The 140,745-nt window shown below is 38.5% G+C and overlaps 15 protein-coding genes across 26 annotated transcripts in view; 7 read left to right on the forward strand and 8 right to left on the reverse strand.

Moving 5' to 3' along the window:
- Window positions 1-4,465, reverse strand: part of LOC113635653 (phospholipase A and acyltransferase 3-like) — a 4,677-nt gene extending 212 nt beyond the window's left edge. The window contains exons 1-5 of the mRNA XM_047802598.1: window positions 4,182-4,465; window positions 3,834-3,919; window positions 3,547-3,655; window positions 596-864; window positions 1-474 (exon numbers count right to left, since the gene is read on the reverse strand). The exon at window positions 1-474 is cut by the window's left edge and continues 212 nt beyond it. Of these exons, the coding sequence (XP_047658554.1) occupies window positions 370-474; window positions 596-864; window positions 3,547-3,655; window positions 3,834-3,854 (504 nt within the window). The 5' untranslated portion in view covers window positions 3,855-3,919; window positions 4,182-4,465 and the 3' untranslated portion in view covers window positions 1-369. The remainder of the gene's footprint in view (window positions 475-595; window positions 865-3,546; window positions 3,656-3,833; window positions 3,920-4,181) is intronic.
- A 6,775-nt stretch (window positions 4,466-11,240) lies between these two features.
- On the reverse strand, window positions 11,241-15,530 carry LOC125139262 (phospholipase A and acyltransferase 3-like). The gene is made up of 5 exons (XM_047802595.1): window positions 15,348-15,530; window positions 14,991-15,076; window positions 14,703-14,811; window positions 12,068-12,336; window positions 11,241-11,946 (listed from the first exon to the last, which is right to left on the reverse strand). The coding sequence occupies exons 2-5, from the start codon at window positions 15,009-15,011 to the stop codon at window positions 11,830-11,832; spliced, it is 516 nt and encodes a 171-aa protein (XP_047658551.1). The 5' UTR covers window positions 15,012-15,076; window positions 15,348-15,530; the 3' UTR covers window positions 11,241-11,829.
- A 1,449-nt stretch (window positions 15,531-16,979) lies between these two features.
- Window positions 16,980-22,565, forward strand: ints5 (integrator complex subunit 5). 2 transcript variants are annotated; one of them, XM_027135194.2, is made up of 3 exons: window positions 16,980-17,045; window positions 17,201-17,275; window positions 19,012-22,565. In XM_027135194.2, exons 2-3 carry the CDS (start codon window positions 17,202-17,204, stop codon window positions 22,028-22,030), a joined length of 3,093 nt encoding a protein of 1,030 aa, XP_026990995.1. In that variant the 5' UTR covers window positions 16,980-17,045; window position 17,201; the 3' UTR covers window positions 22,031-22,565. The 2 variants fall into 2 exon arrangements, with proteins under 2 accessions (XP_026990995.1, XP_026990994.1); XM_027135193.2 differs by having other exon boundaries at window positions 16,986-17,045; window positions 17,192-17,275.
- Window positions 22,566-22,706: 141 nt separating this feature from the next.
- Window positions 22,707-33,946, forward strand: ganabb (glucosidase II alpha subunit b). Of its 2 annotated transcripts, none has more exons than XM_027135195.2 (24): window positions 22,707-22,850; window positions 23,932-24,033; window positions 24,231-24,339; window positions 24,484-24,611; window positions 24,711-24,890; window positions 25,652-25,724; window positions 25,994-26,081; window positions 26,357-26,453; window positions 26,611-26,791; window positions 28,424-28,577; window positions 28,832-29,067; window positions 29,367-29,493; window positions 29,580-29,659; window positions 30,065-30,205; window positions 30,342-30,438; window positions 30,543-30,644; window positions 31,116-31,359; window positions 31,497-31,561; window positions 31,718-31,794; window positions 31,948-32,022; window positions 32,113-32,226; window positions 32,346-32,458; window positions 32,575-32,675; window positions 32,802-33,946. In XM_027135195.2, the coding sequence occupies exons 1-24, from the start codon at window positions 22,828-22,830 to the stop codon at window positions 32,906-32,908; spliced, it is 2,814 nt and encodes a 937-aa protein (XP_026990996.2). In that variant the 5' UTR covers window positions 22,707-22,827; the 3' UTR covers window positions 32,909-33,946. The 2 variants fall into 2 exon arrangements, with proteins under 2 accessions (XP_026990996.2, XP_026990997.2); XM_027135196.2 differs by lacking the exon at window positions 22,707-22,850 and adding an exon at window positions 22,857-22,988.
- Window positions 33,947-34,087: 141 nt separating this feature from the next.
- On the forward strand, window positions 34,088-43,171 carry si:ch211-114c17.1 (pre-mRNA-processing factor 39). Of its 3 annotated transcripts, none has more exons than XM_027135197.2 (14): window positions 34,088-34,234; window positions 34,891-35,129; window positions 35,283-35,408; window positions 36,101-36,219; window positions 36,766-36,933; window positions 37,293-37,488; window positions 38,698-38,802; window positions 38,924-39,163; window positions 39,261-39,387; window positions 40,052-40,323; window positions 40,760-40,944; window positions 41,706-41,780; window positions 41,874-42,033; window positions 42,249-43,171. In XM_027135197.2, the coding sequence occupies exons 1-14, from the start codon at window positions 34,180-34,182 to the stop codon at window positions 42,321-42,323; spliced, it is 2,142 nt and encodes a 713-aa protein (XP_026990998.1). In that variant the 5' UTR covers window positions 34,088-34,179; the 3' UTR covers window positions 42,324-43,171. The 3 variants fall into 3 exon arrangements, with proteins under 3 accessions (XP_026990998.1, XP_047658217.1, XP_026990999.1); XM_047802261.1 differs by having other exon boundaries at window positions 41,877-42,033; XM_027135198.2 differs by having other exon boundaries at window positions 34,109-34,239.
- A 422-nt stretch (window positions 43,172-43,593) lies between these two features.
- On the reverse strand, window positions 43,594-66,459 carry ubxn1 (UBX domain protein 1). 4 transcript variants are annotated; one of them, XM_027135200.2, is made up of 10 exons: window positions 66,360-66,459; window positions 47,607-47,666; window positions 47,473-47,526; window positions 47,278-47,396; window positions 46,006-46,081; window positions 45,733-45,924; window positions 45,595-45,646; window positions 45,081-45,203; window positions 44,813-44,990; window positions 43,594-43,938 (listed from the first exon to the last, which is right to left on the reverse strand). In XM_027135200.2, exons 2-10 carry the CDS (start codon window positions 47,663-47,665, stop codon window positions 43,898-43,900), a joined length of 894 nt encoding a protein of 297 aa, XP_026991001.2. In that variant the 5' UTR covers window position 47,666; window positions 66,360-66,459; the 3' UTR covers window positions 43,594-43,897. The 4 variants fall into 4 exon arrangements, with proteins under 4 accessions (XP_026991001.2, XP_026991003.2, XP_026991005.2 ...); XM_027135202.2 differs by lacking the exon at window positions 66,360-66,459 and adding an exon at window positions 48,336-48,415; XM_027135204.2 differs by lacking the exon at window positions 66,360-66,459 and adding an exon at window positions 48,135-48,316.
- Window positions 52,551-63,547, forward strand: ehd1a (EH-domain containing 1a). The gene is made up of 5 exons (XM_027135199.2): window positions 52,551-53,306; window positions 57,353-57,450; window positions 61,040-61,452; window positions 61,704-61,868; window positions 62,108-63,547. Exons 1-5 carry the CDS (start codon window positions 52,909-52,911, stop codon window positions 62,636-62,638), a joined length of 1,605 nt encoding a protein of 534 aa, XP_026991000.1. The 5' UTR covers window positions 52,551-52,908; the 3' UTR covers window positions 62,639-63,547.
- A 1,766-nt stretch (window positions 66,460-68,225) lies between the features above and the next one.
- On the reverse strand, window positions 68,226-71,124 carry map1lc3cl (microtubule-associated protein 1 light chain 3 gamma, like). The gene is made up of 4 exons (XM_027135924.2): window positions 70,551-71,124; window positions 69,645-69,700; window positions 69,460-69,566; window positions 68,226-69,003 (listed from the first exon to the last, which is right to left on the reverse strand). Exons 1-4 carry the CDS (start codon window positions 70,606-70,608, stop codon window positions 68,844-68,846), a joined length of 381 nt encoding a protein of 126 aa, XP_026991725.1. The 5' UTR covers window positions 70,609-71,124; the 3' UTR covers window positions 68,226-68,843.
- A 1,690-nt stretch (window positions 71,125-72,814) lies between these two features.
- On the forward strand, window positions 72,815-81,342 carry si:ch211-168f7.5 (dapper homolog 2). Its single transcript, XM_027136076.2, has 4 exons — window positions 72,815-73,631; window positions 77,213-77,378; window positions 78,034-78,243; window positions 78,336-81,342. Exons 1-4 carry the CDS (start codon window positions 73,386-73,388, stop codon window positions 80,708-80,710), a joined length of 2,997 nt encoding a protein of 998 aa, XP_026991877.2. The 5' UTR covers window positions 72,815-73,385; the 3' UTR covers window positions 80,711-81,342.
- Window positions 81,343-81,645: 303 nt separating this feature from the next.
- ttc9c (tetratricopeptide repeat domain 9C) lies at window positions 81,646-84,747 on the reverse strand. 2 transcript variants are annotated; one of them, XM_027136078.2, is made up of 4 exons: window positions 84,591-84,747; window positions 83,480-83,813; window positions 82,929-83,111; window positions 81,646-82,005 (listed from the first exon to the last, which is right to left on the reverse strand). In XM_027136078.2, the coding sequence occupies exons 1-4, from the start codon at window positions 84,600-84,602 to the stop codon at window positions 81,857-81,859; spliced, it is 678 nt and encodes a 225-aa protein (XP_026991879.1). In that variant the 5' UTR covers window positions 84,603-84,747; the 3' UTR covers window positions 81,646-81,856. The 2 variants fall into 2 exon arrangements, with proteins under 2 accessions (XP_026991879.1, XP_026991880.1); XM_027136079.2 differs by lacking the exon at window positions 84,591-84,747 and adding an exon at window positions 84,125-84,261.
- Window positions 84,748-85,729: 982 nt separating this feature from the next.
- zgc:153018 (Transmembrane protein 179-like) lies at window positions 85,730-88,940 on the forward strand. Its single transcript, XM_027135772.2, has 4 exons — window positions 85,730-86,282; window positions 86,896-87,033; window positions 87,358-87,436; window positions 87,611-88,940. The coding sequence occupies exons 1-4, from the start codon at window positions 85,957-85,959 to the stop codon at window positions 87,803-87,805; spliced, it is 738 nt and encodes a 245-aa protein (XP_026991573.1). The 5' UTR covers window positions 85,730-85,956; the 3' UTR covers window positions 87,806-88,940.
- Window positions 88,941-88,998: 58 nt separating this feature from the next.
- On the reverse strand, window positions 88,999-102,065 carry sfxn5b (sideroflexin 5b). The gene is made up of 14 exons (XM_027135771.2): window positions 101,869-102,065; window positions 97,682-97,750; window positions 97,455-97,532; window positions 96,886-96,912; window positions 96,368-96,422; window positions 95,042-95,067; window positions 94,845-94,898; window positions 92,728-92,784; window positions 92,334-92,399; window positions 92,063-92,153; window positions 91,620-91,735; window positions 91,303-91,388; window positions 90,387-90,504; window positions 88,999-90,218 (listed from the first exon to the last, which is right to left on the reverse strand). Exons 1-14 carry the CDS (start codon window positions 101,923-101,925, stop codon window positions 90,141-90,143), a joined length of 978 nt encoding a protein of 325 aa, XP_026991572.1. The 5' UTR covers window positions 101,926-102,065; the 3' UTR covers window positions 88,999-90,140.
- A 1,454-nt stretch (window positions 102,066-103,519) lies between these two features.
- Window positions 103,520-116,484, reverse strand: LOC113635954 (rab11 family-interacting protein 5). Of its 2 annotated transcripts, XM_027135750.2 has the most exons (6): window positions 115,823-116,484; window positions 112,370-112,875; window positions 111,502-112,066; window positions 108,182-110,452; window positions 106,702-106,834; window positions 103,520-105,685 (listed from the first exon to the last, which is right to left on the reverse strand). In XM_027135750.2, the coding sequence occupies exons 1-6, from the start codon at window positions 116,194-116,196 to the stop codon at window positions 105,425-105,427; spliced, it is 4,110 nt and encodes a 1,369-aa protein (XP_026991551.2). In that variant the 5' UTR covers window positions 116,197-116,484; the 3' UTR covers window positions 103,520-105,424. The 2 variants fall into 2 exon arrangements, with proteins under 2 accessions (XP_026991551.2, XP_026991552.2); XM_027135751.2 differs by lacking the exon at window positions 108,182-110,452 and having other exon boundaries at window positions 115,823-116,479.
- Window positions 116,485-119,744: 3,260 nt separating this feature from the next.
- LOC113635627 (BEN domain-containing protein 4) lies at window positions 119,745-137,666 on the reverse strand. Of its 2 annotated transcripts, XM_027135166.2 has the most exons (6): window positions 136,824-137,666; window positions 126,112-126,669; window positions 124,451-124,545; window positions 123,815-123,889; window positions 123,275-123,515; window positions 119,745-121,515 (listed from the first exon to the last, which is right to left on the reverse strand). In XM_027135166.2, exons 1-6 carry the CDS (start codon window positions 137,254-137,256, stop codon window positions 121,262-121,264), a joined length of 1,656 nt encoding a protein of 551 aa, XP_026990967.1. In that variant the 5' UTR covers window positions 137,257-137,666; the 3' UTR covers window positions 119,745-121,261. The 2 variants fall into 2 exon arrangements, with proteins under 2 accessions (XP_026990967.1, XP_047658543.1); XM_047802587.1 differs by lacking the exon at window positions 123,815-123,889.
- Window positions 137,667-138,739: 1,073 nt separating this feature from the next.
- The window catches only part of shisa3 (shisa family member 3), a 5,100-nt gene continuing 3,094 nt past the window's right edge, over window positions 138,740-140,745 (forward strand). Inside the window, exons 1-2 of one of the 2 annotated variants that reach the window (XM_027135237.2) lie at window positions 138,740-138,825; window positions 139,616-140,100. In XM_027135237.2, coding sequence (XP_026991038.1) covers window positions 139,830-140,100 — 271 coding nt within the window. In that variant the 5' untranslated portion in view covers window positions 138,740-138,825; window positions 139,616-139,829. Of the gene's footprint in view, window positions 138,826-139,362; window positions 140,101-140,745 lie in introns of those variants that run through there. The other variant, XM_047802588.1, reaches the window with a different exon arrangement.

Genomic DNA, 140,745 nt, shown 5'->3' on the forward strand with positions numbered 1-140,745 from the left:
ATAATACTTGGACTTCATCCCTATAAATATATATAAATATAGCCGATATATCTTATATAAAAAAATCTTGAACTGCAGTATCAAACCCCATTTAACCACTTGTATGCACCATGATATGCCCTATACAATATCAAAATTTATTTGTTTAAGGAGGTTGGTTTTGGCCTATATCTTTGTAGATTATTGGTAAGACCAACACTTATTTGGCAGTAGAGTAAGAAGTGATAAATAATTTTGTACTTAATTAAACTCCTGTTGTATCGCAGAATTAGATCTCTTTAGTGGTTGGCTGATTATTGCATAAAAGGCATAATTCTAGTCAGAAGGCTTGCTGGTGTTTTTCTTTACAGCTTCTCCCCATCTGAGGTTTCACTGAGTATTCTTCTTCTCCTTATTTCCTGAACCAAAAAGGTCTGCTACAAAAGCAACCACTTCGAAACCCGCACCTGCTACCATTTCCACAGCTTTACGCACCTGCAAATAGCACAAATGTAGAAAAGTGAGAGTAATTAAAATAATTACAGCAGCTTCATTTGATATTTTTATACAAGGTCACTTTGTTGTCTCATAACAATCTCATAAATGGATTTTATACCTGCCGAGATTCAGCCTTGCCATATCTCAGGTCAGTTACAAAATGCTCACAATTGCTACTGATCACACTATAGGGCAGCTCCCGCCCCAAAAGGCTGTATGCTTCATGGACGATGGCATGGGCAGGACGTGGCTCATATTTATAATCCAGTAGATTGTTAACTTTGTACTCATCATCGCCGACCACAAAGGAGAGCTCCTCCTTCTTTACGAAAGCCTTATCAGACAGCACAAACATCATGCTGCTGGCACCAGGATGGGCGTCTTCAGCTACGGTGTACATAGGGACAGTATAAAATCTCTCATATTACAAAAATTACACTTACATATAAAGTGAAGAAGGTGGAACGATTGTTGTGGAACTTTTATTATAAATAAGCACACTAGTATGTGTTATGTACATGGGCAAGAGTAAAATGGTGTTAAATCAGTAATTGTGTGCACATCCCCCCTTCTGGCAGGTGCAGGACAAAATAAACTGTTAAAGTAAAACATTTGTAATGTCCGCAACACTTTTTAAACTCCCATCTTTATTAATTAATTAAAAAGCAACCAGCTCCACACCAGCATACATGCTCAAAAACAACATGAAAACCACCCCACATTTACACAAAAGACCACAGCAAAATAGTCAATAAAGAAATGTATACACATACATATACATGTGTACAATAGTGGGCACATACACCCACCTACACATATACGCATACATACATACATACACACACATATACACATATACATATATATATATATATATATATATATATATATATATATATATATATATATATATATATATATATATATATACACACATATACACATACATACATACATATATACACAAACATTTACATATATACACACACATACATACATACACACATACACACATATACATACACCAATACATACAAATACACAGTATATACATCCATATCCCCACTCCTTATAAGAATGGCTTTATATCAAACTCTTCATTAAGACCATGGGGAGACATTGTATTTAAATAGTAAATCCAAAATGTTTCACGTTGGAGAAGCCTTTTGTCCTGATCTCCTCCTCCTCTGGACGTTTTATTGACCCGCTCTACCCCAAGATATCTAAGGGCGCTGACATTATGCCCTGCTCGTTTAAAATGAGCGGCAACAGGACTACGTTCATCCCCTGTCCTAATAGTATTTCTGTGCTCACTAATTCTAGTCCGAAGCACTCTCGTTGTTTTGCCAACATATGCTAAACCACACGGGCAGCGAATTAAATAAATAACGTGTGGTGCTGCATGTGATAACCCCACGAATAGATAAGGTCTTGCCGGTGTGTGGATGATTAAAGTTTTTGCACTTATACGAGCACTGGGCACAACTGCCACATCTATAATCACCATCTGGCATACTAAGAAATGACGTTGCGGGTTGCGGACGTTTATCATTTTTAACCAGGAGGTCTTTTAAATTCGGGGCACGTTTAAAAATAAGCTTTTTTTTTTTTTCGGAAATATCCGGAAAATCGGATTTTCCGGAAATATCCTGATCAGTTTAGGGTCCGAATCAATAATGTGCCAATGTTTGTAAATAGATTTTCTAAATTCTGGTACAAGTGAAGAATATTTAATACAACATAAAGGGGACTTGTTTGGATTTTTATTGCGCTTATTTGATCGAAGACACTCATCTTGTGTTAATTTATCAAAACGTTTTTGGCCAAATCAACCCATTGTTGTTTATACCCTCTATTGAGGAATCTTTTTGTCAAGTCTGCAGCCTGTTTTGAGTAAGATGAATTATCGCTGCATATTCTACGTACACGATTAAACTGACTGATCGGAAGACTTCTAACCTATGGTCTGGGATGAAAACTATCCCCATGCAAAATAGTGTTTCGATCCGTGGGCTTGCGAAAAAGATCAGTTTTTATGGTCATGCCATCTTTATATACCTGAATATCCAGGAAACTGGTGCGATGTTTATCATATTCCAGAGTAAATTTCAAATGTTCATTACAAGAGTTCAAATACTCATTGGAAGCCCATTAATTCATCTAATGTGCAATCAATAATCAGAAAAATATCATCAATAAATCGCTTGTAGAATAAGATCTTACAATAGAATGGGTTTCTCTGATGCAGCACAAATTGATTTTCAAAAAGACCCATATATAAGCAGGCATAGTTAGGGGCCATTTTACTTCCCATAGCAGTGCCTCGCTTTTGTATATAAAACTCATCCTGAAAACGAAAAAAGTTATTGGTAAGGACTATGTTTGCCAAGTCTAAAATGCACTCAATGCTAGGCTTAGACTCAACCTTATTTAAAGAAAGAAATTGCTGAAAGAAACTCAAAGGCATTTTTATCAAACTCGCAAATGTGCTTCATTTGCCTGAAGAAGACCCAACAGGGTCGAAACGTTGCTTTTTAATTAATCAATAAAGATGGGAGTTTAAAAATTCATTTTCTTTAAAAAACAAAAATCAAACAAACAAAAACGCTTAGTAAATAATATTCCGATTTGTAAATGATTACAGCGGTGCACTTATAACTTCAGGCACCATATTGAGAAGGCATTTGCTTCTTTCCCTAAAAAGAGATCTTCCATTTACTGAGCATTTACCCATGCTTCCATTTACAGAGCCTGGGTGCCACAAAGTGTTTTCCTCGGTAGAAACAAAAACAAACAAACAAATAAATAAATAGATAGATAGATAGATAGATAGATAGATAGATAGATAGATAGATAGATAGATAGATAGATAGATAGATAGATAGATAGATAAATAAATTAGGTCCAATTCTACTTTTATCATATGTTACAAAAATTACATATATACTCTTTTATAAATATATATAGTATACATATACTATATACATATATAGTACCTATATGTGCCATATACATGAACCTAAAGGTGTTGTGAAATATTTTAATTTGTACTATTTTAAGCAGACTCACATGGTGGTGCCAGGTGAATGATGTATCCATCACCAACATAAATGCCCCAGTGTTGGTAGATAAGACGGTAGATTTCTATCAAGTCACCTGGCTGTGGTTTCTCTTCACACTGAGTCACAAACAACTTCAGGTCAACATTTAAAGCCTGTCTTAATTCACCGGTAGTGTTTATTTTTCAACTCAAACATTATTACCTTTACAAAAGTAGTAGTTAAACCGTTATAGTGGTACAGAAAGGGAGGGTTTGGTGCAGCTTTAATGTAGATCTAGTGTATAAGTTTACGCACCTGTCCTGGCGCCATCTTCATGCACAGAAAAGTGTATAGAGACAAAAACAAGTTCTGACCAAAGCTTTTGGTTTCGCTTCCGGAGTCTGTTATGAGATTACAAACAAATGAATAATTAAAACTAATTAAAATAATAATAATTTAAATAAAAACGTACTACTACCAACACTACTGAGAAAATAAATTAGATTACTTTTAATTGGCTAAATATATGTGTATGTGTACAGTGAGACACATCCTGCGTTTATGCCACTTCACTGCCGCTAAATGATGTGACACGTCGATGCAATTTTGCAGTAAAGTGCCTAGATGTGCCAAAGGTATAAAAATCAACAATAAAGCACTTACCACCACCAGGACAGGACTGATTCTCTGTAATGGAGTCTGTTTCAGTTTTCCGTAAACCAAGCAGCGCTTTTAAATGTCATCAATCAGCTGACGTGCCGCAAAAAAACGGGTGTCGTTTTAAAGAGTTCGCTACCACATTCACACACTAACTCCTTCCTGTGCTGCTGCAGTTTATAGATGATGGCAAAATGGAGCAAGTGACGTGGATGTGTTATAGGAATGATGTGTTATAGAATGGATGTGTTATAGGATGGAGGTGTTATAGATGTGTTATAGGACGAATGTGTTATAGGACGGATGTGTTATAGGAATGCTGTGTTATAGAATGGATGTGTTATAGGACGGATGTGTTATAGGAATGCTGTGTTATAGACTGGATGTGTTATAGGACGGATGTGTATAGATTTGTTATAGGACGGATGTGTTACAGGACGGATGTGTTACAGATGTGTTATAGGAATGCTGTGTTATTGGACGGATGTGTTATAGGAACGACGTGTTATAGAATGGATGTGTGAATGGATGCATGGGCGTAAATCCCGGGGGGGACGGGGTGGGACAGACTCACATGGTGGTGCCAGGTGAATATATGTATGTATACCTAAATAATTGAGTAATAATCAATCAATTGAGTATAATCAAATTCTATTCTTTTCTTACGTGTCTTAATATTTTTAAATTCCTTGTTTTTATTGTTGTGATTATTTTTTATGATAGTTTTATTTTCCTTATGTAAAGCACCTTGAATTACCATTGTGTATGAAATGTGCTACAGTATAAATAAACTTGCCTTGCCTTGCTGTGTCATAGACTAGATAAAATGACGGAGAAAAGGAAAATTTGAACCTGAGAAAAACTTTGAAAATAACCATAATGACACAGTCTCCATGCTACAATAATAATGATAAAAGCAAAGTTTTTCACTGTGGGGACATATCTTTACAAGTACAATTTGACTGTATTATTTGTGTCCCCCTTCAAAAATTGCTCATGAGAAATTTTATATTTACTGTCCCCCACTGTTAAATGAAATTTACGCCCATGAACGGATGTGTTATAGGTAGGGTTGCAAAATTCTGGGAATTTTCAAGGCTGGAAACTTTCCATGGGAATATATGGAAATAAACTGGGAATTAAAAAAAATGCTGAACTGCCTATAACAAGGAACTCAAATGTAGTTAAAAAAATCTCAACAGCATAATTTTGTTTAAAACAACAAGATTTAATACAATTTAAGTACCCTGCATTCCTCGGTCACAGCACACTGCTTACTGGAGGACCATTGAGGCCAAACCCCCTGCATGTACTTGCATTCTTCCATAACATGCACAGTAACACTTTATTTTAGGGTCATTTAACTAGTTGCTTATTAGCATGAATGTTAATACAATATTGGCTATTTATTAGTACTTATTAAGCACATATTAATGCCTTATTCTGCATTATCTTATTCTACATTCTTAATTGTACCCAAGACTTAAACTTAATAACTACCTTATACTAACTCTTTATAAGCAGTGAATTAGGAGTGTTAACACATGCACAGATAATTTGATGACCCTCCCCAACACACTCACTCCCCCTGAAATAAAAAAAATCCTCCATAAAATAATGTTTATTACAATTATTAAGTTTATGTTTATTACAAGCATAAGAATGTTTATTATGCTTTTGTGTTACTCAGTGAAAGAATCAGTTAAAGTTATACTTACAATAAAATCAGTCAAGACATCATTTTTGATGTTCAATTTTAATTTGCATGACCTTGCATGCATGTCTGCTTATTCAATTCAATTCAATTCAATTCAAGTTTATTTGTATAGCGCTTTTTACAATAGACATTGTCTCAAAGCAGCTTTACAGAACATAAACATAGAGCAGAAGGTAGACATAATTAATGATAAAGGAAATAATGAATAATAAAAGAAATAAGAATTTACAGAATAAAAATTCTAGATTATTATTAGATATATATATAGTTCACAATGTGTATGTATTTATTCCCCTTTGAGCAAGTCTGAGGTGACTCAGGCAGCAGTGGCAAAGAAAAACTCCCTTAGATGGTAAAGGAAGAAACCTTGAGAGGAACCGGACTCAAGGGGGAACCCATCCTCATATGGGTGACACTGGGGGTGTGATTGTTATATACAGTCATTTAAATGTTGTATTGGTGTAAGGATCATGGACTTCGGATCTCCTTAGTATCACAGAGTCTAACTGGAGATGTCTCAGGATTCTTAGAGTCGGCCTCGGCTCAGTGGACGTCCAAAGGCTTCGTCCCACAGAGGACGTTGGGAGCTGGTACAATGTCTGGATGCCTCGGGATGGGTACAACGAGAGAAGCAGTGGAAAGGGATTAACATATCTGCTGTTCATAAAAATGTGCCGGTCTGATGTACTAGTGCATGATACTATAGGATGTATTATGTGTACGCCTGACTAAAGAGATGAGTTTTTAATCTGCATTTAAACTGGGAAAGTGTGTCTGAGCCCCGAACACTATCAGGAAGACAATTCCAAAGTTTGGGAGCTAAATACGAAAACGTTCTACCACCTTTAGTAGACTTAGATATTCTGGGAACTACCAAAAGTCCTGAGTTTTGTGATCTCAGAGGGAGATTGTAACGTGTTAGAAGACTAGTTAGATACATGGGAGCTAAACCATTAAGAGCCTTGTACGCAAGTAGCAGCAGTTTGTAGTCAATTCTAAACTTAACAGGTAGCCAGTGTAGAGATGACAAAATTGGGGTTATATGGTCATACTTTCTTGTCCTAGTGAGAACTCTGGCAGCTGCATTTTATGACCAAACTAAATGTTTATGTTTGTATATGATATAGTTTATATACATTTCCCTATATTTCCAATTAATTCCCGTTTACTGGAAATTTACTGGAAACTTTCCACCCCTTTCCAATTTTTAATATTTCCAAAATTCCCTTTTACACACGCGCGCACGCACAGTCCTGCTGGTGACAATTCTTCACAATAAATAAATAATGCGTGCAACAACGTATGAATGCGTGGGAAGGAGATCATTTACATTTCTGACATTTAGCAGACATCCTTAATCCAGAGTGACATGCACTTTATTTCAGTTTATACAACTTAGCAATTGAGGGTTAAGGGCCTTGGTCAGGGGCCCAGCTGTGGCAGCTTGGTGGAGCTGGGATTCAAACCCATGGCCTTCTGGTCAGTAGTCCAACACCTTAACCACGCTACCACATCCCATATCATAATGTGTGGCTACAGAGTATGGCACAGGAAGGAGATAATTAAAGTCACCAAAACGTCAAAGCAGCCATGAGCACACAAGTGGCATCAAGTGCTATACACAATATCTATCTCTCTTTGGTTTTGGTTTATTTTTTATCCTAAATTGCATTCCTTTTTTTATGCTTATATACCGGACAGTTCAAAAAGCATTTCACTGCATGTCGTACCCAGGATAAAGAATGACCTGAATGTATGAAAAATAGTGTAATGTGTTGTAGTTATCTCACACTTCCTATTCACTACATACTACGAAACTGTTCAACCGCTCAGTATATGAATATTGATGTATGTGAATTTTATCAAGACATTCCAATGTCACTTTCAATGGTGTAGGTGATTTTAGAGCTTATGAATTCTTACATGTTTCATTATGCTTTTTTACAGAAATTAAAAAAAAAATATTTTAGTTTAAAGGAAATTACTTTGTCCTATTCCAATATATATTATATATTCCAATCGATGCAGAAACATACATTACTACAGGCTGGGATCAAAACAATTAGAAATAATTAATTGATAAATGTTCTGATCTAAAAAGAAAAAGAAGATAGGTTGTGTTTTCATGTTTTTCTGACCCTTATTTGTCTTATGTAGGAGTCAGAACAACGTAATCACTACTGAAACTTTACTGTCATTATTTACACTTGGATTTTTTTCTCAGGAACAGGAAAATACATTGTAGGCAAGGCAAGGCAAGGCAAGTTTATTTGTATAGCACATTTCATACACAGAGGTCATTCAAAGTGCTTTACATAGAAATTAGAAAACAATTTATAAGAGATAAAAAAATATATATATGAAAAAATAAGAAACACACGATAAAATCATTATAAAAACAACGAACAATTAAAGAAAATAAATGTGATTTTAATAAAAACAGTTTAAAATATGTTAAAAAGAATAAAACAGGAGTAAAAGTGATTTGGATAAAAAGTGCAGTCAGTGTGAAGCAGCACAGCGCTCATTCAGTAAATGCAGAGTTAAACAGATGTGTTTTTAATCTTAATTTAAAAGTGTCTACTGTTGAAGCACATCTGAGCTCTTCTGGAAGCTGATTCCAGCTATAGGTGGCATAATAACTAAATGCTGACGCACCTTGTTTTGAGTGAACCCTTGGTATCTCTAACTGCCCATTCTCACCACCTGACCATCTGCCTGGATTCTGGACTTTCTGACAGGCAGAAGTCAGGTGGTGAGAATGGGCCGCAATACTTCATCCCCGCTGATCCTCAACACCGGTGCTCCTCAGGGCTGTGTCCTCAGCCCATTCCTGTATTCCGTGTATACACACGACTGTACAGCCACACACAGCTCCAACGTCATCGTCAAATTCGCTGATGATACAACGGTGATAGACCTGATCATCAACAACAATGAGACGGCCTACAGAGAAGAGGTGAGCACCCTGACTAAATGGTGTCAGAAGAACCACCTCTCACTAAACATTGACAAGACCAAGGAGCTGGTGGTAGATTTCAGGAGACAGAGCAGAGAACACAGACCCATCACCATCGACAAGACACCTGTGGAGTGGGTGAGCAGCTTTAAGTTTCTGGGTGTTAACATCAGTGAGGTCCACACACACTGACGCAGTGCTGAAAAAGGCACATCAACGCCTATTGTTCCTGAGACGGCTGAGGAAGTTTGGAATGAGCCCCAGCATCTTCAGAACATTCTACACCTGCACTATAGAGAGCATCCTGATATGCTGCATCACTGCCTGGTTTGGAAACAGCACTGCTGGCAACCGTAAAACCCTGAAAAGGGTCGTGCGAACTGCCAGCCACATTGTTGGAGGTGAGCTTCCCTCCCTCCAGGACATCTACAATAGGCGGTGTTTAAGAAAAGCTCGGAGGATCACTAATGACTCCAGCCACCCGTCCCACAGACTGCTCTCTCTGCTCCTCTCAGGAAGACGTCTCTGCAGCATCCGATCCCGCACTAGTCGACTGAGGGATAGCTTTTTTCCTCAGGCCATCAGACTAATTAATAGCCATAACTAACACAGCATATAGGATACTTCCACAATATGGTATGCTACACACTGCACTCAAACTTCAACAGTTCAACACTGGACTATACACACACACACACACGCGCACACTGCGTTCGTACTGCATCTACACACACTGGACTATACACACACTGCATTAAATTTAATATAACAATCTATCTGACAATAAGCTATCGGTACCACAGGACATTTCTGTATCTGTACAGTCTGTTGCACCTTACATGTTACATATATATTACATGTATATAATACCTATACTTATATATATTATTTATGTTTATGCTTGTGCATACGTATATGTATATATATGTATGTATGTATGTATGTATATTTCTGGAGCTCGCTCCCAAGAATTTCACTCACCATGGCACATGTGCTGTGGTGATGTGACAATAAAGGTGACTTGACTTGACTTGACCTGATCCTAATGATCCGAGTAGTCTGCTTAGTTTATATTCAATTAGCATATCTGTAATGTATTTCGGTCCTAAGCCATGAAGTGATTTATAAACGAGTAACAATACTTTAAAGATCTAACCGTATAGAACTTTGAGGTAATAATCTACCATCAGTTTTTAAAGTGTTGTTTGTATCCTATTTTAGGTTTTAGTAAGGCTGAATTAGCCAAGAAGAAACGGGAGGAAAGAAGGAAAGATTATCTCCTGATATTAGAATAGAGAAATTACTCTTTTTTACAGTATCGATACATCACTTGTGCATGGACACTTGTTGGTAAATGGCACTGGGAGTTAAACACTTTTTTTTTCAAATTAAAAAATATATGTTCTTCAACCTTGGTAATGTAGTATGTGTGCATGTTGAATATACACTTCATACTGTATTCTCCTGTCCCTGAATGAACAGTTATGATCTTTGGCCCAGACTGGAAGGCTGCTTGTATGTGTGTAGCAATCACAATCCTGTGACAATCCCAGGTTGACTTATAATTCCATAATTCCAGTGCATGTATGAATAATAATATATGTTACAAAACAAAATATCTGATATCTGCTGTGATGGGGCCCATGAACATGTGTGAAGAGATTATTCTTTGTTTTTATTGAGCCTTTTTCATTTCCTTTGAGGCTGAGCTGAGATGCTTGAACAATGTTTTTTGGGTTGTTTTGTATTTTGTGTTGATTATTTCAGTCTGAATGTTAGTTTTATGATAGGTGCAATATCTTACGAAAGACAAATCCTGTATTACATACACACATTACACCCTTAAGTAATTATATTAATAAAATCCTAAGGGAGCTTGTCTCTTCAGATGAACTTCTGCCATTTTGCTGAAATGAATTGTTTTCTCCTCCCAGGCCATTCACTAGGCAGTAACAAATTCCTCGTCCAGGTGGACTTGAACGACAGAATTTTTTTTAAACACTCTAAATATAGAAGGGGTGTGTTTGTTTGTTTATATAATCTTTGAATCGAACAGCTAGGATGAGGATAGCAAGGTCAGTCCTAAAGAAAATGTTTACATATGGGTAAAAATAATCAGCAATGGGTTTTAATTTGATACCACAGCATTTTGCCAGCGATTACAATTTTTTTTTTAAAAGAATGTTTGTTTATATTTAGCCTTTTTTAGTAAAAAAAAACAAAAAAAGCTTTACCTCTTAGTGTTAACACTGGAAAAAAGCCTTACCAAATAAACATTATTTTAAGATAACATATTTTAATCTTTTTAATTGGAAGACCATGTGTAAATTGTGTACCGAAGAAGTCAGTCTCAATGTGGTGTTATAGAAACATAAAATTGAAACTAAAGTCAATTTAAACTTAGCTTTATTCAGACATGCAAAAGCACAGCAATATATATACACAGGACCGTTAATCATTTCCCCTTTATTATTACTGTCTTAATAAACATTGCTTTCATCCCATGACTTAAATTAGTAGCTCATCAGAAACAGACAAACGTTGGACCAGTGGTTTAAGGGTCATCTTGGTTTTTGTTAGCGTTTCTCATCCTGACGGTAATGAGCTTTGTAATTATCAGAGATTTATAATACTTGGACTTCATCCCTATAAATATATATAAATATAGCCATACATTCTTGAACTGCAGTATAAAACCCCATTTAACCACTTGTATGCACCATGATATGCCCTATACAATATCAAAATTTATTTGTTTAAGGAGGTTGGTTTTGGCCTATATCTTTGTAGATTATTGGTAAGACCAACACTTATTTGGCAGTAGAGTAAGAAGTGATAAATAATTGTGCTTAATTAAACTCCAGTTGTATCACAGAATTAGATCTCTTTAGTGGTTGGCTGATTATTGCATAAAAGGCATAATTCTAGTCAGAAGGCTTGCTGGTGTTTTTCTTCACAGCTTCTCCCCATCTGAGGTTTCACTGAGTATTCTTCTTCTTCTCCTTATTTCCTGAACCAAAAAAGGCTACTGCAAGAGCAGCCACTACAGCTGTAGCAATACCCACACCTGCTACCACTTCCACAGCTTTACGCACCTGCAAATAGCACAAATGTAGTAAAGTGAGAGTAATTAAAATAATTACAGCAGCTTCATTTGATATTTTTATACAAGGTCACTTTGTTGTCTCATAACAATCTCATAAATGGATTTTATACCTGCCGAGATTCTGCCTTGCCGTATCTCAGTTCAGTTGCAAAATGCTCACAATTGCTACTGAACACACAATAGGGAAGCTCCCGCCCCAAAAGGCTGTGTGCTTCACGGATGATGGCACGGACAGGACGTGGCTCATATTTATCATCCAGTAGATTGTTAACTTTGTACTCATCATCGCCGACCACAACCCAGAACTTTTCCTTCTTTACCAAAGCCTTGTCATACAGCACAGACATCATGCTGCTGGCACCAGCATGGGCGTGTTCAGCTACGGTGTACACAGGGACAGTATAAAATCTCATATTACAAAAATTACACTTACATATAAAGTGAAGAAAGTGGAAGGATTGTTGTTGAAATTTTACTATAAATAAGCACACTAGTATGTGGTATGTACATGGGCAAGAGTAAAATGGTGTCTCAATTTATTGTATGTTGTTGCACAACAGGTCCCAACACTCCTCGTGTAGCATGAGAGAAACAGCCCTGATAATGTTACACTCAGCTTTTATAAACATGATTCAGACACAGAATGAAAGGAAAACCTCCTCTACCATTGGCTAGATGAACAACTCCTGACCATTGTTGTAAAAAAAAATCTGAGTAGAAATAATTAAAGTATTATTATTACAATTGCTGTCATAAGACATATGTAGGCGATGTTGTAGGCCAAAGATGTTTATTGTAATCATAAACTTAGTAAAAGTAACCAGATTCGGGGCGGTCAGGCCTAGTCAGTCCGAGCACATTTGTAATAACAAATACAAACTTATGTAGAATGGAAAAGACCATGGTTCCCAGACCTTAGCTCATAGCGATAACTTATGTAGACTGAAAAAGACATTGGTTCACAGACCTTGGCCCTGAGAACTAAGGGGAGGAAAATCCATAAATGGGCATATGGGTGAAAGGTGACGGGAGATAAGGTGAAATTAGGTCAGTGTATTTAGAAAACATAGGAGGTGATGGCGGTAAATAAGGTGATATGGCACCTGGGACCCCAGAAATACTGGGAACCAAAGAGGAGGCTCCTAGGAGCGCCAGGGTATATATGCGTGGGTGAATGTGGGCACGTGTCCGAAGGTGTGTGTGTCAAATTCTTCTGGCCAGATGAAGGAGGCAGCCCTGCACGCGTGCGTATGTGTGGTGTGTGTGTGTGTGTGCGCGCGCGTGTGTGGGGGGTGTGTGTGCGCATGTGTGGTGTGTGTGTGTGATGTGTGCGTGTGTGGAGGTGTGTGTTTTTATTTTTGCAAGAACGTCGTGAGAGTTCTTGTTTTTCTTGATTGACTTTTGCATGACATGCTTTTTTGGGGGGGTTTTCATTTGTTACTTTCAACTTGCCAATTTCTCTTAAAAGATTGTTGGCTGATTGACCACAATAAAGAAGTTTGCTCATTCTCATCCATGTCTGAGGAGTTTTCTCAGTGTTTTTGTAGTAATTATAGAGTTAACAGTTAAGTCTAACAAACAGTTTTTAGTAACCAAAAGGCCTAAAAGAAGAGGACACCCTGTGATGTGTCGGCTTGGAGATCGGCTCTGAGTTACGACACCATCACCTGATCAGGATAATCTTACCCGTACCAAGGTCTGCCTAGAGTTGTTTATGAGTCAACTTGTATCCAGCTCATTTTGATCAGCTCATCTGTAATATTTTATATAATCTCTAGTAAAAAACAACCACCATTTCTACCAACTTCAAAGAAAATACTTTGTCGTCACCCCCCCCCCCCAACAACTTGTACACATTATTGTTTTTCATTTTAAACCACCTACTTGGCTATATTTACAATTATACAACAGTTAGTTCCAGTCCACTAATTTGATTGGTCAATCAGTGTTCCAAGATTGCCTGTATTTCCTATAATCACACTGGGACTGTTTAATAAAACTTCCTAGTTTGAGAGAACCTTGGCTGACTTGGTAAGCCATACATTTCAGGAATACTAGTTTTGAATTTGAAAGCTTGTCAAACGTATATAAAATGGTAGAATAGACTACAATTTTCCCAGAAACACTATTTTGCTAGAGCAGAGCAAATATAAACAGCACATTTGCCTATACTGTGTAAACATTGTCACTTAATCAATATTAACTTCTTGCTCATTAACCATTACAAATATGAAGTCTATATAAATATTTATTTAATTAAATTAATTTCCCCTGCTTTCTTTTGATGCCATAACCAATTCATAATCATTTTCTTCTAAAAAAAAAACAAAAAAAACAAACATAAACACTTAGTAAATAATATTTTGATTTGTAAATGATTACAGCGGTGCACTTATAACTTCAGGCACCCTATTGAGAAGGCATTTGCTTCTTTCCCTGAAAAGAGTTGCAACACTTTTCACATTTTGCTTCCATTTACAGAGCCTGGGTGCCACAAAGTGTTTTCCTCTGTACACAAATTTTATAGGACACACACAAAAAAATAATTAATTGATATATATATATATATATATAAAAAATGACATACATACATTCTTTTATATAGATATATATAAAAGTACCTAGATGTGCCATATATATATAAACTTAAATTTACGTTTGACAAGCTTTCAAATTATATGTATATATAAACTTAAAAAAGGTGTTGTGAAATATTTTAATTTGTATTATTTTAAGCAGACTCACATGGTGGTGCCAGGTGAATGATGTATCCATCACCAACATAAATGCCCCAGTGCTGGTAGTTACCACGGAAGATTTCTATCAAGTCACCTGGCTGTGGTTTCTCTTCACACTGAGTCACAAACAACTTCAGGTCAACATTTAAAGCCTGTCTTAATTCACCGGTAGTGTTTTTGTTCAACTCAAACATTGTTACCTTTGTTACCTTTACCTAATTAAACCGTTATAGTGGTACAGAAAAGGAGGGTTTGGTGCAGCTTTAATGTAGATCTAGTGTATAAGTTTACGCACCTGTCCTGGCGCCATCTTCATGCACAGAAAAGTGTATAGAGACAAAAACAAGTTCTGACCAAAGCTTTTGGTTTCGCTTCCGGAGTCTGTTATGAGATTACACACAAATGAATAATTAAAACTAATTAAAATAAATAAATAAAAATAATTCAAACAAAAACTTACTACTACTAACACTACTGAGAAAAATTAATTAGATTGCTTTTAATTGGCTAAATATATGTGTATGTGTACAGTGAGACACATCCTGTGTTTATGCCACTTCACTGCCGCTAAATGATGTGACACGTCGATGCAATTTTGCAGTAAAGTGCCTAGATGTGCCAAAGGTATAAAAATCAACAATAAAGCACTTACCACCACCAGGACAGGACTGATTCTCTGTAATGGAGTCTGTTTCTCTTTGCCGTAAACCGAGCAGCGCTTTTAAATGTCATCAATCAGGTGACGTGCCGCAAAACACCGGGTGTCGTTTTAAAGAGTTCGCTACCACATTCACACACTAACTCCTTCCTGTGCTGCTGCAGTTTATAGATGATGGCAAAATGGAGCAAGTGACGTGGATGTGTTATAGGATGGATGTGTTATAGGACGGATGTGTTATAGGAATGATGTGTTATAGAATGGATGTGTTATAGAATGGATGTGTGAAAGGACGGATGTGTTATAGACCACAGACGATGCACGCGCTGTATATTACGCAACACACCTGAGCATCCTACAGGCCACGAGTGCTGAGGTTAGAGCACATGTACACACGCGCACACACGCAGTCCTGCTGGTTACTTGAACACACGCGCACACACGCAGTCCTGCTGGTTACTTGAACACAAGCGCACACACGCAGTCCTGCTGGTGACTTTTACACACGCGCGCACGCGCAGTCCTGCTGGTGACAGGTCTTCACAATAAATAAATAAATAAATAAATAAATAAATAAATAAATAAATGCAACAACGTATTAATGCGTGGGAACGAGATAATTTACATTTCTGGCATTTAGCAGACATCCATCAGCAGCAGCTTGGTGGAGTTGGGATTCAAACCCATGACCTTCTGGTCAGTAGTCCATGAACCCACAAGTGGCATCAAGTGTATACACGATAATACTTATTACTGAGGCTTCGGATCCACTGCAAACTTTACCAGGATAAAGAATGACATAAATGTATGAAAAATAGTGTAAGGTATTATAGTTATCTCACACTACATTATATTTTTGTTGGGTGTTATAGTTATCTCACACTCCCTATTCAATACATACTGTATACTCCTTGGAAGCTAAATCTGTTAATCATCCAACAGACCCCAGAGTTTTGCTCATGTGATCAGTGCACTAGTGATATGTCCCAATCCACATGTGTTTTTGCTGCCGTGCTTAGTGTTGTGCTGCTGGTTTGTAAACAATACACAAAAACACGTCACACATATATCTGATAGGGATATATATATATATATATATATATATATATATATATATATATATATATATATATATATATATATATATATATATATATATATTAATATAAACCTATGCACACGACTATTATAAAGTCATTCATGGGTGCATGGCCCCCTACGTATAATCAGAAAATTACTAAACCCTGCTAAACCTGCATTTTACCATATTCAGAGCAGATATAAACTAATCAATTTTACAGACAAATCTGCATTGTAGATAAATAGATTCTTGTGTGTTTATGAGGTGTAATATCTTTTGATCCACTGTGGTAACCGAAAACAGGAAACAGCCGCAGTACATTATTATTATTATTATTATTATTATTATTATTATTATTATTATTATTATTATTATTATTATTATTGAGATCTTGACATAAAGATTGTTATCAATGTTAAATGTAAATCACAAAAAGTTTGAAATCAGTCAGTGGGGCTAAATCTAAAAGTGGGGCTATCTGAAACAAAATCAAACAAACAAACAAATAATATTAACCTTGGGTTGGTGTATAATCGCAGCAAAGATCCGGGCCGGTAGAGGGCAGCATGGTTCCGAAAGCGACACGTTGGCTACCACCAGTGAGAAAGCGGGTAATGAACTTTCGCTGCTTGATGTTTGCTCTCTATCATTTATTACAGCGGTTATTAAGAGTAAACTGTTATTATATTTACATGATAATTTATTTGATCCAGTCAGATAATAAACTGGTAATTGTACATGTTGTGTTTGGGTTGAGCGCGTGAAGGATGTCTGCCATGTTTGATGGGAATACCTTGTCAGCGATGCAGACTTCTCAGTGCCACTCTCAGAATAACTACAGGTGGGAATCACTACATTACATTACACTATACTACACTGCACTGCTCTACATTACACTGTAGTACACTACACTGCACTATACTACACTACATTACACTACATTACATTACACTATATTACACTGTAGTACACTACACTGCACTATACTACACTACATTACACTGCACTATACTACACTACATTACATTGCACTATACTACATTACACTGCACTACACTATGATACACTAAACTGCACTACACTATACTATGATACACTATACTACACTACACTATGATATACTACAGTACACTATACCACATTGCACTATACGACACTGATACAGTACACTACACTGCACTATACTACACTACATTACACTGCACTATACTACATTACATTACACTGCATTACACTATGATACACTAAACTGCACTACACTATACTATGAGTCACAATACTACGAAACACTACTACACTACACTATGATACACTACAGTACACTATACTACACTGCACTATACGACACTATGATACAGTACACTACACTGCACTATACTACACTACATTACACTGCACTACACTTTGATACACTAAACTGCACTATGAATCACTACACTATACTATGAAACACTATACTATACTACACTACACTATGATACACTACAGTATAGTTTACTACACTGCACTATAGGACACTATGATACAGTACATTACACTATACTATGAAACACTACTATACTGCACTACACTACACTATGATACACTATACTATGAAACACTACTATGCTGCACTACACTACACTATGATACACTACACTATACAAGGAATCACTTCACTATGAAACACTATTACACTATGAAACACTACAGTATCATAGTGTACTATTAGTGTACTATTAATCACTACACTACACTACGAATTACTACACTGCACTATGGATCACCACACCACACTACACTATGAATCACTACACTACACCAGACTACACTACACTGAATCACTACACTAGACTACACTACACTATGAATCACTACACTAGACTACACTACACTATGAATCACTACACTACACTATGAATCACTACACTAGACTACACTACACTATGAATCACAACACTACACCAGACAACACTACACTATGAATCACTACATTACACCAGACAACACTACACTATGAATCACTATACTAGACTACACTACACTATGAATCACTACACTACACCATGAATCACTACACTACACCAGACAACACTACACTATGAATCACTACACCAGACAACACTACACTATGAATCACTACACCAGACTACACTACACAATGAATCACTACACTACACCAGACTACACTACACTATGAATCACTACACTACACTACACTGCACTATGAATCACCAGAATACACAACACTGCACTATGAATCACTGCACTACCCTAAGAATCACTAAACTATGAATCACTACACTACACATTTAATACATTAGTATGTTCTCTAGGCGAAAAATGAGAATAGCAGACAAAACAAACACTTTTCAGAATACATACGATACACAATACATAAATGTATTTGAATAATATAGATGTTACTAACAGTTTGGCTTCATATACTGTAGTGTTATTCTTGCATTTTACTACAGTTTACTTTTTGGTTCATGTTTGTAATGTATAACAGACTCTGCAAACAGTTTACTCTAGTATGCAGTGTGAATAATGTTTGAATAGGTTTTTGATATATTTTATATCTTTAACTCTCTACAGTCCCCAGGAACTTGCATTGGAAATTAAGGCATTCATCAGTGGTGTTGACCAGACTCAAGGGCGAAAACTCAGTGTTCGTGATCATGCGCGCTGTGCTGTGCGTCTCCTCCGCACTGTACCAGCTTGCCGAGGAGCAGTCCTGGAGCACCTGCGTGGTGTTTATGATGAATATGTGGCATCTTTTTTTCAAGACCTGGAGGCTGAGAGTGACAATGGCACTAATAGTGCAACTACAGGAACCAACACTAGCATGTCCAACCTGGAGGATGTGGTTAAAGAGATTCATGCAGTCTTGCTGGAGTTTATCCAGCTGAACCCGAAAGCCTGGGCTCCACTGGTGTCTTCTTGGGCAGTGGATTTGCTTGGCCAGCTCAGCAGCAAGCATGCCGGGAGAAGAGCAGCTCCTCATTCATCTAGTCTGAATGAACTTCTGCAGCTGTGGATGTCGTGTGGAGCCACTCGCTCCCTCATGGATTGTTACTCCCAGTGTCTGGCAGCAATGTTGGCCTGGTGTCCTGATGCCTGCGTGGATGCTTTATTGGACACATCTGTACAGCACTCTCCTCATTTTGACTGGGTGGTTGCTCACATTGGCTCTGCTTTCCCTGGCACCATCATCAGCAGGGTGCTTGCCTGTGGACTCAAGGACTTTTATGCACATGGATACACTTCAGGTGAGAAGTCCAGCCAGATGCAAGTAATGGACAAAAGCAGCAGGGTGCCAAAAATAGGCTCTGTGGTTGGCATCCTTGGGCATTTAACTTCCAGGCATTCTGACAGCATTAAGAGAGAGCTCCTTAGGATGTTCCAAGATAGCTTGACCCCCTCACCACAAAATGCACCTCCATCATCAGGGGCTGCATGGTGGGAGAGCTCACCTCATCTCCGCAGGGCCACGGTGCCTTTCCTGCTTCAGCTAGCTGCTCTCTCACCAGCTCTACTTGGTGCTGTGTCAGTTGAACTGGTGGAGTTCCTTCGTCCACCTGTGCTACTTCAGCTGCATGCTCAGTTCCAGGGCTTGCCCAGAGAAGAGTTAGAGAATATGTTGGGCTTAGCAGTGCACCTGATCAGTCAGAGCCCTGCAGGTGGGCCGCGAGTCCTGCGCTTTCTTGCAGACACCGCCACACCAGCCTCTGTTATTATTTCAGGACCCACACCCTCACCTCATGAAGGTGTACGTGAAGCTTGTGACCGTCTACTTCAGATGCTCCTTCTGCATCTCCACAAACTTGTATACAACAGACCTGATGGTGAAGAGCCATATCCACACTCAACCTCTACCTGTGCAGTGCCACGTGTGATCCCATTTCTTGAGGAACTACAGGCCCATGTTGGTGAACTCTGCGCTGAGACGCTCAGACTTGAAAGAAAAAGGCATCTCTGGCTGCATCAATTGCTGTGTCTGCTGTCTGTTTATGGTGGTCCTAGCGTCGCTACTGAAGCATTGTGCCAGCTACTCACGCAAGCCAGGAACCCTGAGGAGCTGGCATTAGCTTCACAGCTCCACTGTCCTCTTTCCTCCTCTATCCCAGGACTGCTCCCAGCAGCTGTGGCACGTTGCGTTGCTCAGATCCACACCCAAAACTTGAACAGTAGAGAGTTAGCACAGCTCTTGAACAACCTGGCTACAGCAGTACAGAGCCAGGAAGAAGACTGCAAAACAGGCAGTGCTGCATCTGGAAGTTCAATACACTCATCAATGGCAGCTCAGGTTGGAACTGCTGTTTCCAGCCATCTCCATGATTTTTGTCCCCTCCTCCTTCATGGTGACACCATGGTATCTAGAGCAGCTGCTCGCCTTCTGTCCTGCAGCCAGCTACCCAAAGCTTGCACACCAGCACAATTGCTACTTATATCACGTGCGGCAGTGGCACACTTCTTTATAGCTCTGCGACAAAGAGGAGAGGGACTGAAGGTTGGAGGTCAAGGTGGTGGAGAGGTAGTTGGTTATTCTATGCGCTTGCTCTCACACTTAGCAGGATACTCTTCCCTGACACTCAAAATTGTTCTGCAGCAGCTTGTGGAAGGAGCATTACATAAAGGCAACCAAGATCTGTTTGGAGGCCAGAAGGAAACTGCAGGTGAGGATGGTACTCTCGCCACCTTTCAAGTTCCAGACTTGGGTGCTTCGCTGTTGGACATCAACTCTAAATTTGGCACTACTGTCAACTTTTCTGGTAGCGTGTGGTCTGTGTTCCATGCTGGTGTGATTGGAAAGGGTCTGAAACCTCCTCACATTCCTCTGCATTCAGACCCTGATAAGGTTAACCAGAACATGCAGACTTTGCTTGCTGTCACAGTGCAATGCTGCAGCTCTGGTGGTGGAGGAAGCAACAGTAATGGTTCATGCCCTGGAAATACCCGCTTCCAACCAAGTGGTGAATCAGTTTTGGATGAGCCCTCTCCGATCAATGCAGAAGCTGCCAAGGTTATTGCAGTAACTCTGGTGGAGAATGTTTGCCCAGATGTAGCAAATGGAGAATTGTCCTGGCCACCGGAGGAACATGCCAAGACTACTGTTGAACGAGACATTCACATCCGCAGATGTTTTGAAGCCAATCCTGTCTTGTTCCACCTTCTTCGAGTGGTGGCAGCGGGACGTCCAGCTCTTTGCTATTGCTCTGCTGTTTTGAGAGGACTACTGGCCACACTACTGGCCCACTGGGAGGCTTCAAGGGAGCCTTCAGTGACAGATTCCCCCTGGCATCTCCAAGCATCTTGCCTGCTAGTGTCCTGTATGGGAGAAGGTCAGCTTTTGCCACCAGTGCTAAGTAACATCCATGAAGTCTTTCCTCATCTATCCCCATTTGAGGTTAGACTTTTGCTGCTGGGTGTGTGGGAGTACATGCGTGGGAACAGCCCTATGCCACAGAAATTTACTTTTATTGCTGAGAAAGGAATGTTTGTTAGAGATTTCTCTCGGGACGGAGATGTGGCACGTTACATTGCACCAATCCACAGTGTACTTCATAAGAACATTGACCGACTCGGACACTTGTGTTGGAGGTTTCAGATATAGCAAACCTGTTTTTTTTTTTTTATGCGCTAATGTTCCTGAGCACTGGGTTTATATTTGTTATAACAATTTCCTTGTAGTATTAACCAGTGTTTAACCCTGAATTCCTAAGTCCCTGTGTTTTTAAAGTTTATAGTCAACAGCAAACTAAGTGGAATTTTCAATTGATTATGATTGGTGGATTTTTATTATATTCTTTTTTTTTCCAAATAAAAAATTGTGAGTTAACTGAAATGGGAGCAGAAATGCATAACACATTATTAATAATTAAAAAAATGGACCATTGAAAGTATAACAGTCTTTTTATATCCTGTGGTTATATATATTTTTTGTTGTAGTAATAATTTTTTCTTGTTTTGTTTTTTACATTAGTCATTGTTTATATGGCTTTGGTAGTAATAGTTTAAGGTTACAGCTCCTGTTTGGAAACTAAATAATATGTATATAACATTTGTAAGAGTTTGCTTTTGGAATCTTGTTCTTTTCAACATTCCCTGTTCTTTGAGAGGGAAAATAAAAAGGTTTTTTTTTTTTTAAATCTGTTTTAAAGCTGCGCTGTTCTTTATATCTTCACTCAAACTGGGAACAATTGTAGATGTAAGGAAATAAATTAATACAATGCGGCCTTGTTTAAACCGAGTCTAAAGCATTAAAACGGTTTCATATTAAACTCCACCAATTATGCGCGTCCACGTAGCGATAACGCACGTTCATGCTGGTTTCCATGGTGCAACAGTCATTCGCGCTTTGGATCAAACCAGTCGAGCGCGAGTGGGCGGGATTAATCCGGTTAGTCCAAGATGGCGGCTGCCTTCAATGAAAGGTAAAGACTTTATCCTGTATTGTTTGCTATATGTTGTACTGTCCTCCTTGTGTTTTCTCCACGCGCATCGATGCAAAAGGCGTTTTCTTATTCGTTCTCGATGTAAGCTAGTGTGAAGACGTTGAAAAATTCAAACAGGTATTAAATGAGGAAGCCGGATGAATGCGTGGCTTTGGATTTGCTAGCATTTTGAATTAGCTAGTTAGCTTGTGACATGCTAATAAAAACTCGTGTGTGTAACTGCTGAAGAAACTGATTTATGCGGATTTATGCATGTTTAATGTGCATTTGGGTTTTGTTTACACATTTGGGGTTCACTAGTGTCCTGTTTGGATTGAATTATCCATAGTGATATAGTTAACTAGCTAGCACAGGAAGATGGCTGACTGAATTGATCTCAAATGAATGTGAGGATCTGGATATCAGCAGGATTTTGTTCAGTTCAGCTTCCTTGTCCTTAAAAAGACACCTGTCTCCAACAGACGAAGTTCACTTTGGACGTCAATTTGTCTGGATTTTTACTTTAAATCTTGGGGCTTATAAAGTCATCACTGATGAATCTTTAGTGCATCTTTCTTTGTGTGAAATATTTGGTAGATGTTTAAAAAGTTCCTTCCCCTGCCCTGTATTTACAGGAGGGTGCTTGTAGCTTGGAAAATTATGAAGTAATCATTTTAACGAGAAGAGCTTAAAAGTTCAACATGTAGTATTTTAACTTTAAATATGCTTTTTTTAAAACTAATATGTACATTTTTGGACTTTTGAAGAAAATAGGGGACAAGTACACGTACACCCACTTCCTTATTTCATCCAACTGAAGGATGAAATCTATTTGTGGTGGTGTTTGTCTTTTGTCTTGCATCCTGCACTGTCTTGTGCTGCATTGTTTGCACCAGGTTGCACTTTGTGGCTAGGACTGACTTACTAAGTCCTTAGCTCTGTGTTTGCTTTTATGCAGCACCATGATCCTGGAGAAATGTTGTCTTATTTCAATGTGTACTGCAGCAGCTATACGTGGTTGAAATGACAATAAAAGCTTCTTGACTTGTATGATTTCTTTTTCCTCTTTCCCTTCGTTTAGAATGGGGCTGCTGTTTGGGATTTGCATCTCTTTCCTTCTAAGCAGCGCTTGGGCTGTGGATAAGGGGAACTTCAAAACCTGTGATCAGAGTGCATTCTGCAAGTAAGTGATGGTCACTGATGTGTTTACCAGTTTTTAATTTTAATTCCTAATTTAATTCTTTAATTTTAACTCCATGTGTTTTATGCACTTGAGTAAAGTTTATGCTTGTGTTTTTAAATATTGAAACAGTCCATATATGCTTTACATTGCCCTGTGTTTTTTTAAAGCATCAAATGAAGCTTGTTGTTTGTCCCCAGACGTCAGAGGGCAGTGAAACCCGGTCAGTCTCCATACCGAGCTTTACTGGACACTCTGGAGCTCAGTGACTCCAGACTCACTCTGCAACTAATCAATGACAACAATAAGGCAAGTATTTAAAACCATTGTAGCAAAGTTTTTCTGATGTGTATTGAGTAACTCTGGTGGAGAATGTTTGCCCAGATGTAGCAAATGGAGATTATGCTTTTTAAACAATCTTTAACTCTGCTTCTGTATGGTCCCTGGTGGCAGGTGCACTTGCTGTTGGAGCTCTACAGGCTCCAGGGGAACATCACTCGTGTAAAAATAAATGAGCTGAAACCCCTGAAGCCTCGATTTGAGGTGCCTGATGTGCTTGTAGGGGAGCCACCCACTGAGCTGTGAGTATCATTGAACATTGCAGAGCGCTCTGGTATGCATTATACAATTTCTGTAGTGTAGTGTAATGCCTGATGTATGTGTTTTTCTGTCTGTGTTAGTCTCTCAGTGCTGTCTAAGGATGATAACGGTGTGGTTTTGTCTCTGGGAGCGGACAGCCAGAGGCTCATAGTTAGCGCTCGCCCCTTCAGGCTGGATATCATGGAGGGGCCTGAAGTGCTGCTGTCGCTGAACTCTCGTGGCCTGCTCGTTTTTGAGCACCTGAGGCTGCGGAAAGACACGTGAGTCTCCCATCAGACCTCTCTTTTATTCTTGTATCTCCTCTGAGGTTTGGTCAGACCTCTTGTGTCTGGTCCTTTTCTCTAAGGACTTTAGATCTGAACAATTGGATCAATTTATGCTTGTTAATTGTGTTCTCAAAGCAGTGTGGGAGGAGAGAGGAAGAGATCATGATGTATACAGTTTGGTTTGATGTATCTAACATTTGTCTTATAGTGACCCCAATTCATTAAAAAAAAGCAATTTGTTTGGTTGCATAAGTATTCACCCCTGGGGTCAGTACCTGGCAGAACTACTTCTAGCTGTAAAGTCTTCTGGGATATGTCTCTATCATAGAGGTGAAGACACTATATTTTCTTGTATCCAACAGTCCTTATTATACATATTGTTTGTTGTACAACATTTTTTAGGCATGAATGCTTTATTTAGAAACAAATGTCCCACTTGGACATAAGTGAGGCTTATTTTTTTCTAATTCCTGTTCTTAAACTTTAAAAGACTGTTGGTTAGGTAGGTGTTCATACATAGAGGAAAGCAGTATGAGTTTCCTGTAACTGAATAAAAAGAAAGTTTTTTTGTTTTTTTTTTTGCATTCAGCGGAACGGAAACATCATCTAGAGTGCTTCTTATGTTAGTGTTGAGGAAAGAAATAACCATAAACTGCTTTCTGTGTGAGGACTTTTCTATATGACTTTCTAATATTAAAAAATTACCCTTGGCATGTGTGTGTGTGTGTGTGTGTGCGTGTGTTTGTGTGTCACAGTCAGGCAGACCCAGAGAATGCAGAAGTGAAAGAGAATGTTGATGGAGCTGAGGAGCAGGACAATGAAGAGAAGGTGAGGTTTTTGTGTTTGACAGAAAGAAAGAAACTTTGTTATATTGCAATTTACTTTTATTCCATCATAAACGTCCAGGCTTATTATTTTTTATAACACTTGTTTCTCACTTTAATTGTAAATGTTTCTCACTGCAAAAATGCAGCACCTTTTTTTTTTTTTTCTTTTTTTTTTTTCTTTCTTTCTTTCTTTCTTTTTTTTTGCTATTTTGTGGATATATTATTCCAAATCATCCTAAGCACAGCAATTTCTTTGTGTCTGTCACACAGGCAGAAGATGGAGGGAAAGACAAAGAAGAAAAAGAAGATGGCTTGTGGGAGGAGACCTTCAAGTCGCACACGGACAGTAAACCCAATGGTTTGTGATTTTATTATGATAGACACATTAAAAAAATTCCCACAACACAGAAAAAAGAGATATTTTTTATGAAGGCTGTGCTTTATGAATTAATTGTATAATTAGGCCATTCAGTTTACCCAGCAATGTATTGTTCAAGGACTGGTGTTTTAGATTTAAAGTTATCTGGGATTTCATTGAAAGAGAGACTATTTTTCTAAATTTGGCACAAGCTATTTATTGTTCAAAAAACTTGCAAGCACTATTGTTTGAACAGGAAACCTTTCCTTCCTCAGGACCAACTTCGATTAGTTTAGACTTCTCCTTGCCTGGAGTAGAACATGTTTATGGCATACCAGAGCATGCGGACAGCCTTAAACTCAAGACCACAGAGTGAGTACACACAAATATCTTCTGGGTCACTGTATAGTTTTATTTTATACGTTATGTTTATTGTAAAATTTGTCAGAAGTAACTATTGTGAATATTCACAGTTTTGTTTTTGTTTGTTTTTTACCAATCCTGCATGTATCCTTTTTTCTTGCTGTAGTGGGGGAGACCCATACAGGCTGTACAATCTGGATGTGTTCCAGTATGAGCTGTATAACCCCATGGCTTTATACGGATCAGTGCCAGTGATGCTGGCCCATAATGCTCAGAGGACCATGGGCATCTTCTGGTTAAATGCTGCTGAGACCTGGGTGGACATCAGCTCCAATACTGCTGGCAAAGTAGGGAGACATGGTGGTATTTTTCAGTTATACCAATAACTGATAACATTAGTTTGTGCACCGTGTCACATTAGAACATTGCAAAGATTGTGATGTGATATGTGCATTATGTAAAGAATAAAATATGGCGGTGATATTACCACATTAATTTAATATTTTTTTTAGTGAGCATTTGCCTGACTATGAGTGCAATGTCTGATCAAAAGCCAAACATGATTTCTAGGGCTGGGACGATTTACTAATCTGGCGATTCAATACTATCCCGATACTTTTGTGCCGAATTCAATACATATTGCGATTCTGTAGCTATTGCGATTCATTGTTTAAATTGTGATTTTTGTTTGCTTAATAAAGATTAGACAATGGCAAATACTTGATCATACCCTTAAAGAGACTGTATATGAGTTATATTAACAAAAACAATGCATCACATCTTTCTGAATTTTTATTTCAGGAGCATATACATACATAGTGCATAAAGAACCTTGAACCATAAAACTTTCTAAAAACCATACTCTCTGAAATAAAATAAGTGCTGTTAAACTGTTCCAATAAATAACAATAAATAAAAAAGCTCCAACAATTTATTTAAAATTGAAATAGATTTATATAAAGATTTATTTATTTATGGGCTGTCAGGGTTACATAGGACTCGTTGAGCTTTGCTTAAACTTTTTTTTTACTTCTGACGCAACCTCGTCATAGGTTTTAGGCACGACTGTGTCTGCGAAAAGCTTCCTCGATGGAATACCGTACCTCCACTCCAAAGTATGGGTCATATTTCGAAAACCTGCATTTTCCACAACGCTATAAGGTCGAATGTCTTTGCAGATAAAAAGAGCAATCGACTCTGTGATGCATTTTGCCTTCTCCGAAGTGCATGGTAATTTACTCAATGTCACATCCAGAGTTTGTTGAGACGCTGCAGGTTGTTTGGTGTTCAGCCTGAAATTCGCTATCAAATTCGCTATAAAAAATATGCTATCACTGTATGGCAGAGTTTGCATACCGTTTTAGTCATGTCCAGCGCAGCTCTTCCTGCCAGTATGTAAAATCCAAAGTGTTTCCACACTTGTGATTTAAAACGTGAAGGTGCAGAAACAATTCTCAAAGAGGTTTGCTCCCCTGCCTCTGCCATGGTTTAGCTTTCTCGCGCCAGCTTAAAACGGATACGACGTCGTCTAATACAGACAACAACAGAATACGTTTCGCCCTCTGTTGGAATAAAAGCGATAACGTCTTCCCGCCACCTCTCTGGAAAAGTAAAAAAATTAAATATATATCGATTCTGAGCCAAACAAATCGATCTCAAAATCGTTTTAAAAAGAATCGTGATAGTTTGGTGAATCGATTTTTTCTCCCACCCCTAATGATTTCAGGTGTACCAGGGTATTCTGATTGTTTTCTCTTCTGGTTTTATGCACCATATGATAAGACGCATGCAGACATCTCTTTTGGTGTGGTCTTAATATCATGCAATACATTAAGTTTGCCAATACTGTTCATTAAAAATGCTGTATGAAAATGTTTTGTAGCATTTATTTTGTGAGTTTTTCCTCTAAAATGAAATCCTGAGAGCTGTGGATTCACACTTTTACAGGCTGGTAATATCCCTCCTGTTTCTTGTTACAGACAGTGTTTGGGAAAATGCTGGACTTCGTTCAGGGCTCCAGTGAGACTCCACAGACTGACATACGCTGGATCTCTGAGAGTGGCATCATCGATGTCTTTATCATGCTTGGACCCACACCATCTGATGTCTTCACACAGTATGCCTCACTTACAGGTACACACACCCTTCCTTCTGTAAAGCTTATAGGCTCTCAGGTCTGTATGATGATGCCAAGCCACTGGATTGTACTTGCATGCATACTGAGGCTCTTTCAGCCACACTACAGAACATAAACCAAAGCATGACGTGTGTTTTGGGCATGTATTATTTGACTCTCTTACTTTTTTTTTCTGCCTCTCTCTCTCTTTCTCTCTCTCTATCCTTCCCTCCCTCCCTCTCATCCCCATCCTCATGTTTCTACACACCAGGCACCCAGGCCTTCCCTCCTCTGGCTGCACTGGCCTACCACCAGTGTCGCTGGAACTACAATGACCAAGATGATGTGAAGGCAGTCGACCAGGGCTTTGACGAACATGACATCCCATATGACTTCATTTGGCTGGACATTGAGCACACAGATGGCAAGCGCTACTTCACCTGGGACCCTCACAAGTTCCCACAGCCCAAAGAGATGCTGCAGAACATCATGGACAAAAAACGCAAGGTCAGTCAGAGCATCATGTACATTGCCAGCGTAATGAAGTTGAAGTATGGATTTTATAAACGGACTTTACAGTAAGCTCAAGCCAAGTTTTATTACATGTGCAGAACCTAACAATACATTATGTGGTCTAACTGTGCAAAACAACAGAATCAGCTTCAAAAAAATCTGTGGAAAGTAGAAATTGAATCTGAATTGGAATCTTTAAATTTCTAAAGGAGATTATTATTAAAAATGTCTTGAAAGTGTAGCATTTTAGGAATATAAAGAATCTAAATCCACTGACATTCTGTCCTTTCCAGATGGTAGCCATTGTAGACCCTCATATTAAAGTGGACAGCGGCTACAAGATCCATAATGAGTTAACCGCTAAAAACCTGTACGTCAAAAATAAAGATGGCAGAGACTACGAGGGCTGGTGCTGGCCAGGTCAGAGTGACGCTACAGACAATAATATTCGTCTGAATTGTCATAGAAAAGTCTTAAGCAATGTTCCCTTTTTTCCTCACAAACAGGGAACTCTGGTTATCCAGACTTCACTACACCAGAGATGAGAGCCTGGTGGGCCAGTATGTTCGCATTTGATCAGTATGAGGTAGGACTCTCTCTACATCACATTTTCAGCTTGCTTAGTCCTCTCCCAAGTCATTTTCTTTGCCTTCCACCCACTACTTGCTATTTGCCTGATCGATCTTTTTTGTGCATCGACCAAAGGATGGATTCCTCTTCATTTCCTGATTTTATTTGTAATGTTTTTAGGGAATTGCCTTTGACATGTTTATTAGAGGTCTAGTCTACATTATATATTTTGTTTAGCTGCTATATGTAAAAAAAAAAACCAAACAAACCCTTATTTATAAATAAATAAACAAAATAATTATAAATAAATTAAAATAAAATTCATTTCTCTACAGAAATTCTAAATGGTTGTCTCTGGGTTAAACATTTGGTTTCATGCATCATTGTTATTGTAAATAGTTGTTCTTTGCTCAAACTTTAGGGTTCGATGACGAATCTTTATACATGGAACGATATGAATGAGCCGTCCGTATTCAATGGCCCAGAGGTTACCATGTATAAAGACGCAGTACATGGCAAGTGGGAACACAGAGACCTCCACAACCTCTACGGCTTGTATGTGGTAAGCTAAAGCTAATCTTGGTTAATCTTCAGGAATAGTGGTTTATTTTTTCTTCTTTTTATTTTTTGTCTTACACTTGAACAATACATTTTCCTGAATAAAGAATGCTCTTTTTACCTTCTTCTATCCGGAATAGCAAATGGCCACAATGGAAGGTCTGATCCAGAGGTCTGGGGGAACAGAGAGGCCATTTGTTCTCACTAGAGCTTTCTTCGCTGGCTCACAGAGATATGGTTTGTATTACGAACCTCCTCTTAGACACATTACTCTTGGGAAGGTAGTTTTTAACAGTGAACTGACAATAGGGCACACTCTTCTCGTTTGTGTGCATGCACAGGGGCTGTGTGGACCGGAGATAATGCAGCCGAGTGGGACCACCTGAAGATCTCCATCCCCATGTGCCTGAGTCTTGGGCTGGTGGGCATCTCATTCTGTGGAGGTTGGTTAACTAAATGTCATAATACATACCAAAATAAAATACAGTTGTTCATGAGGAAGCCAGTGCTATGAACAAGTCTGTGTATTTAGTATCAGGAAATTCTTGCATTCTGCATTTTTAATGAAGCATTATTATAAAGCATAACATTTTTTGCACTGTTAGTTTAGGTGCGTTTTGTAGACTTGTATTACATATTTAATCATAATCTTACACTGTGTTCTTACTATTTACATAAAATCCTCAGTGAAGCCATTTCAAAACTCAAATATAGTTAATGGTTGTAAAAATGCCCAGCCTGCAGACAGAGCAACAAGAAACACACAGCACCATGTCAGAACCCCAGGCCCTCAGGAAGACCACAGACCTGGCAGCAGTGTTTATCATATTATTAAGTTAAACTTTTGACTCCATGAAAGTTATTCACATAAGAAATGCCCTAGTTACATGTTCTCATTTTTTTCCCTTCCATAGCTGATGTTGGTGGCTTTTTTAAGACCCCCAGTACTGAGCTGCTGGTGCGTTGGTACCAGACTGGCGCCTACCAGCCGTTCTTCCGCGCACATGCCCACCTGGACACCCCCCGCCGTGAGCCTTGGCTGTTTGGCCCCGAGAACACTGCTGTGATCCGGGATGTTATTCGACAGCGCTATGCCCTTCTGCCTTACTGGTACCAGCAGTTTTACCATGCATACAGGACCGGCCAGCCTGTCATGAGGTCAGTGGAAGATGTTTTTATCTCACTCGATTATCCTTTTATTTTTATATATATATATATAAAAAATTGGGTGGTCTTCTCTGGATTTTTGAACTGTTAGCACAGTTTGCTATTTTTCTTTGCTCCTCCCGTGTTAGGCCTCTGTGGGTTGAGTATCCAAATGATGCAGCTTCTTTCACAATTGATGATGAATTTCTGATTGGTGAGTGATTCAGTCCGGTTATAAGTGTACAAGTCTGTCTTTAATTTCAGCTAATCAGGGAACCATTAACAATAAATTCTTCATGGGAGGATATTTCTGAACAAATGAGTAAACTGTAGTGTTCTGAACTTTTTTTGGGTTTTTTTTTTTTTCCAGGTCGAGATTTGCTGGTTCACCCTGTCACTGAGGAAGGGTCACGAGGAGTCACAGCCTACCTGCCTGGATCTGGGGAGGTGTGCAGAGTTTTAAGTTCTAAATCCTTTAAGATAACAAACTGGCCGTGGTTAGGATTAGTTATCGTTCGATCAGGCCTGTGTATGAAAATATGTTGGAAGCATGTTTTAATTGGAGTCCTCTACTTCTTACCTGATTTTGTTCCCTTTTAGGTTTGGTATGATGTCCACACATTCCAGAAACACAGTGGTGCTCAGAATCTCTACATTCCAGTCACCATGAGCTCTGTGAGTGTATTTTTCTGTTCAAAATGAGTACATTTTTTATTTGTTAATGAATACTTAATTCCATGTTATCTGTGCATCTGATTGGCATAGATCCCGGTGTTCCAGCGTGGTGGCTCCATCATTCCTAGAAAGGCCAGAGTCCGTAGGTCATCTGTGTGTATGGAGAATGACCCCTACACCTTGTATGTGGCTCTCAGTCCACAGGTAGTGTACCTTTTTTGTTGTATAGTCCTTCTCCCTAAACATAAACAAGTGTTTTACAGATATTTTCTTCTAAATAAACAGTGTAAGAAGGAAAGTCTTTTCTGCCTTTCTTTCCTCAGAGAGTTGCTGAAGGTGAGCTCTACATAGATGATGGCCACACCTTTGATTTCCAAACAAAGAAAGAATTTGTTCATCGCAGGCTAACCTTCTCCAACAATTCCCTGACATCCAAGTATGCTATATACACTTCTCTATACACACTATAGACATTTTCTTTGCCTAAATTATTCTTCACATTCTGTTCACGGCTGATGATGGGGGTTCACATGAGTATTTTGTTTTTTTCAGAAACTTATGTTTGGATTGCAAATTCAACACTAAATCTTGGATTGAAAAGATTTTCATATTGGGAACCACTAAGCCCAAAAAGGTTACACTTCAAATGAATGGTATGTCCTTTAATTTGTCTTTCCATTAAATGGAAAGACACAGATATGCTCATGTAATATTTCAATAAACAACAGCTAATCTAGAAGTAGTAGTTTCACTGATTATCTTCTCATTCTTTCCAACAGGCCAAAGCACTGTTGTGGAGTTTGAGTTTGATGCCCCCATGTCTGTGTTAACCCTGCGCAAGCCAGGAATGAATGCTGCAGCAGACTGGACCATCCTTCTGCAGTAACACACTGGAGGAAACGGGACCCTGAGTGGAGGATCTAATCCAAGGACCAAGATTGAGTGGTTTACTGAAACTGACCAATAGATACAAGACTACTCAGAAAAATACAATCATGTTTGTTATTAAATCCTACACTGTGTACACATGAGCGCGCACACACACACACGCGCACATCTACACACATACACAATCAGGTAAAGGGGTGAATTGTGATTCAGAAAGAGGGTATTTCAGATTATTTTGGGGACTGAATAGGTGTGGATTGGTAGATTTTAAATGTTCTAAGCCCAATGTCAGAAAAACGAGTAACGTTTCAAACTATTTTCCTGTAGTAAATGATCTAGTCAGCCTGTTCTCATATGCCTGTGATGAAACGGAATGGAGAGCATGTTTGTGGCATTTGACTCATTCCAATTAATTTCGATTCAGTTTAAAAATAGTTTTTCTACTTTTCATTGATTTTATAGTAGATTAAGGGATAACAGGGGGCAGCACCTTCAAGATCTACAAACCTGGAATGATGTTTCAGGGAGTTAAAGTGTTTTCCAGTTTCTTTAATGCTTTTGTTTAAATTTTCTTTTTCTTATTTTTTTGTACTTTGTTTTTCAAGCACTTAAATACATCTGAGGGTGATTAGATATGTTTAACAAAAACATTAACCCAAAGTTTACAATTAATGCAACAAAGGTTGCTATGTAGTGATTATGTGATGGTTACCATTATTGAGGAGATGCTAATAATATCTTTAGTTGCATCATGTGCACATGTGATTTTTTTTTTTTCTTTCCTTGTGAATTCCTGCCATGTCTGTTGATAGAAATATTACATTAAAATATCCCTAGATTTGCTCTAGTGAGGACAACAAGCCTATTTTTTCCCTTCACAAACTTAGTGTAATAAAACCTTTCAGGAGACCTTCAAAAATGTCTTTTTTGTCATGATAAATCTTACAGGCTGTGATTTAATGACATCTTGATATCACCTTGTTCGGGCAAGACAGTAATAATAATTAAAAAAAAAAATAAAGGTCTCTAATTTGAATGTCGTGTTTTTATTTTGTAATGTGGACGTGTCATATGATCTAGTTAAACGCAGTTTATCATTAATAGCTCAGAGGTTATGGCTGTGAAATCTAAAATGTCTAAAATCTAAAACAGTGAACTGAACACAAATACACGTGTTGAATTAAGTGGGGGTGGGGTTTAAACAACAAAACAAAAAAAAAAACGGAAATGAGGTTTGCTCGTCGCACGTTATTGACGTAGCTTCTCGTCATGGCGACTGAACGCGCAGAAGCGTTTGGCGACAACGGGGAATTTGCACATTCCGGTCAGGTGTTTGCCTCTTTTTTTTAAAAAATATCATTCTCATTATATTTTGCAATGCTGTATAGACTTTTCTTTTTAAGTATAAACGATATATATATTTTCATAATTACATTTAGGTCGGTTAGTTAACAGGCTAGCTTGGCTAGCTTAGCTTAGCTTGGCGTAGCTTAGCTTGGCTTGGCTTAGCTTAGTTTAGCTTGGCGTAGCTTAGCTTGGCTTAGTTTAGCTTGAATTTCGTTGGTCTGGTGATTCGTCTAGTTTCTTTTTCAGTACCGACCTTCATATCCTAGTTTTGTTGCACATTATAAATGTATGTATGTAAATAAATGTATGAAACTAAAGAATAAGGTACAAACTACGTTAATACAACTAGAATTAATGCTATTCTTAAAGTTTAAATTTATTAAATTTCCCATAGATTGAAAACTCCTCTGTAAGTTTAATTCTACGGTGGGTTGAAGTCCACAGACCAGCACACCCATAGGTGTTACTTTCCCAAATGGGCAAAAAAGGGGAAGAACATAGTTGTATAGAATTTATTTTGGCCATAAAGTGTATATAGGCATAATCAGTTGCTTGTTAATGAATCTAAATTTGTTTAAAAGACGTAGTGAAATAATAATGTGTTATGTTTTGTTTGTAATAATTTTTATACAGGATGTGAAGCTCCTGAGGTCACTAAATTTCCCCAGCCTGATTTAGGGGTATCTGAAGACATGGGAGGAACAGACATGGCAGATCCATCATTAGCCTACAGCACAGGTCCAGTGACCGGAGAAGAGGAAATGGAGGAACAAGAACTGCCAGTGGATTTTGACAGACAGTGGAAACTGGTGAATGAGAACCCACAGGATTTCAACAGCTGGACCGATTTGTTACAGTATTGTGAACAAGAGGTGAGGGAAAACACTGCTTTGGAGTGAGTTTAATAACATAACACTGAAAAGAACGGCATGTAAGCTTTATAAATAATGTTGCTTCATCATCTTTTGTTATTCTGAAATGAGACCAAGTACGTTTCTGACAAAACATTTTTCAAACTGTTGCAGGGTCATTTGAGAGCATCTCGTCAGGCCCTGAGTGCATTCCTGTCTAGATACCCACTCTGCTATGGATACTGGAAGAAGTTTGCAGATTTGGAAAGGAGAGCAGGACATAACAACAAAGCTGAGGAGGTGTGGAATGTAGTAAATACTATGAGAGATTCAGTTTTATGAATGATGAGCATGAAACTTTAAGATATACACAGCTGAGCAAACACTAGATGACACATTTTCAAGCTGCAGATTGTTTTTAATTGTCTATTGAACTGTTGTAGTCATTCCATCTCAAACCAAAGAAAACTGCTATACAAACAGCCAGTATTCGGTGTTCTGAATATGACAGAGACAGGAGCTATCATAGTCAACAAAAGACTAAAGTAAAGTTTACTATTTATATAAATGCCTTTAAGTGCAAACTACATGGTGCTCTGAATGTACTGAGACTATAAAACAGTCCCTAAACCCCAGCTCCTTCTCTTGAAATATTGAGCTTTAACATTAACAAAAAATATGATTAACTAAATGACTAAAATAAAACCAAAAATGTTTATACAACTTTGCTATTGTAGATGGTGTACTCTGACATAACAGTTGTCAATTGTGATTGTGGCCTACATATGTTTGGGGGGAAATAGTTGATCCTTTTTTTTGATACTGTGTGCTTTATGACAACTGATTTAAGAATTGTTTTTGTATAAACCCACTATATACTATAATACCCACTTCCTAATCTTTGTAAAATGGCTTCAGGTCAGCAAAAAAAATAGACACCAAATTCTGTGTTAATTCCTCGATGAATAATAGCACATGATACTGATTTGCAGGTGTGTGTGCAAGGACTTACAGCAATCCCTCTCAGCGTGGATCTGTGGATACATTATATTAACCTCCTGCTTGGCACACTGAATATGAACCTGCCTGAGTCGACACAGCGCATTCGCAGGTAACATGAATTTGCAATTAAGATAAACTGCATGGAAATGCAGACATTACAAAGACTAAATACTGCTCATTTATAATACGTATATGATGTGTAAAAGGGATAAAAGAAGAATTTTTACATTATACTAGTTTATGGAAATAGCAGGTTTTGGGATTTTATATATTTGTTGGAACGATAGGGGGCACTGTTATAGAAAAAGAACCGACACTCTGGTTGAGTGCTACCTGAGAATCACTTTCATATAACAGCATTCCTAAAAGTGTTTTATAATTTTTTTTATTTATTTATTTATTTATTTTCGGTGCAGTCGATAAAACTTTAATAGACAACTTCATCATATCAACAAGTTGTGGAACAACAAAACAAATTCATTAATACAAAGCTGAAATTTGTAATACAGTCTGAATTATATCAGAGCTGCTGTTAGACATCTAACAGAATGAATACACATAGTCTGACCAGTGAGATTCAAGCATTTGAATAGAAATCCAAGGTCTGTGGGTGGTATATTACTGTCTCAGCCTGCATTCTCTCTCTGTTCCACAGTGTGTTTGAGGATGCTCTGGCTGCTGCAGGCTGGGACTGGCACTCAGACCGCCTGTGGGACCTGTACGCAGAGTGGGAGAAAGAACAAGGAGACCTGAGAGCCATGACTGCAGTCTATGAGCGTGTGATGAGAGTGCCCACCCAGCTCTACAGAACCCACTACGAAAAGTATGTCAACACAAGTGAAGAGGGATCTAAGAGGGTTGTTTGCACAGCTGTTCACTTTGAGACACAAATCCGCATACAAACACACAGATTTGTGAGAACTTGCTGATATTTCTTCTCACTATCATATCTTGTGATCTTTTTCCCCCCTTCATGTATAGATGCAGCTGAATTTATCACCCAAAGCCTTATTGGTAAACTGTCAAACACCTGCAATTCAGCACTACAAAATTCAGATCTCCAAAATATCACAATTTTGTTTTGATTTTTTTTGTCTTTTGCTTTCACAGTCCATAAGAAAATGAGTGTTGTGCTGGAGACTTTTAAGGCTGATGTAAATGATTCTGTTTCTGTCCCTGCAGATTAAAGACCTGTTTAACATCAGATCCACTTCAGGATGTCCTGAGCCCTGAGGAGTATGAGAAGGTGAAGGCTGAGTACAGGGAGAATCAGATCCAGGCTAAGAAAGAGGTGTCTGAAGTTACAGCTGGTGAGGAGGAGGTGGAGGAGGACAGGCCGCCCGGGGAGGACGATCCGGCAAACGATGGCAAAGATTCGGTAAAGAACTTGCATTTTAATGTGCAGAGATAAATGTAATCGCGTTAGGGTTGAGTGACTGATAACATCAGTCACTGAGGATGAACTGGGGAGTCACCAGAGCTTGCAACGATGTAACCTAACAATGTCTATAAATCTTTTGTACAAATATAATATTAATGAACCTGTTTAAAATAATTATACCTTTTTATCTGAAGTATTATATGTATACTGGTGTTCCTGTTGTAGAACTGCCGTGTCTTAATTTTCGTTATATAGGCATCTGGCCTTTTGATCCCAGGCACCTTTACTAATTGTTTTGTTCAAACTTGTAGCCGATAAGCTTTATTTTTCAGGTTTTACTATATATATATTTTTATATATATAATATATATATGCGCCATAACGTGATTATTCACCTGGGTGCTCTTAGGCTTGTGAATCGCAGACTCACACTTAAAGGTAGGGTCTCCGATTTTTGAGAAAAATAAACAGAAAAACAAAACAAACGTGTAGCCAATGAGCAGAAAGGGGCATGTCCCGTCAATATGCGGTGGAGAGAGTTTTCAGTGCACATGTGTGACATTAGCAGAAAGCGGTTTTAACATTTGACATGGAGGATAAAAACAAAGAAAGTGAAGAAAGGCTTACGATAAGGCAAGAAGTAGGACCCGTGTTAATATAGGATCAGCTTTCCAGCACAGGAGAGAACTGAAGGAGCGGGAAGTTGGCCGCATATTCACAGATCTCGAACTTTACTTAAGACGCCGAGGCACTTTTTTCCTTCTTGATAGGTGAGTAACGTTGGTTTTGCTTTGTTTCACAGAACTAATATATGCCGTCCTTTGCATGATTATGCTTGTGTGTCATTTTTGCTTGTTTGTTTATCTGCAATCGTATTGTTCTTCCCTTCAGCTATGATAAAGACACATTTCTTTAGTTGCCTGGGTTACGTATGTATGTGTGGGTGGAGCTATCAATACAGGGGTGGGACCCATTTGGGTTAGGGGCATGATTGTTTTGGTGATTTTATATGTCGACATTGGCTTTCAAAAATCGGAGACCCTGCCTTTTGGTGGTATTTATTACCCCTTATTCTGAATAACAAATTTCAAGTGTGGCTTACCCACTTCCTGATTAATTACCATTCCTGCAAACAGGCCTAAGTGACAACAGCTATACAGTAAAACAGCGTGTGTTTTACATTTGTGATTTATTTTTGCCATGTAGGAAGAGGAAATGCAGAAAATGCGTGAGCTGGTCTTGGCTAGTAGAGAGGAAATGCATCAACAGAATGAGGCTGAGGTCAGGAAGAGATGGAATTATGAAGATGCGGTAAGACGTTGTATAAAATTGCAGTGTCTCTTCAGATGTAAAATTAGAGCTTGGTTCTGGGTTTTTTTCTTTGGTAACTTTTAATTAATTAATAAAAAATTTCCCTCATTCCTTTTTTCAGATTAAGAGGCCATATTTCCATGTGAAACCTTTGGACCGGCCCCAGCTGAAAGCATGGCACACATACCTGGACTGGGAAATGGCTGAAGCTGAGGCAGCACATGCTGTCATTGAGGGGATGAGTGTGGAAGGTCAGGAGGGTTCAGAGGTCAAAGTGGGAATTGCTGACCATCGGAGGGTGAAGATACTGTTTGAGCGCTGCCTCATTGCCTGTGCACTCTATGAGGAGTTCTGGGATAAGGTAGAGCAAGACAAACTAAGCATGTCTGGGTGAAGTGTTTGTTTCAGTGTGGCACATGAATTTGATTATTTTTGTGTGTGTGTGTGTGTTATTGCAGTATGTGCAATATCTACAGCCACGTAGTCTGGAGGAGGCGCGCAGTGTTTACCGTCGAGCTTGTGAAATCCATCTGCCATACAAACACAGTTTTCACTTGCAGTGGGCAATGTTTGAGGAGCAACATGGTGAGGAACAACATAAGGGAAAAATAAACATGACAACACTTTTGTTACACTGATTAAATGTGAACAACATGACCAACATTTGTGCAGTAACATCACCATTGTACTGTCTGGAGGCCTGTACTGAAGTCTGCAAAAGTTTCCAAACATAATCAGACCTTAATGCTACAAAAGGAACAGTGCAGAAATGATAGTGGAAAGTTTACTTGTTAAATGTTTAAATAGTTTAACATAGCACAGGTACAGTTGTTTGTAATTGGCATTTAAAAAATCCCCTTGATTATTTCAACATTTATTTAACTTCTAACTGTAAATTGGTTTAAGCCTTTGTTTCTGTCTGTATAAAAAGCCATGGTTATGAATATTGTAGTACTCCTGTACAACCCCCTGACTTCAGCAGAATTTTGGTGCTTGATCCAAGCTGATTTTGCTAGTGGAGAACCGGTTGTTTTGCAGTGGTTACTTGTAAAGAGGCTGAAATAAGGCTCTAGATCTGGCACCAGCACCTTCTTTGTGCACATTGCTATAAAATGCACAGATTGGTAGTAGAGATGTACTGCATCTAGTTATAAGTAAATTGGCCATTTTACAGTGTTTATAAATTCAGATTAATTTGTAAATAAATCTATATACTTTGTATTTATGTTTGTGGCATGTTCTCCTGCAGGTAATATCTCTGAGGCACATCGTATCCTAGAAGCTCTAGAAAAAGCAATGCCCGGTCTGGCCGTGGTGCGGCTCCGGAGGGTGGGGCTAGAGAGGAGGACGGGTCATCTGGACAAGGCAGAGTCACTGCTGAAGGAGTCACTTGAGGAGAATAAAGACAAGCCACACCTTCATGCCTTTTACTCTATTAAACTGGCCCGCTTTCTTCACAAAATAAGCAAGAATGCGTCGCGGGCTCGTGCCGTGCTGCAAGAGGCCATCGAGATTAGCCCAGTAAGAAATGACATGAATCCACTTACCTGAGATTTTGTAGTGTGTTATTTTTCTCTGTTTGCACAATTTTTGTTTGGTTTGAAATTTCAGTCCTATGAGGTATAGAGCATGTTTACTCCTTAGTTGTACATCCATCAGTGTAACTACAACTAGAACCTAAGGTAATCCTTCCTCAAAAAAAAACAAAAAACCCTGATACCATGTTTGATCCCAGCAGTGAGCAAGGACAGCATATTTGGCAAATACAGTTGATACTTATTTCCTGAAAAGGGGGAGCGATGATATGAGGAAAGGAAAGCAAAGAGCAACGTGTACTTTAGAAAATTGCGATCAACCCTTCTGTTAGACAGTGATTCAGATGGCTGGAGTTTAAATGCTGTTTACTCTCATTCTTGTTTCAATTGAGCTGTACATTTCTATGATTGTGTGTATCCAGGACAATAGCAAGCTGTACATGAATCTGCTGGACCTGGAGCTATCTGGGGACCTGCGGGTCAACGGAGGAGGAGTCCAGCAGTGTGTGAGCAAAGCTTTAGCTGCACCTCTCTCGTCAGATAGCAAGATTCTTTTCTCCCAAAGAGGTCTGCAGTTTGCTGAGGATTTTGGGACCACAGTGCAAAGGTCAGAAACTAAACACGATAACATCGATAAAGGACCAGCTGGTTTTTGCAGCACGGTTCTCTTTTGAATAAACTTTAACTGTCATGTTATTGTGATACCTGTGGTAAGCTCCATATCCTTCCCTGCATTGACCCATGCAGCATTTTTTTTTTCACTCAAATTGCTCTCCACATCAGCTTGTAGACATTTCTATCTTTAATTTACTGCCAGTTACCATGGTTTCACTGGTACCACTAAACTATTGTGATACCCACACTGGAAAACTACAAAACATGTTGAAAACCACACATGATCACAAACCTGTCATCTCCTCACTAGGGCACAGAAGTAAAAAGAAATGCATTTCTGTATACAAATGACACAATGAGAACAATTTCTGATATTTATTCTGGCATCTATTTTGGGGCAGTCAGTACAGCAAGCATCACTGCAAGTAAGAATAAATATATGGAGACCAAAAAAAAGTCGGGGGGGTGCTACAGGAATTCACTACCAAATCATGTTTACTTTTTTGCAAGTCACTCAACTTTATGCTGCTTACCCATTCAAGTAATGTCTAATGTATCTGGGAATTACATCTTATTGTAAATGACTGACTTCAGGCCTCTTTTTTGCCTAGTCTCACTGCTGGTGCGATTCTTAAAAAAAGAAAAAAAAAAACACTACATTTTCTTAACATAGCCGTTTACTTTTACACTGTGACACTTGAATAGTATCAACATGTGCCTATGTACTAAAGACTGTTGTGATTATGGTTATAGTGTGCTGAGTATCTACGAGGAACACCAGAAACTGCTAAATGATCTTGGTGCAAAGAAACGTGGAGCAGAGAACAGGTGAGAGAAATTTACACTGACAACATATTTATTCAAACTCGCATTCATTTTTCATGTACGTTTAACACTTTTGCTTTTTTTTTTAAATCACAGTAGTGATGGCGACGATCCGGAGAAAATAAGTAAAATGGATGATGGCTCTGCTCTAGCAGCAGCTCAGGAAACTGTCCCACCTAATATGCCCCCTGTTCCTCCTCCTCCAGTGGTGGGTGGAGATACAAGTGGGTATGGAAACTATGGGAACTGGTATCAGGTATGCAAGGATTTAACATCACTTTGCACGTCGTTCATGTTACTTGCATGCAACAAACCATTTTATTCAACCTTCTACATCATATTATGGGGAATGAAATTGTCTTATTTAAATTGGGTGAATGATGAAGATTGAGATTATATATATATATATATATATATAAAATCTCCAAACTGCATGATCATCCTGAAACGTTTCATCCGTTTCCTTTTCAGCAACAGCAGTATGGAGGATATGGTGCCTACTCCAACCCCTGGAACCAGTACAGTCAGTACTACCCTTCCAGTTAGGGGTCCAGTGGGTCTTCATGGAACATGTTTACCATGGGTTTGAGGTCATAATATGTATGAGCCGAGTCATTTTTTTTGCCCACAGTCCACTCATCTCAGTGCTTTGATGGACAGCTAATTTCCAACGTTTTATTCATGTCCTGTGCTTCTTTTGAACTCTCAAAGATTCAGGTTGGATTATATTTGCCTTTTAAACGGTGTCACTCTGGAGCACATCTGTCGTTTTTTCTTTTTTCTTCTTTAAACTCGAATATTTTAACGTCAGAACTGTACGTGTCCGCATCGAGCCGTTCAAGCAGTAAGCCAGCTTGTGTTAATTGTGTTTGTGTAATCACAAACAGTGAGCACAATAGTTTTTGCTCACTACTGACTGCCCTTATTCCAGTGGTTCACATCTCTTTTGTGCTACAACTCTGCTGCCTCTGAACTTGCCCCAAATTATAATTACAAGCAACATCTGTTTCTCAACTGCATTAAAAACATCTACTGTGGTCACAGATGCCACACCTAGCATTTTTATAAGTATCATACATGATATTTACCAGAATTAAACCAAACGGCTATGCATTTTTGCCCCATCTTTCATAAATACATAAAATACTGTCCATGTAAGAAATGATATAGAAGAAAAAAATCTTTTGACCTTGAATTTGTGCAAAGAGACACATAGAATTTTTTTTTTGCGACTCTTTGCACAAAACATTTTTAAAATATTTTATACAAGTGGCTTGTGTTAAATGGTATAAATACCATAATTAAATAAAACTGTCTAGAAATATTACAGTATTTACTTAATTACAGGTGCTGTTTGTTTTTATAATAAGGCAAGATCGATTATGCGGTTTTATCGTTTCTCCATCATACCCTGCAAAGGACAGTCTGTCATCTCGATGTTCAGAGGACATCATTAGCATTTTATAATTCTTTAGACACTTTGTATTTCCATCTTAATCTCGAGTGGTGTGAGGTGAAATGTTCCAAACATGAAAAGTGATAGTGTTACAGGGAGAAGTCTGATTTTCAGAAATATATTTAATGGACATGCTTTGTGTATGAGGTGCAGCTGACATGTTATATACAAGGCTTTGTTTTATATATGTTGTTCTGTGTAAATGCCTGGGAAACAAACCCCCCCCCCCCCCCCCAACCCCCAACCATGTTTAATGTTTACTTGCATTTGTTCTTTTTATGCCTTTTTTTCATGAATAAATATGTCTATTTTAAAAATGTTTGCTTGCCATCTTTAAGTAAGACTGATGCTTGTTCAGACTGTAATGGGTAAGAGCATTTTATTTACAGTGGCCAAAAAACATATTTATTTCAAAGGTTTTAAGACATAAGTAATACACAGCAGAGTCACTGAAATAAGGATGAGAAGCAGAATTTTGACTGTTGACTTAACTCTGCTGTTTGTCAGTGCCAATATATATTTTGTGTTACCCATTAAGGCCTGTTCGACTGCGTAAACGACCGACAGGTATAAAATCAAATCCAGTTTATGATTGTAACCCGTTTTGTCTTCTGTTGACCGTATGAGAAAGGGTGGAAGAACGTTGATAAAACTATTCGGCCTTTTACTTCTTTGCAACCACAAGCACAGCAGAAGGCACCAAACCTAAGAAAAGGGAAAACAAGGCCTGTAAGTGAAACAAACCCCACATCCAATTTATCAAGGAACATAAAAGCTACTCCAAAGGTCAGGCTTGAGGGAGGCTGAAGGGAGCACAAATCACATCATAATACAAAAAATCTATATGGCTTTATACTTCCTTATTGGATCCAGATGCCCTGACAATGCAGTCTCTTGCTACAGTACAAAGTCAGATTTTTATATGCGGTCAGGTTACAAATTATAGAAGAAAGGCCACAAAGCATCTTAAGGTATTGAGCCACAACAAGCATTTAGAACAGCTTTAACACATTTTAGCATAGAAGTCTCTGGAACCTTCATGAACCTTTAATGATCTCTAATCTGCTAAAAGATATTCCCTTAATTTGATTTGATTTGATGCTGCGGCTGAAGAACGCATTGGTCTAAAATCCTGCACATGTTAAATAAGATTGGCGCCGTGTTACAGTGAAAGCCCTAACATTCGATTTTTATCACACTATTCAGTAAACTTTACTGCTTTGAGTTTAGGAACAACCTGTTCAATCTGGTTTTATACATACTGTGTGTCAGTGACTTGCACAAACACTTCAGCATTATAACTATGACAGTTGCTTTACTCCTGATTCATCTACTCTAAAAGCAATGGTTTATCCTCAGTGTCTGCATTAGCTCCCAAAAATAAAAAAGTGATTTTATATATATATATATATATATATATATATATATATATATATGAACCTCTAAAAAAGAACCTATTAGTAAACAGGAGAAAAATGTCTGACTGCATTATTTGTTAAAACAATGCTATCGGTAGTGCAAGAAGCATCATAGCCATGAATGCAAGTAGCTTAGAACTCCTCAAACAATTTTTTCTTACCCAGCTCTTGTAGAGGTTTCTCCATGTCAAGGTCAGTGTAGACACGGCGGGGATAAGGAGACAGGAGGGTAAAGTCCTCACCCTCAGAACTGTTCATCTGCACATACACTCGCACTGCAGCCAGAGGCTCCTGGGCCTTAAAGACTGCCATCAGTGCAGAGCCATCCAACAGACGAACCTAATACAGGGGAGGCAAAGTAGGATGTCTGTTGTAGAACACTTTACAAAGACAAGTCTAAAATAGACAGAAACTTCTGAACATATTTACCTGTATCCGACATTCATCGTAGTCTTTCTTGGCTGGGGGAGGGCCCTGGTTCTCAGTAGGAGACTGTGGAGTGGCCTCAGATAGAGGAGATGTCGAGGCTGTACTCGAAGAGCTGCCGCCAAACTGAAAAGACCACATGTAATCAGTCTAAACAGGCAATAATGTGTGAGTATTTTTTTTTAAGTATATCTTTTTTCATCTTTTCAGTTGCAATTTTTTTCGGCTCAAATGTTAGCTCCACCCCTTTTACCTAAAAAATCAACTTGCGTGTTATACGTAATTTCTAGAAGTCCTATAAACTTCTAAAATGTTACAATCAGCACCATTAAATAATATTAGCAGAAAACCAAGAAAATCTGTGTCAAGATATCTGCCAAATGCATACTAAAAGTAGTACTGCTTGGTTTTACCAACCTAAGCCCTAAAATATCCCTGTGATTGAAGTGGAAAAGCAGGAAGCCAGCTGCATCTCACTGGTCAACTAAACAGGAAATTAAATCGGTAAAATAAATACCTTGCGTGCTCTCTCTTCTCTGTCGCGTGCAATCTTCTCTTTGACTCTTTGCCTGAAAAAGATCAAACACCAAATGAGAACAGAAAAGCTACACTATAAAGATCTTTGGCACAGTTCATGATCCAATGCCCGCAGTACTTGGCCATTCTGTCCTCCATTTTCTCTCTTCTGCGCTGTTCAGCCAGCTGCTTCATTTCATCGTCCTGCAGCTTCTGTCGGACCTGCTGCAGCTCTTGGCCATGTTTTCTCCTTTGTTTCTCCCTCTCCACCTCCTCCTGTCGTTCCCGTTCTCTCCTCTCCTCCTGCTTCACCCTCATCAACTCCTCAAGCCTAAGCATTAATGGAAAACTTCAGCAAATTTCTTCAACACATCTTTTACCCAAAATTGCAAACCCTTTTCATGTCACTAACCTCTTTATTTGTTCTTTCTTTTCCTCTTCTGTCATTGGTCGTTTGCCATCTTCCATTTCAAATGTCTCTTCAGCAGCTGGGTTTCATATATGATGAAACCGAAAAGCAACAAACAGTTAATTAGAGCACTAATAAGCAATATTAAATAATTACGCCTGTGAGAGGTTCAGCTATTCCAATGAAAATGTAGTTGTTTCAATTAAAAAATATATATTAACTTACTTTTACAAAAGCTTTTTTTTTTAAATTAACAACAACAACAACAACAAAAAAAACCACCATAGCCTGGCTAAAATTTGCCAAAAACATACATCAGTCTCCCACATGGAAAATTGTGTTATGGTCTGATAAAACCCATAACATCATTATGTACATCATTAAAATAACACCATCCCCACATTTAAGCATGGAGGTGGCACCATCATTCTTCAAGACTGCCTTTCCTGAGCTGGAAATGGCTTTAATCAGGGTGGGGAGAATAATGAATAGCTACCAGATACCAGTCAATTTTAAGGCTTCTGAAAAACACTTATAATTTCACCTTCCAACATGACAATGACCCGAAGCACACCCACAGATTAACAAAAGAATGGCTTCACCAAAACAAGATCATGGTTTTGGAATAATCCAGCATTAGATTAATAATTAGAGTCCAAATCTAATTCCTGAAGAGAGCTGTGCACAGGATATGCCCTACCAATTTGACAAGGTTAAGTTGCTAAAGGGAATAATGGCAAAATATTGATAAGTCAAGATGTGACAAACTGATTAGATTTTATCACAGCATTCAATCTTTTGTGGGTCAAAGGTGTTTCAACTAAGTATTAGATTAGGGGTGTACACGTCATGCAATCAATTTATTGTACGATCCCCCCCACACACACACACACTAAAATGATTCTTATTTTTCACTTAATTTACAACAAAGGTGGAAAAGGATCTGACAGGATTTATCTTGGTTTAAATTTTATATTACAAAAACATGCCATTTTAACAGGGGTGTGTAGATGTCTTATATCCACTGTTATGATACAGGCACTGCTTAACAGATGTGCTTGTCAAAATGCATCGTTTTGGTTTATCAGATACAAACGTGCACTGCAAAAAAAAATTTATCCAAAGTATATTGTGACAAAATTTATCACCAGGTCATTATTCTGTTTTCAGTCAATATGACTACGTTTTGTTTTACTTCATTCTGAAATTTTACAAGAACGTACAATCAGACTTAACATTTAAAACAATGCTGTACAGCCATGCAAATGCTCTTACATTCAGTGGGTTCAGAGGCAGGCTGGGCCAGGCTTTCATGTTCTGATGAGCCTAGAACATTCCCTGTTGGTGGCACGTACGGCTCATCTATGTCTGGATCGTTCTCGTGTTCCATCAGCCTTGTGAAAGACAATGAGGTGAATGAAAACAAAGCTACAACAATGATCATTACAGCAGTGACTCCATTGCACTTACCAGTCCATAGCTCTCTCAATGCCCTGGTTGCCAGTGTGTGCTACAGCCTTCTCCCTTTCACAGCAACACAGGAATTAATTATTAGTGCAAGAGAATCATACAATTCATCCTAGCCAGCAAAACTGATTACTTACGCTCTGTTTCTTTCAAAACCCATCTCCAGGAGGCTTTCTAACGTCGTGTACTCCGCCATTCTGTTGAAAATAAAATAAAAAATAAACAAATAAATATTAAACGAGTTTATTACATACAACTACAGCATCTCTGGGTGTTGGCATGATTTAAACCTACATTAACTTCCCTTGTCTAATGTTTACCGTTAACTATTTATACGATTTGATAACTTAGTAAACATGAAACATAACCCCCCCCCACACACACACACACACACACACACACACACACACACACACAGGACAGTTAGTAAAGTATAATGCCTGTTTTTTTTATTGCTTTGTTAGCAGGTTAGGCGAGTAAGTTCACTCAATAGTAAAAACTAAATGCTTACATTAATGTCACACCTTTTTTATAATCTTATGCCTAATACCACATATCAACTACGCCTCATCAAAAATAAAAAAAATAGATAAATAGATAAAAATAAGGTAAATGCTGCTAGCTAGCAGAGAGCTAACCGGCTAACCTGTGCATTGTCAACCAACCTCCTGGATTCATAACCTAGCTAACAAGAGCTACTGATAAACTTCACAAAAACCTTCACATATCGGGCCGCGTTGCATTTTAAAAATACAAGCCAATCTTAAATATTAACTTTATACAAATATTCCCAAAGTGCTATAATCACTTAAACCGTTTTAATGATCTATTAGCCATGTTAGCTAGTTAGCATAACAGTTTCTTACATAGCAGCCCTCCCGTCCTCACACAATTACGGCAAATCAACGGGGACAAACTGTCCAAAAGCGATTCGCTTTGGGAAACCAAGAAACCAGAAACCAAGCCTGAGATTTTTAAAGTCATCTCTATTTACTCCATGAATGATAGTTAATATAATATAATATAATATAATATAATATAATATAATATAATATAATATAATATAATATAATATAATATAATATAATATAATATAATACGAAGTGGTAGCATAGTGTTTAAGGTGTCAACTGTTCACCAGAAGGTCATGGGTTCGAATTCCAGGTCCACCAAGCTGCCACTGCTGGGCCCCTGAGCAAGGCCCTTAAGGCTCAGTTGTATAAATTGTAAGTCACTCTGAATAAGGGTTTGCTAAATGCCTGAAATGTAAATGTCTCATACAAGTTGATTACCACTAAACTGATGTTTGGTTAGTGTATTGAGTAAGGAATAAAACACAGGGAATGCTGTTAAGGAAAATAAACAACAATTAGGTGTTGTTATGGAGTTAGACATGAAGCTGAGTTACATTATCCACCCCAAGCTGATTATTTGTTTGTTTTTGTTTTCTGCAGGACATGTTTCCTTCCCATACCACAGTAATTTGTAAACAATTTTAATTAATTCAAATACTACTTGTAATTTTTAAATGATAAAACATGCTGCACTATATGACCAAACTCACGTGGACATCCGATCATCAGACCCCTATGAGTTTTTTACCCCAAATTGTTGCCACAATGTTGGAGACACACAACTGTACATGATGACTTTTTATGCTGTATGCATTACTAAGTTTGTGTTCAGTGTCCACCATTGAAGTGAATTAATACTTACGATAGTAATTATAACGTTTTAGATCAGGTGCATTAATATAAACCTGTGATTTGTTTTTCTTCCAGAACTATTGTCAGTGCTGCTATAATTCAAAAAATAATCAACACCTTCTGACCAAGTGCCAAGGTTTAATGTATTTGTAATAAACGTTGCAAACCTGGGTGCAGAATAGGGAGTGGGGTTTGTTACTTATTGAGAGCTTGAATGTGTAATAATCTACTAACCACTGCAACACTCAGCAAACATACAATAAGGAACTCAGGACAGTTCACTGAAGGCTGTCTATCAAAGCTGTTCTCTCCCAATTTTTTTTTTTTACTTCTGCTCTTTGTCCAGATTTTAGCCACTAAAAGCAACTCGGTCAGCTTACATGTAGACATTTGTGTTGTTTTTTTATTTGAACTCTTTAGAAACTGAGGACATTTTCTGCTACCTATATTATTATCATATAAACTGAAAGCTGTAAAGGTATGTGGGAAATTTCATTTGAAATAGAATTTGGTTTCATTTGGTTATAGAAAATCAGTAAGAATTTGTACAGTAGTTGTTGAATAATGAGTTAATGTTCTTCATGTGGGGAAAAGGTTTCACTAGAAATACATCAGCTTCGAAACATACAAGCTAGTCCGCCTTATAATTTACAGTGAAAACCCATTTACCATTTTGTAAATTCTGTGAACCCCAATGTTACATTAATTAAAACAATTTCTTTAACATATTTTAAAGCCTGCTGTTACGGGGGTCAAAGTGCCTACATTCAAATTGTTTTATTACTGGAGCTAGAAGTTGGTAAAGTTCATGGTCCAAGTACTGTACTTGACATACTGAGGTCACAGAGCAGATAGGCTTGTTAGACATAGAAGAAGAAGATATAGAAGAGCAGGTGACACTGCAGAAGATCTCAAATAAAAAAGGAAAAAGAGACATTGGAAACCATTTACTGAGTAAGTAGCAAGTTAAAATGTTCTTCATGTTTAGACTGTTATCAATGGCTGTGGTCATTTTTTTGCTATTTTGGTTGTGTTCCTATATTTGTTAAACTTTTATGAATGTATACCAGATGACCTCTATCTACGAGCTGCATTTGCAAATGCAGACACCATTTTCAGGTCCAGGTGTGGTGCTCGCTGGATGTAACAGTCTCTCCATTTGGAAGATTTCTAAGTGCCAGTGGAGGAGCTGTTACCTGCAGAGAGTCACCAAGAGCTGCCCCAAGAAGCCACAGGCAGTCAGCAGTCTTCAAACTACTAATAAACTTATAAACTACTAATAAACTCATTAAAAATAAAATGCAGTGTTTGGGTTTTATTGTAAGATTAGACTTTTGATACTTTCACTATTATTGATGTGATTCGTATTATTGGTTCGTATATTATCTGGTTCCTCTGGGTTCTACCTTTGTTGAAAGCAGTGAAATGTTCCCGGTGCTTTTGGTGTTCACAATAAAACGGTTTTCTTCCTGGCCTGGTAATTTCAGCACCGAAGGGAACGATGGCTCTATTATGTCTGTTGCATTCACAACAACCTGGAGCTGAACATGCTCAAAACTGTGGAGATGATAGTAGACTTCAGGAGAAACTCCCCTTCCCTCCACACCACTCACCATTGTAGACAACACTGTGGCTGCACTGAGTCATTCAAGTTCCGGGGAATCTCCCAGGACCTGAAGTGGGACATTGAAATTGATTCCATTGTGAAAAGGCCCAGCAGAGGTTGTACTTCCTTTGTCAGCTGAAAAAGTTAAACCTGCCACAGGCTCAGATGACACTGTTATTGAGTTGGTTCTGTGCTCTTCTATAACTGTTTGGTTTCGGTCAGCCAGCAAATCAGATTTAAGAAGATTGCAGCGGACTGTTAGGACAGCAGAAAGGATCATTGGTGTTCACCTCCCCAACCTTTAGGACTTGTACAAATCTGGAGTGAAGAAACGGGCAGGTAACATTACCTCGGCCACAACCTGTTTGCACTTCTACCTTCAGGAACACGCTGTGCACTAGAACATCTAGTCATAAAAACATTTTTTCCCCATGCCATATCCAGCTCAAGCAGCTAATACAGGGATTATTAGCTGTGTTCTGCAATTCATTCTGCAATTCATTCTCCATCTCTAATTACTGTCTCTTTCTCAAATACTATGTACAGTAAATATGTAAATCCTTACTATTTAAATGTTTACTGTTCTCATGCCAGCTATGTATATATGTATGTATGTATGTATGTATGTATGTATGTATGTATGTATGTATGTATGTATGCATGTATGTATGTATGTATGAAAGCGCACCTTAAAAACCACATAAAAATTCTTGTGTGTCTGCACACACTTGGCGAAGTAAGCTGACTCTGATTCAGATTCTATTAGCATTCTATCACCACTTTATTTTTGAAATTTATAAATCATGTGGACCACAAAAAGTGGTCTGAGTTCATTTGTTGGGTTCACATTTGCAGGAAACACATTTTCACACGCACACACACACACACACACACACACACACACACACACACACACACACAAACATATATATTTCTTATATATATATATATATAAGAAATGATGTAAAAAAATATATATCTAATTATAAATAAAGAATATATATATAAAGAATATATATAAAGAAAAAATAAATAAATGGAAAAAAAGAATTCTGTGTGTGTGTGTGTGTGTGTGTGTGTGTTTAAAAATTATTTTTTTCCCCATTTATTTATTTTTTTCCATTTATCTACATTACTGAACCTTTACAGTTATAATATAATTTAATTTACACATCATATTGTGTTGCATTAAAAATGACGTATTTTTAGCACTTTTAAATAAATCGGCATCGTTTAACAAACACAAAAGCAAGCAGATAAACAGTGTAGATCGGATTTGCATGTAATTTGCCTCGTGGACGCGAGAGTGCAGATGTGACAAGCAGCAGGCGAAACACGTGAGGGCGCGTGCACCCACTAAACACACCCTAACACATGGATTTGACACAATTAGGCCGCAGAATGCACTTAATTTCAAGCTAGCCGATCAAATAAAACACCACAACACCTTGCTTTACATTTCAACATGTGAATAGCTAGTATAGTACAAAATTATTGTTGTTGTTGTTGTTGTAATCTGTTAGCATGTTATCTGGCATGCTGCCAATGCAACGTATAAAACGGAGCAATATCAAAATATGTTACCAAATATAATAATAAAAAAATAGTATACCACATTCGGTCTTTATTATACATGTAAATTGTGTTTAATTGCATTAAAACACGTTTTTACAGCTAAAGACAGACAATATGTAGGAAGACCCCAACCTGTAGCTATGATACATATTTAACACGGAAGTGTGCGGTTTATGTGGACTTTTATTATGAAATGAAGACTTCCGCTTATCTACTTCAGGCGGAGTTCAGTTGGCGCAGTTTGTGCCTCATAACCAACAGAACGACTTTTGTTTTCGTAGAGGAAATAAAACTGGAAATTCGCGGCCACAGTCTCCAGATTGTCCACAGCTTCACAATCTAGGATATTTTTTTAAAAAACAGAAGTCTGTAGTAGATGAACTTTGGTGATTCATTAACAGCAGGGAGGTGGCAGTAAAACACGGGCGGAACCGCGTCAACTTCACAGCAGTAAAGTCTCCTGTCTGTCTGTCTGTCTGTCTGCCTGAACAGCGCGTTTTTACACCTGTTTTGTCCGAAAGATTGTAGTAGTAGCCTATTTTTGTAGCCACCATGTTTAGCTGGTCCAAAGGGAACGGGAAGAAGGAGCCGGAGCTTTTTCAAAATGTCTCCGAGGGGCTGAAGCGCCTGTACCGCCACAAGCTCTTCCCTTTAGAGGACACCTACCGCTTCCACGACTTCCACTCCCCGGCGCTGGAGGATGCCGACTTCGATAATAAGCCCATGGTGCTCCTGGTCGGCCAGTATTCCACCGGAAAAACGACCTTCATCCGGCACCTGATGGAGCAGGATTTCCCCGGGATGCGAATAGGACCAGAGCCCACTACGGATTCCTTCATAGCGGTAATGCACGGCGATCAGGAGGGGATCATACCGGGCAACGCGCTGGTTGTGGACCCGAAAAAACCCTTCAGAAAACTCAACGCATTTGGAAACGCGTTCCTCAACAGGTAGAAATCAACAGACATGTTTTATGTTACTGATCCACCACATACAACCTCCTGACTGCGTAATGCACGTCATTGTCCCAGTACTGGAAATCTATGGGCTAAAGATCAAGTTTAACACTGATACCCCGTGGGTTTAACACTGTGAGCCTGTTATTCTGTGATCTGATCTAACACTTATCATGTAATCCAGTAATCTGGTTTAAAAACATGATCTGATCTAACACTGATCATGTAATCCAGTAATCTGGTTTAAAAACATGATCTGATCTAACACTGATCTTGTAATACAGTAATTTGGTTCCACATTGTTATCCTGTAGTCTGGTTTAAAAACATGTTCTAATAAAACATCTATGCTAGAGTGATTGTTAGTTATGGCAATAGCTAAGGTAATACTCAATATAAAAACTCAAGGTGACCCGCTGCAAGCAGCCACCTGTAAACATTCATTTGGAAAATAGCTTGGTGTTTAAATGTCAGAGATTTAGTACCTCTGAGAAAAAGGGTACTTAACTGTCAATGGGATCTTTTAGTATGTATCTTTAACCTTTGAAGATTTCCTCTTAAAACTAATTACAGTTTACTTAAGCACTGTCAAAAAGTTTTAATGGTATGCTTTTTCTTGTGTAAGATGTGTAATATATACTCTCGAACATATCAGAAGTGTCGTGTTGTTCCACGACAGTCTGTGGACCAGATGAAGTGGTTCTGGGCCAGGGTTGGGTTATTACACATTTGCAATCAGGGTGTGTTTGGGATTCCCGTCACTACAGCTCCATATTCTGGAAAATTTTTGAATTTCATTGTATTAAAGTTTGGCACAGGTACTCATTGGTGAACCCATGATGTAACCTTGTTAATGAATAATCTTTTATTAGGAAGTGTTTAGCTTCCATGTAATTGACACCCCATCAGTGAGGCATAGATGTGATATTTCTGAGCATTGGTTTGGATGATGGTATCCCAGATGTTCTCAGTCTATTGGGTCATGTCTGTATGGTGAATCAACAAACATTCACAGAAACTCATGCTAACATTTACACATACTGGCTTATTAATATTAGCATGACTAGAGTCAACCTTGTGATAATGATTAACCAATGATCTAGTGAGAAGCCACACAAGTTACTTTAATTTATGTTGCTGATAAACTGCATCCTGATAACACATCTGGCCACCAGCCACCTCCAACAATAGCAGCTTCTGACTGTGAAGTACTGAAAGTGAAACAGTTGATCTGTTCTCCTGGTAGGGGTTTTCCAGCCCATTTTGACTTCAGGTGCCACAGAAAAGGCCCAGATTTTGTCTTAAATAAGTGTGTTTAAATTTGACAATACTCTTCCTCACATGTAGTGTTCCTGTCTAGTTTCCTAGACTTATGAGGTGATGACGAGTCACTTAGACGAGTCACACACAGAAAGGTCAATGAAAAGCCGCCATTATTTAGTGACATACTCATACTAAAACTCACATACACACTGGTAGGTGGGACTATATGTTATCTAATGAAAAGAGCTTGTCTAACCCAAAAGCAAGAATTTCGAGTACTCCGTGTCCTGTCCAGTCAAGGGGATTTAACATGGACTGATATTAGATTTTCTTCTCGAATGAGGCAGAATTAACCTCATTTATTACCTTTAGATCAACAGAAGCTTCTTTTTTTAAATGTCTTCATAATATACTTTTTGGTATTTCACAATAAGCCAAAGCCTCACTTGGGGGCAGCCAAGATTTCACTATTCTGATGTTTTTCATTACATTTCTGCTTCTTCATTCAGCCATCAGTCAGTTGTTTCTCAAAACTAAAGATAGCGTGAATATGATAAACATGATACTTTTTTTGGGAACTGACACTGCAATATATCGTGCAACTGCCAGTAAAAAATCTACATGTGCTGAAGCAGGATTTTTGTCCCCAAACAAAACATGCATTAAGGCAGGTTAGTGCATGGGTTAGTTCTTGTTGTGGGTGTTAACTGTCCTTTCCCCTGACCTTTAATGGGTGAACTCCGGAGAGAAACGTCACCATCAGCCCTGTGGAGTTTAAGGTCGGTCAGAAGGAAGAGTGAAACAGGAATTAATTTACCTAGCCTGCACTTTTGTGTAATCACTTTTTTGTTTCCTGTAATTGCTGTATGGCCCTCATGTGTCAGTGCTTCTCTTTTATTCTGTGTCTGATCCCTATCATTCTCTAGTTACTGCTTACCTTGCTGGAAGCATGACTGGGCCTGAACTACCAGGCTTTCTTAAACTACACAACACACACCCACAGATCCTTGTTCAGAATTACTGTATGAAACAATCCCTAGTTACAGGGTGTTTTTTTTTTTGCTTGGTTTCTCTGCTGTTGCTCATAAAAAAAAGTCTCAAATTTGTCATTTCATTTAAAGCATGCAAAATCTTCACTAGTAGGTTAAATCCTTGATTTGCTTTCCATTTACTTTCTTTGTAAGAGCTGTATCTCCTACCGTAATGCCCTTATGCTTAGTGTATAGTTCCACTGTACATAACGTCAGGTTTTTACTCTAAACACCTGCCAATTCCCACCCACTGCTAGATCTCCCCTAAACACCAACAGAGGAAGGTGATGACTGCTCTGTACTCCAGCGTGTGCATTTATGTTGCAGCGCAAAGATGGGGAATTATGGGCAAGCATGGCATGCAGAAACATGCTAGGTTACGTCTTGCCATAGAGGCAGGTGAGCGTAACTTCAGCGCTGTGCATCGACTGGCCTTCAGGTGAAAGCTGATTGATTGACAGGTTGATTTGGTTGCTTTGCATGAAAGCAGTGCGATGAGTTAATGTGATATTCTTTAAATGCTTTTAATAAAATTCAGATTGATATTATTCAATTAAGAGTAGCACTGCTTCAAATATGTCTCAAGAGTAAACACTAAAATGTTAACAATAAAGTAATCAGTCTTATTCTTCTCGCATCCCTAACTGCTTTTTGAAAGTTTTGCCTCTTGTTTTTTTTTTCTTTTCTTTTTATTTCTTCTTGTGGTTTGTTTGCCCCAAATGTACGTGCTTGTATTAAGTGCAAGTATGACTTCACCCTGTGAGCGTCTTGCAGAAATGCTCTTGCAGATGTATAAAATGAGACCTGAAGGCTTGCACATACTTCCTCTGAGATATGAAAAACAACTTCCTATGTTCATTTTGAGGCACTGCATGTTCTCCAGCAGGGTTCTACACTTGGAGGAAAGCAGTAACTTTGTTTCACACGCATAAGCTCACATGCAACCAGAGACACTCTGATTAACTAGGAAGTGATAAATGCCGTTCCTCCCACTACAACTAACGTTCTCTCACGGATAGGACCGAGGCTTTTCTGTTGCACAATTTGCAAGGATTTTCAGCTGTTTCAGAAGAATGTTCTGGCCGAGTCTCATTCGTTATGACTAAGCTTGGCTTGTGCTTTGAATGTGAATTCGGAATGAGATTTAATTCAGAACAGAGTAGCAGAACAAAGGAAGGGTGTGTGTATGTGTGTGTACTGTATGTATGTGTATTTGTGTGTGTGTGTTTGTGATAATAAGCTTGATGTTTGTGTCTCTTTTTTAACTTAACGCTTCTTATAGAACACAATGTAAACATTTCATCGCAGGAATGTCTTCTCTAGGTTGTGCCAGTAAGCTGATATTTGACATGAACAAATAAATTATGCTTAAGATTCTAGTTTGTGTGACAACATGAATTTTCATTTTCTCTGTCTTGCACACAGGGAATTATTGTTTGCTTTGGACAGACAGTAAATACCACTTTGAATCCAACACACACACACACACACACACACACACACACACACACACACACACACACACAGTAAATGTAGCACACTGTAACAGATATTTTATCTTCTTTCTATCGTATTTCTTATGACAGAAGATTCACAAACTCTTACAGTAGTATTATGAATCATGTGATCCATGTGTGATTGAAACCGACCTTGGGCAAACTCATCAAACCTGTTTTACAATTTTTATACTTTTTTTCCCCCTTCTTCTCCTTCTCCTTCTCTCTCTTCTTGCTTTCTCTTTCTGTAGGTTTATGTGTGCTCAGCTGAGGAACCCTGTTCTAGAGAGTATCAGTATCATCGATACCCCAGGCATCCTGTCGGGGGAGAAACAGAGGATAAGCCGAGGTCAGCGACTCCCCTGGGGCAGATTTCTCTCTGGATTTCTTTTTTCTTTCTCCCTTATGTTCTCTCTCGCAAAGTCTCAACATTTGGAGTCACGGTTAATCTAATTTATTTCCCACACAGTCGTCTTTAGCACAGTGTGTAAAACAAATGTGTGGCACAACAGTGTGTTTCTCCTCTGTGACTTTCAAAACCACAATGAACTATATACAGTAAAATGCTGCATTTCTCAAAAAAATGAAGAAGAAGTGGTAACCAAAGCAGAAGCAAAAGTCCCTGAACTCCATCAATCCACCGCACACTTCTTATGACCAGGACACACATGCCATAACACTCATTTAGAGGGCACTGCCAGGGGAATATAAGAGGATATTAAGTCACTAAAGTGTAACCACATGTTTGACTTCTCTTATTTTCATATCATAGTGAAAGTCAGAGAAAGCAGAGAAACGGCTTAATTTGATGACGGAAAAGCTTCTTGTTAAAGTGTATTATATTTAGTTTTCACAGATCCAGCCTGAATTCACACACACACACACACACACACACACATACAAAAACACATATGCATTTTACATTTCATGCATGATTTTAGTAAGACATGTGCTTGCATAGCAGCATGTCTTGTGTGTAGCTAGGGATTTCCCCGTTGTTTACGCCTTCTTTATAATAATGTACCATGACTATCAGTGGCACAGTGACATGCTGTATGTTTCATATCTAGTTCTTCAATGTTATTTCTACGAACTGTAGGCTGTATAGATATCAGCACATCACACTTTACACTGCCTTAATGAGCAACTGCTTTAATTGTATTTGTCTAGAGCTATGAACAACGTTGGCACGAAGCAGCATTACAGAAATCCGGTTGTAAATTTAAATCCCTAATAAATATGCCAGAGGCGACTGTGACGAGGAAGAACTGCTTCAAGTTATGTAAGCAAGCTCAAAGAGAACTTGTCCTCTTCAGTGTGACACCGGATAGTGCGGATAATAAATCTCTACGGTACACTGATGTAGAAGAATAGAGATTAATAGTAAAGGATGTTCAGTATTTCAACTTATTTTGAATAGCAGCCCTGGGATGTGCACAGGAAAGTCGTCAGATTATTGTAACAGTAAGGCACAAATCTACCTTATACAGGACAGATTACCGATTAACACTGAGGCCAGGGTGTGTCTTTGGCATAAACCGGCTTTTGGGAAGTGCACGGCAGCAGAAAAGGAGTCACAAGTGTAGTAAGCTTCCAGAGCTTCAGGATAAATCAGGCAAGTCAAACCGGATGAGAGGCGACAACAGTAGACGTTTCTCAGAATCTGGAGAGTCAGAACACACGTACAGCTTGACCTGCCTTGCTATAAAAGGTTGCCCACTCGCTACCGTTCCAGTGGTTTAACCCGATTAATGTTTAGCTAAGTTTGTTGACCTCTTTTTAGAATATCATCACTCTCAAATCACGTGTTCCATATAGCACTTGAATAGCACTTTTAGCTTATTTTTGTCCACCAGAGAAACTTCTTCTTTCGTGGGTAGAGTTATAGATCAGTCACGTGCTCTCTGTCGAGATCTGGATGGTCCACTGTTTGTTTGTTGGCAGAAACAAAGAGGTCTTCACTTAGGTCATAGTAACATATTGCCTTTTTTAGGTGCACTGGTCCTTTAAGAATAATACATAACCACAAACACAGGCGTTACTCAATCAGATGTGTGAGAGTTATGAAGAACTGTGAAACTCTTAGCATTTTCAATTCAGTTCTTTATGCTGCTCAGTAAAGAGGTGCTTCGATACACATTTGGTTTGGATGTTGCTCCAGTCATGATTTCCTGTCAGTGACCCCAACCCTCATCCGCTATGATTGAACCAATGCAGAGTTTGGATTCTCTCGGGCCTGTTTGAGCTCACTGTAACCCTAAGGAGGAAATGGCACATCCAGCTGCAGCAGTTTGGGAGCTGACATGGCACATAATCAGTGCTAGCATGACTGACTTAAAGGGACTGCACTCAAAAGGTCTTTGTGTTCAATCCTTTCCTGGAGTTAATGTTGTAACCTCATACCTTTGCTGCATTTTCCTTGTTATGGCTGTTTTATTTATTCATTACCACAGTCTGAAACACTTGGTGTTTGACTCATTGAAGCATGATTTGTCTCACTGTGGCACACTAGTTGTTGACATCTTTTTCACAACTCGCATTGTGCTGTTGCTTTCTGCTGAGGCGTCTGTTTGTGACAGATTTTAGAGTGTCTACAGGGGACGGATTGTGGGCTTCAGAAAGAGTGGTTAATTCTACTGATTTTTTTGTTTGTTTTTGTTTTTGTTTTTTTCTCCAGTCTGTTAGTCATTGTTTATTAAACATAAACATGTTAAGGTTATTGTGCATGATTGACACACCTAAGTAAGTTTCCACATGAAAATGAATTTATTAAATCATTGTTAATTGTCTCTAAATGGAACTCAACAAAACGAAATTGGTGTTAAAGATCAGGGAAAAAACCCTTCCAGGTTCCAGTAAACAAACATGTTTATACACGTAGTAATTTATTAAATATGCCTAATTTCTAAAATAATTATTTGTAAAATAAATGTGTACTAACAGTTGAATTATGGAGTTAAGAGTCCCTTTAACGGAACATTTTAAGTGAGAAAACTTGCACTCTTCTGTATTTCTTCACTGGATAACTGGAATCATCGTTGTCTCATGGAATTAAGATGGCTGTTTGGCAGAAAGTTTTGTTTCCATTTGAACCCCTGACATGCCCTCATGTTTACTTTACTTTGCTCTCGCTCACTCACTCGTGCTCTCTCTCTCTCGTTTTCTGTCTGACTCTCTTTCTCTTTCACAAACACACACGCGCGCGCACACACACACGCGCACACAAAAAATGTGGTAAGCAGAATCTCTGAATACGTGGCTATGTTTTTGGCATTTAACACCAGCTGCAGTCTCCTCAGATCACATGGCAGCATTTCTAATCAAAACCATAATACATTCCCTTCTTTTTATTACCATATGGCTCACTGCCTTCAATGCGTGCTGTCTTTCCCTCACCGTGAAACAGATGCTGCATTGTTTTACTTTGCTTTGTGGGTTTGCTTTATTGTAATTTAAAAAAAATGTTCAGAAAGCTCTAGTTGGCTACTCACTACAAAACGGTCTGTCATCATTGCAGCCAAATGCGTCACCTCTACAGCCTATTCTGTTCCACTGTGTCTCAACTGGTTTACTGTGACTGTGCTGTTCAATGCAGGGATATGATTCTCCATATGCCCTGGAGGATCACAGCACAGCAACGTTTAGCTTTCAACCGCACTTAGCATATTTTGATTTAACACGTGAGTTAAAAGCTTTACGGATTAAAGTAAAAGGTTTAAGGTTAATACTCAGGGTTTAAGTACACCAATAGGCAGTATAGAGCTCAAAATATTAGTAATAGTGTATATTGCAAACATGTCACTTAATATTTGACATTATTACAATACACAGTATACATCCTAAGTGCTTACGAAGTCACAGTATTCCTATATCGCAATATGTCCTTGCCCTCATTAAAGGTTCATCACTGATTAACCTTTTCCTTTGACTTTTTGTAGGATATGACTTCGCTGCTGTACTCGAGTGGTTTGCCGAGCGAGTGGACCGCATCATCCTGCTCTTTGATGCCCACAAGCTGGACATCTCAGACGAGTTCTCTGAGGTGATAAAAGCCTTAAAGAACCACGAGGACAAGATGCGTGTCGTTTTGAACAAAGCCGACCAAATCAGCACGCAGCAGCTGATGAGGGTGTACGGTGCCCTCATGTGGTCGCTAGGGAAGATCATTAACACCCCAGAAGTGGTGCGGGTCTACATTGGCTCGTTCTGGGCGCAGCCTCTCCTTGTCCCAGATAACAGGAAGCTGTTTGAGGCTGAGGAGCAGGACCTTTTCCGAGACATCCAGAGTCTTCCACGGAACGCTGCCTTGAGAAAGCTGAATGATCTGATTAAAAGGGCACGTCTTGCCAAGGTAAGGAAAATAAGCATGAAAAATTTTACTCCTGGTTCTTATTACTGAGTCTGCATGCTGAATAGCTGTGAGGGGGAGGAAGAGAGAAAGAGAAAGAGCTGTGGATCTGCATTATTTGTTATTTGTTCTATTTAACTGTAATCTCAACAAGTTCATACATGAGCCATTCCTCAGCTGCCTAATCTTTCCCCCCATTTATCACAGGAGGTGGTGAAGCATATTAATGTCATTGTGTTGCTGATTTTTCACAGGTTCATGCTTATATCATCACCTCTCTAAAAAAAGAGATGCCCAGCATGTTTGGCAAAGACAACAAGAAGAAAGAACTGATTGCCAACCTGGGTGCCATCTACGAGAAGGTCGAGAAAGAACACAACATTTCTCCAGGGGACTTCCCAAACCTCAAGAAGATGCAGGTAACGAGATGCATCTTCACTCATATCCCAAGAAAGAAACTAGTCCAAATATATAAAATATAATACACAAATTACTTAAAAATGTATTTCTTTTAATGAGCTTAACTAAACTATAAAGCTGTAATTTATGCTGTTTTCTATTATGTTCAGTTATTTAAATATGGCAGATTTTACTGTTTACAAAATTAACTCATGAACTGAGTAGTTAATAACACAATGCCACTTATTTCCCTCTACAGGACCTCCTGGCTGCTCAAGATTTTACCAAGTTCCCCGCCTTAAAGCCCAAACTGCTGGAGGCTGTGGAGGACATGCTGGCCAATGACATTGCCAAGCTCATGGCACTTGTGCGCCAGGAGGAGGCGGCCATGCCTTGTCAGGCAGTGAAAGGCGGAGCCTTTGAGGGCACCATGAATGGGCCATTCGGCCACGGTTATGGCGAGGGTGCTGGTGAAGGCATTGATGAGCTGGAATGGGTGGTAGCTCGTGACAAGCCATCTTATGACGAAATCTTCTACACTCTTTCACCCATTAATGGCAAGGTGTCAGGTAATGCCGCCAAGAAGGAGATGCTGAAGTCCAAGCTGCCAAACACCGTACTCGGCAAGATCTGGAGCCTGTCTGATGTGGACAAAGATGGCTACCTGGACGATGAGGAGTTTGCGCTGGCCAACCATCTAATCAAAGTGAAGCTGGAAGGCTATGAGCTGCCGGCCAAGCTGCCTAATCACCTGGTGCCCCCATCTAAACGTGGGCAAGAGCAGGAGTGATACTCTGGAGCACCCCATTAACTCTTCAGCTATGGCTTGTTTCAGACTTTGACTTCCCCAGCCATTCCAGGATTTCTTCCAAATAGCAGCAGCTTTCATCACTTCAGCTCACAGCATTTAATTAAAGTAAAACAGTTAGGGCTTTTGAGAGACTCTTCTAGTTGCTGTACATAAGGCTTTTGCCCCCAAATTTCTTGTAGTCTAGAGAAGCAGGTAGCAATATTCTACTGTCATTGTGTTATTTTTTTGTTCAATATGTTTTATGTTTTATGACCATTCATTTCCTCAGAGCTGGATTTTTTGTTTTTGTGGTATCTTATCCATGAAAATCTTATCAGCAAATCTTTGACACTCCACTGGGTTATTAAAAGGATTCCAAGGGTGGAATATGCACAAATGAATATCTGGAATGGCTTTGGATCCAAAGACTGAACCGAATGTCAGAACAAAATAAGCCTGTAAAAGACGGGGTTCGGATGTGTTTGAAAACAAGACACCACTTTCAGCAGAGGGTTGTTGGAAAAGATTGGAAAATGCGCTTTGCTGGTACTAAGGCAATGGATGGACAGTTTTAGAGGAGCATGGGCCAGGAGAAATTAAGGGTTACTTGGGGAAAAATTAATGTGAAAAATATATACATATACAGTATATATATATACATACAAATGATAAAATATATCCCTATTCATTGTTTGCAGCCTTAACTTATTCTTCTTTAAATCTGTATTTTTATATGTTGAAATTTGACACTATAAAGCTTTCTCTTGATTTATGTTCCTGCCCCTAAAGACTGTCCTGCAATTTCAGTCTTTTTTAATAGGTGTTGGGATTTCATATAGTTTATCTCCTCTTATATCAACTCTGCTCTTACTCTGATTATTAAATAAATTGATGTTAATGAAAAACAAACTTCCTGCCATTCGATTGTGTTTTTTTAATGATTGTATTAAACCTTTTTTCCAACCCTGATGCCACCGTGCCACCATATGGGATACCAATATGCAAAGGTATACACCAGTGCCAAAATGAGAGCCATGCGCCAGTGACCTTCAATACGCAAAAAAATTGTAAGGTTAGTTGCCAAGGACTTTAACTCCCAGTACTTTCAGTAGAGTTTCCCATTCTCCAAACAGTGATCCATTATTAGCCCCAAGTTCACTGCTGCAAACATACCAAGTATCCGTGTGCCTGTAGAGCACCAAATATGGCAGCTTAGGCTGTGACGGTCTGCACTTCTACTTTTACTTATGTCAAGGCTCTGACAGTTGTCAGCTTTGTATTTGAGTTTTCCAGACTTACTGTCACGCTCACTCACTATGTTTGTCATGTTTGGGCATGTTTCAGTGCTACTCTGCTGTAATGAAAGGAGTGGGGAGTGCTTGTAGTGTATTAGCAGTAATGTCATAATGAGACATTTTTCTCAGGCTGCTGGAACTTCTTTAATGGCACTGTGTGACCTTGAAAGATCACTGAAACGCCATACACTATGCTTACATGGCACCAATTTTTATTTTTTTTTATAAGTATTATGGTTATTGAATTGTTCTGGTAAAGACCTAAGCTGATAAATGTCTTTTTTATTATTATTTATTTACTTTTTTTTTTCTTTTTTTTTTTATGTTTTGAAGGATCGAGGTGGAACACAGATGCCAGCCCAGGTTTTCAATACTGGCCAGGTGGTGGCACTAACCATGAGTAATCACTCTTACACATGCTCACTAAGGACTTTCCTTCTCTTTCAGTGAGATCCCTAATAAGATGCAATTATTTTAGCCTACCAAAGAGTCACTGGCATTTTCTTTCACTAAACAGTTTATTTTGGTACAACAATATTCTGATATTGTTCAGCTGCAATTCTAATTAATTTTGATTACAATTAACTCCAAGTGTTAATAAAAGGAACATAGGCTCAGACACTGTCAACAAACTACACAAACAGTGCTCAAGTGTTTATTAGATGAAATGTTAGCCTGTCCAAATACATTTTGTTATTAATGTTAGTCATTCGAATATTAAACATACCAAAACACCATTAAAAATGTCTATGTATAAAATCAGATATGCCCTTTTAAAATCGTTCAGTCTTTCTGCTTAGCTACAGCTAACTCTAGCTACCTTGTTATTTTTCTGAGTTATGTTCAGTTTAATGTAATAATGTAACTAGAGCGAGTCAAGAATGCTAACAGACACCTATAATCATCAAATAGTAAATTATTTACACTAGCAACATTAGCTAACATTAACATTAGTCTGCTGACATTAGTCTATTTAATAAGCTAAAAATTAGAACTGACAAACAGCAAATTAAGGTCAATTTAAACGTTAAAGCAAATGTCCGTGTTTTGGTGCAATACATGTTCTACACTGTAATTAGGATACTATATTTAGCTTCCTAACATTCTGTACTATCAATTTCTAACACTATCCAGTGCATTTAAACTGTACTTCTATCTCTAAGCTTCATTATGATGATTAATATTCAGATCTACAGTAGCTAGACCAACTGCTGTAAGAGGTGAGCTGGCATGATTAGAACTGATGTGTAGATTGCTGACTGATGAGGCCTTTGAAAACATTAAGCTGTTGGGTAACTTTTGGTCACAAGAGACTGTGGTAGGTTCTTCACCAAAGTAAAACCGACTTAAACTTTTCACAAGTAGACTAGAAGTGTGGGATGACTAAACATAGCCTACACATACACTCAAGTAGACGCAACACATTTCACACATAAGTGCAAAGCAATATGCAAAACTTTACTACAAGCAGACTATAATGCACACAACCTGTTTAAAAAATCATTAATTAAGATTAATGTTTTTGTTAAACAGCATGATTTCAAATAATGTAAAGTTATACATATCTATTTGAATAAATTAAATGTTGAAATGTAAATAATATTGCTTATTCGATAAAAGCAGAAGATTGTACATCCTATATTACCAAAAAAGTCTGACTCTTTAAACACTTTTCTTTTGACATCATAACCCTTGATAGAACACATTATAATACCAAAAAATTTTATATAAGGTTTTGCTATTTGCTAATTCCTGCTACTCTACCCTTTAATTTGCCATTGTTATTTTCCTCATTCCCACTTTTGTATTGTTACTATAAATGTTTTGCCAACACTGTATCATCTTATTTACCCTTTATCCTCACTCTACTCTTCTCCATATAGGTTTGCTCATTACCTTCTTCATCACTAAATGCCCTTTCATCAACACTATACTTTATTTGACGTTCAGTAGAACAAAGAGGGCTATAATGCAAAAATAGATGGATAATTCTATCTATTATGCTTACAAATGCATCACTTGTATGGCTTTGTAATAGCTTTATTAATGCCTACTTGATTAAATGGTCATTGTTAATAGAGAAAGCAACACGTGCAAAGAAATAATATTCAAATTGTTTCCAAGTGCATCATGTGCATTTTTTGTGTTTCTTTAGGTTACTAATGGGTCCATGCTTTCTGAAGAAAGGTTCTTGTTCTTGCAGGACCAAAATTGTTCATGTTCAACACAGTGCCATAGATGGATAATCATTATCCCTTTTACCTTTTATGACCTCTTACACGGTAAAGAGTGACATGATGGTGTAGTGAGTCTCCTTAGTTCTTCATTGAGCTTAGGTTTCATGTCTTTGTGCCAGTAAATAGATTATCTGTGCTAAATTACCTCTAGACGTGAATGGGGTTTGTGAATGTATGTGAGCACAGTACCTGTGATGGACTGGTGAGCCAATCAGGGTGTGTATCGGATCCCGACAGAGTAAACATGTTCGTTCTAGTTGGCTGTCTGCTGACCAGCCTTTTGAACTTTCCCTCCTGCTCATTATTACATTCCAGCACTCTGATTCTAGAATATTCTATGTAGGTTGACAGAATTTCCAGTAAGTTGCTAAGTGGGGAACTGCAAACCTTCAAGTACCCTTGAAGTCTACAACTCCTCATGAATGGCTAATCCTGATTATACATATTGGCATTTAAAAGTTTAAATAGATCTAAAATGCAAATCTTCTCAGCCATCCATTAAAAAAAGCATTATGCATGTGCTTAATTTGTTAGCAGTACGATTAACGGCTTAAACCATTATGATCACATATTAAAACTATGACGCAGATTAAATAGCATCTTGTAGCCACAATGTAAGTGACAAGCTTTCTAGACAAAAAAAAATGAACGCATGATTGCTGTTGTTAGTAGTGCTATCTTAACCAGTGTTGTATAAAGTACTAGAAAGCAATACTTGAGTAAAAGTACAAGTATCATACTAGAAAAAGACTTTGGTAGAAGTGAAAGTCACCTTTTAGAATATTACTCAAGTAAAAGTCTTAAAGTATCTGATATTTACTGTACTTAAGTATCAAAAGTAATTTTCTGATATTTAATGTACTTAAGTATTTGAAGTAAAAGTAAAAAATAAAATTTCAGTGGTTTTTGGATCAGGGGCAGTTCTAGGATTTCATTTTTAAGGGTTTTAGACCTCAGTGAGAATTTAAAACAAGAAGAGTTTTATATTATGTATTTTATGACTACATAGTAAGCCAAAAGTTATGGTATTATTAAATGGCACAAGTAGACACCAAAATTTTTATGCATGATGTAATGATGTCAGTCTTGAATCAAATCAGTTCATATATGTGGCCAAATCAATAAATATTATTTTTATTTAGTATTGATGTTGCATTAATATTTTGTTTGTGCTATCAACTCTGGTAATAAGAATAGTGACATTTCACTGCTTTTGGTTGCTTTTGGTTGCTGCCGTTATAGATAAACGCCTCCAGCTCTGACTGCGCGTGCACGCTGCGCGTACCTGTGCTTCTCCGTCGAGCGTGCGGACGTGCGTAATACAATCTAGGAGCAGTGATTCTCCAAACCTCCCTTATTGCAGTCTGACTCATTTCTTCTGATTTTATTTTGTAGTAACGAGTAACGAAGATGCTTATTGGAAATATAACGGAGTAAAAGTATACATTTTATCTAGGAAATGTAGTGGAGTAAAAGTGAAAGTTGACATAAATTTAAATAGCGAAGTAAAGTACAGATACGTGACATTTCTACTTAAGTACAGTTACGAAGTAACTTCGTTATATTACAACACTGATTTTAACAAGTTTGTTACTGTAAATTAAATTCCTTTAGATGAAAAGTGTGTGTTTCTGGTTAGATAGAGTCTGACATTTGGAATAAGGATAAAGGTGTAGAGATGTTTTTAGACCTTTGCTTCATAGATTCTAAGCAGTTATACTTAAATGTTCAGGACATAATGATCTTCACACCTGTGTGCAAAAGTTCCTAAGCTTGGTTGTTTCAGACATTGACCCCATTTTTTTATATTAGACACTGGGATTATATAAGGAGTGTCTATACAGTAGGTCTGTCAGAGAGGTGAGACTGTAGTGTGTTAACTGGTAGAGATAAGAGTCTTTTCATGTTGTCTAGAAATAAAGTTTGAGCTTTTGTATAATTACTATCATTATAGTCAAATATTTTCTATAGAATTTTTGTTTACTTCGTATAAGACTTTAAGATTTTAACACGACTAAAAAATACACAATAAAATAAACTCATAAAGCCTTTAACAAAAAGGGCAAAACTGATTTATTTGTAGTATTCCCAATAACAGCTGTGGTACAAAGATGAAGTTCACTGTAAACATTCTTTTCCTACAACATGATTGTGTACAGAATGTCTCAGGCGTTTCAGTTCAATAAGGGTTTTCAGGAGAAAACACACAAGAAGACAAAAGAGAAGAGAAATGTCATGCAGTTTTCACCCATCTTCCTCTCTCACTTCCTGTGACTGCGCTATCTGAAGCTAACAGAACCTCTGTACTGTATATTGTTCCAGGGTGGTTCTGTAATCGTCACGACCAAACAGCTGTGTCTCCTAGATAAGTGTTCTGACATATTATGACCTTCTCACAGGGTATTTATCATTGTGGGTTTTTTTTTTTTTAAATCTCAACATGGACTTCTCATAAATAAAATTTAAAAAATAAATAATAAAAAAAAAAAGAAATTTTGAGGTCAGAAGAGACTTTTTGGCCAAATGTTCAGGGGAAGTGGTCTGACGTCTCAGGCACAATGATAATGTCCAGCTGCAGCAGTGGTAAATAAAGAAAGCTTGGTCAGCTCTTGATGGAGGTCATGAAGGCGGTCTTGATGGCGATCTCTCTAAAGGGACAAATGGAAGTTTTTCTCAGCCAAACATATCCTGGGAGGCATAGGTCATGTAAAGGAAGCCGTCTGTGTCTCTGTGCTGAGAATATACTTCCGCCATGCTGGCTGTCATGGAGCACATGTTTTTTCCTGAGATCAGCAGGTACAGAGCCTGGGATGCTTCCAGTGCTATCTTACTCCTGAGACAAAGACAGAGGTGGAATTAATTATTAGTATAATAACTTAATCCATTGAGATACTTCTTGAGACAAGGACTTTATTTGCATGAGGGTTACCTTGTGATTGAAAGACATAAATATTTTTAATGCCCATAAACTTTTATTATGTTAATTTTAATAAGTTTGACTAGAGGAAGAAGTTATTGTCTGTGGTAATTATACATCTACATTCTGCTTTTTCAGCAGTTTTATATCCAGTATGCTAATAATGCTGTGGTGTGAAAATAGGACCTCACATAAGTGAGTGAACATCAGTAGATAGCAAATGAACAGACAGAAGCTGTTATGCTGGTGTTATGTACTGGACATGCACAACACCAACTTTCAATATGCACATTGTTCAAAAACGTGCTTTATACAACTGTTCAAGCATGTTTGCTTTTATAATCTTCAAACACTAGTTTGAGGATCACTCACCTGAGGAGACACAGAAACTGACCAATTGTAAGCTCATGTGGGACCAAAAACTTTGTTTTGTCCAAAAGTGGAAGACGCTTCTCCCGGATGCAACGTTCAACGATGACCTTTGAACACAGAAGTCAGTCAGTATATGTTTTGCTCAATTCTTAGAATTAAATTACCATCACAGGGAAGCATCTTACTGGTAATTTGTTGGGGAACTTGGAGCGAATTGTGCAGACTTCATCTTTTCTTGTTGCTGCATTACAAGGAGAATTAACATCTACTTAATCAGTGCATAATGTGGGAGAATCTGGTGAGAGAAAGTCACTACTTTGTATAGTTTTGTGTTTCTCCTAGTCAACACAATGAATCCAGTTGATCAGATCATTATCTATACTTTTGTGCATTGGAGCAGATGTCCTGTGAATGGGGAAGTCCTAAAAGTGTGCAGGGTAGAGAGAAAGCTGTACAGAACCCATGATTTTGAGAGGGATGTGAAGCATAATCTTTAATATATCTTTCACCAACTCATATCGCTAATCTTTTCTCCTAACAATCCACTCTCATGAGCCTAAAGTCTACCAATCAATCTCTCCTATCATTTTCTTTTTCCTTGCTATAAGAAAGGGTCTTGTTTCTGGCCTACCTTACTTTAGGCCCTTTAAAATCAAGGCTAAAGTCTTTTTAAAGTCTTTCCTTTTATACTTTTAATCTACCACCTTGTATTTTTCTTCCTTTTCATGACTTATTTTGTTTTATTCATTTGTTGTAATTACTCCCCTCTCTGTATATTTATGTTTGCCTTAAGAAGCCTTGATAATATGCTTAAGATATTATTACATTTGTATAGCACTTTGGCCAACAAAGGGTTTTTAGCGTGCTATATAAATTAATTTAACTTGGCCTAATGCTGTATAGCAGATTTTATTGTCTTCTCTGCTCTAATACACACAGGAAGGGCTGATAATTAGTCATTTAGTTGAAGTGGGTGTGTTAGGCAGGGGAAACATGGGGTACTCCAGGACTGGGGTTAGGAACCTGCTGTGGAATATTGCATAATACATTTAATTATTATAAAATACATTTCTTCCTAAGGTGTTTCTTACCTAAGCACTTCCTTTGCTTGAAGGGCATCACTTCCATGGACTTCTCGAATGGTGCCATGTCTGAGTGGTGCAAAGGAGAAGTGATGAGGAGGTGGAGGCTGTGAAGGCGCTCTGTGGCCCGGCCGGAGGTGTGATCAAACCCCGTCGAGCTCTGGGCAAAGATGGGCTTTTATACTACTCTACAGAGAAGAGGAGGTGTCAAGCAGGAGGCGGCATCAGGCCTCTACTGAAAACCAATGTGCTAAATAGTTTAGGGCCTTTTGCAAGCGTAAACGTGACAAACGTGACTCTAGTTTCTGATCCTGGACCAGCCTCTGTGAATCTGTTACATTCAACACACTCTGAAGATGTAAACAACCCATCAACGCATGAACACACAACAGCAAGCTCCAGCAAGCACCACTGGTCCAAATGTGTACACAAAACAACAGCATGATCTAGGGGATTATTTTAAAAGTAGTGATTAAAATGATCACTTAAAGCGTTTTTTAGTTTGACGCTTGCAGGTTTCCATAGAAACCGATAATTCAAGTAAGCGGGTAAGTACGTGTGTGTGTGTGTGTGTGTGTGTGTGTGTGTGTGTGTGTGTGTGTGTGTGTGTGTGTGTGTGTGTGTGCGTGCGTGCGTGTGTGCGTGTGTACTGTATGTGTGTGTCTGTGTGTGTGTGGCTTGAACCCGCCCGAAATATTTGATGACAATTCCAGATGCCTATTGGTTAACATGTACACAGCACAGCTGATTATATAAGACTACGTGTGAAGTAGCATGGCTTTGCTCAGCACTTATAATAATGTACGCAAAATTTTAACAAGAGCATAATTAGGAATCATCCATCACCTGCCCATACATCAAATAAATGCATGGTGTAATTTATTTAATGATATAATATTAGCTACAACCTTTTGAGCAATTAACCAATAGGAATCATTTCCATACATTTTCTGGTTTCTCTTTGAAAACTACTCTAGGCATCTAGCTGCAATCTGAGCACTGAGATGTTGGGGGGTCACAGCAGGAGGAGAAAAGCAGAGATCTGGGTTTAAAAGATCAAATGCCTTCCCCCCTTATCAGTCTATTGTCATTATTTTTGGTGGAACTACTATAAGAATGTATTTAAGGACAACATTATTAATAAAGCTAGATTGATCCTTAATTAATCCATAATTAGTTAAGTAAGTTCTATTCATTTAATCAAGTAAATGGACCAGGATGCGTTTCATACACTCCACTGACATTTTTCACATGTCAGTGTCAGAGTACAAGAAGTTTCCAACGTCATTAACAACTTCTATAATAGCAGTTAAAATAATAATGATGGGCACTTGAACCTGAACCATGTGCAATACATTTAACAGTTTAAAAAAAACTTGCACATTATTTATTTGGGTGTTTTGGAGGTCTGTTAACATTAATGCACAAACAACAATAACAACAACAACAAGAAAGCAAAGCTATTTTAAAATACCCAAATACAGAAATTTTATTCATTTAGAAAATGGGATGGTGCGGATAACTAATTAAAAAACATATTTATAATATAATTTCATTTAAAATATATTACTGTGACCAGTGATAATGGGCTATTTTGATAAAGTCTATTGTCCTTCTGTTTAGTAGCCTGCAAGTGTTTTTAGGTAAAGCTAGCAAACAGTAAATTCCAAATGTTAAAAACAAAGAAACAAACAAACAAACATTAAAGCAAAGCAAACAAACAAAAGTCTATGAGACAATGTTCAAAATATTTAATAAATGACTTCCTTGTCTCTGATCTATCTTATATTTAATTTTAAATTAGTTGAGATATAAAATACAGTTTACAACTATTAATAATATAAACGTTTACATCCATATTAGATGGCCTTCTTATTTACTTGGGTAACACTATGTTAAGTAGTCAGTGTGTTTAGGACGTCCGTTTCCATGGCATTACTTCAAAGAGCTCGGTGCTGAGATTATAATGGCAGAGCGCCATCTAGCGTTTAAATTTAGTTGCTCGTTTAAATGCAGCAGACTCGCGTTGCTAAGCAATTCCTTATGTGTTCCCTTAACTCTTTGTGGTAAGATATTCAATCATAAAAATATATGTTAATGTCAAGAAAATGTTAATATGATGTTAAATTTAAATAATAAATTAAAATAATGTTAATAAATTTGTTAAGTGTTTACAACACGTCCGATCCATTCGAAAACTTATCAAGCCAATCAGGGACGGTCGCTCACACCGTGACTCCGCCTACAATACTTGTGTCCCCGCCCCTCGCCGTTTGCAGTGCCGTGCAAAGCTTTACGCAGAACTGAATCAACACCAGGGAATCGGCTCCAGGGACCGGAATGTGAATGGTGAGGATGTAGGACCGGTCTGGACGGTGTATATATATATATCTACTGTATCTAGGACGATCGTTCGGTTTTCCGGGTAAAGATAAAATTCACAAATGATCAGAAATAGATTTTTTAACAAGCGTAAATGCATCAATGCGAAAGTTAGCACTTGAGTTAGCTGGAGAACGTCAGTGCATTTTCGGTGTTCTTAAATAACAGGAGACAATAACACGCTGTGCTCCTGTTGACGCGCACTGTAACACTGTAACACTGATGCCGCATTGACAGTCGACGGTGTACCGGCCACACACACACACACACACACACACACACACACACACACACACGCACTCTCTCTCTCTCTCTCTCTCTCTCTCTCTCTCTCTCTCTCTCTCTCTCACACACACACACACACACACACACACACACACGCACAGAGGCAGGCAAATCACACGCGCTTGTCGGTCAGCGTGCGTTATTTGCGCCTGTCCGGGTCCTGACCACACGCACAGGATGTCGGGGCGCAAAGGTTGCGTGAATTCTCTGTGGTCGGGGAGCGAGCGGGTCCGCATAGGAGAGCGGCTTAAAGCCACACTCGCCGGTATCGTGGAGCTGGATGTGCTGCGAGGGCGCCAGCTGGATTTGATAGAGTCGGTGCTGGAGGAGAGCGCGAACACCGCGGATGATGACCAGTGCGACCAGCGGGAGAACCTCGACAGCGCCACCGATGATGGTGCCGTGACCACCTTCAGTCAACAGGTCAGCGGGGACAAGGTTTATTTTCCATGGGGACCTTCATTTCTAACCAAAATCTTGCAATATTTCGTACAATAAACACCTGCACCGTGTCAGACAGTTTGGTGAGCGTGACGTCATCCAACTAAGGCGCCACTATTTACAATTAAAGGTTGCGCGCGCGCACGCACACACACACGGACACACGCGCGCACACACACACACACACACACACACACACACACACACACACACACACACACACACCTTATCGGCATTTTCTACGTGCTAAGGTTGAATAAGTGTATTACAGGCTACTGAGCAGCACAGAACGTGTTGGTTTCACACAGATTCAAAATAGGCTTACTGGGATTACAATGTCTAGATTATTTACTTGATCATGTTTCAATTAAGACTTGGCACAGTATTGGTATGGTGAGTTGAGGTTTTAGTGAGCTGATATGGCAAGGTGAGCACCTGCCCAAGAACGAAAGGATTTTTGATGGAGCCGTAGGCCTATTTCAAGTCTGTGTGTGTGTAAGGAGAGAAGACTGGGGGAAGTGCTTGTTTGAAATGACACTGGGGTTAAGAATGGCCAGTGTCCAAGGAAGATACTGTGTAAATGAACAGATGTTAAGTAGCCACACGGAAAACAATGAAGATATTCACCTCTCTCGTGATGTTTCTGTCCTTCAGCTCTTCACATTCTGTATCCCACAGCAAAACCCAGTAATGCATGTTAACAAATTATTTTTGCAGAAATTACAAATAGACCACAAGTTGTCTGAAGAATACGTAATCATTTGGCTGCAATACTTAATTTAAAAAGATCTCACTGCTCACTAAATCTGATTGATCAGATCAGACTGAGATACAGTGGAATACTGGTGCAAACTGAACGATTAGTCATCAGCCAAGTTTGTTTGTTGCTTTTCTGCCAACACATCTGCCATTTTGCATAAGCAGAACATGCTCAAAATATTATGCTTGCGTCATAGACATCACCTCTTCATTGGTTGTTAAAGAGTGAGCAAAGAAATAGGGATTATGGACTGGATAGAGGGACGATGGAGAGTAGTCCACATGGCTGTACAAGGTACTCAATGAGTACAGCTTCAGAGTTTGATACATTTTATTCTGTCATTTACTTATTTTCGACACAGGGACCAAAAACTTTCAATAGTGTTTCAACACTGACTCGACAATTAGCGATTAAAATCAAGTCATCTTTAAAATCACAGATGGTGATAAATATCTATGCAATATATAACTCTTAATATCTTCAAAAACGTCCCACTGTCGGTTGCACAGAAGAATGACAAGCGAGTCCTTAATGACTGTCTTGTGATTGAGTAGACTTATGACACTAATGTCTGCACACATCCAGTGACATTGATACGAGAGCTTGCAGTAAGTGCTCTATCATTAGTCAAGAGAGATCGCACTAAAGGGCCTCCCACACTTCCACCATTTTCTCATTTTATGGCCATTTTGTGACCATTTTGATCATTAATCTTATATAATTCTCATTCTGTGTGTCTGACTACTACTTTTGAATTGATGGGTAGCTGGAAAAAGGCCAGTCCTGTCTGTAACACTGCTCCGAGACCCGTATTGGGTTTCTCTAAGCTTTGCTCTACTGCTCATCCCCCAACGTTCCTTCTTCGTGTAATCAAATCAACTGTAATTTCATACTTTGATAATGTACAGCTGTGTATATGAAATGCATTTCATATACACAGCAATGTCTGAACATTTTCGTTTTATTGCGTTAGTTTGTGTTTGTCTGGGAGGTAATAATTTTCATAATTTTATGCTTGGGCTCAACTTGGTAGGAAAGCAGTGTTGTGTTTATGTTTAATGTTAAACCTTCTGTACGTTCAGGTAAAAATTACCCGTTTTGAAGTCTTAATAAAAGCGATATTAGATTTCGAATAGATGCGGTTAGTCAAATTTAAAGTGTAAACTTTAAGTAAGTGTTTGCTTAATTATGCTATTAGGGAAATTCTATAGAATAGCAAAATCATATGTATTATAGATAATTAGGGGGGAAAAGGTGAAAAATTAAAGTTGTTTTTTATCAGTACTGTTTGGATTGTTAATACTACATATAATGGTGGTAACATAAACCGGGTGTTTAAAAATTAATTCTACTTGTGTCCTGCTGCTAAATCAGAGGATATAGGACATTTGGACAAGCACAGATAAACACTCTTTAAAAGACAGTTAACTCGAGAACCATAATGGTTCTTTGTTGTCCCTTGGATGTCTTTCATATACGAAGCCCTTAAAGACCCCTTAAATATATACAGAGAACCACTTAAACAATTAACAAACAGTACTGCAAACAAAACATGAGGGATGACTACATACATTTTCTGATTGCACTGATTTTGTATAAGGTCAATTCAAGGAACATATATCATGTTCGATGATGATTGCAGCATTCTTACATAACATCGATCTGCTGAGGAAAAAATATTCCTCTATCAGAGATAGAGATAAGTATTGCTGCTGAATCGGTTGTGTGGGCGAAGTGAGAGAAAAAGAGAGAGAGAGAGAGAGAGAGAGAGAGAGAGAGAGAGAGAGGGGACGAGAGACAGAGACACAGAGAGAGAGAAGCTCAGCAGTACACAACACTGAAGAGGGGGTGGTAGTCACATCCAGGAGTGTTGTGTGTGTGTGTGCACGCGCATGTGTGTGCTAGGGGTTTAAAATGCCTCCTTCATGCTGTTTCTCTCACTAGGCAACCCAGCCCCCGCTCGCTCTGTTATACTTTCTCTCTCTCTCTCGCTTTCCCACTGACTCATGCTCTCTTTACTTGTTATCAATCTACATCCGTCCCCTCTTGCTGAGTTTTAGACCTTCGTGTGTCCTCTGTTCTTAATCTCTCACTCTCTTTCTACATCTGACGCTGTCTTTCGTTTGGGTTTTGTTTCCCTTATATTTTTAAACTGGGAGATAAATATTTGTGCTTTAACTGCTAGAGCAGAGATTAGCCCGGTCAAAGTTTCTTTATAAAAAACTCTCAGCCCCCTCATCCTCTTTCCCTAGTTCTTTGTTTCGTCATCTGTCGCTCTCTCTATTCTTTCCTTATGAACTCTCCCATCCCCCGGGGATGGTTCTTCGGCACTATAATGAGTCACCTGCATTGTGTGTTAAACTGGGAAAAGTGAATCAGGGGATTGATCAGACGTAACAGGAATCACACAATGGTTAACTGTGTAGGAGGATATTTAAAAGTCCTTTGTGGAGCATGAAATAGTTCAGGACTCCATAAATACCATGGATTTCAGAACTTATTTTAAGATGAACTTTGACACAATGACATTCAAAGCAATGACCTCACACACGTCTGGCTTTACAAGTATTCTGATATTGTGAAGAATGCCAGTTATTATGATCTGAAATGCGGCATTGTCTCTGAACATTTTTTGTGTATGTGTGCGAATTAAATGGCTCACTTCACACAAAATAGCACTATAAGTACTATTTTGGATTTTTGTAAACACAAACATCTCTGAAGTTCTTGTCCTGTAATTACCACCCCTAGCCTGTTTTAACATGTGCCTGTGTTCCCTGTGCCATCTGACTTCTGTTCTCAGACTCTCTCTCCAGCAGACTCTGTAGTGCCAGGCGTCAAGGCTGCAGAGGGCATAAGCTCCCGCTGGTCTACTCTCTCATGGGACATCCCATCAGACCTTCTCTCTCTTCCCACGCCAGAATCCACTGGCACCATTTCACTCGAATGTGACTCCAGACCCAGCTCAGGTAGGGATGTTAATTCCCAACATCAAAAAGACTTCAAACAAGTGAAGCACGTTTGTTTGCCCCTGCATATATACCTCCTGCAAAAACATTTTCATAATGTCCTTTGAAAATTAACACCTGTACCTCCATAGGCTCTAAAGGAACTTTGTACTTACATAGAGGGGGATGTTCTTCAAAGCCCACTCCTTTCTTTGAGAGGGTTTATTGCTGGACTTTGTTCTACTCTGCAGCATGTTCACAGCTTGCTTATACCAAGTAGAAAATCAGTCAGTGCCAATCAGTGTTTTAAACTTGAAGTAATATCGTGTCTGAAGGACAATTGAATTGCCAATGTTTTTAGAATGAACATTAATCTGTTTCTTGAAATTTAAATGAATTTGAATTTTTATGAAGCAGTAATATAATTCCTGACAGGTGCATATTGAATAGCTGCCTCACATTGTGCAAAAAGTAATATTCAATGTTGACTTTTCACGTCAGTCTCATGCTCAATTTTTTATGTATGTTTAAGAGCTCTGTGCAGCCTTTGGCAAATATTAACCCTGTCCTTTTTTGCTTATTCCTTAATTTATATACTCTGTCATCTATGAGTCTACTCTTTTGTTCGAGATACATTTGTGCAACCCTCCCCCATGTTTTCTACTTTTTTCCACAGGTTTTTACTCAGTCAGTGGGAGCTCCCTGTCAGACTCTTGTTACTCAGTGGCTAGCGAGGCAGCCCCTGGAGTTCCACTTAAAATGGGGGGACCATGCAGGCCTCACTCGCTGGACCACAGTACCACCCAGTGGAGGGAGGATGAATCACAGAATGGACAGAACTCTAGAGGGACAGCCCAAAAAGGAGACAGGAGGCCTGCTTCTACAGGTAGGACAAGAATTATCAAACATATTTATCGCGTGAACTTATGTTTGTGTGTCGATCAGTGTGTAACATGGTCTTATTAACACTATCAACAGGTGAACTAGAGATTGATGGGCTGGTGTTTCTCACTGGACTCTGTTCTAGTCTCAGAGCAGCACAAAAACAGTGTGTTTTGTCAACCTCCACCACCTATCCACATCTGCAACTAGACCCTAAATACTGTTCTGACCTAGTCTCACGGAAAACAAAAGAGGTGTACCCTTATCCTAGCCCACTCCATGCAGTGGCCTTGCAGAGTCCTCTGTTTACTTCTTGCCAGAATCCTTCCCCTACAGAGCGCTCTCCCAGCCCAGAGGGGGACCAGCTTTTGGAACCAGAGCCTGAACAGCCCACTGTGAGGACCCAACCTCCACCTTCTCCATCCCTCACACAGCTGGAGCAATACATAACCAGATTAGCACACCAGCACCACAGCAGGCTGAATGCTGAGACTTCCAATCGAGCATCTCAAAAGGCCTCTGCAGGTTTATCCTATGAAGGAGTCCATCCAAAGAGTGCTTCATCCTCCAGCTTGACCAGCTTGACCCCATGTAAGTCATATCTAGGCAATTCTGCTAGAGTTAGTCTGAGCAGCATTGGTAAGAAAGCTAGCAGGAACTCAATCAACCTTGGAAACCTGCCATCTGTCACTGGGGAGGATTTCAACATTAGTTTTCACCTCAACTTAAATTTAAACCTTAATTCTAGTTTGAATAAAACACTGAATATTGATGCTAAAAACATAAATGAACAGCCATCAGGATCATGTGGGCATCTTAGTGGAAACTTCATCACTCCAACTGCCTCCCCTGCTTCATCTTCAACTACAGTCACCAGCACTCCAAACTGGAGGAGCAGACCCCGTATATCCACTTGCCCATCTACAATTAGTAATCGTGGATCATTGGAGATCACTGGAAAGACCTTTGGTTCCCTTAACTTTTCCAAGTCCTTGGACTGGAGTGGGGCTCCACGAGAGGAAGCGGAAGGCTGCCCCCCTTCAAAAGCCCCTGAAAGTCCTGCTAAACTGAGTGAGGATTCAGTGGTGGTGTGCGAGATCTCTCGTGTGTCTGGGTTGCCAAGATCGGTGGTAGTAGGACTTATGGAGGAAGGGGTAGAGCTGGATGCGGAGTGCTTCCGGAATGAAAGAGAGAGGGGTGAAGGGTCAGCTTCTCCATGTAATGCTCCAACTCCTCGTTCCTCTCGGACCTCCCTTCCTACTACTTACGAAGATCTATCTGGGTTTTATTCAAATTCATCCTCAAACCTTTGGGCAGGTAGTGGTGTTATTGAACCTGACTACATTTCCCAGCAGCACCGCCTACAGATTACCCATTCAGATTGCCATTTAATACATACAACACAGTCGAACAGCCCTCGCTCCGATCACTCTGGTCCCACTCCTTCCCACACTTCCCCCATCCTGCCTTTACCCCACACTTATTCAGATTCTGCTTCCTCTCCTGGCTCCTCGTCCCGTTCACGAGTGCATTCTCCTCCACGACTACTCTCAAATTCACCATTTACACCTGCTCAGCTATCAGTGTTCCGGCGGGACTCACCATCTCAGTGCTCTCTTCCGCACATCCACCCTTGTGGTTCTCCACTAGAAGGCCCCATCAGACCTCGCGGTGGTTCCCTCAGGCAAGATGCTGGAGCTGCTACTGGGTGGAGGGCTCAGGAGAGAGGCTGGAGGAGGAGTGGGGATGGAGAAGGGCTCTATCAGGGCAAGCATGCCTCCAGAGAGCTGGTGCGAGCATCAACAGTCAGCAGTTACTCAGGAAGAGAATACAGCAGCTGCTGGGAGGAAGAAGCAGGCTCACGGACTCCAAAGAAAGCCACCAAGTTGTGGAAAGGTTTTGAATCAAGACTCTGGGGGAGGGAGGAAGATTTGGAAAGGGAGGAAAGGGTTGGAGATTTTGGATGGAGGCATGCATCTTTAAAAGAGACTTCATCAAGCAGGGTACAAGAACGAAAAGAGAATAATCTCTCTAGAAAGAAAGGGACAAACTGGGACGGACATAGTTCCAGTCTTCGGCTATCCAGGAGAGCTTTGTTTCGGAGCGAATCTCAGGGATTTCTGTCATCCCGTTCACAAAAACGGGACGTCCGTCTCCAGAACAACCACTGGTGCTCTTCCTTGGAGATTGGTCGGGAAGGACGGGGCACAGATCGCGGGCGAAATATAGTCAGGAAAGAGGACAAACATCACTCATCCACTGCCAGTCTTTTCCACCTCTCTCGCTCACAAAGCCTGGAAGGAAGCACTCACTCAGTCTCACCTCTGTCTTCCCCATCCCTTTCTCCCTCTCCGCCTCCGTCAGCCCCTCTAACCCGTTCCCGATCATTTCGTGACCTTGGGAGGAAAATTTTTGGCTCAATGAGGTCCCTCAGTTTCAATAAGAACCAGAAATCAAAAAAGAAAGACTAGAAAAAGCAGGCAGAATAAACCGGGCAATCCCTTGACTGGACCTTATTTCAGACATGGCCGGATCGTTAACAGACAACCATCACTGATTGTGTCAAATATTATCAACCCATTCAAATGTTTGCCATGCTGTAATTTATGGACTTTAGTTCTTCACAGGAACTTCACTGGGAAGACCCAAGATTGATCAGCACTTAAGGGGCAAACAAAAAAATAACCTATAACTCATCACTTTAATGTGCCGTGTTAAAATGTGTGAAATGTGTAGAAATGCAGCAGTTGCTTATTTTTGCATATAACTCATTACAAAAACATGTACTGTAGACTGAGACATGCAGCACAGTTATAAAGGCCAGAACCACGATTAATGTATCTAAGAAAAAACAGTACTGCCAATTTACACAACTTCTTATAATGGGAGTGTATGATAAATATTTTTTTTTCTCCAAGTTTCTGCGCCTCTGCATGCAAATCTATGCTGTGTCTCTGCATCATTATACTCATGATGCACCAGTGTACTCGAGTGTTGTTTAGAATACTATATACTTTGCACTATAGGGTTTAGTGCGTTTACTGGTAAAACACAGACTAAAAACTACAGTATGTTGTATAATATAAAGTGTGCTCAGGACTTTAAAATAAATAAGATTTCAGTGTTGAATAATGACCCAGTATTAATAAAGACCTAAAATAAAACACGACCCATCTTGTTTTGAATGTGGCTATTATATATATGCCTAATGAACTGATTTACTGTGGCACAACCATTGCAACCTTGCAATCTGCAGCCTTGCTTAGATTTATTTAGATCCCGATATTCTTCTAACATGATTTAAAAAAGAAAAATCAGAAAGAAATGTAATATATAACAATGCTGAAAGATGTCAAGCTCTCGTGTGATAGTATACACATTTCAACAGAGGAAATTGGAAAGTTAATGGACTAATAAGGCTTTTAATTTTCACCGCCCAGTCATAGCGCTCAGGCCATATTCTAATTCAGTCTTGGCAAGATATCGATACTCTCATTAAACCTTTACTGGGGATTATATTCCATGCCCTGGGCAACAGATATCCCACATTTTGGTAAGGCCACTTCTTTTCAGTTCCATTCTTTATCCTTTCAGCTGGTGCAATGCTTCAGAGCTTCTCATACTTGGCTTGGGTTTTCCTCTGCAGTTTCCTCTTCATCCGTTTCTTTCTGTTTATTGAACATGCCTTTGTAGAGGGCTTTCTCCTTTTCATAGTCTTTGCTGAGCCTCTCTTCCACACGCTGGAGCTGTTTCTTCACATTGGCATCTAAATAATATACAACCATTAATGATATTCTTCACTAAAAAATTCATTTTTTACCCTCTACAGCTGGTGCTGTGACATACAATACAAAATAATGTAAATCATACTTTATGTATATTTCTTAGAATGAATAATTGTAATTCTAGAATTTTTATATTGTGGGCTGCACCAGCATTTGAACGTGTGTGTTAAGTGACCCCAAAAAACAACAACATTGTTATAGCAGTGGAGAACAAAAACCAAAATTAGTTATGTTGTTTGAGAATTAAGTAATGATATTTTTCAAGACATTACAATATGTAACATGCCTCAATTAACTAATGATATTTTAGACATTACGATTATGGAACATGCCTCAACTTAGCAAAACACTAAAACGACCCAAGTTAACCTAGACTCTTAAAACAGCAGTCTTAAGATGAAAGTGGCACAAGTAAAGACAAATGCATTAACCAACTCCATGTCATGCATTAGCTAGTTCAGAAATGAATATACTTACAGAAACACATCTGCATAGACAGATGGATTATACTGATAAGAATATTTCAGTAATAGTGGAGGACTGTCCACGAGTTTAATACGGCTTGTGTGAGTGTGAATTTAAAGATATACTGATGCATTGGTATGTGTACTGTCTAGAACTTTGTTTCAAATTTTACTTTGTTTCATGTTAAATGTCTTTCATATAATGAAAACCTTAACATACGCTAATAAAGAAGACGCAAATACCACTTTTTGATTGAATTTTGTTGAATGAACCTGTTAGTCCCCTTGACAAAAAAAAAAAGGTTGCTAAAAGAGTCCTAAATTACACTCAGTCACAACTGATCAGTTGAACAGCCTGTACAGAATCTTACATCCACAAAAAGTGAGGGGGATGTTTAAAATGATATTCATGCCTTTAAAGGTACATATTTTTTTTTTACCATTTGGTTTCCCTCTGCTGGCCTGGAGGAGGTATTGTTGAGCTGTCTGAGTGTCTCCTAGCTCCAGGGTGGCTACTCCAGCTCTGTACAGGGCTTTAATATCTCCAGGCCTCCACTGAAGTACCTTCAAACTGTACTCCTGCACACGGGCATAGTCCACAAGTTCACGCTGAAGTAAGCATGCTGGAAATCAAGGGAATATTTTAGAGCAGGGTACAGATGTCTGAAAGCAGACACTAATAATTTCTTAATGTGACAATTTTATGATTGTTTTATTTTGTCCAGGTAACATTTTATTGTATTCATCATGTAAACAGTATGAAATTAAATCTTTTAAGGTGAAAATTAAATGCAAAGACAAATGGATTGTAGACAATACTCTATTAAGGCTATTCAGTAAATGTGTGTAATATTCAGTAATTTTCTTTTGTGATGCATGTTTGCAAACATTAGCAGATGGGAAAGAGCTGCCTCAGAAGCATTAAAGAGCATAAACTTGAATCAAAATTTTGGGCAATCTGCAACCATTGCTCTATAATAACACCACCTACCTGCTAGGTTGTTATAGCAGTCAATTTGTGTGCTCCTGAACAATTCATCTTGCTCTGGTGTGAGTGTAGGAGACTGGGGTCTAAAGACCTTAAGACTTGACATCACTTCTGAGTCCAGACCACGAAGCACAAGCAAGGCACGGTGATAACGTCCGATGGCACTGCGGACATTTTTTCCCCGGTAAAATGCATTACCCTCAGTTTTTAAGCGCACGGCTTCAGACAGCTGGGAGTCCACCTGCGAGTCGGAGCCTCCAGTAGCACCCATGCTCTGCACCCATGATGCAGAGCAGCTCTCTGCCTCTGAGACTCCATCATCAGCTGCATCAGACTCCTGCCAAACACAAATGTCAGCCAGGCAATATACACTTTCAAAGATGATACAAAAAAATGTCACAAATTTTCACTACATGAAAAAGAATCTCAGAACAACCATAAGCCCTGTTCAATCATTTTTTAATAATTATTATTTATTTTTTTTGTTTGACCTCAGTGTTTGTTGTTTCCACAATTTATATGTCGGCTTTCTTATTAAGTGACCACTGGTAACAAAGGGTAAGTGTTTTTTTTTTGTATAGGACCTAACAGCTAAATCTGTCTAAAAGTTATCCCTTATGTTTACATGCTTACACACCAGAAACTCACCAAGTGACGTCACCAGGGCAGCAAACTATTAGCTTCTCACAAGAATACAGGACCGACTAATGAATCTAATTAGTTTTACAACTCCATGAATTCACAACTCAATGTAAACACACCGCATGTGTTTCAGAGTGAAGTTTCCCTTTAATGAATCTCTGAGTCTTTGTGCACAGTGCACCCTGTTGTGCTGGAGGTGCTTTCAGATTTCACATTTCTCCGAATTTACAACTCAGTTTTCAGGTTTTGCTCGAGTGCACGATGTGGAAACGATCCCCGTGTGTTGTATTATTATTATTATTATTATTATTATTATTATTATTATTATTATTATTAGCCTTTAGCATATCCAACATATCACCATGGAAACTCTGTCCTTTGCTAATGTTCTGAATGAGAAGCACGCATTCATGCTAACCAAATTAAAATAGGGCACAGGCACAAAACACCAAGAAACGACGTCCCCCTTTACCTTATTGTCCATCAGTGTACGTTCTAAGTTGGTTAAATATTAACGCGCTTCTTATTTAAGAAACCAAAAGTGATTAAAGCGCTAGAAATTTCGTTGTTCTTCGTTTATGGTGTTCAGATTTCAGTTACGCTTAGATACTTTACCGCCCCCTGGCGTCACTAAAAAAACATTACCGTAAACTCTGATAATGGTAATGGAGATTTAGTAAAAAGCCATCAACATTGTTGCCATTTTGATTAGGTGATGCTGTAGACACGGATGAGTGTGTATTTAGTGCAGAAGCACATATGTGTTATGCCATTTTTATTACACTGCTATGTTCTCCACCCTTTTATAAACTGTCATTCAGCTTCAGTAACTGTTTTCTGTTGGTCAGGATCAAGCCAGGAACACTGGGTGCAAGGCAGGAAAACAGCAGGTGAAAACACAGTGATGTCCTGCTTTTGGACTCCATTCCTTTTTAGAGGACCAAACACATAATCATTCACCCTAGGAGCAATTTATCATAAACAATCCATCTATCAGCATATTTAGGGGTGATGGAGGGGCGAGGCATACAACATACAATGATCTTTAATCACTAAAAATCCTTAATCATTATTTATTATGTCTGTATCTATTTGACTCTATATAATGGAACTAGAAAGTTCCCCTCCTTTTAAAAATGTATTTTATTTATATTTAGTTTTTTAATTGTTGTTATCTATCTATCTATCTATCTATCTATCTATCTATCTATCTATCTATCTATCTATCTATCTATCTATCTATCTATTTATTTATTTTTTAGTTCCCCTCCCTAATGCCAATTTCACCAACATCACCTTAACGAAATGACACACATTTATCTTGGCTATTAATCACAACCTATCATGCCTTTCTAACTTATCAGTACTTGTGCATTTGGTTTCTGCTAGAATTTTCCACAGTGGTGCATGACATGTAGGTTATGTTTAAACGATTCTACACTGAATTCTATTGGAACGCTCGAGTCCTCAGTGATTGCGTCACAAAGGCGGTATTCCATTCGACTCAGTGCTCCCTACATTAGTGCACTACATATTCCTGTGTGTTTGTGTGTGTGTATGTGTGTGTATGTGTGTGTGTATGAGAGAGAGCGAGAGAGCGAGAGAGAGAGAGAGAGAGAGAGAGAGAGAGAGAAATTTGGGACCGAGCCATAATGCCAAGCAGATCTCTGATGGGGAGGAACCCAGGAACCCAACAAATACGTGCTGGACGTGACTTTTATGGATAATGACTGAAATTTCTACCACTTTACAGCAAGAATCGTAAAGCGCAAGAGCACGTGAGTGACGTGTCTGGTGTTTGTGCAGCATTGCGAGGTTTTTAACAGCAGAGTGAAAGCATGGAGCTGGACCGGAGACTGTTGCTGGCGCACTGCGCAGCACACGCCCTGTCCGTTATCGCAGGCCTGCTGGTGGTGGTGCCGTTAGCGCTGAACGGCTCGGCGTTTAAAGGCCGCTGTGCGCTCTTCAGTCAGGGTTTCTGGCGCTCCGAGAACCAGAGCGCGAGCGGCGCACAGCTGGACGCACAGGGGACGCACTTGGTGGTGCAGCAGTGGGGACCACCGGCCGCCTGCCAGTTCGCTACGTTTGTTGGCGTGTTCACGGTGCTGTACGGAGCTACACAGAGCTGGAGGAGTTTATTTTACCTCCACCGCCGCCACGACGAGTGAGTTTATAAACAACAACAACAGATTGGATAGAGACCATGAAGATATACTGACATCAGAGTTTAGAATAGCCAGTGCGTAATAATAGTAACATTAACATTTGATATTATTATTATTATTATTATTATTATTATTATTATTATTATTATTATTATTATTGATGTTATTATTGCTATTATTATTATTATTATTATTATTATTATTATTATTATTATTAATCAATAACTAATGCTTGTTAAATACAATAATAATTAAAGTATATTTTAATAATAATAATAATAATAATAATAATAAATAATGGCTATTCTAATATCAGTTTTAAGTTTATTCTTTATGAGCAGACTTGTTAGCTTAACAATTTGCACTGCATAAACCTCTAACTAGATTTACATGGCATTAGCATTGAAATAGTATTTTATTTTAAGTTAGTATTGATTTATTAATTAATACATTTGTTTATTAAGATTAAAATTTCTAGGTTTCCCAGTCACTAAAAATATAGTTGGAATAATATTGTGTTCAATATTGAGAGTATTAAAGGTGTGATGCCCACCTGGACAAGTGTGATGTGCGAGTGCAGAAGCTACATTCTTGCCTGTGTCTGTGTTGCAGCACCTTGTTCTCAGCCTTTCTCACGCTGCTGCTGAGTCTCTGTGTGCTCTTCCTTTCTGGAGGAGCAAGTGTGATTCTAACCCTTGGCCTAGTGTCCTGGTGCAACACAGTCACTGATAACAACACCCGACCTTACAGGTGAGATCATCCAAATATTACAGTAAGCTAAGTGACTGCCCTGGGATTTGCTTTTGAAACAATATTTAGTTTTCATAATGGTTTACATGTTTTAGGGAGTGTGATTTTTCTAGCCTTTAAGTTTGACAATGAGGCTACTATGGCTGTGGTATTTATGGTAAACTTGTTTTATACACATTAGATTCAAGTCTCTTATTTAGTGTTTGGTTTTAGCTTGTATTTAAACCCAGCCTAACATGTGCCATTAATGTCGGTTTAAGACTGCAATGTTATCTGAGATGCATGCAAAACAGTGTCTGATTCATGACCCGGTTCTATCTTCAGTTGTGCAGAGTCACAATCTGTGCCCCTCTACTTGGATGTGGAAACCTCTTCATTTTACTCAGAGCTCACTTGTGCACAGGTACTGCATGACCTGCCACTACAACACTTTACTATTATAGTTTTTACTTCAAAAAAGGAGAAGAACATTGTTTGTTTGTTTTTTTTACCTTCCCTGTGATTTTACTGTGAGTGTTTTTAGTTAACTGGCTGACTGGGTAAATAATATCTCACTCTGTCTCTTTCTGGTCTGCAGATCTCTCTGTGGTGTGTAACAACTCTGTGGTTGGTTCACTCCATTCTGTCCTTCCTGAGACTCTACCACTCTCACAGTCAGCACATCAGTGGACCGTGTCTGCCCCGAGAGAAGGAGCTCCTGCTTGGCCAGTCTCATGTAGATTGTCCATGTCAACACCCACACCCTCCACAACCACCTGCCGTCTTCATTTAATCTCTTAGCTATCCACAAATGTGCTCTTATATGTTGATCCACAAATCACAAGCTTTCTAGTGTTGTGTAAACTAGGTGTGTAGAAGTGGAAGCATAAAAAGATGCAAGATTTCAGAAGAAGCCTCATCTTTCAGATGGTACATCGTGTAACGCAATATAAACCTGTCCATGCATGTCTGTGAAAAACATAATGAAGACCACTGGAAACAAAAATCTAGAAAAACCAACATTGAGAAATCTCATTACAAATAAGCTATATGTATTGTTTACACAATAGTCGCTACCTATTGTCCTGTAATATTGTTTGTGATAACCCTTAACTGTGTTGCAACTATACATGTGATTGCACCAACATAAGCACTAAACAGGGTCGTTAGTATTTAGTGTTCTAGGTTAAACGTCTTTTAATGACACGCAGTGACATTTGCAGAAAGATAAATGTTGCAAACGTCTTTCAATACGCAAGGAAAAGTTTGACTTAAATTTGATGTAAAGTGAATGGGAAGGAAGACTAGCCTGATGCATGTGCTCAGTTCAGACCCATGTTGCTTTACTTTAAACGTACATTAATATGCATGCTTCTCTTGCATGCTGCTGAGTGTACTGTTCGTGCGCTGCTTAATCTCTTTCTCCCTGCCACATGAAGGTTTCTTGTATGATGCTGTGTGTGTAGATGCAGCTCTGAGGAAACAGCCACTGCAGATGTGCCAATATTTATCATTAAGTCATAGCATTTATGATTTTAGACGCCTTAATTATTACGTATATAAGACCAGAATTAGCTATCTGGTTCAGAGAATAAAGCCCTTGTTACTAGTATTGGCGTCTCTGTTCTATTTACCCCACTTGGGTCCCTGATCGTAATTCAGAATTTAATATCAGTCAGGGGGAAGCAAATAAAGAAGAATTGAAGGAATGTGCACAATGCCTTTGACCTCTGACCTCCCTGAACTGAGTGGCTGTGGTGACACACACATAGCTGAGAAAGAAACTGGAGGTAAAGAGAGAGGAATGCATGTAAATCTAATTATTGCTAATGCTTATGTTTTATACTTCTGTTTGTACCGCTATTGTATCTATCGTTCATTTGATATCAACTTGGGAATAATAAAAATAATAACAAAATCCATTGCCACCCATGTAAAGTGTGTTATTAAGTAAAATAAATTAGGGAAGTAAATAAGACAAGAAGCTAAAAACAACAGGGTTGCAGACCCTTAAATATATTTGTCAATATTCTGTTATTAAAGTACCTGATTGTAAGTGTTAAAGCAAGTGCTAAAAACAAAAATACAAATAAACCAAAAAAATAAAAATAAAATACCACATTAAGAAAATCTCGCCTTCTCAAAGATCACATCTCTTAAAGGGAATGTTTTTGACACCAGTAAAACTATCAATGCAAACTCTGGGTCAGTTACAAAGTTATAGGGAATGTAACAATGCTACAGTAATACAAAAAAAACAAACAAAGAATATAAAAGGAGACGTCATTAAAACTAAAATAAGTGAAGATTCTGAACTGCATACATGTAAAATAATTAGAAAGCCTATGTAGGTCTTGAAGGTTGCTATTAAGATCATTTAACATGGATGTTAGCTGAAATTTCACATTTTTCTCCGATCAAAAAAACATGCAAAGACCCAGGTTGAAAAGTTTGTAAGTAATCTTGTCTGCACATTGGCCTTTGATACAGAATGTTTCTGAATAATATCCCTGCCATGAATTACAGCTCACAATGTTCACTTTTTGTTAATACTCTGGTTAGTTTTGAGTGTGACAGAGAAGTCTAACAGAACACACACTTCAAAAAATACGATTAAAAGTCAGTCGTTAGTGTACTGACACTTTCAGGAAACAGCACTGCGTCACTGTTTCCATTACCTGTCCATAAGTTTTCTCCCAGAACACGATTCAGATTAAAAAATATATTAAAAGCTGCGTCATAATTAATCTTCCATTAATTAAATGTGTTAAAAGTAATATAAATGCTTACCAGCTAAATTACAGAAAAAATATTGTTTAGTTTGAGAACTGTCTTCCCAAAATTGCAGCAAAGTCTGTGCACTTCATCATACTAGAAATACTGGATATTGTAAACTATATACTGGTATATATTATTCACTTAAATACAGCTTAAAGGCTTGAAGGTTAAGGTAATGTAGTTAAATTGCTTTCCTTATTGCTCTTATGCTACAGTATAATCCTTTCCAAACAACACTGCACCTGCTGTGAAACAAGACCATGATTTGACTAGCTGCTTAAACAGAAAAAAATTGTCTTCTGCTTCCTTTCCTCTTTCTCTTTTGGTGTCTCTCTTTGTGTTTGCTTTCTTCACAGTCCCTTGTTATAGGTCAGCATCTTGCAATCGGTTGCCATGGCAATTTCCGGCTCAAGGTGAGAAGCCTCAATCTGTGAAGTGTGAAAATATGATTAGCAGGAAATAGCTCACTGCCAAATACACCTATTATTATTTGTGAAAACTTGAGATAAGCTGTGAAAAATACTTTACTAGACTCAAAGTTCAAAATAATTCAAGATGCACATAGGGTTACAAAGAGCTGAAGGATCTGATCTTACCTGAGACATCTGTGGGAAGAGGCTGATGGCGAGAGGCAGAGAGAGACCGAACACGGCTAGGCACACCAAGCTGTGGACAGGCAGCATTAGCCGACGATGGGCCTGCATCAGTGGCAGTCTGCGGGGAAAAGAAACACCAGACAATTATTACTGCGAAAATTTACTGGAGACATAAAAGCTGGACTAACATATTCAAAATTTCATGTTTATTCAAAATCAAAACTGACATACATTTTAGCTAATGTTAAAAGTTTCAAGTTTTCAATAAAATTTCATTTTATTTCTAGAGCACATTTTACACAACCGAAGTTGACCAAAGTTATGTGTGTACATCCAGACATAAAAAGTGAAACAAAAAAAAATAATGTCACTAATTCTAATCAACTGTATGGTAAAAAATATACTGTATGTATATGGTACATATGGACATAGTTATTAATCTAAAAATACAGTAAAACTGTAATGGTAGGGAATAAATCTCAATAGTGTGTGGTTTTTTTATGCTTACTGTTCTAGAAAGTATGCAAAGCAAGTTATCACTTAAATATCACCAGCATCTGGCTTTGTTTCCTCTCATGAAGTTAAAAGTACACAAAATAAAAAATACAGCATAGATTTTCCCACAGACTTTCCTGTGTCTGTAAATGTAAAGTTATTGTTCCTCTGTCACTGGTGACTCCGTAAAAAATGCTAAATAAATGTCTTCCTACAGAAAGTTTCACTATAGTCGCAATTACACGCGTTTAATTTTTTTGTGGACAGTCCAATAAATTTCATTAATGTGAACTTTATAGAAACAGTAAGTGTGTTTTTTCCATAAGAAAATAACTAAACAAGGTGCTGCTATACAAAATTATTTAACACCTTCTGACCATGTGCGCATTCTACAGAGATGTAGTATTAAAAAGCTGAATACTTCTCCACAAAGGCCATGATGATAGGTGGGAGAACAAATATAGGTAGAGGGAGGACCACTCGTGTAAACGCTGTCTCCATCAGTGCCTGTGGAAAAGAAAATAACCAGATCCTTCTTAATTCTTGTTATTTTAGGTGAAATTTTCAGTGAATGTCTATATAGATAGATATAAAACAATGAAGAGAAGCAGAAATCCACTGAAAATAGATCCGTGATCTGGAGGAACAAATGACCAGATTATCCTATACATGTGTTTGTGATGAAGCTTCAGATTACAGTTGTAACAGTACACAGGAATTTGTCACTGAATCACTCACATGTTTGGCTGCTATCCGTGAAGATCCCACCACATTCCCATTGGAGTCTAGCACATCAATTCCCTCTGAGAGTTCGTTGTGCCTCATGAGAGCCACATTGCACACATTTGCACTAGCTGTAAAAAAAAGGTAATAGAAACATTGGTGCTCCTGAGCAAACAAGAAGAATCAATGTTCATACTGTTTATACTCCTGTTGTGCTTTTTGCGGTTGTTTTTTTTCGAGATAAATCACAGCACTACTGTAACAAAATGATCTAAAAGCAATCTGGTGTCTGTTATAGAGTACAAATGCAACTTGTGGTGTACAGTAGCATGAACGTGAAGTGACGTTTCACAAATCTGCCTCTAAATTTTGACTAATATGACATAATTTCATCTAGATGTGATTTGATTGATTTGATTGTGATGTTATTTATCTTATCAGGAAAGCACATTACACACCTACAGCAGGAAAAGGAATGAATCTCTGTATGATGAGTCTGGTGGCTGGGTTAAATTTCCTGGATTTTTCTATAAGCACATTCAAACCAACCTAAAACAAAACCCAGCAGAGTTCATGTGTCGATAACAATCGAACTCCATAACAATCGAACAACGTTCTTCACCGAATAATAGTGAATCACTATTAAATTTAGTATTAGAATACACATTAAAATACATTTATTTTACATTAAAATATTAAGATTCACAGAATCATACTAAAAAAACAGACCGCGATTGAGACTGCACTCGTTACAGCTCCCAGGTAGCCCTGAATAAATCTGGATGTTGGTGTGGGCTGGAAAGAGAAACGTTTCAGTATCAGGTTAACATTCCGAAGTATCTGGAGACTATCCTGCACACTTCTGAACACACACACACACACACACACACACACACACACACACACACACACACACACACACACACATACTGTATACACAGCCTGGCATGCTGACAGTCTGGGGTCTGGGAGCAGATGCAGAACAGATGTCCTGCCTAAAGCTGCAACTAAAGCCCATTCACACGGAAGTGACACAAAGCTTTGCTTCACTGCAAATCCATCTGCATGAACATTAAATATTATTGAGAAACTGACCATAATAAAGTGAGTAAAGCCACTGTACCTTTGTAGCATTGCGGTTGGCGTAGTTTACACAAGCGTTATGGCTCTGGTTTAACCACTGTGGGGAAGACAGGACAATAGTTAGAAACTTCTTCTTCTTATTATTTTTATTACATACAAAAATGTGGCTGATCGTTGCTACATCTAAACGCAGTCTCAGTCAGTCATTTATGTAGATGTTCTTTAATGATGTATTTGTTCATCAATGATAAAACCACAGTGCGTTAGAGCTGTCAAATTCAGAAGGGCGATTAATGTTTCAGCTGTAACCGTACAGCTAAAACCACAGTTTTATATTAATGGGCTTGCTTTAACAGGTTATAGTTTACATTAAGATCTTTCACTGAGCACGAAGTATGGCAAATGCTTCACATAAACTAAGAATCAAATAAAAAATAAAATAAATCAACTAAATTAAACACATTTATTAAATAAAGCAAACTATGTACTGTAATCATTAATAGGGTGAAACATCATGTACAGTAAGAAGACATTTATTTAGATTTTATAGAAGAAAACTTTCTGACTTTACTAAGTGCTGACACTTGAGACTATTCAATCTGTTAATAATTAATCTCTTTGTCAGTAAGAACATAATTTTTCTTTGGATTACTTTGTGCTTTTGGTTTTTCCAATATCATGACAAGATGCATTTTTTGTGTTAAAAAAAAAGATAGAGGCTGGTGAGGGAACAATTGTTTATAGCTGTTTGTAACTCCACTTTTTCATATTAAAAATTGTGTTTAATTTAATTTCCTCCTTAATATATATTTTATGTCTGCATAATTTGTGTATATGCATTAGTAGTTTATCTGTTTATTGTTTTTGGGTAATGTTTCTGCTTTGTAAAGCAATCTTGCATGTGAGAAAGTCACAGTGCAAATGAAACGTCTCAGTAGTAGTAGACGTATTAGTAATAGTAAGAGATGTAGTATTAGATAAGAAGACATCCCATACTCAGAATTTGTTCTCTGCATTTAACCCATCGAAAGTGCACACACAAAGCAGTGAACACACACACCATGAACACACACCCGGAGCAGTGAGCAGCCATTTATGCAGTTGGGGGGGGGGGGGGGGGGATTAGGTACCTTGCTCAAGGGCACCTCAGTCGTGACCGGCCCGAGACTCGAACCCACAACCTTCGGGTTACGAGTCAGACTCTCTAACCATTAGGCCACGACTGTAGTCTAGTACTGTGATGTAGTAGTAGTTGTTGTAGTAGTAGCAGTAGAAGATGTAGTAGTTGTAGTCATAATAGTAGTAGCAGTAGTTGTAGTAGCAGTAGAGGATATAGTAGTAGTAGATGTACAAGTAGTAGTAGTAGATGTATTATTAGTACTAGTAGATGTGTAATGGTAGCAGTAGTTGATTTAGAAGTTGTAGTCATAATAGTAGTAACATAAGCAGTAGTAGATGTTGTAGTAGTAGTAGAAGATATAGCAATAGTAGATGTATTATAATTAGTAGTATAATTATTAGTTGTAGTAGTAGTAGTAGTTGTAGTAAATGTTCTAGTAGTAGTAGATGTTGTATTAGTAGTAGTAGATGTTGTAGTAGATGTAGTTGTAGTATATGTAGTAGTAGACCAATGCAGTAGTAGTAATAAATGAGTTAAAAAACTTTATGACACATAATTCTTTAATTACTAGTTGTAATGATGAGTCGTAAGACTGAGGATCCATTTGCAGCTTTAATATATAATCTCGGAAACAACAGGCAGAGTTCAGTACCGGTAAACACGACAGTGTAGGTAAGGCAAAAACGTAGTCAGAACAACAGGCAAAAGGTCGGGGCAGGCAGAAATCAGTCGTGAGGCAAAATACAGAAACAGATCAAAAACCAGAAACAGGAACAATCAGACAACGCTCAGAATGATAGCCGTAGCAAATCAAGACTTCGCAATGGGATCAAGTTCGTTTGCTTATTTAAGTGCGCCAGCTGATAGAGAACAGCTGGTGCACTGATTAGGCTGAGCGGGGTGTAGTGGGAAGTGTAGTCCGGGAGCGCTTAATACTCCGGAGACGATTCTCTCCGTTGTGGATGCGGAGGTGAGGCAGGTGTGCTGATCATGACACTAGTACCAGTACTAGTTGATGTAGTAATAATAGTGTTTACCTGCCAGAACACAGTGGATGCCAAAGTCTGGTTTGGAAGGAGAAGTCCAACTACCTGCAAGAGGTATACAGGCATTATTAATCCTACAAATTCATTTACATTTTAGTGCTTCCAATAAAATACCTAAACCTTCCGTAAAAATCTATAACCACTAAAATAATTCAATTAACTTTCAGCAATATTGTGCAAACACTTACTATGGGTGTTCCAAATGGAACATAACCTAAGAAAGAAAAGAACATTTGGTAGAAAAGAAACCAAACTAATAGAGACACAAATGAAAAATAATAGTCTTCTTAAACTGCACATTTATCTGAACCAGTGCAATAAATACAATAACCGCCTCAACACACAAACATCATTAAAGTCATTTATACTTACTGCTATCGAGCTGTCTTTCTACCTTTCTAACCCGTGTACACATGAACCACATCCCTGCAGCTACTTTAGATTAAAGCTCTAATGATTTATATAGCTAGAATATATAAACCTCTTTCCCTGACTGTAAAAGCTGTGAACATTCTGATGAAGATTTAAAGGGGATTTAAGAGCTACATTAGCTCCTTTGCTTTAGGGTGCAATGTCTAATAGGAAAAACATGGATATTTATGCTATCAGCCTTATTTCAGCAGAGTCTATCAGCAGCCTACTTGAAATTCCAACGAGACGCTTTTAGCTTAGCATAAATTCCTATTGGTCATTTATCTCCATTCAAATGAATCTTTGTTAAGAATATGTATCTGAAATTTATGAATATATGTGAATGTGTTAATATTTGATATGTATGGGAATAGATTCTCACATGAAGTGAAATATAAAATCTGATTATAATCTTTTCCATGATTAACACTTAAAAAGATTTAAATCTCGGCTGGTACAGACAATGAGATATTTAATGATAGCTCTTTGTTACAGGTCTGTTAAAAAACAAGTAAATTAAAAAATGAAGTAATTGTTGTCTTCTTACTATGGCAAATTGTGTAAAAATTCAACAAACGACACCAAAGTTATTCCTAATTTACTCTATTGAGCTGTTTCTTTTCTGCACAAAAATGACATATTTTATAACAGCATGTAACATTGCTAAGTTTCATTACATTTCAATTTTTCACATCAGAGGAAAACACTGACAGTCAATCAATATTTTGAATTTACAGAATATTTTATACCTTAGCCTTAGCCATTAGCTATTTTATGCTGAGGGTCTTATATCCCCCAGTTGCCTAGCAACAGTGTTCTTGCAACTTGTTATCAGCTATGCTACATCTAGCCAGGGAGTGAAATGACTGGAACAAATCATGACTGCTCCCATTTTAACCTTATTTATTTATGGTTAGGGAAACAGAAATTAAAGTTTTGAGTAGATGTAACATTTATATGATAAAGTAACATGCTGATGAGTCATGCAGTGATGACTATAATGTGATAGTTTTACTTGTGTTATATTTGTAATAATAATAATAATAATAATAATAATAATAATAATAATAATAATAATAATAATAATAATAATGTAGTCATACCTGACATGCGAAAAGGCATAAAGATTTTCTGTCCCGTGTCAGGATGAATAATAGCCTGCAGTGAAATTAAATCTCATCAAGTTACATGTAGGTATGAAGATGTACATATTTCTCAATCAATGTCACATTTAACCCATTGCTGCCTCTTCCAGAACTAAAAGCTATTGTGACTTTACTTATTACTTTATTTTACTAAATTAAGACAATATGTTGACCAACTTTTTGTGGACATCGTGTTGTTATTTTATGTTGTTTCAACACAGTTGTCTCTAGCTGTCTCTGCAAACTACTATACTGTTTGTCTGATCAATGTCAATCTGTTTAACACATTTCAAAACATTTTATACTCAATTTATCCAGTTGTGTGTCTGGATACTGATTATACATTCATCTAATATTAATTGAAATGGTTTAGTAATTTTGAACCAAAATAGGCTTCTGTTAGACAGAATCAAGAGAAATCTCACTCACTGACTGAATTAACATGAACAGTGAACATATAGAATATACTGATTTACCTGTTTCACCTTCTGAGCCTCCCAGAGCTGAACAACAGAACAAAAACATTATAAAATTGTAAAAGTCAAGAGGGAAAGATTAAATTCTTATATATAGAACTGTGAAAAGTCTTAACCACAACAAGAATTTTGCTAATTCTGTAAAACAAATATGATATAATATAATATGATAAAAATAAATAGTTTTTAAATAAAAACCATTTAAAATAAAATAAAAAAATCTGCCAGTTACAGGTAAATTCCAAGAAAACATAATACTACTATTAATATTACTACTAATAATATGATGTTATTATTATTATTATTATTATTATTATTATTATTATTATTATTATTATTATTATTATTATGAGTATTATTATTATTATTATTATTATTATTAGTAGTAGTAGTAGTAGTAGTAGTAGTAACAATATTATAATTATAATTATATAAAAAATTATGATTATTTATTATTATAATTTTGTTTAATCAGGAACTATTACTTAATATGCCTATACCATACATAGTACTATAATGTTGTTATAATAAAGTCAGAAAAGTTTAATAGTTATTTCTTGCTGTCTTACTTGTTGATCCGTTGTTCCAGGTGGAAGAGTCCCATGTTTAAAATCATCCAGGAGAGCAACACATTGCTTTAAGTGAGCCTGGAGGGATGAATTCAGAAATGATTCATGTTTCATTCTTAATTTGGCTTTGGAAATGCTGTAATGAGGAGTTTCTAAATGTTTAATGGCCTCAAATTCAAACAGACTTCTGCCTATTATTTTCAATATGTCCAGAAAGTGATTTTTACCTCTGATACAAAAAGAGTTCTGGGGTCGATGATGTCTGCAAAGTGTCTGAACCTGCCGAGGAAGGAGCTCTGCAGGAAAACAACAACCAAATCAAGAGCTGCTGATTTGATACAAACCCTGCCTGAGGACTGAACATACATTTAATGCTGCACTGTAGTGATTTTGACCTGCTTGTAAAAGCAGATTTATTTGATTCTTCTAGTACAACATGACAACAGCAATGAAAACTGTCTGCTATAAAAGACAGCAGATAGCAATAACAGCAAAGCAAAACATCATAAAAAATAAATGCTGGGTACTAACTAGTGATAAATATGCATGAGGAGTATATATAAAAGAAGGCTATAAAATAATGCTATAAAAATGTAGTGTGCAGTTTTGTGAGCACCTCCATGGAAGGTCTACAGCCGACTCCTGTTTCTCAAATCCAGGGTTCACTGTGTGCTCCCACAGTCTTGTGATCTAGCACTAATTTTCTGTGCTAAAGATATAATGGAGTCTATGTTAGATGTTAGTGGGGTGCCAGTTTCTTCAAGCACACCCTACTGGTTATTGTGAGTTGGCCCCACACCTACTGGCTAGTGGGAATAAAAGGGGTAAATAATAACAGGATGGCTAGAGGAGGGGGTGACTCATGGGTAACTGAAAATTGCTGTCACTCAACCCACTACGTAATATAAAGCTTGTGCTGCCTCTTCAGGTTCATCTCTTTTAATGTCTTAAATTAAAATCACTATAGCATGTTGTTGTTGTTTTTTTTTTCAAAAACAAAAGTTTTTTCAATCACTATGTATTGTTTCACAGGAGATACTGTATATAGTCAGGTGCATTAATATTTGGACACTGACAAAACGTTTGACGAAGCTCCATGGCATTGCTGCTCCATTGGATTCTGGTCAGATGATTGACTTGGCCATTGCAGAACATCCACTTCTTTGCCTTAAAAATCTTCAATTCGTTTTAAAGCATTTCACTAAATTTGAATCATTAGCAACTTCATACTATTCTCTTCCCATCATTCTATTACAAGTTGGTTCTTGACTCAGCTGTCAATAGGATGTTGTTACAGAACTGTACAGGCTTTTAAAATGTATTTGGCAAACTCCAAACTAATCTTTTTTAGTCTTTGTTCACACACTGTGGTAAAACCCCCTGTATCGGGTGAAAATACAATGTTTTGATTGTTGATTGTTGCCTGGAGGGTGTTTGTTCATCTGGCCAACTGTTGTGAAGGGATTTTTCTTTACATGTCACAATCAAGTAATTTTAGTAGGTGATCGGTGCAAAGATGCAAATACAAATATTTGATTAGACAAATTGTGTTTAATGTTAAGCTCATTTCCATGAGCAAAATAATTTTGACTTTGAAGATCAGGCTGTGAACTGACTCTTCAGGCGGTGAACTGGCTGTGAATCTTCCAAGATCAAGTGAGAAGAGTTATACTATGTCCGAGAGCATCTTTTCTGTATCATATTTTCTGCATTATTTAACTTATAATTGTAAGCTTTAACCAAAGAAAATAATAACAAAAAAATGGAAAGGATAAATGATCCCACTCCACCTGTCTTAATTCCAGTAAACTCCATCTTATCTGTATTAAAAACACCAAGTATCCGATGCTGTGTAAATATATTGTGTGGTATCTTCTAGCTTCTAGAAGAGAACTGTGATTGAAATGGCAACATACCTTATTCTTTTCCTTTTTTCATGCCTACTGTTTTAGGGGCCCTGTGGCAGGACATGCCAAGGGTTTATTTGGCAAGCACACAGTGAGACTACCAGTTTCAGTTTGCTGAATCTATGCTATTTCCCTTTCCTTGCACAAAAAATAAAGAAAATAAATGAAAATACAGCTCTCAGCATATTGACGCTGTACGATTTTTTTTCTTTTCATTATTTTTTTTGCATCTAGAAAGACAAAAAATATGCCAAGCACACTGCTTTCCCCACTAATGCTGTTAGTAGGCAATGTTTTTTCCTTTGGTATGTGTGCGGAAGTCTGTGGGAGAAGACACTTGTTAATAATGCATGTGCTTCTGCTCTCTGGAGAATACCCCTCACAGATCACAGAGATGCAGCTAGCTTGAGCCGTACAAGAACAGAAAAAACCCTACTGTATCCTTCAGCTGCCCTCAATCTATCTATAAACAGCAGCAAGGGAAACCATGGGCATGTATGGGCAGGCATCCGTGCTATATTTAAACCAAATCACTTTTTACAAACAATATAATATGCAATAAACACTGCTACCACACAGCAAAACCATTACACTGCTCTCTCATTGCATAATGTGCATCCTGGATACTGGTAAGGAATAAAAAGGCATCCACCTTGAAATCTAGTGCACTCAGCTGAATCTCATTACACTTACCCAGAATGCATTAATAACCTTACATACTGGCTACTCCACTAGACTCATTTATTTTAAAGAAGGCAGTGTTTGGTATTTGTAACTGAAAGGCAATGAACCCTTTATACAGTATATATCACTACACTGCACAGTGCACATCCATGTGTTTAGTATAATCATCTGAAGAGGTCTGAAGACAGGAATGAAAATATTAGCTATTTGTTTGCAGGGAATATAATGTGATGGGGATGTCGTTCTCAAAAAAGAATCAAATTAATAGACAGCTTGTCATGTTACAAAGAAGATACCTTTACAATGTATGAACAGTTTTATGAAAATCTGGTTACATAAGAACACTTCATTTATTCCATTTATTATTAGCTTAACTGTAATCATGCAGAGAATATGAGTGCAAATTGGCTGCATTTTAATAGAAACCTATGTAATGATTTGAATTACATTCTGAAGCTAATGTTATTAAAAAAGAAAGATCCACATGTCCTGACCAGTCCGATTCATGAATTCAACAGCAGTGTTATATCATTAGTGATAAACACCAGTAACATTTATATTTAGTCACACAGTAAAATGAATCTCCATACAGATTCCAAAGATGCCTCCAAAGATACAGACACGCTACTGCTATGCTTTATGGATTAGCTTACATTATTCAATCATGTTTATGGCTCTGTTTACATGGAGTAAAACAAAACGTTGCACTTTCTAATATATTTTGTCGCTGCTCTTTTTGCCGTTTTTTTTTAATCAGCCAATAACTCTAAACTCAATAACAATTACAAGGTTTTTACAGTAACTCTAAGAAAAAAGCTACACCAACTATAGCAAATTTTCTAACCACCAGGAAAACTGCACTGTACTCCCAAAGCAATCCAAGAACAAATAAAGAGGGACGGCTATGGAGACAGGTTTATTGCACATTTCACCCTTTGCCCTGCTTTTAAAGGCTCCAAAGTCTGCACTAGATATGCTGCACTACTCCCAGTGCATCTCAGAAAGAAGCCTTTGGCAAACCTCAGCTAATCCAAATACACTGGATGTCATGTAGACTGCATATATGAATGAATGATAGTGAGAAATAAAGACCTAGATGCACATGGCCCTTGTCAGGCGCTATCAGAGTGTCCCTGTTAGAGAGAGATGACCATGGCGTTGCCATGGAGAATCCCGGGTTTTATATATAAACCCATTCATTTGACCGTAGCGAAGCTCTAATGATGAAGGGCGCTTGTAAAAGACGGACAACTGAAGACAAGCCGTTACTTTGCATTCTTCTCACTGATGTGACCCAGATTTCATAAAACAGGAAGGGGAGGAAAAAGACGAGCAATTTCCCTTTTCTATGGAGATCGTGCAGGGGTAAAAACTGAAGCAGATAACGCAGAGTGAACATTAACCTGAACTTGGTTGAAGTGATCACAAGACCGCACTTGCAACTGGTGCGACTTCATTTAAAATAAAAATAAAAAAGAGGGGAAAAAAACGCGACTGGCAACCAGTCGCATACATAAGTAAACACAAAGTATGTTTTATCTGGGAATGCAAGCCAAACACTGCTGATCTGACATCAGATCAACAACATTTCCTGCAGCGAATTCGCCAAATTGGCAGGAAAATCCGGCTTTTCTATAGAAGAGGAGAACATCAACTTTTAATGAAATCCTGGTTCCACGATGAAGATGATGGTGATGATGATGATGATGCATAGATACAGAGAAAATATTTTGTTTTTCATGACCAGCCATTGAGGCTGACACACAAAGCTTTCAGTTTGATGTTAAGAGAACGGAGACACTTCAGAGACGCTGTTGTCCTACCTGATCATACCGCGGCTGTCCGAGCTGAAACGCAGGATAAACTGCAACCTCGCTCATTCCTGCAGTCGAGAGCAAGCGGGAAGTAAAGGGCAAGGCTCCGGAGACGGGGTTTTTTAAAGAAGACTCAAGAAAGTAATGAAGCAATCAACCGCAAAGCTACACGGGAGCTGTAGTTTCCTGTGGTTAACTCCTGCGCCCAACCGAAGGGGCCAGGATTTCTCCAAACGCGCTCGGAGGGAGTGGCTGCGTTCCCACTGATCTCCATACACTAAATAATGCAAAGTAGTTTAAACACCAAGTAAGAAATAAAAACCAGTGCTTTAATATTAGAAAGAATTCCAAGCAGATCTTATTAGAAGTTCAGAAAATGTAATTATTCAAATAACCCTTAAAGGACCCCTAGAAAATGGGTAGTTTTCCTCTCCTGTTTCTAGTGGAAGTGATTTATATTATTCACTGTAATTCAATGGCTATGACATTGTGTAAGGAATAAACCACTTCAGGATGTGCTGTTAGAGTATAATAATCGGTCTCCAGCCCAATCTCAGCCAGAATAAATGAATTTTATACATTTCATTTTATAAAGAATTCCGAGAAAAATATGAGACTTAAATACCATATATTGCCAAAGGTTTGGGGATCCTTGACAATTATATTCATGTGCTTTTTGAACATCTCATTTCACATGTAGTGCTACTTTTCTGTTATCCTCCACACTTCCTGAAAGGCTTTCCATTAGATTTTAGAACATGGCTGTAGTTGCCCATTCAGTCACAGATATTGGTGATGTTGAGCACTGATCAGTCACTGATAATTCATCCAAAAGTTGTTCAGAGGGGTTGAGGTGCAGGCCACGTGAAAACATCCATATCAACCATGTCAAATGTCTTCATGGAACTTCTTTTGTGCACAGAACCACTGCCATTCAAGAACAGGGTTTGGGCTTAAGACCTTAGTTATTGTGAAGGAAATTCTTCAAGCTACAGAATACAGACATCCTAGACAACTGCTGGGCAAGAACATACTGTACATATACAAACGTTTGGCCAAGAAGTTTATATACCTGTAACTAAAATGTCCTTATATACGTTTATATACTTGATAAAACCAGTAAAATTTAGATAAATTTACAATAGTTATCTTTATATTATAAATTACTGTGGAGGTGTTTACCATTAACTGGCTCAAATGCACTATGTGTGTTAGAGATTCATAATGGAAGTGAGCTTTGGTGCACTCTAGTGCTGATTCATGGACAGTGAAGTTTCAACTCCTAATGTGAGGCAGCAGACAGATTACAACGCCATCAAATGGAAACGAATCAAACTAGATAAGTAACTTCATCAGCCCTAAGAAATAATTACTGTGTTCAATGATGCAACTTGGACATGTGAATTATTCTTAATATGAGAATACTGATCAGTTTATATGCATTAATCAAAAAGTGCAATTTCACATGATTTTTTAGCACCTTTCTTTCCTTTCCAAACAGTTAGAAAGAAATATATGATTTCTTGATTGTACACAAGCACCCTAAGTGCTTGTGTACAAAAGCAATAAATAGTACTTCTTTATATGCAGTGTTTGATTTGCAATTTGTGGTATATTTTCATCTTTAAAGTATTTTTCCATTCATTAAACAGTGCAATCCCACATTTTAACAACTTTATTTTATTTTTTTAAATGAAACCACATATAATAAATAAGTCTTGGTAAAACACAAATGGGAATGTTTTGGAAAAAGCTATATAACAAAATAATTTGTAGACATGTCAAATCGAGAATGAACTCTCACAGTGCTCATAACATTACCATAACGTTACCTCTTTAACATTCTCTCAATAAACAGAGAAAAGCAACTGAAAACATTTACTGATAAACTTAGTATAAAACTATTTACTCAACAAATCTTCCCACAACAGTAAAACATCAGCCTTCAATACAGGTAAACTGACTGCATCTGCAAACATGTCTTGACAAAAGCTTTGGGGAAATGTAAATGAACATTAAGACATCTAACAGATATTGATGCAGTGTTGCTGTATATAAAATGAAAATAAAATGTGTTTGTGTCAAAATAATATTCAGTGAATGTCTGAGATACTTAAGGAGTCTTTAAAAAAAAGCCGTCACCATTACATTCTTTAAGAATCTGAAATTAAACTCCCGTGGTTACTTAATGGTTAATTTACTTTACATGTTTGCAAATCTAGCTACTTTTACAGCAAGCAGCTATGGGGATATATAACAACTGTGTGATGCCTAGCCGATATTATTGCACAGCTTACATATTATTGCACAGCTTACATGAAGGATACGCTTTTCTGTTTTAAGTGCACGATTGCGACGATAAACATGCTTTCATTCGTTCAAGATATTATGGAAGAAGCTGGAATTAGGCAGCAAGTCACTACATAATACTGTGTATTATGTAGCAATATTTACAGAATATTTCCAAAATGTGTTGGATGGTCAGAAAAGAATTCACATTTGTATATTTAACCTTCTGTAATTGGATGACCAACCTGAGAATATCTCATTAATTTCAATACTTGGAAGCACATAAATGAACGATTCACTAAAAAAAATCCTGGATAGTTCAAAATCCATTCAAGCAGGAAGATATCAGAATTAACAAAACACATGTCTGCTTTTCATGTCAGTCATAGCATGCAAGGACACTGGATACACAAGGAAAGATTGGTAAGGATCTGAAATTCATAAAAGCTTAAGGATCACAAAGATAAATCACAGAAATTCACTATATGGATAAGTATTTGTGGACACCTGACCATTACTCCTATACGTGGACCTTCCCCAAACTGTTGCCACAAAATGTTGGAAGCACACAGCTGTTGTAGATTGTCTATGCTGTAGCTTTATTATTTCTCTTCATATCTGTACTGTCACCCTCACAAACACTCTTGTGTCTGAATAGGCAAATCCATTCATTAAAATCTAGTGAAAAACCTTCAAAGAAAAGTGGAGGTTTTATAACAGGGTTGAGGGAGGTTTTTTAACATGTTGAAAAAGCACAAATGCATGTAATTGTTAGGTGTCCATTAACGTTTGGCCATATAGTGTACATGTCTGCCCTTAATGTTTTGTTCAGTTAAGCCTTTATAACCAGTTAGAAACAAATAAATGATCCTTGAGTGCTTGAGTACAAGAGCAATAAATAGTACTTCTCTATAGGCAGTGTTTATTTGCAATTTGTGGTAAATTTTCCTGACAATTTTTTTGTTTTGACGAAAGAATCTTAGACGTCATGAATACATGTTATTCAAATTGAAACTAGTTGAATTTTGGACATATATTTTCACTACACTTCTCAATGTTTTTAAATCAATGAGATCCTCAATGCACCAAAACCTACAGTGGCAACATTCTGGTAAATGAAATAAAAACCCACTGGTTGAATAATGGCCCTGTATTGTCCAAAATGCTGTTTGCAAAGCTTGACTGTATCTTGTTGGACAGGAGAATACTGTGACTGCTTTGAGGATTGCAGATGTGTCCAAAATGTCAGCTGTAGTTCACACAGGTGAAGCTCACACTATTTTGGCCGGGCACGAATTTGCAGCAAGGTGGGTGTTTGCTCCATGATCTGCACCAGCAGCTTATCAATGTAGTCCTCCAGATCCCGCACCTGGACTTTTAGCTTCTTCACCTCAGCCTCACGCTTCTCTAACAGTGTAGCCTGGAGCTCTGACTCTGCCCTCTGTCTTTCTGCATCCATCTCCTGTTGCAGCAGTAGAGCAATCAGCTCCATGTTACTCAGAGTCTGGTAGTGAGTGTGGGCCTCTGTCATCCACACCTGCTCCAGACAAAGAAATAAACAAATATTCACAAAGAGGACAGCCATGTTTCAGACAAAACAAGGACTTATTGTAGCATGAGTACTGGTACTGTTATAAGTCTGTCTGGCTAGTGCCTATAAAAACTCACCAAAATATACTTTCTACCCATGTGTTCTGTTTGCTACTTGATAATGGATGTAATGTTCACAGGTCACATTGACTTTTGGCAGCAGAAATGGAAAATAATATTTGAAATAACAAACCTTGAATTTGTCTACGTTTTCAGAAAACAGGATGACATACAAAACCATTTCTCATGCCTGGGGATCCTCCTGAGTGAGTAGGAGTTATACGTGAATACAAATAGTATGCTATAGAGTGTCAGCTATCTATTTTATTTAGTACACACACCCTCCTGTTGCTTGGAGTAAAACTGGTCATGCAGTAGGGATTTTGTTCTCTCACTCCCCTGTCAATCAGATTGACACTAACCAGTTGGTGTCTCTGAGCTCATGTAAGAGAAAGATACACTGCTCTGAGACCTATAATGCAACAGCAGTTCAAAATAGGCTGAGTCTGGGTGGCAAAATTTGTACTTCTATATGTACAATATAAAGCAATCAATGCACAGAAATGGTAACTTCATTTTGACCTCAACAAAAGGCTTAATTATCTGTGAGTCTCTGTGGCTTCACTTTCATACAGATTTCACAGTGTCTGAAGTAAAGGTGGATTATAAACATGGTTTCTCATATTTAGAATAGTTTTTACATTTATCCATAGATTAAATTACAAATTTAATGCTGGTTAATATAAAAAATTATACAATATTAGCATGTAATCTAAAACCTTGATATAGAAAGATAAATATGGTCAGCTTCTCTAAAAGCTTCTGGTCAGCATCTGAGATTCCTGTACAAAGTTGCCAGCAGGAACTGTCTGTACTTTTATATCTTGATTTTTTCTATTCTTATGTTACTAATGTTACGAGATAGTCCCTGGGGTATGAGGCTTTTTTAAATGCTTGCTCTACCGGTGGTTTCTCCGGCTCAGCCATGTTCTGCTGTGTGGCGCGCCCAGGGTGGATAGACGAACGCAGTTTCTCCAGCACTGATTTCTTCTCTCCCGGCACTGCTGTGCTGGTCAGAGGCTTCACTGGATGAGGGCTGGGCAAACAGCAATAATAAGAAAAAATCAAACACCATAACACCTGTATAGTTTTAGTATTAGTTTAAACAAGCTTTGCAAAATATCAGCAGTAACAGTGAGTGGATTTATGTTAGATTTCAGTCGTAACATGCTGAGAGAGAAAAAGAGAATAAAAAAAAGTGTCAGAGAGAGATTTTAGGAAAGCTTCAATGATATCGCCTAATAACGTAAGAGAACAATTTCTGTAAAATACCCATGCATCTTAATTCATTGTGCATATTCTGATCAATCTCAGACTTTCACAACAAATCTTCAAGATAAATAAGGCATCCTCATGACTTTTCATATACATGAAAATTTTGGAGGCAGCATTTAACATGGACTATTAGAATTGGTGCTTACTCTGTCGAAAAACTCTAATAGATTGGAAACGACATTTACCAGCCTAACATATTGCCATACATTGTGTTGTAAAATACGATTGTGATTTACTGACACTAGATTAGCCTGAACAAAGGAATTAAACTGTCCTAAAGCACACTTCTATCATGACTGATACATTTCATATAACTCCGCAACAAAAGCTTGTGAAAGCAGGCTCTATTACTGTGAAGATATCCATACTGTACATCACAATATCAGGTGTCTGCCTACACAGAGGTCTGATATTCCTAATCTAGTATAAAACTGACAATAGTCTAAAACATCCATAAACAAAATATAGTTAGCCAATATTACATAATGGACTCAGTTATATATTTTTAAAGCATGTCATAATCACAATATAAAGCAGTATTTTGGTCATATTGTGCAGCTTAAGTGGAAAGGATTTAAATGGCTGTCACCATGTTTGATTGGAATCCTGTTAACATGCAAGTTGACTGTTCCACATTTGGAATCCCTACTTTCACAGCACTTTAGCCATTTAAACACTCTAATGGTGAAAAGCACCAAGAAAATGTCAGCATTTCAGTTAACAGCTCATGCTCAACTCAAAGTCTCAAATTTAACTCACGCTTAAATCACCTCTAAATCCTTTATGCTGCCGTGAACCAGATGCACGAATAATAAGAAGCAAAAACAAAAAGCGAGAAACAAAGCAAACCAAAAGAAAAGACCAGCAAAGTAAAGAATCGCATGAGCAAAGTTGAACATAGCATTGTAACAGGAGATGGACAAAGAATAGAAAATAGGAAAGACCAAATTAGAAAGAGATGTCAAAGAATCAGAAGCTAACTGCTGCCTGGTGTATACACATAAAAAAATGTATGTAATCAGGTCCTCTTGCACCTGAGTGTCTGAATGGTGTGTGTGTCTCAGGTGAGGGAGGAGGAGAGAAGTGAATACACTCTCTGAGGTCTCACCTGCTCTCCTCAGCGGGAGGGCGACTGCTAGCTGGCTCTGCCTCCTCTGGGGAAAGTGTGTGCTTTGCAGTAGCCTGTAGCTGAGGTGTGGAGGTGGTGTTCGAGGCCTCGGTCAGAGTGCTTCCCAAAACAGGCTTTGTGGTTGGGTAATGCATAAGCGAGGATAGGCTGGGGTCAGAAGTGACATTAGGATGGAAGAAAGAAGGGGATGGACTCTTAGGCACAGATAGTGAAAGTTTGGTTAAACTAATGTTAGAGCTTGCTGTTGGTAGATTTGCGCTCGGGTCAGACTTGGGGGAATTTGTAGTGGAATGTGTTCTAATGCGTGCTGATCTAACTTCAGTTTTGGAAGGGCTTTGTGAGCCTCTCGGTGCTACTCGAGCATGCAAGTCCTCAAAACTGATGGCATCTGTGAGAGTCGAAGGTGATTCACTGATTTTGCAGTTCTCTGAAACAGTAACTTTCAAGCTATTCGCTTCTGGCATGACTTCATCTTTTTTTGTCTTAATCTTGTCATAAATCAAACAGCATCCAACTTCATGTGGTGTATTGAAGCCTGCATTGTCTTCTGTTGCCTCAGGTTTAAACTGTGCCATCATATTTCCGTCATTCCTGTCTCGCTGGGGAATTATTTTTGGACTTACAGAGCTATCTTTGTAATTGGAATCCTCAGATTCAAACCTTACTGTAATATTTGAATGTGGCTGGATGCTGTGATGTTCTAAGTTGTCACAGGGTTTCTCATAATGGTTATTGTCGGACAATGCACTTGCAACAACAACAGTATCTGGAGTTTCTAGCTCTGCCATTCGGTTTAATAAATCTTGAGGAGGCACAGAGGAGAACCCACATACTGGCAAAATCGAAGATGGATCAAAATCTGCAGCAACTGGGCACTGGGTTGATGCCTTGTTACTGCCTTTGTTTATCATTCCAAACGTAGTCTGGTTCAAATCTGAATGAGAGCTGTCACAGTCAATAAAAGCAAACTGAGAAGTGTCATTTGTATTATTGTTATTGGAATCTTCATTAGTGATGTCTTCAGTAGTGATGATGCTTTTAATCTGTTGATCAGTAATGGGCTTTGGTGCGGAGGAGGATTCAGGATTTATCTGGACCTGAAAGTCACTGCACATTGATTCACTCACAGTTGTATCACAGTCTGAGAGGCAAAATGGAGTACTGGGCACAGTGTGATCACTTGCAGAATTCTGGGAGTTTTGTTGTGTGTGTTCATACCCAATTTGTGAATTCTTTAGTGCAAAATTTAGGCCTCTCTCAGTGAAAAATTTCTCTTGTCCATTTTCTAAAGTGTTCAGATTTTCATCTCTGGTCATTTGTACAGTATGTGAAGTTGGATAAATGTTCACATTCTGCTCCAGAGTAGCACAGTGCAAATCTTTACCTAAATGGGAAACTTTGTTGTTTGCATCTCTATACCTCTCTCGATGTCGTATTGAAGCTAAATCTGTTTGGAAAAGCACACAAGCTTCTTTTTGGACTGCAAGCTCCTGTGCCCGGTCTAGCCAGCTGTCTGAGCACCTCTCTTGAAAGGGCACTGGGGTCCTCATTGGCCTTCGTGATGCTAAAACAGGTAGATTATAGTCCTTGGAGGTTCTTTCATCACCTATATTCCGCATTTTTGGTTCAGTACTACAGTATTCAACTGGATAAGTGTTGGAAGGTGAAGAAGAGATTGTGGCTGAGAGCGGTCGAGTGGGAGTTCCAACTGGCGATTTAAGACGGCTAGTGGCCAAAGCTTCAAATTCATCCCATTCACCCATACTCTCAGACAAAGGATGGCTTGCTTGCATTGCATTATTAGAGTTCACAGTGGTAGTCTCTGGTGTTAAGGCAGGGAGGGACCTCTGCTTAGCTACACTCCGTGGCCTCTCTCTCTTTATAGAAAACATTTTGTTTGGTGTGATATCACGAACAGTACTTGGAAGCCCAATCCTCCCAGGAAATGCTGGGTAATGGTTGAATGGAGAGTTATGGCAATCGGAAATCGCAGGAGGAGATTTCAAAGCTTCTTCTGCTATGAGCTCCTCAAAAAAGGGGTTCCTTTGGAGTCGTGTTAGGAAAGGATTGGTAGGGGAGATGGAGGCTGGTGGAGGTGAGGGATGGGAGAATGGATTAGAGTCTGAACCAACAGGAAATGATGTAGTAGCAGAAACTAGGGGAAGAGAGCGTGGTGATTGAGTGGAGTGGCAGGGAGAGAGGGAAGCGGATGTTTCTGGGCTGCTTTCTACTTTAGGAGGAACTCCCAGCCTGTGGAGGGAAGGCACAAGTAGTCCTCTTAGTCAAATCAATGTGTATTAGGGCCATAACTGTTGCTAAAGGGATTTAAAAAAATTCTTTGTTAGATACAAAAAAACCTCTTGACATAAGTGAAACATATGTTAAAGGCTAAAGTGTTTGACTGGTTCATGGAGTTACTACTTATTTTTTGGTCTATTGAGGCATGGCATGATTTAGACTTGACATGATTTTCTTTTAACAAATGAGTTAGTACTCTAAAGAAATCTGAATTATTCAGCATTAAAATGTCCATTCCTGTTACATTCAGAATGTACATAACTGATCGTTCATATTCTATATTCATATTTTATATATTTTATTCATTCTATATTCATATTTTATACTCATCCTGTCTATATTGTATCTCATCGTTTGCATTGTTTGAGAGTCACAAACTGCTGGAACCAAATTCCTTGTGTGTGTCAAGACACTTGGCCAATAAATCTGATTCTGATTCAGAAAATGCTGAGAAAATAGTGGAAAAACCTGACACCCTAAAATATTGATACCACTATTTGCTGCAAGTGAAATGGAAGTGTAATCTATAACAAAACAGTAAAATGTGTCCAGTCTCCATAGAACATGCTATTTCACAGACAAAAAAAGTACTTAGCAACATAAAATCAAAACACATCAAAATTAAACAAGGGTGAAAACGAACCAAGCAATTGATAAACCTTCTAAGCTGTGTTCATGCACAAACATTCCAAATGTATATTAAAATACAAAGCATTGTCCATAATGGATGCTTTCTTCTGCAAAAATACATAACAGAAAATGTTTGCAGGCTTGTAACACTTGATGATTGACACATGGTAAACATGTTTAAAAGATAAAACAGATAACAGTTCCAGTATATTCCACCGAGCCTGAAAAATGCAGACACATTTTTAGACCATTAACTGTAAACATGTATAAATACTCATATTGAACAGAGATTTAGAGACAACATTACAAAGGTCAGGTAGTTTGTATTTTTGGATTCAGTGTAACTTAAGTGCTTAAGCGCAGTCACTCACCTTGGCTTGTTTTGGCTGTCAGCGGAACCGAACCATCCACGTAGACGTCCCTCCTGACCCTGCTCCGGTTTGGCTGGGAGAGAGTCACTCCTCCCACTGGAGAACAAAGTCTTCCTCAGCTTCTTCCCTTTATCTGCAACATCTGAGGTGGAAGAAGCCATCGCCAGAGGGGCAGTGGCATGCACCGGCTTCCCATCTGAGGAGTTGACTCCCATAGCCAGGGCTGAGAAACCCTCAGCATCTCCCTCAAGGTCCTTTTTGCTCTTATCAATGGAGCTGCGCCTCTGGGTGTCTTCACTGCGGCGAGTAAGATTCTGCAATGAGCGTGATAAAGGAGAGCATTTCTCTAGTAGCGTTCTCTTGATTGGCAGACTCCCGGGTCCTTTGGAGTAGATGGGTTCAGAGTAAACATGGCTGCCATTGATGCAGAGGGTGGACTTTGAAAGCACTGTGTTCTGGCCTTTTACACTCTCTACAGCCATATTTTGACGTGCGGCAACTGTGATCTTACTGGCCTCGTCACTGTGTGCACGCTTGTGGGTCATCACTTTAGGAGCCGTAAACACTGTGTGGACAGACCGAGAAAAAACAAGACAGGAAGAATCAACAGAGGGTGAGCTGAAGCAAAACAAGGTACTGACTTCACCAAGCTTAGAAAATATGATTGAAATAAAGCTATAGTCATGGACTAACATTTTTTTTTCTACCTATATAAATTCCAAATCTATACTGTATGTATCTTGCTTTAGTGCTTTAACTTGCTTTAGTGATTGATTGGATTAGACTACTTGGTGCTGCCCCACTGCACCTACAGTAATAAAGCATGCTGCTACCCAAATGAACAGCATATGTTCCCCCGGTCTCCTACCCTTTACTCCACCATCTGAGTCAGTGCGGAAAGGCTCCACCACTCTGCTGCTGTAGACAGGTGTGCTGCATAGCTCTATGGGAACAAAAGGATCCCCTGCTGACGATGCCATACTGCTTTCAGAGGCCAACGAGGAACAGGAGCGTGTGTCTGAGTTCTTTCGCAACTTTCCCTTCAGAAAGAAGCCCTTCACCTTGCCCTTGCCTTCGTCAGTACACTCATCTTGTGCTGGGTTCCCCACCCCACCATCCTCTTGGAACGCCTGGCTTGTTGAGCCTGACAGAGCAGCATAGCGGCCAGGGAGGATAGCTGAGGAAGACTCCACATCTCCTTTTTTCTTGCCTGTGACACGGTCTTTCAGCTTGCCAAAGGCTGAGCGAGGCTTGTCCTGGACGGTCAGATCATACATGCTAGCTGTCATATTATTGCGAGTAAACTGGATGGTAAGCTGCAATTCTCCTCGCTCCTTCTCCTTCCTTCCAGATTTAGAGTGCAACTTTAGCCACCTATACCACAGACACAGAACACACACACACACTTCAGGACACAATCTGCATGTACAGTATTCACATATCTTTACTTTTGTATTATTTTGTTGTTAAAGACCTGGATGAAATTATTGTTTTCCATACAGAAAATAAACGTATGTCTGTACTGAATTTCACATGTCTACATGGGTTTCCTCCATGTTCACTTGTTCTATTCTAACTGTAGTTGGATTTGCTATGATAATTGATGCCTAGGTGTGAATGAGTGTACTAGACTGGAGCTCCATCTAGGGTGTATTACAGCATTGCATGCTGAGATGAATAAAACATGCTGTATTAACAAAAAAGAGCATAAAATACTTTCACCTTTAAAAATAAAGTCCCAATTTTCCCATCATTTACCCAAAAGGTCAGGCCAGAACTTTGTTGAAGAAATTTATTGAAGAATGGTGTCTGTGATTACAGCCTCACATCATCCTGTGTGATACTCCTGTGCAAGTTTGTTCTAACCGGATTTGGAGATCATCCTCTCTGAAAAGGATCAAACTAACCAGAACCGGATGAGATCATTGCTGTTATTTTCAGTAATCTCCAGAGGTGTCCAAGTGGGTTTAAGTCTGGTCTCTGACATGGTATAAGGCTGCTGCCACTGTGCTTCACTGTATGCAGGAGATTTGCACAGAGCCTGGCTTCTTTAAGTTGCATTGCTTGGTGTTCATAACAAAGAGTTCAATCTTATTTCATAGAATCTTGTTTCTCATAACCTGAGAGTTAAATACCTACTTTACGTTGGTATTTAGTAAAATCCCAGCAAGATGTCAGGCTTCTGTCTGGCCTTTACAATTAATGGCTAATTGGTTGTACTGCAGAGATGACTATCATTCTGATAAGTTCTTCCTTCACCACAAAGGACCTCTGAGTCATAGTGACCTCAATGGTTTTTGGTTACTTCCCTGACTTCCTGTTTTCTTGGCTGAAGTCATAAAAAAAAGTACAAGCTTTCTAGATCTTTTAGATTAGTACACAGTAAATACTTCTTAGTATATACACAACTGAAAACACAGCTTATGATAACAACCATGATAACATTTTTAAAAACCTTTTTAAAGAGAAGTCAACAGAGCTGTTTTACATTTGTATGATATCTCGATGCCTCATCACAGTGTAAAATATGAACTGTAGAATTGCTGAAACTTTTTACATCTCAGTGGTGAAACCTGCTGGCCAGTGTGTTAGACTCTGCCCTACTACCTAGGAGATAACATATAGTGCCAAGTAAAATACCGGCCTAAAGTTAAAAAAAGCAGAAAAACTCTTATAGGAGCCAAGCATAAATCATAGCTCTGCCCAGAAAGAGGTGAAATGCCTCTGACACATTGGGTTTATACACCAATGTGCCTTTGTTTTAAACAGGAGCAGTGTTCCAAGTATTTCCTCCACTTCCAGTCTCACACAGAGCTCCTCAAAGGAGCACAAATCAGACACGTGCGGAGGCCAACAAAAATGACGAGAAAGAGAGTGAGTTAGAGAAAGAGAAACAGAGGGGTGGGTACTTCTCTAAACAAAATTAAAGCCAGATGTTTGCTTTGTTTCTGCACTCTTACACCACTGTCTGCTGACAGGATACTGTGGGAAGAGTTGGATCTTCCCCTTGTGTCCCTGCACGTGACTCTGACAAGTCAAAAACAATGCAGGCTCTGACAGCCAGAGGAACCAACACTCTGTGTTCTGGACTTTTCCTTGTAAACACAGCAGATGCTTTCACAATAGCTAAAGGGGTACAAGATGAATATAACAGAAAGAAATATATCATAACTTTGAAGAGGTCAGACAGGCAAATGTGGACAACTACCTGTACTGTAACTAATAATGTTATGTATGTGCAAAAACTGTAATAAAAATTTTTTAATTCTTACTTTCATTCATTATTCATTCATGTTCAGTTACCGGTTATGCTGGTCAGCGTGGAAGTGTATTTAGCTTTAGCTAAGAGGCCTCAGTGCCATAGACTTCCTTGTCTTTACAAAAATAAAGCTCAGTCATCCTGACTGAGAAGAGAAAGACTATGCTGAAAATATGGCAATATCAGGATGCCTGCTAGAACTGCATTCAAATGTACTGATTTAGTACTGATGTACTGATGTAATGATTTAAGATACCAGATTCAGGGTATTTTGTGCTGCTATGCATGGGAACATGCAGGTGCATGTTTAGTAATTTCTTGATGCTGTAATGTTCCCAGAACACACTGGCACAGCCCCTGCTGAGGCCGGCACTGCGCCAGCACACAGATGTCTGACATTCATTCGGTTTTGTCTGAACTGTACTTCTACTCTGCCCATTCCACACCTTATCTGTCTGTGAAAATCATCTTATTGACAGTTCTTACAGTTTTTTCACTCTCCTTTCCTCATAACTGTCTAGCTGTAGCATAGCATTCAGTCAAGTGCCAAAACAAAGCTATAAAATGTTTTACATATGTAAGCTCATCTTCTTGCTTTAGTACTTTAGTAATGAGTAATGGAAAGAAATAGCAATTCAGAATTTACAGGATGGATATGTACAGAATCATTGCAGTGTTTCCTGAAACATGGCTCTTCATCTGCTAGAAACTATTATTTAAATGTGATTTGCGGGTAGAGTTTGGGGTGATAAGTTTTATTTGTGAAGTGGCAGCTGTACCACCCATGTGTAAATATGCAGAGAGCAAATGCTGCAACATAAACAGTGTCTGTGACTGTGGTCTTTACTGCAATTGTCATGTGGGAATCATTTATGAGTGAGTATACAATTGGAGCAAGCTTTCATTTCAGAAATCTGCACCTGATTCATACATGCATGTTTTTCTTAGGTCTAAATATATGCTGACTCTTTAAAATCTAAAACATTAGGTGCCTTAGTAAAGGCGTGAGGTGAGGTCTGTCGAGGTATTTGGGAAGCGTTTGTGAGTTATTGCGCAACTTACTCGTTCCTAGGACACGTCCCACTCTGAAACAGCTTGTCCAGAGGCACCACGGCCTCGCCGAGAAACACGTCAAGTCCTATGAGCACTCTGAGCATGACGGTGAGGATCAGATCCCCGCTGCCGTGGGGATGCGCCCCCGCGTACTCCAGCAGGCCGGGCTGCAGCTCCAGTGAACACTCCTCATTCCACTCGGGCTCGGTCGATTTCTCTGCCAGTCCCGTGGTGTACTTTAGCTTCCCCAACTGCATAACGGTGTACAAATAGCGGCTGCCCTGCTTGCCCTTGGTCCGCAGCGCCCTGGCCCGAATGACCGTCACGTTGACGTGGGTTGGGACCCATCTCTGATCCTCATCGTCCAGGCTGATCAGAGGCATGGCCCAAAAACTAGAGGATGTCCTTTAACCGCTAATACAATTTCCCGCAGTTATACGTGTCTGCAAAAGCTCTGCATTATCTTTCTTCAGCCAGAGACAACAGCAGACAAGCGCGTCAAGTTAAACCAGCAAGAACGATTCCATGTTCACAAGAACACCAAAAAAACTTAACGCTGCTTTCTGCATCATCCGAAAATCGCTGTGTTATGACAGGAGCTCGATACGACCCGCCCTCACACACACACACACACACACACACACACACACACACACACACACACACACACACACACACACACAATCTCTCTCTCTCTCTCTCTCTCTCTCTCTCTCTCACACACACACACACACACACACACACACACACACACACACACACACACACACACACACACACACACACACACACAAAGGCCTACCAAAGCAGTACTCTGTAGATTTAAAGAGAAAGGCGGCAGATTTTTTTGTAGGATTCCATCTAGTATATCGTCAGTAAATTTGGTCTAATCTAAACCACACACACACACACACACACACACACACACACACACACACACACACACACACACAATACACTGGACGGATGAACATTTATTCATTTATTTGTTTGTTTGTTTATTATATTGTATTATCTTATCTTATATTATTTATTTATATATGAAACAAAAGGTTCTTCTTTAGTCAGATTAAGCTACATTTTCCAAACACAGGCTGCTCTACACCCTACGGTAATAAACCTGATTCTGATTCTGAAATTCCTGAACAGCTGAGTTATAACAATAACACGTTGATTAGGCTACAGAACACACCCTAAATTTACAGCCCTATGACAAACTGCGTAGGGATTCAGGTGATTGCGCAGTGGCTCTAAAACACAGCAATCGATCTTATTTCTCCCAGAACAAAAGCAAAATTTCCTCTGATATGTAGTATGTAGTTAATATTTGGATCATTAATGTGCCTTGTGCTTATCCCATCCACACCTGACCAACACAAGTTATTACTGCTCAAAGGGTCACAACAGATACTGAGAGAAAACCTTCACATAATTTTGTCAGACACAGATGTGTCATGCTGGATCATTTATCCTCAATAATAAATAAAATGTATAATATTTTTGGCTCGTTTGTTTGATTGGGTTCACTTTGTCTGCTTTTAGAACTTGTGTGAAACTGTGATGATGTTTTGGGTCATATTTATGCAGAAACATAGGAATATCTAAATATATCAAGTTTCAAGCAACACATGGACCACTTCATAACATCATCTTCCTTTATGGGCATGTGACAACGTTCCAGGAACGTTCCCGTAAAATTTATACAACTTTTGTCCGCAATTTTGTTGGTGTTTCCCAAATTGTGGACATAAAAATTTAAACACAAAATTAATACAAAACACAAAAAACTTGTTAAACTTTATTAGACGAGTCCAACAAACAATGTATTTATCTTAAAAATCTTGTTGCTAAACAGTGAACATTCAGTTGAGGGGTTGCCATCAGTACAGCTAGATGTCTTAGTGCCGTTTTTTTTTTAATTAAAAGTAAAAAAAAAAAAAAAAAAAGAAGCTTTTCCTTTTAGAGAAAACATTTTTGTCATATCCCTAAAAGTGGCTTATTGAGCTACAGTAATATTGTGGTGGTGTGGTTCTCCTGCATTTGTGTTTTCTGGTTTTCTTTAGTATTATAGTGATTGTATCGTGTTGTGTGTACCGACAGTATCATTGCTTACAACACTGTTATTTATAGGCTATGACCAAAAACCCCCCCCATAAACCTTTGGCCAATAGTATTGTAATCCTGTGATGACAAGGATGACAGGCTAGAGGACAATAAATACGAATTGTGCATGAAAAGATCTATAGACCCACAGCTATACACAGAATAGCAAAATAAGCATATATTTATTGAAATGGCCAACTAAGAACATACAGTACAGTGCTAGAACTGTACTATACTACTGATTACTATATCAGCAACAAGCTAGACACGTAAACACGACTAGACAGCATCCTCTGGTTGTCTCCAAAAGAACAGCAGCTTAATTGTAGCTCTGAAGAGTTTTGTGGTCTTGTGTTACATTTTGAGGTCTGGAGAACTATGTTAATTATATCCTCATTTGTTCATTTTATATGAAATGAGACCAAAATAGGCTAGTTTTGATCACTGTATTGTCATGTTAATTGATGGGTGACAGCGCTAAACTGGGTAGCTAGCATATCAGACTTCAAGATAGATGACAGTGTGGGTTCAGATGCAACAGGGGCATCAGTACTAGTAACTTTGTTAAATAGTTTGAAGTTTAGTAGTTTTAGTGTAATTTGTATTGTAGTTTTAGTTTTAATTTTTTTTTAGTTTGCTCATGTTATATCATATATGTTTCTGGCTATATATATAAAACATATATATATCTAGCAAATATGTTTACACATAATCCTCAAAATAAAGGTAGCTAAAGGTGATGTTTAACAGAGAGAGTGTAAAATGATCTGGCTAGCTATTCTAGCTCACTCAGCTAACAGCTAGCTTAGCTGAGCATATGCTTTGGCTCACATACTGTGGACTGGAAGATCATTATAACACATTTCCTTTCAAACATTTAAAACTGAAGATAACTGATAACAGGCCAGGGAGGTTCATGCTCATCCATCTCCACTGTCTCATACATTGGTGCTGCTCACTAAGAACTTGGTTCCAAAAGTGTAACAACTAGAAACTGCTTTGTTTCGATTGGGTCTAAAATCGAATTATTTTAAAATGTGGAATTAAATATTATTATTATGTATTATTATAGTTTTTATTGTGTATCAGTGCTGTAGATTATTCTTATTTAAAATGGAAACAGTAGAGTCACAGAGACCATTGTACCCAAGTAAGAGCGTTGTACGTAGTCAACAAAAATTCCAGCTGATCTCACTCTTCACTATTAAGAGTGACAGCTAAATTTTATGTAATACACAAAAATGCCTGCAATATGTAACTCATCAATCCAGCTGTCCAGTTAGCTCACTTCGCTGTAGACTGATCAGGGTACAAGGATGTGATATACATTCATATTCAAGAACATACAGTATACGGTGGAAAAAACAATGGTGCAAATGCGTCAGACGTCTGGAAACTTTAAATTGTCATAGAAGTTGAGTCATTTCAATATTGCAGTTGTATTGTAGTGAAACTATAGCAGCTCATCAACTGATAGTTTACTGCCATCTACCTACATAGAATAGAAATGCACTTAAATACAGAACCTCAAATACATTTCAAAAGTTTGATGCTTCTGTTTGAGGCTCACACCCTTAAGGAGACAATACCTAAAAATGCTTTAAAATGCTTCGACAATGCTGTTATATTACTACTACAATTACTACTTCTACTACTAGCACAATATAGTATGTTGTTGTTCTTCTGCTTCTCCTTCTTCCGTTGCATATTTTGTATTATTTCTGTAACAGTTCTGTAACTGTCCTGATAGCAGGTATGCATACTATGTTTGATTGCACAAATAACATCTCTTGTCAGATTTTAATGAGAACACCCACAAATACAAAACTTTCCATTTAAATTATTATTTAAGAAAAACACCAACAAATGTTGACACTTGTTATAGCAATATTCTATTTACATTTAAGGACAAAGAACAGTTTATGGTTCATTTCACAGTGTCCACACAATTCCTATCTATAGGACAACAGGGTAACACAACCAGAGTAAAGAATGTCTCTCTCTCTCTCTCTCTCTCTCTCCTACACACACACACACACACACACACACACACACACACACACACACACACACACACACACACACACACACACATACACACACACACACACACAAATGGCAGGCTTACACGTGTCTCCTATATTGTTCTTAAACTCAGTTAAGACCTCAGAAATAGCAATAGTTTAGAATTTTGGCTAGTTTTGTTGCTAACAGTATGATCAGTCAGATATTTCAGCATATGTAAAGTCCCAGCAGACAGAAATTGGCAGTATATGACATCTGAGTTCTGTTTAAGGCATCTCAGAGTTGTCTACAAGCAAAGAATTAGCTTTGCACAATGACCCATGGATAAGTTCAGGCTTTATGGTCGCACACGTCTTTGCAGTTAATAGTATATTCAATCAGGCCAGAAAACATATCTATAGAATTTTCCTGAACACCCATCATATGGTTTATATTAGCTTGGCCCCTAGAAACAAGAAACAAGTTGCCATGTCCTCACTTTTATATTCACAAACATGGACACATGTCAGAATCGACTCCATCAAATAGCACAAAACTGATTATACCACAACAACCATGTGACCACAGAATATAAGGTGATACTTTGAACTTCCTCATCTAGGAGTAAATTCACTGATATGTTCTTCATTATATAGAATGCAATGTGAGAATAGCACCTTGTTATTATGTTATGTGTGTGCATACACAGACTCAGATATTAGGAAGCTCACATCCTTATTTACAGTGAACATCATTACTATTAATAGGTGTTTGTTTTTCTATCTTTTCTAAAATGTCTTTTCTAAAATGATGCTTAAATTAGGTGATTTGATGATTTGTGTACTTCTCCATGCCACGTGTGACTCCATGCCCTGACAAACACACTGTTGTGACGATGACCTGTGACTTGGCTTTTACACTATATACAGTGCTACAATATTACAGCAAGCAGCCTGGAGGAATTAATTTACAGTGCATGCTGTAGGGCAGTGTTTCTCACTCTTGGATCTGGAGTAACACCTGTCCTGCACATTTTGTTCATTTTCCTTGCTCTTAACAGTTTATTAACAACCCTGAACTGGGTGATTTACAGAAAGGAAAACACTGAAATGTACACCACAGGGGTGCTCCATCACCACGATAAAGATATCCCGCTATACAGAATGTGTTTTTGAATGTGAGTCTCTGGAATGCTGTTCAGTTTTCATTTTGTCTGCTAAGTCAAGATGAAATCCTGGACACAATAACCCAACATAAATGTGGCTACAGCAGTCTGACAGTAGAAGTTACTCTACTAAAGGTGCAAAACAGCCATTTAGTCTCAGTCCTCTTCAGAAAGTCCTAGTCCATGATGCCATTCTGTGAGCCCTTCATAAAGAGCTCGTCTTGAGACAGCTGTCCATCGTAACCCTCTAGATAAAGGCTGCTACCGCTGCTGCTGCTCCCACTACCACTGCCTCCACCTCCAGTCAGGAAGGTGCCCACAGCCCGGCCCTGGCGTGCATGACCCACTGCGTCACTGAACACCTTGTTAATCTGCTCCTCAGACGGCATCCACCAGTCAGGGTTTGACGCACAGTGCATCCGGATAAACTCTGGAGCAGTATTTACAGAGAAAAATAGACGTTAGACAACAACACATGGGAAGGTGTAAGAGAGCTCAGTAAATATAATATTAGAAGTGACACCGGACAATGTGAGAGAATATCACAGCAAAATTAAAACACCTTAAGCATGCCATAAGTTGTGTGCCATAAGTCTGCATGCGCAGGGACAAAGGATGTAAACAAATATGTATACATTCTTAATATAAAGAAATAATGTTTTCTAAATGAATAGAAATAGAGATTCAAATAGGAAATGCACATTTTTATATTTTTAAAGCCTGCCAGAATGTTTTCTCAAGGCATCTGGTTGAGACTAGATGAAAGAAAAAGTCATCTAAGCAGCGGTTTTTACTTTCATGAGGGCACAATCAAGTCATCTGATATTCAAATCATTGGAAAAACCAGAGAGCGAAGGGCAGGATGCATTTATTATGACATGCTGTCTGTACTGGCATTTCCACTGCTGGGTTTTTAAAGTGCTTTCCAGTGTTTCTGGGAGCACAGTTCATGTATAATAAATAAAAACCTTCCATTATTAGGAACACTAACAAGATGCATGATAGAAATAGAGGAATTTCACTACACACCTAACAGAACAAATGTATAGTTTGGAGCCCCAGCAGCAGACAATTCCAGCCCATATAAGGCTAAAATTATGATCATATTTAGCAGTAGCAATGATATTATGGACCTGGAAATTGCACAAAACACAAATTCTGTTCTGGCAGCTTTACTGAGATGACATGTGGGCTTTAAAGAAGACCAGGTCAACAACGAGCACCTACTCAGGGAAGTGTTTTCTTCATTTTCCACATTTTGTAATAAGAGAGAAGACGTCAAAACGATTAATTAGAATGTGTGGAATTATGAACAAAACTGTACAAAACAAATATAATAGAAGTATTAGATCTACTGGGGTCTAGGAGTTCCTCAAGATGTTGTGGCTCAACTAAAAAAAAGACAAAAAATGGTTTTGGCTATTTAGATTTTCTGTTTATAACATTATTTACTTTTTAATCCCGCCTAGATGTTCTGCAACGCTTCTATGAGAATTTGAACAGTGTGTCCATTATCTCAACCAGCCTCATAAGACTCCACTGTGAACAGTTGGCACAAACATTGAGCACTTTGCTAGTTATTATTACGTAAGCTGTATGTAAAAAAAACCCCACTTCAATTACAACATCATTGTTTACTGTCTTTGTGAGTAATTAGATTGTGAGTTGGTGCTAAATTAAATAACTGCAAACATTATGGAGACTCTTTGCATATACTGATACCAAGGGCTGCTACACTGTATACAAGAAGCTTTATTTGGTCTTTAAAGACAGCTAAAGACAGCTTTTTAAAACTGTCCACAAACTATTTACTTTTATCAAGTGACTGTAAACAGTTGAAATGTTGATCAGTAATCTTTTACGGTGTGTCATAAAATGTAGGGATATAGTATTGATATGTGAGAAATTGATAGGCTATTTATCTAGTAAATATAAAGAGTCATCAAACTGACAAAAATGAAAGAAAGAGAGACAAAATGATTAATTTAGTTTGTACAGACAAACTCAAATATCAATCTTCACAAACTGTTGATGTGTTGTGTATAACTAATTAACGGCTGGTTGATGACAGCCTCCTGACAGCTTGTTGACAGTCTATAGTGTCTACAGTAGACTATCCAAATATAGTATCCGCATGATGACAAAAGTCGACTGTGTTTTGATTTGCTCTCTGTGGTGATCTGCTGTACCTCTGAGGCAGCTGACTTTGACGGGGTTGAGCGGCCGTCTCTCTGGTCCTGTCTCGCTCATGTGGGCCGAGCGTTTTCTCTTTCCCAGGCCACATGAGTACTTCAATTCGTCTGTAGTGAACACAAAGCGGATGAGGTAGCGCAGCAACCGACGCCCGTCCTTCTTCGACGAGTTCACTGCCTCGTCCCACTGTTTGTTGGTGATGAAGAGAGGATAGTTTCCCAGCAGCTGCTTACTTCCCTGCTTGCAGAACAGTTAATAGTTGATCTACTATCATGTGTCATTTCCAAAAGAAAATAATCAGCTATTACTATGAGAACGACACATATTGCGTTACGGATAATAGAGTTTATTCTTGACAAAGGACATTTCATATCACTCAAGCAGAAAAATTATGATATTAAGCTTGACAAAAACAGAAACAGCAGCAATGAAGGAGCAACAGAAAATTACTTTCCTTAGCATCATTTTATGTAACATTGAGTCAAAGTGCTATTTTCACAGCCTTAATATAGCACAGAATTTGAATGTCGTCTCACTTCTGTTTTCGGTCTCTGATGACTGTTTATTTCGTAGTGGTTTGAATACTCCTGCATTGCACTCCTTGCACAAGTCTAAAAGACAAAAAAAAATAAGATTCCCTAAGTCTGCTGAGTTTGTACCTCAGTTTTAACGCTACCACAACACACGTCTGTCCAATGACATTCAAAGGGGATGCTCGAGAAACAAAGACTTTTTTCTTTCTATTTTTTAGTCTTTTGCCAATTCTTACCCTTACACAGAATATTCTCCAAACAGGAAGTTTAACACACACTTCTTACAAGCTCAGACATATAAAGCCAGTCAACTGCCACTTTTCAAACTGCTGAACATGTTGTGTCACTGAGCAGTGTAACACGCTCAGAGGAGAGCGCTATCTGCCCTCATACACATACATGAGCTCACAGACACCCACAATTGTTTATTCTTGCTTTGATTGACAGGGGAGTGAGAGTATGCCTTCCCTCCCACCTATGCTCCCTTGGCTCCGAGCCATGTTTGGTCATGGCTTTGTCATTAGGATTCTCTCTCTGACGAGAGAGCCTCGTCTGGGAGCCAAAAACAGGTCTTAAGCTGTGCTAGTTAAGTGGCATAGTATAATTTTCCATCCTGAAATAAAATAGCAGTTTTCTTACCTCAGTGAGTTGCTCCTCAGTAGGCGGCGGGGGAATGAACTGGTTGTAGTGTCCAAGGACAGACTTAAAGAAGTCCAGCACTGTCTGACATGGCACTGTAGTACACACACACACACACACACACACACACACACACACACACACACACACACACACACACACACACACACACACACACACATAATATTCTAATTGTAGTAGGCTTTCAGAAATTATTCAGACAAAAGCACTTAAATATATATTTGCATATTCATCGTTTCAGCAATCATAAGAATTTTGAAAGAAAAATAATTGTGGCTGTGCATTAACAATTTAATTTTGTTTCAGTTGCACACAGTTGAGTTGACTGTGCTGCTTGTGTCTTTGAATGTTGGATTAAAAATTTTAGTTTAAGTAAAACATCCGATTCTACAATGCATTGGAGAGATCCAAGATGGCGGTGCGGCAGTAGCACGCAGCGGCCACTATTTTTATATTATATTATAATTATATATACAATAAGGTGCTATTTACGTTGTGTATTGTCTTTTGTGTGATGTCTTGTATTTTTTGTTTGCATTATATACACTGAACAAAATTATAAAAGCGACACTTTTGTTTTTGCCCCCATTTTTCATGAGATGAATTCAAAGGTCTAAGACTTTTTCTATGTACACAAAAGGCCTATTTCTCCCAAATATTGTTCACAAATCTGCCTTATTCTGTGTTAGCACTTCTCCTTTGCCGAGATAATCCATCCACCTCACAGGTGTGGCATATCAAGATGCTGATTAGACAGCATAATTATTGCACAAGGTGCCTTACACCATTATGTGCAGTTTTATTATACTGGGGGGGAAGGGGGGGGGGGGTTGTCCGGAGGGGTCCGAAAATCAGTCAGTATCTGGTGTGACCACCATTTACCTCACGCAGTGCAACACATCACCAGACGCCTACTGTATGATCGTTTGGCCACTCAAGTCGGTTACAATGACGAACTGCAGTAAGGTCAAGACCCCGATGAGGAAGACGAGCATGCACATGAGATTCCCTGAGACGATCTTGGAGGTGAAGATGCTGGGTGTGGAGGTCCTGGGCTGGTGTGGTTACACGTGGTCTGTGGTTGTGAGGCCGTTTGGATGTACTGCCAAATTCTCTGAAACGCCTTTGGAGAAGGCTTATGGCAGAGAAACGAACATTCAATTCACGGGCAACAGCTCTGGTGGACATTCCTGCAGTCAGCATGCCAGATGCACGCTCCCTGAAAACATGCCACATCTGTGACATTGTGCTGTGTGATAAAAACAGTATAGAGTGGCCTTTTATTGTGGCCAGCCTAAAGCACACCTGTGCAATAATCATGCTGTCTAATCAGCATCTTGTTATGCCACATCTGTGGGGTGGATTATCTCAGCAAAGGAGAAATGCTCACTAACACAGATTTAGACAGATTTGTATTTGGGAGAAATAGGCCTTTTGTGTACATAGAAAAAGTCTTGGATCATTGAGATTAGCTTATGAAAAATGGGGCAAAAACAAAAGTGTTGCGTTTATAATTTTGTTCAGTGTACGTATATTAAAAATTGAAGAGGTGACTTACTTTCAAATGTTATGCCTAGTTATAAGGGCATTGTAATACAAATCAGGACGACTAAAACCTGGGAAACATACAACACCCACACCTGGAGCACTTTCCAACTTTTGCCTCAGTTCCTCGTTCTCCTGCTGAAGACTCAGCACCTCCTGCTCCAGCTCCATGCACCGTGGGCAGCAGCCTTCCTCTTCCTCTTCTTCCTCAGGCAGGGTGGAGGAAGGATGTCCATAGGAGTCGGAGGGTGCCGGAGATGCCCAGCCTCCCAGGTTGTGTGCTGGTGATGCGGGTGCTGCTGGTTCAGGCTCGGGCTGGTGGCAGCGTTCGCTATCAGAAGATTGAGCTCCAGCCAGCATGTAGTTCTGCAGAGACTCGGTGAAGACCTGTAGGAGGGTTGAGGTGTGCTGCGAGTTCCACTGTTGCCTGTGTTGACCCTCGTCCTCCACGCTGCCTGTCTTGGACTCATCAGGCCTGGGCTTGGTAAGAGCAGGTTCAGGTGAACATCCAGCCTCTTGCTTGATAATGGAGTTGATGGAGGAGGATGAAGGGCTCAAAGCCCGCTGTTGTCCCAGCAACCTGCCATTGCTGTTAAGGAGGCTGAGCACCCGACTGCACTGCTGTGCAAATGCGTCCAGAATCAGCCGGTTTTCTGTGATAAAACAATTATTATAAATGTACATTTTGCATCCATTTCAAGGATTTTTCTCCACGATAATGTTAAACATTGTCCTACTGATTACATCCATATCATTCATTAGGCTTTATAAGGTTTTAATGCACACTGTAGTAATCAACAATTTCAGTTAAAATGACATTAATCTAGCTATTTTAAAAAAATTATGATCACTTCTAGGCACAATCTCAGAAACATAGACGTGTGGTGCCCTGGTCAGAACACCTGAATGTTAAACAGGACTGTTAATGAACTGACAACATGACTTGACTGACAGCTGCTGGGATTTTGGTGTTCCACAATGTTTTTTTTCTCGCATGTCAAAAGACTTGAATCTTTCTTCGGAACAGATATTTTATTAACTGCTGCTGAGATCTGAGAATAAATTCACCAAATATCACACAAATTGTTAGTCAGTTAATCCTGTTTTACTAATTTGATGGGTTGAGTGTTTTTATTTCCCATGACACTCACACTGGGACATTTTACTGTGTATCAGTTCGATCGGCTGTGTTCACCGCATTCCCACTTCCTATCTCAATACAGGGAGTTCGAGACATCATCAGCACACATGGCAAACTACTCTTGAGTAATACTTTTGACTTAAAAGATTAACGTTCATCAGTTACAGAAGAAAAGCAAGAAGGGACAACAGGAGTACCTTCATTGTCATCTAGCCAACTAGCTTATCATGTGCGGCTTCTGTTTCTAACCAGTCAAACAAAAACAAACATTTGACTATATACAGTACTTTAGATGAATTTCTTGTTTATAGAAGTGATATATAAACACAATATAACACTTGCAATCGTGAGGTTATTATCACTTGCTTTTGAAATATTGCTTAAATATATGTTATAAGTTCTCTCTAAAATGATGCAACTGCAATGAAATCTCTGACAAACCTTTCTTCAAACTTCTCCCAAGCTGCCAGACTCCTCTATTGAACCTTGTTATGCCTTGTTATGTACATAATAAGGAAAAGAGGCAACTTCAGTTGGAGGCAAAGCTCATTTCTTTGCCAGTAAACATTAGCATGAAATTAGCAATATATTTAATGCCAAAACTGCAAATCAGCCTTTCTAAAAAAAAAAAAAAATCCTTGAATTTGTAAATACTTTTAAAATGCCCTCTTTAATGCTTGAAGGTAAACTATTGAAATTAGAAAAACAGACTATAAAGTCTCTTTTCCATGAGTAGTGAGCTGTCATTACTGAGCTGTGTGACACTTCTGAAACTCTCCCTGAATTTTCTGCCTCGACACCTCTCCGTTTCTCACATCGAAAACGAATTCCATCAGCAACAGTTTTCCGAATAACCCTGCATTCACACTAGCGCCGACACGACACATCAAACACGTCAAGCTACTTTAGTGTAATAATCTACACGCAAGACAGACAAAACCTAATACCTACACAGCACTACATGTGAATAAAGAACGGACAGTTAAATCAGATAAGAAACAGAAATATAAAAAACAAAGGCAAAGAAAATTATTTTTCTTTAAAAAAAATTAGTATTAAGAAAGTATTTATACAGGAATTCACTATAATGTGAAAGTCTAGATTATTATGTTGTGTGGAAAATATTGCTCTGTGGATGGAAAAGTTTGTGCTGTTTATCTCAGTCGCAGTACAGATATACATGGTAAATGACGATGTAATAAAAAGGTACAAAGAGCAACAGCATCCATGTGCAGTAGATGGAGCAAGTCGATATAAGTCATTTTGTTGTGTGTAATTATCAGGTGTTTTTTCCTTTCATAAATTTTAGAACTAAATTAAAATGTTTGTCCATTGGCAGATGAGAATATGATATTTTCTCACCGGTCATGTACATCTATATAAAAAAAAATCAGTTAACAAAATAAAAAAATCCATCTCAAGCTTAAAAGGTATTTATAAATCACCAAATGGTTAATGTTTTCTGTAATGTCACTTTAAAGCAATAGGGTAAGGTAAAGAAAATGAAGAAATATTGCTTGCTGATACATTTTAAATCTGTTAAATTAACCCAGCACGCTTCACAGCACAAGCACAGAGTCATGCATTACGAGTAGGGTCAGAATACATAAAGCTTTTTTTTAATTATTATTTTTAAATATTACTAGTAAACGAATATATTTTTAGAGTTGTTCTTAACAAAAATACAATTAAAAGCTCACTGTCGACCAGAGCAGAAATATCACCTGTGAGGCCGCCGTGTTACAAAAAGGTAAACTAAACTGAAACATCCATTACAAAGACCATAAACATTTAGAACTAAATTTTATCATTACACTGCATCACACTGTGAACCTGAGCACATAAAAGCAAGCGCAATTCAAACAAGTTGCTAATGCAAAGCAATTCCAGGTTCTAAAAATACAATGAATACTGAAATCTGGGGACTTTTGCTGGACATAATGGCAGCACAAAAAGCATCTACCAGAGAAACACCAAAGCTAAGATTTTGAGAAGTGGACAGGTTGAGATGACACCACAGGATATATTTAGGAATAGAGGAATTACAAAACAGAACCCATGAAGGTGGAAGAGGATGGACATGACGCTGTAAAACCAATGTATTTGTACTAACAAGGTATCCCTGACAACCAGCAGTAAAATTTAAATATATAAATTCTCACTAACAACCAAAACAGAGTGAAAACAGTTTCACATTTTGCACATGCTTAAAAAAGGTTTAATAAATAAATGATATAAATCAACCATTTGTATGGCTGGAGGCTCAGAGAACGTACTGTACTCCTGCAGTCAATATATTACCGCTGATTACACATTAACTTCAACAGAAAATTCAGTATGTGTCTTTGCACTACATAGAACACCCAGTAATCAGACCGATTAGTACATATAGAGACAAAAATCTCATGCGAAGACACTTCGATACGAAATCTACCAGGTACATCAACCACGAAAGACCAAAGAACAGTTGTACAGTTAAGAAGCATGTAGCAGCCTGTCTTGTGTGAGCCTTACACAAGATTGTGCAGACAGCCGTGCTTATAATTGACGTTTAGAGCAGAACACCTGGGGCCTGCATTATGGCAGGTAAGTGATTACATGCTACTACCATCTCATTATACTCTCATAGCTACAGAACGATGTGCACTTCCCACACCTTCTCCATGTATTCCCAAGCTCCTGTGCTCATTTAGCTACATGTTCTTGCCCTGACTCTCCAGGGTCATTACTGAAATTAACTATCATGTTCCACTACCAACACTCTTCGGCTTGAACATACTTCTTAATACCTTATTCTCTAACAAAAGACTTATTGAAAATACAGTTCTTTTAACCTAGAACGGAAAGTATATTATTGTATGTCAAACATTTTGCAGTATTGTAGTTCAGCTTGGCCGGTACTGTTACAATAATCCTGCTAATGGATTAGTTTGAAATCCTCCTTAAAGTCAGGAGACTAGGCATTGCCAAGCCTTCTTGAGTTCTTGGCTATATGACTGTGGTCATTGTCTTTATGAAATTTCCATCTTACGTCAGATTCAGTTTCTTGGTTGATGAGATTAAATCCCCTCTAATATGTCCTGCTACATTGCACCATTCATGTTTCCTCTGATGGTGTGTAATGCCCCACTAAAGTGTACAGTGAAGCGGCTCGGTACACTCAAACTCCCACCTCCATACTTCACTGTGGGTGTCTCAGGATCATACACACAAATCTTCTTTCAACAATCTTCTTTTTTGACCGCTTCACTTAAAAATGGTTGAAATAATTGTAGCGACCAGTATATTTATGTCATGTTCAAGGTCGTTGCTCTGACTCTGTATCTGTTTCCATGCATCTGTTGCTTAATAATGTTGTCCCTGACAACTTTAGGAAGCTACTTCACCTTTAGCAGGATTGCCACTTGCATGAACATTTTCCAAACAAAATCGCAGTGACACCAGTTGCAAATTAGCATGGGAATTTTTTTTTGCACCATTTATAGCTAGAACCTGATTTCTTAATGTAACCTTTACATATGTATATTGCTAATATTTACATTTACAGCATACACCCTTATCCAAAGCAACATACATTTATCTTATTTAAACAACTGTAAAGTTAAGGTATAAGGACATCAATCTAATGCCCAGTAGTGACAGACTGGTGGTCCTGAATGGTCCTTGAACCTTCACAACCTTCTAATCAGTAAGACAACATCGTAATCACTGAGCTACCTGAAGGAAATATCATCGTGGATGACGGCTCATCGGTTGAAACTCAATCCCAGCAAAACAGAACTGCTGACAGGTCAGGATCTTTCGATATCCCTACACAATGATCTGATCTCCCCTTTGGTGTTGTGAAGGACAATCAACTGTCCTTCACAACATCAGAAACATTTGACCATTTTTGTCCACACGGGTTGCTCAGGGACTTGCTCAGTCTTCAGTCATTTCAATGCTGGACTACTGCAACTCACTCCGCCCCACTGCTGCGATCCCTCCACTGGTTCCTGTAGCTGCACGCATCAGATTCAAACTGATGTGTCTACACTTGCCTACAAAGCCAAAAACAGACCGCTCCTTTTACCTCAAAGCCCTTGTCACTTCTCACACTGCACCTCGCTCAGTCAGATACCAGCACTGCTCGACTGGTCCCACCATCTTTCAGGGTAAGAGGTAGATATACAGTACTGTACAGCGAGACTTCTATTTTCAATTCTGGCACCAAGGTGGTGGAATGAACTTCCCCTAGATGTCCAAACTGTCATCTTCAAACTGTGGGTGAAGACCTACCGCTTCCTGAAATACTTGAACTAGCACTTTCCCTGTTTGTTGAATGTGTATATTTAAAAAAATAAATAAATAAAAAACCCTTAACAGAGTTTTAGGTTGATGTTAATGTATGTATTCACGTCGCTCTGGATAAGAACGTCTGTTGCAGTAAATGTAAATGCAAATGTAAGCTACCACTTGCCCACTAGCATGATCTGATTTCAGTACAAAATATTAGATATTAGGTGTGTAAATTTGCAATAAATATATGCACTGACAGTATATTAAATAACACAAACAAACAAAAATATATCCTTTAAATTTCTTGTGTCAAATATGTTTCATAAAACAATTAAAACACAGATTCTAAATGTCATTATTCATGATTATTAAATCATTTACTGGTCCAGATCAGAAACCCATGAGCTGTATTAAACCACACTCTAAAGTAAAGCTCATCAGTTTGTTGTTTATACCGTTGTAACTGAATAAATAACCATCCTCAACAGGGATGTAATCTTCCTCAATCATACTCCATCTTTTTCAGTGGCGTATCTCCTTTTTTGGCCCTTAATAATTCCCACTGGGTTCAGTGTAAATCTGAGTGTATCCCTTTCAGGTTTGTTTAATTACACTTCACTCGAGCAGTTTCTGCTACCTACTGGCCCTTTCCTTAACCACGTCTTCCTCTCAGAAGGATTATTTTGCCATTAGTGTGCTTAGTAGGGCATGAAAATCTGTAAATCTGCTGTGACGTTGTTTATTGTAGGAAGCCGAATGTAAATGAAAGTCATTTGAGCTGAAATTTAAATGGACTGACTTCACACTCGTACATTTTTCTCCTTTCTTCCCTCTACAGCTGTCTGGTGATTTCTTGTGTTTGGAAGGATGATTATGAATTTGTTACCCTCACACAAAGGAAAGGGGCAACCAATTACAGAGGCATGCAGTTACTGTGGCAGCCATGCGATGTGCGGCCATGTGACGCCTGCAGTCACTGCGTCTTGTCTATCGGAGGAGAGCAGATGTGGAGATTTATTAATATGCACAGCAGCTCTGTTGACTCACTGAGACGTGTTTGATGATATCTTTCCCTCACACTTCTCTTTTCCTTTGCTCCTCACTTCCATCCTCTGGCTTCCTCACTCTCTCTCTCTCTCTCTCTTGTCTTCTCTCGCTCATGCATTTTCTGCCTTTATTTCCTTTCCTTTCTCTCCTCTTTCTTTTCATGTCTCATTCTTCCCTTATTTCTCATTCATCCTCCTTCCTGTCTTTTATCTTTATCACTGCATGCAACATGCCACGCCGAGAAAGCCTCTTGATATTTCATTAAACACAACATGCGCCGCAGAATGAAATTTATGAGCCTCATTTGTTTTAATCACGATCTCCGCCAGGATTGGGAGAACTTTGAAATGTAATTTAGGTTTATTGCTCAGTTTCCAGTCTAAGTATTAGATAGGTGAGTCTTCATGAAACACTGATGGTATTAACTGCAGCTCTAGAAATCAGCTATTCTGGACATTAAACAAATTCATGTAAATTACAAAATAATTAATTTATTATTATTATTATTATTATTATTATTATTATTATTATTATTATTATTATTAACCATGTGAGATCATCTGTTTAAACTAATCTAAGTTGAAAAAAAAAACCTAAGGTCTCTGGTTCCCAGACCAAGCTTACTTATAATCCTCAACAAAAAAAAAGACTTTCAGTGGAAAATCACATTTCATTTTAATTCTAGACAACATTACATTAAAGCCTTGACTCGGAAAGTGGAACTAAAATACAAAACTGACGAAGGCACACAAGTGACACTGCTATTATTTTTGAATTATTATTATTATTTGGTAACTTAGTGATGCAATAAGCCACTCAATAGTTCAACCATCCAAAGCTTCATTGGCTGGTCAGAGCAATAAGTAATACTAGGAAATAGAAAGGCACTTGTTTAAATTCTAACAACCTGATACATACATAATGAAGGCTAAATAGTAATAGGTAGAAATGATGCAACCCTGCAGTAGAAACATTAATTTCTGCAGTGTTTGGATGGCAATTGTACAACAGTGTGAATCATTAGCTCAACAAACATAATCTGAACTAAAGGTCAATCACTGGGAGCAGAACAATAGTGTTAAGGCATGAGATTTTTTACTGAAAAATGCCATCATGAAGAATCTGGATCTGCCCTTAACTGTACACCTGCAAAGGTGTGTTGGAGGAATCACACGAAGACTCAGGTTTTGTTGCCAGAGGGACTGAGCCGGTCTGCAGAGCGACTCCCGATCTACTGTAACTCATCGTAGCCAATGTATAGGTTGCCCATACATTCCAACACATCATCCCAACATCTGTTTCATATCTAGTGCCCCCCCCCCCCCCACTATACGAACTGTGGGGCCACTCTTCCTAGGTCTAGGCTACGTTACCATATGTGGTTACAATCCAATGCACATACAGTGGACACAACAATCTACAATATACCATACACCTAGATAATTTCCATGCTGATATTGTTTCTACATATCATGATGAATAAAATTCTTCTACAGGTGCAGTAATAATGTAGTTGTCTCTGGTGGTGAAATAGAGCACTATGCATGTAACTGCTGGAAAACCATCAAAGATCCTTGCTATGTGGAACTGTTGCCAGCTCTCTGAGAAGGTTCCAGAGAAAGATGGCTTTATACAGCATCATACATCACTATGTGATTGTGTGTAAGTTATGGACATGCATTTGATGTGCAGTTATAAAGATGATTCTTATTCATGGCTATCAGAAACATCATTACAAAAATAACTAGTGTTTGCTGCCAATCCAAAGAACTGACTAAAGTTTAAATCAAGGCTAAAAATAATTTGCTCAATCAAATTTCTTCCAAAAATTCTAGAGATCAAGCTATCTAATTTCCAACAAAACAAATCCACAGACCAGGCCTTTAAGATCTAATAATCTAACATATCAAACTACATGTATCTGAGAGCAGCTGGAATTACTCAGTATGTGTAATTCAGAAGCAGCTTGCTGTAGCTAAAAGGTGTTGAGCTGTCACATGTGGAGATGACAAATTGTTCAGGATATAGACAGTTAAACAGATAACATAAAACCCCCTTCACCTAAAACTGGAGCTACAGTTAAACGAACTATAAGTAGAACATGCTTGAGTATCATTACAGGGTCCCACAAAATCTAAATCCATTTTTGCTAGGTTACTTGTGCTAGTGGTAGCTTAGTGGTTAAAGGTATTGAACTATTGATTGGAAGGTTGAGAGTTCAAATCCCAGTACCACCAAGCTTGAGCGAGGCTTAACCCTCAACTGCTCAGTTGTATAGACAAGATAAATGGATTAGCACATCTACCAATGCTGTAAGTGTGCATTCCTTCTGAATCCACAGGTTCATGCTGAACTAGACCATAATCTAACCTGATGCTGTTGATCCCTCAACCATTTACATTTTCGGCATTTAGCAGACACCCTTATCCAGAGTGACTTTATATCCAGAGTGACTATACAACTGAGCAAATTGAGGGTTTGTTGCCTTGCTCAGGTGCCCAGCAGTGGCAGCTTGGTGGACATGGGATTTAAACTCACAACCTTCTGACCAGTAGCCCAACACTTTAACCACTGAGCTACCACATTCCTACCTCAACCTCTTGAGTCATCTCCATTGTTCCTGTGTTGACGATGAAATGCATCAAAATATGCTGAGATAAAGACTCTAAACATTTATTTATGTCTAAATTTACCTGCTTATTTAAATATATCAGATTTCTATAATATACAGTTTCCACAAATGTGTTTGTTTAATGAGCCAATGCATTCATATTATTCATATCTTCATATTACTAAAATCTTAAAAAATTTTCTTAAATGCTTTAGAAGTTTAAAACCCACACCTTGACATTATGCACTGTGAGATATGCAAAATTACACAGTGTGCTTTCTAAATCTGTTGACATGATGACAAAAGCACAAAGATACAAATACACTAATTTGGAGGTTTTTAGATATACCTAATATATACACCAAAAATTGATTTCCAATTTTATTAATTAAATCTGTAATACAGATGCACTTATAGGTGCTCAGTTACTGACACTAGCCTGACTGTTGCTTTCATGGTTTGTTGACCAGAGGGATCAGAATAAAAGTACCAAGTTTTATTAGCACAACCACTGCACCGACTTTTAAAATTTTTTTTTATATATTTTTTTAAATTAATGAATCTAAAAATAAAAAAGAATAAAACAATAATTATGGCATGTGCAAGTTTAAACAGCATATGCTTAAAGCTGGAAGTAACTAAAACTAGACGTGAAAGACTCCAGTCTTGTGATATCTGGTTTTACCAATTACCGACGGTTGGAAGTCCAAACTTTTGCAAATATCACAATAACTTTTTTGTCATCAAATATAGAAACTGTGCATTATCATTTGCAGAAGATAAAATGCTGTTCATTAACAACAGTTTGCTGAGATTCTGTTCACTTTTTTGTTGAGAGGTGCACAAACAACCGTATCTCACCATTATCCGTTCACAGTTTGGATAAATCATTTTTTCCTCAGTTTCTCACTACAGCAATGTTGTTGGCTGGATATTGATGATCGGGGAACTGTTTCTCAACCCAGCAAGAACACTAAGTTTTATAAGCTCCAGCAACCTGCTGTATGGAGAATACACTGCTTTCTAAATAACATGTGGTCTGCAGTGGTCCTATTCCATTAATGGACAGGATATCAGATTTCTGACAAATTGTGTAGAGCAACAGATGGGCTACAGACAGTAACTGTATACTTGCAAGGTGCAAGTGCATGGTAGGAGTATCTACATATTAGCAATGACTACTATAATGTCATAGAATTTGCAGCTTTCTATTTCAGCTGTTTTATTTACAACTATACAGAACCCCTAGTGTTTATCAAACCTCCAGGGTCTGAATATATTAAATCCTGCTGTGAGAAATAATACAGCGTTGGGTTGCCAGCTGCATCTTGTCTGGAACAATTAATGCTATGCATGTCATTTTAAGCCTGGAAGATTCACTCCATAGAATAATTCTGTATTTAATCCTTTATACTCTCTGACTAAAGAAAAGAAAACTGTACTATTTAATGTCATCCCTTTTACCTGGAATGATGCAAATAGATTACCTTAATAAAATGTCCAAGAGTGGTCATTAATCATTAAATTATTTCAATGGTAGACTATTTATTTTTTACCATCCAAAACATAAACAGTACAAAAGCTGTACAATATGTGAGAATTTAATAGATTTTTTGCTAAGAATTTACTAGGCCCTGATATATCTCCAGCAGGACAAGATATCTCTGTATCTTCAGCGTTCTAAGTCTCACTGCTGAAAGAAACTTTCTCTGGAGAACTTGTCCTCATACCTGAGCTGATTTCGTAACTGCAGTCTGGAGACTGGTGGCCCGCGGGGTATCGGACTCTCCCCTGGCGGCCGAAGAACGCCGCTGCGCTGCCTAACGCTGATGAGACTGATGGCGATGACGATGCTGATGCTGAGCAGGAGGTCGCGACTCTGGGCCTCATTTCCCCGCTAAAGCGATGTACAGATGGAGAGTGATGTTGCGTTTGCTGGATGGTTGGATGATGGAGCTGTAGTCGCTGTTGATACGGATACGGCTGACTGTGCGCGATGGCGTGAGCGCGCCGCTGGCTCGCGCCGTCCCCCAGCTGTGGGATCTCCACCATGGTGGGTCGATCGTGCCTCGCCTTCGCACGCCTGCTTGCAAAGCTCCGCGGCTGGCCGCCCATTTTGGGCTCCGAGAGACCGTTGTCCGCCGCCAGCATCTCATCCTCCATGACCCGCGACGCTAAATCTCCAGTGCGCGCGCTCGCTGTCGCTTCGGGTGACGTCGAGTCCGGCGCTGACGGATTAAAGCGCTGCGCTCTCGTGCTGTCTCTCTGTCGCTTTCACGGTGTCTCGGTGTCTCGCCGCGCGTCTCAAAACACTTCCAACTGTGAGTGAGGTGACTTTACTGACACGCTGCTGCTCCAATCCCCTGGCGAGAATAACGCGCTTCTACCAACGGGGAAACACTGGCGGGACCGGCGCGCGCCCTGCGGGGCATCTGCACCGAAAAGTGGGAGTGTCAACGATAGAGCAGCGTTAGCTTCCATTAACGCACACGGAAGCCGGCCATGTTTGTCATGTAGCCTTTTGACTTGTGCCTAGAAGACAATAAAGCTGAACACACACACACACACACACACACACACACACACACACACACACACACACACACACACACACACACACACACACACAGAGAGAGAGAGAGAGAGAGAAACACTCCTTTAGTCAACTAGAAAAGTAATAGATCATAGATGCCGAATTCTAAATAGAACCAATTACTCAACAACCTCTATTTTTATATTAACATAAAAGCTCTATATTTGTTCTTATAGTACTTTGGTATACATCAGGGACACTTGGTTATTTTAGTGCCATTTGTATGAAGGCTTTCTTCCCAGGATGAACACTATGTGTTACTATATGAGATAAGAACAAGTAATTCAACATAAATAAGGTTTTCAGTAAACACGTAAAATGTAAAACCCTTAATGGCTCTTCAGTTGTCCCTGTGGGAGAAAGATCATCAGTTTTCTGATCAGAAATTAGACCAATTTCACTTTTTATTGGATGCTAAGAACCTTTAATCGTCCAATAATCCCATAAAGAACCTGGTAGCCAAAATGGTACGATGATGGATACATATTTGGTACCTTTAGTGTGTATATTTCTATCTTTAAATAATCTAAAGATAATAGTAATTAAAGGACATAACTGTACTTCAAAAAGTTTTACAAAAGCTTTAGCTACCATAAAAAAGCATGGGTTTATGTATTACCTGGTTAAACATGTGCTACAGACTCCAAATTATTATCCATTATTCTCTTTAATACCCAGAATATATCAATACATTTTCATTTAAGATTCCCCCACTAAATCATGGTTGGATTAAACTCATGTTAAGAGTATATATTTCTAAGATTGTATAAGTATAGCGATAATAATAAGGAATTGGGGATTTAAGAGAACATTGCATTAAGGTTATATTTTGAATGGTTCCCTCTCTGTTACCCAATAAATTACGCGCCACCGGCGAGTGCAGAGTCTCTTTTTGAGCCTCTAAGTGTAATAACTGAAAAGGACAGCAGAGGGCGACACTCAAGCATTGTTTATGTCCCTGTTTGCAGGTGATTAGGAAGAAAAGTACACCTGTCCATTCATGCAGGTATCTAATCAGCCAATCATGTGGCAGCAGCACAAGGCATATAATCATGCAGATACAGTTCAAGCGTTTCAGTTCATTTTTACATCAAAGATCAGAACGAGGGAAATGTGTGGTCTCTGTGGCTTTAATTGTGGTATGGTTATGAAAACTGCATGTTGTTTGGGAATGTACATGATACTTTTATGCTTATTAAACTAGCTTAGACCAAATTTATTGAATGTCCCAATTAACCTGAATTTACCTTAAAAAGATGTGAATGTAATATATATTTCAACTTCTATCTTTTTGTATTATTATTATTATTTATTTATTTATTTATTTATTGCCTACTGCATTCGTATGTTTCCATGGGAACGCTATATATTATAATGCTCGGTTGAGGGTTCCACCTCAGTGAAAAAGAAGAGATACCTTTTTTGTATTAGACAAACTTTTTTCAGTGTGTATATAAGGTGCTGTATATAATGATCCTTTGTAGTTATGGGACGTGTTCAGTTCAACTATTTGAAGCATACCGGGTTGAACCGGGATTAACATACCAATCTTCACCCCATTTGCGTTCATTATTGGCACAAGTGACGTCATGGCACGTCAGTCCACGCAGCTGCGCGCGCCCCAGAAACAAAACTCACCCAAAACTCCATAACAATAGAGTGAGCAGAGAGTGAAGCATGGGCGCGCTCTTAAAGCTAAGCTAGAGTCACAAACTTAGAGAGAGAGAGAGAGAGAGAGAGAGAGAGAGAGAGAGAGAGAGAGAGAGAGAGAGAGAGATCGAGATCCCAAGGCACCACGTTTACTTCAAACTCGGACTTTTTTGGCTCATGTGTGTTGATTGGACGAGCAGTGAAACTGTCAAACTGCGTGGATGGATTGAACAGTTTAAAGAGTTTTTAATGACCGAAAGTATCTGTGTTTATTTCCAGCCATTCGGAAGTCCTCTAACTGGATAACTGAATATGACAACATCATTTGTTTTAGTGACTGAAGAAAAACGCTACAGTTACTCCAGGTCTCGGGATGTTAACTAACCCGGAGACAGGAGTGGATTATACTCCATAATATCTGCTGTAAACTGTAATACACACAGGAGCAGCATCGGACGCGCGTAAAAGAGATAAAGTGAATGGTCTGTGAGGCATGGCGCGCTGGGTAAGCTGTCTCTTTCTGGGTTATCTCACATGGCACTTGTACGTCCTCGATGTACGGGGAGAGTACTGTCACGGCTGGCTGGACAACAGCGGAAACTATCATGAAGGCTTCCAATGTCCGGAGCACTTGGACACTGCGGACGCGGCGGTTTGTTGCGGGAGCTGCGCGCTGCGGTACTGTTGTGCTGCCACGGACGCGCGCCTGGACCAGGGCAGCTGCACCAACCACCGGGACAACGAATACACCGAATACACACCACGTAAGACACACAGACACACACCTGGGTCATGCACTGCAGAGTGACGAACCACGACATGAACATCGAAAACGTAACTGTTCAGGGATTTAAACATGCAATCGTACTAAAAGAATAAACCAAATGAACACGGTTTAAACACCGATACAGAGAGTTGTCTGGTTTAAGGTGATCTGATCTTGTCTAATCTGATCAAAGCTCTGCAGGGATATAGACAGTCTCAAAAGCACACAGTTAAGTGTATTTCAGCACTGACATTAAATAAACCGCAATATTTACATGCAATATGTTGCACAATTTATGAATCGATAATAATAACAAATAATAGTAATGATAATAATAGCTGGTGTTTAAGTCTAGACCTCCCATAATTACATATTACAGTCTACACATTAATTTTAACATTAATAACTAGGCAAAAAAACTTTTTGATGAATTGCAGTATTTTCCTCCTTTTAATTTCCTTCCAGATTTACAAGAAAATAGCAACAATAATTCACACACCAGAGGATTTCATACCTCTTTAGTACAAAGGGTGTTAATCAGAATATATTGTAGGGGTTGAACAAATATTTACTGTGTCTCACTTCAATACTGTCGGAAACGCAGCGGCTCTGCGGCGCCACGATTAAAGCCTGTGATTTCACT

The sequence above is a fragment of the Tachysurus fulvidraco genome, chromosome 17 (genome assembly GCF_022655615.1).
Source record: "Tachysurus fulvidraco isolate hzauxx_2018 chromosome 17, HZAU_PFXX_2.0, whole genome shotgun sequence".
In the NCBI taxonomy this organism is placed as follows: Eukaryota; Metazoa; Chordata; class Actinopteri; order Siluriformes; family Bagridae; genus Tachysurus; species Tachysurus fulvidraco.

Excerpts from the sequence above, each read along its gene's own strand:
- zgc:153018 (XM_027135772.2), top strand. The coding sequence starts at position 85,957 with ATGGAGCTGGACCGGAGACTGTTGCTGGCGCACTGCGCAGCACACGCC. Across the intron at positions 86,283-86,895 it reads CTCCACCGCCGCCACGACGA|CACCTTGTTCTCAGCCTTTC; the intron begins GTGAGTTTATAA and ends TCTGTGTTGCAG. Across the intron at positions 87,034-87,357 it reads AACAACACCCGACCTTACAG|TTGTGCAGAGTCACAATCTG; the intron begins GTGAGATCATCC and ends TTCTATCTTCAG.
- ganabb (XM_027135195.2), top strand. The coding sequence starts at position 22,828 with ATGGCGGCTGCCTTCAATGAAAG. Across the intron at positions 29,068-29,366 it reads TCATGGACAAAAAACGCAAG|ATGGTAGCCATTGTAGACCC; the intron begins GTCAGTCAGAGC and ends TGTCCTTTCCAG. Across the intron at positions 31,360-31,496 it reads ACCGGCCAGCCTGTCATGAG|GCCTCTGTGGGTTGAGTATC; the intron begins GTCAGTGGAAGA and ends CTCCCGTGTTAG.
- sfxn5b (XM_027135771.2), bottom strand. The coding sequence starts at position 101,925 with ATGAGCGAGGTTGCAGTTTATCCTGCGTTTCAGCTCGGACAGCCGCGG. Across the intron at positions 94,899-95,041 it reads TTCCATTTGGAACACCCATA|GTAGTTGGACTTCTCCTTCC; the intron begins GTAAGTGTTTGC and ends TACCTCTTGCAG. Across the intron at positions 92,154-92,333 it reads CGAGTGCAGTCTCAATCGCG|GTTGGTTTGAATGTGCTTAT; the intron begins GTCTGTTTTTTT and ends GTTTTGTTTTAG.
- LOC125139262 (XM_047802595.1), bottom strand. The coding sequence starts at position 15,011 with ATGAAGATGGCGCCAGGACAG. Across the intron at positions 14,812-14,990 it reads TGAAGATGGCGCCAGGACAG|TGTGAAGAGAAACCACAGCC; the intron begins GTGCGTAAACTT and ends TTTGTGACTCAG. Across the intron at positions 12,337-14,702 it reads CATTCACCTGGCACCACCAT|CTGAACACGCCCATGCTGGT; the intron begins GTGAGTCTGCTT and ends TGTACACCGTAG.
- LOC113635954 (XM_027135750.2), bottom strand. The coding sequence starts at position 116,196 with ATGCCTCTGATCAGCCTGGACGATGAGGATCAGAGATGGGTCCCAACC. Across the intron at positions 112,876-115,822 it reads GGGACGTGTCCTAGGAACGA|GTGGCTAAAGTTGCACTCTA; the intron begins GTAAGTTGCGCA and ends TCTGTGGTATAG. Across the intron at positions 106,835-108,181 it reads CCTCCCGCTGAGGAGAGCAG|CCCTCATCCAGTGAAGCCTC; the intron begins GTGAGACCTCAG and ends CTGTTTGCCCAG.
- LOC113635627 (XM_027135166.2), bottom strand. The coding sequence starts at position 137,256 with ATGGAGGATGAGATGCTGGCGGCGGACAACGGTCTCTCGGAGCCCAAA. Across the intron at positions 124,546-126,111 it reads AAAGTTGGAAAGTGCTCCAG|TGCCATGTCAGACAGTGCTG; the intron begins GTGTGGGTGTTG and ends TGTGTACTACAG. Across the intron at positions 123,516-123,814 it reads ATCAGAGACCGAAAACAGAA|GGAAGTAAGCAGCTGCTGGG; the intron begins GTGAGACGACAT and ends TTCTGCAAGCAG.
- si:ch211-114c17.1 (XM_027135197.2), top strand. The coding sequence starts at position 34,180 with ATGGCGACTGAACGCGCAGAAGCGTTTGGCGACAACGGGGAATTTGCA. Across the intron at positions 34,235-34,890 it reads CGGGGAATTTGCACATTCCG|GATGTGAAGCTCCTGAGGTC; the intron begins GTCAGGTGTTTG and ends ATTTTTATACAG. Across the intron at positions 37,489-38,697 it reads CAAACGATGGCAAAGATTCG|GAAGAGGAAATGCAGAAAAT; the intron begins GTAAAGAACTTG and ends TTTGCCATGTAG.
- ints5 (XM_027135194.2), top strand. The coding sequence starts at position 17,202 with ATGTCTGCCATGTTTGATGGGAATACCTTGTCAGCGATGCAGACTTCT. Across the intron at positions 17,276-19,011 it reads CACTCTCAGAATAACTACAG|TCCCCAGGAACTTGCATTGG; the intron begins GTGGGAATCACT and ends AACTCTCTACAG.
- ttc9c (XM_027136078.2), bottom strand. Across the intron at positions 83,112-83,479 it reads CTGCTATAACAACCTAGCAG|CATGCTTACTTCAGCGTGAA; the intron begins GTAGGTGGTGTT and ends CTTGATTTCCAG. Across the intron at positions 82,006-82,928 it reads CAGCAGAGGGAAACCAAATG|ATGCCAATGTGAAGAAACAG; the intron begins GTAAAAAAAAAA and ends TATATTATTTAG.
- ubxn1 (XM_027135201.2), bottom strand. The coding sequence starts at position 48,147 with ATGAATCCAGGAGGTTGGTTGACAATGCACAG. Across the intron at positions 46,082-47,277 it reads TGCCTCTGAACCCACTGAAT|CTGCTGAAGAGACATTTGAA; the intron begins GTAAGAGCATTT and ends TATGAAACCCAG. Across the intron at positions 45,204-45,594 it reads GAGAAGAGAGAGCACGCAAG|TTTGGCGGCAGCTCTTCGAG; the intron begins GTATTTATTTTA and ends TGGTCTTTTCAG.
- si:ch211-168f7.5 (XM_027136076.2), top strand. The coding sequence starts at position 73,386 with ATGTCGGGGCGCAAAGGTTGCGTGAATTCTCTGTGGTCGGGGAGCGAG. Across the intron at positions 73,632-77,212 it reads TGACCACCTTCAGTCAACAG|ACTCTCTCTCCAGCAGACTC; the intron begins GTCAGCGGGGAC and ends TTCTGTTCTCAG. Across the intron at positions 77,379-78,033 it reads TGACTCCAGACCCAGCTCAG|GTTTTTACTCAGTCAGTGGG; the intron begins GTAGGGATGTTA and ends TTTTTTCCACAG.
- ehd1a (XM_027135199.2), top strand. The coding sequence starts at position 52,909 with ATGTTTAGCTGGTCCAAAGGGAACGGGAAGAAGGAGCCGGAGCTTTTT. Across the intron at positions 61,453-61,703 it reads AAAGGGCACGTCTTGCCAAG|GTTCATGCTTATATCATCAC; the intron begins GTAAGGAAAATA and ends GATTTTTCACAG. Across the intron at positions 61,869-62,107 it reads CAAACCTCAAGAAGATGCAG|GACCTCCTGGCTGCTCAAGA; the intron begins GTAACGAGATGC and ends TTCCCTCTACAG.
- map1lc3cl (XM_027135924.2), bottom strand. The coding sequence starts at position 70,608 with ATGGCACCATTCGAGAAGTCCATGGAAGTGATGCCCTTCAAGCAAAGG. Across the intron at positions 69,567-69,644 it reads AGTTCCCCAACAAATTACCA|GTCATCGTTGAACGTTGCAT; the intron begins GTAAGATGCTTC and ends CTGTGTTCAAAG. Across the intron at positions 69,004-69,459 it reads CAGTTTCTGTGTCTCCTCAG|GAGTAAGATAGCACTGGAAG; the intron begins GTGAGTGATCCT and ends TCTTTGTCTCAG.